Source organism: Mugil cephalus, chromosome 5 (assembly GCF_022458985.1).
Source record: "Mugil cephalus isolate CIBA_MC_2020 chromosome 5, CIBA_Mcephalus_1.1, whole genome shotgun sequence".
NCBI lineage: Eukaryota > Metazoa > Chordata > Actinopteri > Mugiliformes > Mugilidae > Mugil > Mugil cephalus.
In genome coordinates, this window is record NC_061774.1 from 2404538 (window position 1) to 2526433 (window position 121896).

The window sequence follows — 121896 nt, forward strand, 5'->3', positions numbered from 1 at the left end:
CAGTCTGACAGACGCAAAGCATCTTTAGACAATTTGGATTATTATTTAAGCTGTAAAAATAAAACTGAATTCAATTCAATTCATTTTTATTCTTTTAACTATCTTACACTGATTTTTCTATTTACCAGTGTTTACTCAAGAGTGTGTGAACAAGCAATTTCCCTTGTGGATCAATATAGTATAATATATATATTTATATATATATATAAAAGAACTGGAAGTAAACATTGTATGCGGTAGGCCTGAATTCAAACAATCACCACTTTCCGTAAGAGTAGGCAATTCAGAAAAATATCAGTCATAAATTAGACAATTTATTTTATTTATTTATTTTGTATATTTGCGAACTAACTGATGTTTGTGTAGTAGTGATTTTATTAATAAGATAAGATATCGTATTGATTACATAAAGAAGCCATGGGTAAGAACAAGAACTTTTTTTTCACATATGAACTATAAAGCAGAATCTCAAATATGCATGAATTTCCTTAAGAATTATTTTAGCATGAAATATACAGAGAGGTTCCTCTTTGTAAACAAGAAATGGCAGCTCAAAAAGTCTAACATAAGCTATAAACTAGCTATTTGAGAAATATACAAATGACAGAGAGGGTGATACTTTTATGTGTGATGAAATACTAAGAATCACATTTACCCGGTATATAATATTTTAGTTTTATACATTTTCAATTGTTTTATGAAATGAATTTCCAGAAGTCAACAAGTATGTGTGGGGATTTTTCCTTTTTTTTTTTTTAGTTATTTTAATTGTTTTTCTTAAAACATCTCCTCGTCATCTTTCTAGTCAGAGTGCTCCCTCTAGTGAACAATTACAACATTACACACTCCCTAGATAGTGTGGTCTTCCCCCTCCACCCGCACTTCAACATATCCATGAGATGCAATGATTAAAGCACACACAGACATGTTCACAGAAGCCAAGATGTGTGGTCTAAGCTGTCTGAAGACTGTCAGGTCTGCACAGGCCACTGGAGGAGAAACATCAATGCTCTCCAAGAAGATATTCTTTAAACCCTATCTAGTCAGTCGTGCCGTCAGACATGCATCACTATCTGCTCAGAGAGTCTGACTGAAGCTGGGGGGCACTTAGGAGGGTGAGGGAAATAGCATGTGCAAATGCGCATGTTAATCCAGGGTAAACACTAAAACAGAAACCACTTTGAATGACTACTGTGCAAACACGATGGTTGCGCTCTGTGTACTGGCTTTAGGGCTCAAACTACACTAGTGTAGTGACCAGTAATTGTTGCATATTGATGAGGTGATAATGGAAATAATTCACTCACCCAGACTTTCCCACAGACTGTAGAGGACATACAGAAAAAAACCCAATTAAAGGGGTGCCTCAAAACAATCTCACCCTTAGGTAATTAGAGTAGAAAAACAGCCTGCAGTCTTCAATTGTTCTAAAGGATTGAAGAACAGAATCAAAGCTAAAACCAGGCACAGTGTTCCCTACTATTTAACAAGCACACTGTTAACGCACAAACCTCTAAGGTGTCGCACTAAACGTGTTAGTGTAGACCATAGTGTACATATAGAGAAGAAAGGCAACAAACCACAAACACTGATATGCCTAAACCTGTGTAGCTTGGTCTCAGCTCTCTCTCTCACACACACACACATAGACAACAAAAGAGAGATACTCAAATGAAAGTGGAACGATGCTGCTGACATTTGGAGCTGGAGCACAGTGCCAGTTTCATTTAAACTAGTTAACAGGCACTTTCATTTTTAACAAATTAACAACTGTATTGAGCCTTCTACTACTACTGATAATAATAATTATAATAATAATCATTCAGTGCACAACAACACATGCAGTTTCAACAATGGTACTGTCGTGGTGGCATCACTCAAGCAGTGAAGCAGTGGGAGCTTCCATCAGTCAGCTAGCAAGAGGCAGACAGTGTGAAGCCGACGTAAAGACCCACAGCGACAGAGAGACAGGAATGAGAAGACAGACAGACAGAGGCGACTGGAGGAAGAGACAGACACATTGGGCAGATGGAGAGAAAAGTGTGGAGGAACAGAGAACGACACAAACACAGATGGACATCAGACAGCAGACGCAGAATGGCAGTCCTTCCACACATCAAAAACTTTAACTTTAGAAAATGGTGCTCAGACATCATGTGCATCTTAACTCGATGTCTGTCTGGTTGGATCTTGATTTACACCAGGTATAAGTTTTAATGTTATCTCAATTCTTCCAGATTCTTGTGTTTTAGTATTGACCTATGATGCAGAGCAATGTAACTTGTTACATTTGGTTATTTGTTGATTACTTATTTAATTAATGTTTTTTCCTAAAAGAAAATATTGTTCAATTTCAAATACAAACAGGTTTAATGCCTTGTTCTTGATGCCATGTAACATATGGTGCGTTGACAGGCATCCTAGAGAGTTGTCAATTAGACTCACGTGTCTCATATTTCTCCTGCTATTCAGGTGGAAGTCAAAATTCAATTAGAATACTGCTAGGAATTAATATAAACCGATTCATGCCCTTTGTTGGGTTTTTAGATATTTTTTAGTACGATGTAAAATGATTGTGTAATTTTGAGTGTGAAGAGGGAGCATGGAGGATGGAAAGAATAGGACGGGGAGAGGACGAACAATGTAAGCAAGTGTTGCTAAATTTGAAAAACAATAATCATGTAAATAAATACATTAACATAAACAGAACATATCAATTATTGCACGAATATGGTAACAAATAAGAACATATACATTCCCGTAGTATTATGTGGGTACAATAAGGAAAACGTTTTTTATCAACTTCAACATATTTAATGTGGATGTAAAGGTATAAACTGCATTATATTCTGATGGGGGACTAGGTCCTTTAATTAAACAAATCAAAATATTACCAAAAGAAAACATCCCTGATCTGCTGCTAAAATATTTTTTGGATGAGACCTTGCTTTTATTTATACCTGTTAATTAATTAAATATATTTATATAAACTGCACTATGTTGTAATTACATTAGTTTGCAGTCCAATCCCATAATGTTACGACATTTAGCTAGCTAATTCTTTTGAGAGCTATTCACTGGCCAAGAAGCTTCTGTTACTGTAGATTTGTGTTTGGCCATTTTTTCACATTTCCCTAAGGTCCAAAGTTGGTCATTGATGTTTCCATTGATATCATTGCACCATAAACTCTGTACTCTTGTGTGGATAACATGTCCAATGTAAGTTTGTTTACATTGTTTCTCCTGCTCTTCTTTTCTCTCTATCTTCTCTGTTTCTAACCGGCTGGCCTTCGGCAGATGGGTCCCTCCATATGAGCTGGGTTCTGCTCAAGGTTTCTTGCTGTTAAAAGGGAGTTTTTCCTTGCCACCGTCGCCCTCAGGCTGCTCTGGAGGTGTCAGGCCGATTTTTGTAAAGCGTCTTGAGACAATTTGTATTGTTATTGGCGCTATATAAATAAAGTTGAACTGAATTGGAATTGAATTAATTTTGTCACACTCGCTCATCTTAAAAATATTTTCATACTGCTGACATTGGTCCTTCTACAAATCTCTGCTCAGACAAGGAGAGGTTAACATATTGTTGTTTTTATCAGTAGTTACAGTTTGCACACTCAGACCTGAAAATGAAGCAAAGTGAAAATGAAGCAAATACAGTGACACCGTTACTGAGTCTGTTCTCCCTTGTGTGATCAGTGGGTCTCCTGGTTACTAAAATTACCAAAGCTAATTTATTGGAAGGTCAAACTGTAAGTGATTACATCTGTAAGGTTATTAATAATCCCTCATTGCAAAGAAGAACCGTGTGCACAGCTGCAGTATTTGGCTTAGATAAACTGTGATGGATGTTCATAGCAGACAGTTTGGGTAATTTGACATAATAATCTTAGCACATGCTGCTGCACTTTGTAGGTTCTACTGGAGCTTTCAAACATATTTCACAGTCGTCATGGTTAAATGAGTAAATTGAGCAAATTGCTGCAAATTACAGTCAATTAAAGGCTGCAGTATGAGGTGTAGTTTATGCTGTCAAATGAATCATTCCACCTAGTCTCTGCATTGTTCTCCTTTGTTTTCCCTTTAAATTAGTTTGAGCTCAAGGTTGTAAACTACATCACATTAATTAAAATTTGACCGACTGCTGACACAGTTGTCCTGCACAATTAGAGATAATACCATATTGCTCCTCATTCTTTTTTTAATGAGCATATTACCAACCCTACAAAAGTCTTTTTTTTGTGTGTGAAAAGATATGAATTAATGAGGGGAAAATAATAAAACTATATGCAAACAAATACAAAACTGCATTATAAAATATAAGTAAATCATTAAATCATCATGTGATAAATACTTTACTTTCAATTAAAAAGAAAAAAGTTTCAGTAGTCTTGATGAGTCCATACAGAACATATACTGACTTATATTTGGGAAGCTGTGGGATTGCACATAATTTAGTTATGATGATAAAGCCATCATACAATGTCTATTTTCTTTTAAATAAAAAATCTTAATGAGAATGACCATTTCTGCCAGCGTGCACTAGTCATTAGCATAAAGGCATTGCGTCAAAAAGGTCCTAGGTTCAGAACTGAGACTTTGAGACTGAGTCCTTCCCATATGGATTTTCTTTTATGGACCCTCCACCCTCCAAAATTTTAAGTGAGTAGGTGTTGCAGAGCATGTTTTTATTTTTCCTTGATGTCAGCGAATGCACCATGCGAGAGACTGAAGTAATGATAGTGCTGAGAGTTTGCCCAGCGAAAACTGGGACTATATCCGAAATTGCCCCTAATCCCTATATAGGGTCCCTACATGGGGTTACGCCATTTTGTAGTGGTGTCTGAAACCTTAGAGAGCAAATTCAAAAAATGTGGATTATCAGATCAAATTAAGGACAATTGGACTCGACAGTGATGCATATGAACTAGTATGGATTTGGAAAACTGTATTAGTCTCAGTTCCAGTCAGTTGAAGTTAATTTTAGGTAATTTCATTATGATAAATATAGCTAAATAAAAGATGCTAATGCTAAGAGCTTTACTGTAGCATCTAACCAGACGTTAAAAGGATGACAAGGAGTGATCGCAAATATTCCATTTATTGTTTTATTGTTATTTATTGCACGTGCATACCCCCTACAGACTTAAAAGGATTGGAAGTCGTTAAACCCCTTTAGGCAGGTACAGAAAATGGATGGATGGCTTGCACAACGCTTTGTTATGTAAGTTGTAAAATCCAGATCCGGGAAACATATTATTATGTGGTTGCACTTCCATAATTAAATACTTGTTCAGGTTCTGTAATATGTATCTAGCCATCCTCCGTGTGCCATTTAGTGCTATCAGAAATATAATACAACAAGGACTCCTTTACTATAAACTCAACTACCCAAGCTATCCTCTATGTTATAAAAATAGGAATATTTAATAGATAATAGCTCTCAGGCAATGCTATTTTTTTTTCTTTTCAATAATCCATACGTCTACAGTCTCCTCTGCAGAAGTGAATTAATGTAAGTGAATTATTTTTTCTTTTTTTTTAACATTAGGCAGATTTATACTTAAAGCAGAAAAATATCCTGTAATGATGTAAAGGTCTGAGTGTGTCACAGCTGGACTGGATTGAAATGTAAAAGTGATAGTAATCTTATGCTAATGTACACAGCATGGCCAAAATAAACTTCTCGAGGGTATTAAAAAGTAAGAGCTTCGATAAAAACATTGTTGTCAGGCCCTGACTAAACATAGCAGTTCATTGTTATTTTTCACAACTGTCCACATGCAACTGACTAATGACTTAATGTTGCTTTTAAGCATCAACACCAGAAATACTTAACTTGAAATCATGCTTACTATTTCCTCACATTTTGTACTGTGAACAGTGTATAAATTAATAAAGCCAGTAATGGCTAGATAAACTGTTAATGAAGTCAGTGCCCATGGTACACACATGGGGAATTCTGATCTTAAAACTAGCACAAACACCACGAGTCGGAGCTGGGAAGAGACAAAGAGATAAAAAAAAAAAAAAAAAATGAACAAGAAAGTAATTAATCTGTCCGATGCTTTGCTCAGTTGTCACCTTGATACTACAGGTCTCAGAAAAATATTGGATGATTGTGACTATAACCCTTTCAGTCACCTCTCACAGGTTCTTTTATATGTTTTTGGCTTTTTCTTTCTCCAACAGCACTTGATTATATTCCACTCACTGACGTAAAGCAAGATGTCTTTTGCCAGCACACGTTCAGCTGAATATCCGTGTCCTCTCCTTAAATGTGTGAGTCTTTTCTCTGCCTCTGTTCCAATTCTCCGCTGGCACCTTTGTAAGTGACTTCACTTGCTCTAGTTCTTCCAGAGCAAGAGGGGAGGGTGAAAATTGCCTCCTTTAATTGAGTTACCCTGCATATCCATTCCCTATTCCCACCTGATTTGATCACCCTCTCTCTCCCACTTTTGCTCCTTCGGATTTGGCTTGTCAGCTGATGAGAAGCTGTCGTCTGCTCTCATTTTCACTTGGAATCTTTCTCGTAAAACTGCCTTCCATTTCAATTAGAGTGAACCCCTAAAATCTGACCATAAACCCCAGCAGCTCACAAAGGTATGAGCACAGTTTTGACCACCACCCATGTATTGCATTACATATTTGATTACATCTATCTATCTATCTATCTATCTATCTATCTATCTATCTATCTATCTATCTATCTATCTATCTATCTATCTATCTATCTATCTATCTATCTATCTGTCTGTCACCTTATGCATGGTATGAGCAGCCTGCTGTTCTTCTTCCTGGCCTCCTGTCTTTACATCACAGTCCCTCAAATCGTAATTACACGCACATTCAACATTTATCTTAATTACTCCCACAACCCCCTCTTACCCCTTCTGATTTAATTAATGCAATCAATAATTAATTTAAATATCTCTTTTCCAATTAATTATTTTTGCATTGCAGCTAATGAGCCATGCTCATTAACAGAATGTGTCTGTATCCCCTCGTGTATGTCACAGATCAAAATCATTGTTTACAGGCAAGTCCTCATTATCTGCTCACACCAACTCAAACATCTGACTGTCCGACTGAATATCAGTTAAGAGCTTAAAGCTAAAGTTTTATAAAGCTCTACGGCTCACTCTACGCATTCTTCATTATTCTGCTTATTTTAGAATATCCATTAACCCTTCCCTTTTGTATTTTACCCTCTCTCTCTAGCAGAATATTTGTCTTTGCATTTCTTTGTCTGTCTTGACATGTTGCTGTTCTCCCCAGAGAGACTTTGTCAAGTTATACCTATAGCATTGAAAACAAGGAGGCGGTACAATACCAAGAAAAATGCAAAATGGTTGTTTGATTACAGTGTCTGCTTTGCATGGCAAACAAAGGGAATGGCTGCACATAAACACACCACAACCCACTTCTTTTCTACCAGCAAACAATCTGGCTTATTTTCAAAGATCCTGTGTAACAAGGATTTTATAATAGGACTGGCATCCTGACTGCCTTGTTTGGTCTTATACTGTTTGGAAAAGAATCCGAAAGAAAAAAAAAAGTAAAACACATAAATAAGTAAAACTCACTATGAACTTTCAGAGACAGAAAGATATAGAGTCCTGTTCAGACCTTGGTTTCAGATATGAAGAGCTGGACAGTACCAGGCCCTGACAGGGCAAACATCTGTTGGGTGAAGAAGCTAACTACACTCCATGAGCACCCGGTAACACAAAGAAACCGGATGCTGAAAGATGGAATCGACCCTGACTACCTAACTGAAGACTGTATATTTCTGAAACGGATGGATCAGCAGAAGTGAGTGGTCCCATCCAAATTGCAGTTAATAACTTATTTATGTGCAACATGCAAGCTTCTGTCAGGCATCATAGCTGATAAGATGAGTAGTCACATCGCTCAATACATGAGTGGACCACAAAAGGAAATTGGTAGAAACATCAGGGGAGCAAAGCACCAGTTAGTGGTTGAAAAAGCACTCATCTAAGACTGTAAGAGCAGGCAGACTAACCTGTCCACTGCCTGGCAGGTTACAAGGTGGCTGTGGCTCAGTAGATAGAGCAGGATGTCCCAGGACCAGAGAGTTAGCGGCTCAATCCCAGAACATGCCGAAGTGTCCCTGAGTAAGACGCTGCTTGTAGCTGGTGTGAGAATGTGTGTGTGCTACAGAATGGGTAGATGTGTCAATGTGACAGTGAAAGCACTGGTGCCAACAGGTAGAAATACAAACCAGGAATCTTATGACTACTCAGTGCCTCATACATGGATCCTGAAACCCATACAGCATCAACAACTCTGTAAAAGCCTACATCCATAACTCAGTGGGGCTGTGAAAATCTGTGGTAGAGTTACTGTAACAGTTTACTCATTCTTCATGTTTCAATAAGACTTCCATCACTCCAAAGAGGAGAGAAATGAAAACGTTTTAACAATTAGGCTTATTTCATGTATTTTCATAGATCCCAGGATAAAATATTTGACCTAATTTATTTCTGAGAGTAAGAATTTCTTTTAGTAGTTCCGAGAAAAAGGGGAATAATCCATGACTACAGCTTTCAGATTAGGACTTTCCCATTTATTAATAATTCGATTTACAAATAGTATCAAAATTATCACTTTGTTTTTGGTATGCATCTTGGTCACATGATCAATATGTTAGTCAGCTTTGCTATAACACTGTAGCTGAGTAACAGGCACAAACGTAACAAAATGTAAGAACAGAAAGATGCAGATCAATCAATTATTTAATCTTGTTTGTTCAGGGAGGCTAGATCATAAATAAAATGACAGAAATCTGAACAGACTAGATGGAGTTGCTCCACTTTAAGTCAAATCACTCAGGCAAGCAGCCTGCATGAAATTGTGACAACTATTTCAAAACCTCTAGTATAAATTATTTCAACACTTCATCAGTTTGGATGTCACAGTCTCTGTGTTTATGCATGTACTTTGGATAAAGACTCTCTGGTATGAGCGCTGAAGATTTGATCTTCATCAAGTGTCCCATGAGAGAAATAAAACCAGAATTAGGACACTTTCAGCTGCACTTTGAATGGCACTGCATCATATTAAGTGTGTCTCCACCATTATAGATAACTTCTGCGATTAACATGCAGCAGTGCGCCGCTTGCCATAATCTGTCTTGTTGTTTCGTCTTCGATAACAATTACTACATCAGTGCTTTTTTGATGCATGTATTGTTTTATTTAGATTGTATTTGTTCACCCAAAGATTATTGATGGGACAGATATAATGAAGTGACAGCGTGAGATCACAGTCAGTGTATACAGGTGCCATGACGTTATAAGTGGAAACCACTTTAACAGGCCACACAGGAATCAACGACATTCTAAATGGGATAACATTTCAAATCTGTGGGGATCGGAAGACACCATTATTATGAAGCAATGCAGTGATTTCTCCAGACAGAACAACGAATAAAAAGGTTTTCTTTCTGCGTGAATATGGAAATAGGGCAGTGCAGTGCAAGAGTCCTCCGAGACACTTTAAATATGAATAGAAAATGTGAGACAGAGATGAGAGGATTTTTTATATTTTTTTTTATGTTCTCCTCTCACTGATAGTAGATGAAAATTAATGGAAATGTATTGTTTCCAGCCTACAGACCATTTAGTATGGAAATTCGAAACATTCAGGGCAGCACACGTCTTTGATGGAGGTCAGTTTGAAGTCTTTAAGTGTGATATGGCTGGAAGAACTAGTTTATTACACTCTCCAGAGGACATATAAAACTAATTTGAGGTTTTATATTTTGATTTTGAACCATAAATGCTCACAAAGATTCAGACTCACAGAAGCAATCTTTTCCATTCAGTTAGCTTTGCTTATGTTGGTTGTGTGAACAAATAATGTTTGGAATTCCGAAGGCAAAGCGCTAGGTCTGTAAGGACGTGTATTCAGTGTATTGCACTGATTCTAACTTCCGGGATTCATAACCAACTAATAAAACATGTAAAGACACGAGCGTCGACTCTTTCATGTCATAACAGCTTAGACACCGACACATGGCAAGTGTCGTCTCCTCAGCTGGTAGAACAACAGAAATCTGTGAGCAGCGTGTTGACAGACAGAGGCGCAGGAAGACGTTCACTCTCTCCGTTTGTCCTCATGCTGCTATTTATGGCCATGTTGTACGGTGAATACATCATAGGGGATAAATTATTAAGGATATGTCATATAAAATGTCATCAAGTTATAAAGCAGCAGTGTCAAACATAAGGGCTGTGGTCAAAACCGCCTTGCTGGATGGTCTAGTCTGGGCCATGGGATGAATTTGTCAAGAATTTAACTGCAATTTTTAAGTAAAAGTAACTGCTGGTGCTACAGTTTTAGTAGCTGAGAGGACACAACATCCAGAACTAAACAGCAGACAACAATGAGCTGAAATTGCACTTATTTTGCTTTTGAAATTTCAGATTGTTCATTAAATGTAAATATTTTCATAATACACTTGTACTTCTTTGAATTAAAACAAAGGGAAACCCCTGAAGTTACTCATAGCTTATTATGCTATTGTGTTACTGGGCCGACCTGCTTGAGATCAAGTTGGGCTGTATGTGGCCCCAGAACTAAAATGATCCTGATACCACTATTTTAAAGGCTCTCCAAATTTCTTTTTCAGTTATGCCTGGAGTGTTCGAGTTTGTTAAGTTTGTTAACAGTGCATGCCGGTGAAGTTACAGCAGCCTACGCCTTTGAATTATGATTTGTTGTCTGTGTGGACTGTGTGCGCTTGATGGCACCCAGAGGGAGTGTGTCATGAGAAGTGCTTTGGAGATGTGCTTTGGTTCATAGGACCACAGTACGTCTGTGCCCGGCTTCAGGACCTTACGGGTTGACACACTCGTTGGCATTTGCATCCATCTCTCAGCAACAAGGACAAGGAAACACCATGCAACACGATCAATGCCACTGTTGCTATGCAACTGGCCAAACAACCACATCACCTTGGACACTGTTTTGCCAAGTATTTTTGTATAGTTGTTCATAATGCTAATTCTGTAAATGGATTACACTGTTTATTTTATTTTACTAGATAATATATATATATATTTTTACTTTAATCTCAATTTATTTTATCTTTCTTGTGGTTTTTATGAGTGTTTACTTTTATGTGCAACGAAGCTATGATGACAAAGAAATTTCCCTCGTGGATAATTAAAGTCTGTCAAAGTCTAAGCATAGTCAGTTGTATATACTTTGTATTGTTCTATTTTTTGTTATTTGTTACTGAAAAATGAGTTATACTGCATGTCATGCTGCTCAACTGTGCCTTAAATTAAAGATGCACTAGCCAACTAACCGTCACAGTGGCTGTGGTTCAGTAGATAGAGTGGACCGAGGTGTCCTTGTGCAAGACACTGAACCCCCCAGCTTTTGTTAGCAAATGGGTAAATGTGCCTGTGACTTTAAAGTGCTTTCAAGCACTTAGAAAGGCGCTATATGAAAACATGACCATTTACCAGCATCTCTACAGTCTCTTGCGAAATAAAACCTATATTTCAGAAATTTCCATAAAGTATAACTGCGATTTGTATGTGTTTCCATTGAAAGGTGTTTTGCTGTAACTTTGCTGTGTTTTGCTGTAACTCTCATAATCGTCCCATCCCATATTTCTCTTAAATTCTGGTCACGTGAGATTTCACTTTGAGGACGACGGACTTCAAATAAACTGGTCACATGACCCCCTGCATCGTCTCCAGTGATGCCGGAGGAACTGCAAAAAAAGTGTTTCCATTGCACTTTTGCAATACACTTTTGTATTGATTTGTCTGAAAAACCACTACATGAGAGCGTGAAAATGTTTTTTGAAATGCAGGTGTTTCCATTACTCGTTTTTTATTGCAGCAAAAATGCAGCAAGTGGTACAGCTTCAGGCCCCCATCCTCTACTGCAGAAATATTCCATGACTTCACAAATATTCATTGTAGTGTAACCAAACCCACCACATGCTGTCATGGTTTTGAATTTTTAATGTTTTCTGTGACCCTGTTTGGTTTTCCTTGTGTTTCCTATTTTTATTTTGTAAAGTTCTTCCTTGGTGTTTGTTGTCTTTTTGTCCTTGTTGAATTGGTTTCTCCTTGTGTGCCCCTTCCCTCATTGGTCTCACCTGTCTTATTTTATGCCCTCGTGTGTTACTGCATATATAAGCCTGCTTTTCCCTTTGTCCTTTCTCTCATCTGTTTAGCTACCTCTGTGATGTTACCCTGTCTCACTGGTCAGTCCTTCATGGTTCTGGTTTCTCATTTTGGTTTTTGGTCTTCACCAGTTGCTTCTCTTCTGTTTTTGTGTATGTGCAGCGCCTTAAATTATGTTTTTGTTTCTTTCAGTTTTTGAGAAAGAAATTTTCTTACCTTTGCCTGGCTCCCGTCTTGTGTCTTCCTTCCCTCTCTACTATACACACACACACCAATAAGCTCTTGCTGCTTATACCGTAGTACAAAATAGCCGAATAAAGTTTTTGTCTAATATTAAACAAACCTGTTCATCAGCTGGTAAAACAGTCACCCACATAATAAATTACTTGTAGAAACATGACTTGCATGCCAAAATAATTTACAAAAATTAAGGTTCCAGTATCCAATATGACAGACAGGTGTTTCATGGTGATATGTTTAGTATAATGCAAAAAATGTGACAATAATTGTGAGATCAGTTACACAGCTACACCTCTCTAAAACTTTCATGCTCTGATCAGTAGTGCTCAGCTGAGTGTCAAACACATTGATACCATGAGGACTATCTGGGAGCTGATATCAGTAATGGTGGATTTTACATTCATTTTTAAAATTAGTTGAAGTCGTCCGGTTTGTGGATTGATCCCTGGTACATGGACGATATGAAGGCAAGACACTAAGCAACTGCTCCCAGTGGATGGCACTGGTGTGAATGTGTGGGTGTTTGTGGGAATGAATGTCTAAAGCTCTTTGAAAACCAATGGGTAGAAAAGTTCTATACCAATACAATACCATTTAGCACCTATACAACATTGTCCTGTCCTTGTGATCCTTGCTGTGTTTGTTTATTTAGGACTGTAATTCTGCACGGACAAAGTTGTTGTTTTTTTGTTGTTGTTGTTTTTTTTAGTTTTTTGTCATGATTTAAATTAAAAGAAACTTGATCTTTCTGGCTAAGAAGTAAGAAGAAAAGTTTCCTTCTTCAGAGCAGGACTTGTATTAGTCCAGTGTGAAGCCTTTGTATATTCTCTTTGTGTTTGAATAGTAAGTCATTAATAGAGCAACCTAGATAGAGGAGAGGGGAACAGATGTGTAAACAAACATTAAAGCCTTCTGCTTTTTTAATTGGGGTTGGATATGAAACATTCACACAAAGGTGTGCATGGCGTGGTGTCAGCTGGGACACTCATCACTTCATGTCTTTGTTTCCTTTCAAAACGTACCACCAATTCCCACTTTAATAGAAAAAACAAAAAGCATTAGATGAACCAGATGGTTGCTGCTCCCAACAACCCCAACCTGCATGAAATATTAATCCAGGATCTGAAATCTTTATTTATATTGTGGATCAGGCTTGTAAAAAATGAATGGAGGTAGTGTGATGGCATGGGTATGTACAGCTTCCAGTGGCCTTGTGTCACCAGTGTTTCTTAAAGGTGGGGCAGAAGAAGCTATTCTGAGCTAGAAAGAAATGTACTGTCTGCCTCATATTCAGCCAAATGCAGCGAAGTTCACATGACAAATAATGAACCAAACCGTACTGTGAAAGTAACCCAGGAATTTATCAAGGTAAAAGAGTGGACTATTCTGCTGTACCTGAGTCAGTCCACTGATCTCAAGCCAATCAATTGTGCATTTAACAACATTGAAGGGGCAATAGACTCATGAACAAAAGATTCACAAAGCCTATTTAAATGTTGAGTAGTTATTCATTTGTTGTATCATGTTAATCACAATGTTCTGTTTTGGACATAACAAGATATGCATTAGCATAGAACTTTGTATGTCAGAAGCTGTCCAACAAGAAAACAGTGTTTACGAACTATAACCCTAATACTGTGTATGCTGTCAAACTGAAAGCATCTTTAAGACAAAGGTTAGAGTCAAGCCTTTTCCACTGCTCCATCCGTCTGAACATAAGCACACATTACAACAACTTACATAAATTATTCTTCCACACACTCTAATGATTCAGTATCACAGTCACAGTTTATATTTGGATGCATAAAACAGCCATTTTCGGTTTAGGCAGGCTAGCTGTTCCAATAGCAGCTCCCACAGGACTAGGTAGCTAACGTTAGCTAGCTCTGTGGATGGAGTAGGGGTGAGACAAGAAGGTAAGGTGGCACAATGCTAGCGTAGTGGAAGATGACAGAGTGTTTGGGTAAATTAGTAGTAATAATCACCAGATACCAGAAGGAAATATATTACATAATGGTCTTTGACTGGTAGTGAGAGTAGTTTTAGATTATATTGTATAGTGTAATGACCACACAGTCAGATGGCAGAAATTTGTTTACAGTACATGATTGCATTAGGAGGTGCCAACGTCAAACGTGAGTGTGATAGAGGACCAACATTGTAGAAAAAGATTAAGACACACTGCACATTTCCTGTGATGATACTAAATGGTTTAATATCTTTTACTGTTTCAGAGAAAGCATGTGCACCAGCTTAAAAGATACAGAGAGCTGAACATTTGGATAATGAAAAAATAAGTTTATAGCTGTACATTTTGACACATTAGGTTGGGGTCCAATATATTACAAAGTTATATTAATTCCATCATTTATATTTTCATCTTCACTATATTTCAGGACTAGACTACATCAAGTAGCACTTAAGACCCTCCCTGCAAACCACCCTGTCCTATTCCTCTGATGAAGATGACTCCCTCTCTGAAGTTCTGAAGTCAGCCCAAAAGAGCTGCACGGATTCTTGGTCTTTTCAGCAGATCACATAGAGTCACTAAGTCATTTCAGTAGTATGCAGGCTCTTTTGAGATTATGGCCTTAGTTTCAATCAGACAACTTTTGTCATCACATAAGGTTTAATCATCTTAGTGCACCCTCTCAGATTGCTCAGTCAAAATGGAAAAAAAATGTAAAGCTAATGTCTGACATAGTACAACTAAGTCTAAGCACTGTCACAAATCACTGGGCTATCACTGACTGAGTTATTTACATTTAGAATAATATATCGTCCTATTGATGAAAACATCACAATGATCACCTTATGATCCTGCAGAGCAGCTACATGACATTGATTTACCTTATTGATAGAATATGCTCAAGAATTCCTGGATGTACAGCGGAAACCCTGAGCCTCGATAGTCCCCCACTCCGTCCTCCTTTCTCCAGTAGGCACCTGTATATGATGGTCACATCCAAGTCATTTTCACTCCAGTAAAAAGAGAGAGCAACACAATAAAACCAAAAAATCAGTATGAGTAATCTTATACTGAAAAGTTAAACAAATACGGTATGTACAGAGAGATAACATAATTACATAAAATTAGAAAAAATACTTTTTAGCTTGAATGAGTCAGTATCTTGTATGCAGCCTATTTCAGGGTCACAGACAAAGGTTCAGGTGTTAGTCTGGGCCAATGTGAGATGTCCTGACATAAGGAAAGTCAAAATAGAGGTGAAATCAGACTTGGATTAACTAAAGGGACCTCTTCCAGGTCCTATTATTGTAATGACATAGGTAGTAATAGAGAGATGTCTTGATATGTCTAGTTTTCAATTCCAGTACCTGAGTGTGTTTGACACACTGCTGTCTCCCGGTCTGTCAGCCCCCAGCCTTCTTCTGCAGATGCCACCACAGCTTCTGTGTTGACAGTCACCACTCCAGCTCCAAAATCTGCAGACACTTCCCTCTGGTCTGTTGTCTGCAGAGTCTTTCTGCAGAGATGATGATGATTATGAGGATGGCATCTGCAGACCCCAGGATTGTGCAGACGCCACTCAGGGTCAGGGTCTACAAATGCCACCCGAGTTACATTGCCAGCTGACACCTTTCAAGTGCCGCTGTCAGAGATGCTCCCTGTCTCCACAAGTCTGTGGGCTCTCCCCTAGCTGCAGTGGGAGAGAAACTTGCAGGGTCTGCAAACACGACCCCAGTTCCATGGCCATCTGACACCTTTCAAGTTCTGCAGTGTCTGCAGATGCCACCACAGCTCCAATGTTTGCACACTCCTCCCCTGCTCCAGTGCCTGCAGTCGCCACTCCAAACCGACTTATTGTTTTGACATCTTTGTCACCAGCCTCCAACCAAGCCTCTAGAGTGCCATAACCTTTGGCGTCAATCTCCTGCCAGGCTTCTGGAGGGTCTGGTATTTCAGCTTTCTTAATGTCCTCCATATTGTCTTTGTCCTCAGCCAGTTTTTGTTGTTTTGGTTTCTCTGATCTGTCATGTGTCATGAGTTTTATAACCACTTTTCAGTTTGTTTTGTTGTACTTGTACCTACTCTGTCAGATAAAATGGTGTGCTCTAAAAAGCCTAGAGACCGAAATCTAAACAAAAGGAAAAGATGAGTCCAGTCAAAAGCGCAAAATTACCTTTGTGACAGTTGTGTCCATTGGTGTATCCCAGAGATCAGCTGTCCGTGTCCCCTGAGCTGCCCGGAGTGAAGCCTGAGATTCTGGCTGAAAAACTTCAGAAAAAGTGCTGGGAATGCTGGGCTGGAGTTGGAGGTGGAGGAGTGGAGAAGATTCAGAGGAATGTGAGGTCTTTGGCAGCAGAATGGATGGACTGTGAGGCTTGATGGGACGCCCCAAAAAAAGGTGAATATATATATATATATATATGTATATATGTATGTGTGTATATATATATATATATACACACACACATATACACACACATACATGCATACATTAAAACAATTAAGAGGACTTATAGTGCAGATCCAGTCAGTAGATCTTAGAGCTCCACCCTCTACTAGGTTTATACTCTGTTAACATGTCATTCATGTATTCTGGAAATAAACAATTAAGTGATTTGTAAACCAGTAACAGAACAAAATCTATTCTGTAGCTGACTAGGAGCAAATGTAAAGACTTGAGAACTGGGTGATATGATCTGATCTCTTTGTTCTAGTTAAAATTTGAGCTGCAGCGTTCTGAATGATCTACAGCTACTTGATACTTTTTTGGCGGAGTCAGAAGACCATTACAGCAGTCGAGTCTATTGGAGATGAAGGACATGAATCAGCTTCTCCTGATCTGTTTGGGACATAAAGCCTTTAAATCTGGATATGTTCTTAAGTTGATAACAGGCTGTTTTGGTGACTGATTTCATATGACTGTTGAAGGCTTAGATCTGAGTCTATCAACATGCCAAGGTTTCGGACTTGGTCTTTAGTTTCTACAGACAGTGACCCAAGGTGTTTACTGACAGTAACCCTATTCTCTTTGTTGCCAAAAACAATGACTTCCATTTTATCTTGGTTTAACTGAAGGAAATTTTGGTTCATTCAGTTTTTGACTTGCTCTAAGCAGTGACACAATGACGCTATTGGACTGCAGCCATCTGGAGACAGTGTGAGATATATCTGAGTGTCGTCTGCATAACTATGATAGTTGACATTAGAATTTTGCAGAATTTGACATCAGCCTGTAGCACTTCTCTCAATAGTTCCATCATCTCAATGGTTACCAAAGAAAAATAAGTTTGTAGCATTTTATGAAAGATTCCTTAGCAACTATTTTGTTTCCAAAACACCCAAAATGGAGGCCCTTAAACCAAAATAAACTGGTTTTTTTTTTCAATCATCTTACAATTATTTTCTCCCATTTCCTAGGAAATTTTCTAGGCAGAAAAACAATATGTCGACTTTATACCAATATGATATTATATGAAATGCACCTTTACGACATGTGTTGCCTAGATACACCAGCATGATCATAATCCATTGGTTTTTATATAGTGTTTTATCAAAGACACTCACTTTACTTTGGATAAATTACATTATTCATTCACTCACCATGGTCCATAAAAGTTATCAACAGAAACAGAAAAGGGCAGGCCTGGTGGAGTCCAGCTCCTATTGGGAACAGGTCCTCCATATAGCTGGCTACACAGACCAAACTCATGCTCCTTTTGTTCGAGGACTGAATAGCATTTAGCAACCCCATAGTCCTGGAGTACTCCCACAGGATGCCTCTGGGGACACGGTCGTAAGCCTTCTCCAAATCCACAAAACACATGTGGACCAGTTGGGTAAACCCCTCCAGCACCCTAGCGAGGGTAAAGAGCTGGTCCTCCTCGATCTGAGGTTCAAAGGTTATAAAGCCATTCCTTCCAACACCTGACAACAGCCCCAGTTAATGTCAGCAGCTCCTGAGTTGCTGCCTACCACTCCTGAGGCACTGGACGGTTTGCCAGAATCTTTTCAGAGCCAACCGATAGTCTTATGGACCAAAGCAAGTGAACTATCAGACTTTCCTGGTGTGAATATGCCCATACTGTATCTGTGAGGGTCAAAAGTGACGGAACCTCAAGAAGAAGATCTAGAACAAGTACTTTAATGTCACAAGTTACAACGAAATTTTGTTTAGCAGAAATCTACAGTAGCAGGTTGATATCAGGTGTTTAATCAGGTGTTTTAAAGTAATAAATATCTCATCTCATCTTCCATACCACTTAATCCTCACTAGGGTTGCGGGGGTTGCTAGAGCCTATCCCAGCTGGCATCAGGCAAGAGATGGGATACATCCTGGACAGGTCGCCAGCCTATCGCAGGGCTAACACAGAGACAAATAACCATTTGCACTCACAATAGGGTCAATTTAGGGTCACCAATTAGCCTAACGAGGAATGTCTTTGAAAGAAGGAAACCGGAGTACCTGGAGAAAAACCCACGTGGACACAGGGCGAACATGCAAACTCCACCCAGAAAGGCCCGAGCTGGACTTGAACCCGGACCTTCTCGCTGGGAAAAAACAAGGCTTGAGTCTGTTGGTGCAGGCCCAGTGGCAGAGCCAGAAATATTTCATTGGGGTGGCCAGGGTGGGACCATTACTCACATAGGGGTGGCAATAAGTTGATACCTGAAATGTCTTAGATGACTAGATGATTGTTTTCATCATTATAACTCTTACAGAAGTTGTTTTTTATTTATTGTTTTACTTTGACCTTATAACAGTAGGCCTGTCACCATTTCTATGAATTGAATCATTAACAGAGAATCTCCACAAATGTAAATATTAATAAACCTATATCAGCTTGTTCCCACTGTCCTAGATTGATACATTAAATTTCTTCTTTTAGTGTCTTGTTTCACCCAAAACAAAATCCATGTCAATCACGAAGTCAGAAATAAATGAATACATTTATTTATATATATAAAACATACTGTAGACTAGCAAGCAATGGTGTGGTACAGTGTGTGTATACAGTGAAGAAATATCAAGTAAATGTTGTTATTGACCCTTTGCCCGTGACGTCACGTTCCAGTTGAGTGATATATGGACACCATGACGGACGGTGGAAGTAAAGTGGACAACAAATTTAAAACCATCGCATTATATTTCAGGACATTTGGTGTTTGAGCAGACGTATCCAAGGCGTGCTTTACATGTACAGTGGCCACCCTTCTTCAAAGACGCCCACGGTTTCAGTTGGGTCACAGACAGAGCCTGACTATAATGGACCTGAAATTACAGATAGTGCAGGCACTGTTTTACTCGATAGCTGTAGCATCACCAAATGCTAGCTAGATGGCAGGACTGTGTAGTTGATTTGAGTTTGATTGCATCCTGGGGGAAACAGGTTAAAGCATATACAGCTAGCTAGCCCTTTACAGGACTGGTTATGTATTATCTAGCTGCTGCTACCATACGCGTTATGTTATGGCAGCAGTGACTCGCTAATGCATAGCTACAATGCTAACATTATAGGTACATTTTACCTTTGCCATTCTGGGGACATTTACAGCTCGGTTATCAAGATGACATGAAGACACAAGGACAATTATGATTTAATATATTTTGAAATATTTATTCATATTTAAACTGCTATATCTGTAATGTCAATAGCAAAGCAACTGGCTACTGTAACAGTTGTAGCCTGCACAGAACATTTATTTTCTCATTCATAAAACGCTAATACATTTTACAGAGGACATTTTTGGGGACAGCTTTAGCCGGGGGGACAGGTCATCTAAAATGAGGACTGTCCCAGAAATCGGGGATGTCTGGTCACTCTGTGTTATGACGTGCATAATTGTAACATTATGGTCAATATGACATTGAGATGTCTTCGAAGGCTGTACTCGGGAAAACCTTTAGTAGTGGCTGGACAGGTTCATCTGCCCTTAATCTGGAGAGGTCTAAAATGGGATAAAACACTGTTCGTTTTTAAACTACTGGGTGACCACAGCCAGTGGTGGAGCTTGACCAGTGGTCAAGCAAACAGAGCAAGTCCAAGGGGGGAAGCAATGAAATGCACCAAGGTCTCCCACCACCAAACAACAAAAGCTGAACTTTGGTGCAAAACTAGTAAGTGGGGGAGAGTTGCAGAGGTGCAGAGGAACTGTGGCAACACTGCTCATCATTAACTTCATACCACTAAGCCTAGTCAGCACTACCATACAGAATAGCACAAGACGTTCTACAATGTGATAAGTATTTTTGCCAATATCATAACATAAAATGACTATACTACTGACTATACTACACTTTGGCACTGGTTTGTTCCACTGTTAATAAGGCTACTCTAATATACATCTTGAAAGATATATAGACAAATTTTTCATATTTTATATATTTTGTATATCATTAAATATCAATTGATTTACTTTTCTGTATATACACAATGTGTATAAGTACAGTACAGTAATTAAAAAAGAAATTAGTCATCTGAGAACATCAGTCCCTGCAACAGCCTTGGCATGATTACCATCATTCATCATTTCTACCACATTGTTGCAAACTTTTCCTTGTCAAACATTTTAACAAGCATTCAGTAAAACACAGTTCAAATCAGTTGGCATCTGAATGAATCTATGTTGGATCATGCCATGGTTAAACTCTTGTTATAGAGCCTATTTGTGTGTGGATGTGTGTGTTTCAAGTGTTCGGCCTAAATAACACTACCTTATTCCTTGGGGGGATATTTTTTCAGAACCAGTGGGAACTGAAATATTTCTCTCTTACCTTAGGGAGGCTCTTTTTCCCCAAAGACTCCCTCTTCTCCCGAAGATTTTAGTGATTAACAACAACACCTAGAAAGTAGGCCACACGCTTACATGTCAGTCCTCCTTCCAGTCAACTTTTGTTGAGGAGAAATTGGAGGTAGATGAGGGAATTGTGGCATGCTGTGGTTCTCAGGGGAATCAGTTAAAGATAGAAAAAAAAACTGCAGTCTAGTGACTTCTTTGTTATTAACAGTTCTGTACCTTTCTATCCAACGACAGAATTTAGAACGATACCAAAAGTAGGAAAAGTTGATTTCAGGATATATAAATAGAACACAAAGTAATGGTCTTGTTAGAAGTTTAGTTAACGAAGGATGAGGGAACAGACTTTTTAATAAAATAATAAAAAAGTGGTGTTTGCTGCATTTTGCAGGTACTTATTCTATATCTATTTAGCTCACATTATGGTGAATGGAATTAAAGCTTCGTCTGGGATATGGATAAGATAGCAGCAAATGGAGCATAGAGTGTGACAGAAGCCCACACATAAATGTTGCATCACATTTTATTCTTGTTGATTTTTATTACATATACTGGGAGTTCGCCTCTCTGTTATAAATTAGCAACGTCTTTATTTAAAATATTTGAAATCAAAAGACAGACAGGACCTCATTGATTCATTTGAGAATTATGTATAATGCTTACACCTATAGACAAAAGTGTTCACCATACTGTTGGGGCAGATTTCCTTAAATGGCCAGAAGACGAAGTCACATATTCTACTAGAGATGTTGTGCAGTGAACACCCTGGCCCCCAATATTGTTGTGCAGTTCCTCCAAAACTAGCTCACTGGGCAGGTTGTGCTGGTTCTGTACAGGATGTAATCACATCTGTTGTGTTAGATTTCCCCTAAACTCAAAACAGGTATCAAAAGCAGGAACTGACACACAACCAGTCAATTAAACAATTAACCATTAACCAATTCAATTAACTTTGTTTTAAATGTAAACGAGGTGGAGATGGTGAATCCATAGGCAGCTAGCAGTTACACTGAAGTCTGGAGAGAGTAGGACTGAATACAGATGCTAGAACAGTTTGATTCAGACTCACTCAAGCAAACTGGAGAGAAGAACAAAACAAGGGCCAAAAACATCAAGCAGCAGGCAAGAACTACAAATTTCCAAGTAAACAAATCTGAAAGGTATTCTCAAGTAATCATCACTGAGTGAGGCAAAACAAACTGATGAAGCCTGATTGAGAGGCTGGGCCTTTTTTGGAGGCTTGATGTACAGATTGGTTACAGGTGAGTTCAATCATTCAGTCGCCCAGGGGTTAGCTGTCAGAGAATACACAAGAAAGAGGAGGGGGAGCAGAAGACACAACCCTGACATATTGTCAATTTGGCCCACTCTCAGAACAGGCATTTTGCTTTTGGCTTGAATGTCTGAAGCTCTTACACTGGTGTCCTGGAACCTGACAGTTTACTACCTAGCACATGACAGATGACTGGGTTTGTGTTGTGGTATGGTTTGTTGAGATGAAGCAACTTAAATTTAAGGTCCACTTATTGGCTTCCTCTGAACTTTCAGCACATCTCACCTTCTGTGAGGTGGTTGAAATACTTAATGAAATCAAATAGAAATATTACTGTAACAATATGTCCTCTTCTTCCTTCATGCCATATATTTGAAAAGTTTGTTTTCCTGTTACTGCAAACCCCTGAATACTAAAAAAGTTTTTCCACACTTACCACTTTGCATTTTTGCTTGTGACCTATTGGGGAAGAGCCCTGAGGAACAGTCAACCTCTGATCATAGCAGAGTTTCGAGAGCCTCATTTCCTTGACTGTGTGTGTCATTCTGAGCTTGCCAGAATGGAGAGCACAGTAGGAGGCAAAGTAGTGTTTTTTAATGGATACATTAAACAGCCAAACAGACTGCATAACCTCGGGCTATGAACAAAACAGCATGTGCCATTCTAAGCCCCAGGCAAGCAGGGAAGCACTATCTCTCTTTCTTCTCCCTGTCCTTATTGTTAGACTTATTTTCTATTCCGCAGGGATGCACTTTTGTTGTGTTGTCTGGTTAGACTGCTGAAGCACCATACACAGACTTGCCCACTTCATAGAAAAGCTGCTACTTCTCTAAGGCAAAGCCACAGCACAGGAAGGGGCTCTATAGGGCCTGTTGCATGGAAATTGTCAGTTTTTGTTTATTTGGTTTAATATCTGTCTAATCCCAGCTAACACAAGTTTCAGACTGCATCATGACTGATGCACAACTAGGGTGATAGAATGAGTGTAAAAGAGGTTGCATGTGCACAACAAACAAGGTCCAACTAAGAAGATTCGAGTAACCAGGAATCTAAATAAAATGACTTACCAAGGAATTATTCACTTGAAAGGTTGGAAGAAACAGTCTGTCCACTCCAAATCAATAAATATTCTCAACCAAATGACAACTACATGTTTTGCCCTTTTCCTGTATCCGCCTACTGGGTCACGTGTTCGGGTCGTACATCTCTTTCTATTGTATAGCTTTCATGGCTTGTAGATACTTGTAACTAACCTGAAGTTTTTCGTTGTGTAAAAAAATAAACACTAGACTGGGCTGCAGGTGCACTGTGGCAGTGATCTTTTTTGGGAGCCGGGAAAATCAGAGTCACAAAGTCATCCAAAGCAAACCAAAACTTTCTGCATGGACAGATACTATTTGTTAGGACCTGACCAGATACATTCCTGTCATTTTGCGTTTTGCTTGACCCTGTAAGTGTGAACTTTATTTGGTCTTTATACACACAATGCAATAGTAATTCACAAAAAGGGATGATGTTCAGTGTCCAGTAGTGTAGTAACTCTTTCTGTGTGCATCATTGTCCTAATGTAGAATACTTTTTCAACACCTAACAGTGATGAAAAAAAAGACAGAGGTGGACCACTGAAAAGAGAGGCTATTTGTCCATCCATCTCTCTTGTCTCAGCGAAGCCACACTCCACTGGCTTCACACATTACTCTGGCTCTCATTTCTCTTCCTCCCTTCTCTGACCTTTCCCGGATAACTCTCTCTCCTTTTCATTCCCCATTTCACTCACCTCTCCCAGATGAGTAAGCTAATTATTTCCACTTTACACTCATAAAGAGCAGTGAGGTGCAGCCATGGTTACACAAGGGCACAAAGGACATGTGGTGCAGGGATTCTGGTGTGTGTTACTTATACTGAATATGAGACTCATCGTTCTACTGACTGTCCAACCTGTTTCTGGGTGAAGAACAACATGAAACCACATTAAACACTAATAACAAAAAGAGGACACTTTGGAAAGACTGCAGTCAATCTGGGAACCTTTTTTTCATGAATATAATCACAAATAGTGCTGTTTTGTGAGGGTACACCTCGAAATGACAATATGATACAAATTCTGTGATCAAATTAGCCACAACTCACTTTGAGAATATATATCAATTTAACTCCACAACAGGGTTTAGCAAACATCAACATGATCATATGCCTAATTAACCGATGGAACAAATCCTGTTACCAGACACCACAGGAAACCTCACAAGGCCCATGTCCAGGAGAAATATGGTATCTCATGCTAATATCTGTGAATGCTTTTCCTCCTGCATTTTGGAGGAGGTGGGGGCATTTAAGTGGGGACTTAAAATCATGCATGAAGTTTCAATGGATTTGTTTCCTGTGGCTTCATATGGCTTCATACATAAGTATAGCTGGGTGTTATCTGCAAAGCAATGGACATATGCAGTGATTCCTAATAATATTGCCTAAGGGAAGTGGTGCACAGCAGAAGTCTCACCGTTGACGCAAATAAATTGGAATCTGACAGAAAAATAGGATCAGTCATATAAAGTCATTACTACAGAGATGACTCAACGGAGCTCTTTGTCAGTATGACACACAGAAATACAGTGTTCTAGAGAATCCAGTAAAGAATTAAATGAGGAACTGAGGCTGTCACCGTCAACATCAACATTAAGGTTAAAGTCATCCACTAAAATTACTTTTCGTAATGGTCTGTCACTGACTGGGGAAAAATGATTAACGTAACAGTAACAATATAACCCCGATGGAGGTGCAGACCTACCTAGCAACCGAACTTCTGCTAATGGATTGTTTTCCATGGTGCAAAGCTGCACATCCAATTCAGTGTGCAAAAGAAAAAAAGGTAGAGGGAGAAATAATAACCATTGCCTTGAGCGCACAGACCTAAAATAGCAGTTAAAGTGAGAGATACAGTATGTTTAAATTATAGAAGGAACTGCTGAGAACATGTTTTAAGTAAATTAAAGCAAGGTGTTATGGTAAATTTCAAGGACATCAATGCACATATGGCAATGTGATGTCTTCTTAAGTAATAGAAACTCTGTATTGTGTGTTTGACTGTGTTCCATTTGCTCCTGAAAACTTCATTTCTTCTTCTTCACCTCTACAAACTTTTCAACTTTCCTTTTTTTTCATCTGTGAAAATGTTGTGATGTCTAAACAAGTCAGGTCACGTGCGCCCATGTCTCCCTTTTATTCTGTTTTCAGAATCTCATTAAATAACATGGCTGTACTTGGTGCTTTGTCCCTTTTCTCTCTTTGATGATCAGTGGACATGTTTGGCCATGTCCAGGGCTGTGTGCCACCAGTGACCTTGCCAGCATCATAACCAGGCTCTGCAGGACCTGGCAGCTGCAGGTGTTGTCCGTTGGCGTGGTACATATGCTTCATGTCTCAGAGGCCACCTGGACATTAGCATCCACAGCCTGCTCTCCCTGCCCCATCGCCTCCTCCCACGCACATCGAGGGAAGCTTTCTCTGCTTCAGTGCAGAACTTACAATAACTGGATCTGTTTTGACAGGTCAGATATAAGTTCAACAGGCTCTGTGTGTCTTGGTAAATGTAGCAGATTACATGAATGTGTCATTTCCTCTCCACAAACATTTGTAGTGAGTGCACATAGACTAGCAAATTGTGTTTAACCCTTTATAGGGCGCTCATTGAAATACTTGGAGTGTTACACCAGGGCATAAGATGACTTTTACCTTTGTGAAATTATTCAAAATGTTTAATTTTCCCATATAAAATCAAGATCAGTGAAGTTATCATATATGGTTCCTTGTCCTTAAGTGGTAAGCAAATGTATTTAGACCATTAGAACATTGTGCTGATTCAGACACTTGTCAACATAAACATTATCATACTAGACAATATAAGGCCACTTCTTCGTGGTACCTAATAAAGAAGTTATGCTCAGTGTTCATGCAGAGGTGGACCTAGCAGACCACATTTGACCCTGATTTAAACTGAGAATGTTTCCTTGATCTTCTGAGATTGGCCACATGCTTCTAAATATCACAGAGTGGCACAGGGATGCAGTTACCAAATATGGTTCCTAGCCTTAAAGAGGGTTAAGGAAACTTGGTATTAGACGAGCCAGAATTTATGGATACTTTTAAAGAGCTGTTAAAAAGAGTTGCTCATATTGATGCTCATTTTATCCAAGAACTGATCACTGGGAGGAATGATAAGGTAAGAGTTAGATCATAACAGGGAATCAAACCCAAGTGATATTTCATTTCTTGTTTTATGACTTTAGTCATGTCATTAAGTCATGTTAGGTAACTACAATCAATTGTTACGTACAATATATCTCATCTCATCTTCCACTGATGCTTATCCTCACTAGGGTCGCGTGGTTGCTGGAGCCTATCACAGCTGTCACCGGCTGACAGGCAGGGTACACCCTGGACAGACCACCAGTCTATCACAGGGATAACACAGAGACAAACAATCATTTGCACTCACACTCACACCTAGGGCCAATTTAGAATCACCAGTTAAGCTAACGAACATGTCTTTGGAGGAAAACGGAGCACCCGGAGAAAACCCATGCAGAAACGTACAATACATTCACTTCAGTGTAGCGTAGTGTGGATCCAGTGCACTCATAAAGTTACTAGTGGAAAAATAAATAAATGAATGGGAGGACAGTTGCATGAAACAATACAAATAATAGTTGTGGTGATGCTGCAGCTGAGCAGTATATTGTACTGTAGTCCTCTCTCTCCCTCTCCTGGTGTTTTCTAGTTAATTTAACATGTTCTCAGGTGAAACTCTGAAATATTTTAGTTATTTATTTATTTATTTTTTATTTAATGACCACGAATGTTTTCAAGATTGTTCTGTTATACCTTAATAACAGTACCAGGGATGTACTGTATTCTTAGTGTATTGAAGGATTCTGTGTTGTTCATATTATGTAATGGATGAATGTATTCTTAGTGGAAGTAATGACAATATGTATTGCATTTTCATGCCACAATTAATAATTAATATAAAATATTAAAATATTAGGAGTAGTAGTATTTTAGTTGTGCCATATTATAATAATTATAATTATATTATAATATTATAATAATATGCCATATTTTAAAACAGAAAAGGTAAGTCAAAGAAATTAACTTTAATTATGGATATTTCCAAACTGCTCAAACCTCGACTTAAAAGAAAGGACTAAATGACAGTTGGCATTTGCATATTGTAGAATCTGGAAAGATAAGGAAAGATAAACCAAAAAAACACTGAAATGTTTTTATGAATGCACTTTCTTTAAATGCATTATCTTTCCGAGACCTCATTCTGAAAAAATGACTCACTCATCTTATTCAAATGGCAAAGCCATTAATATCAAATAGATGGAAGGAGATCTCCCTTTGCCTTGAAAAGGCGTCTGACACTTGAATTTAAAACAGGGTTTGGAGAGCACCACTTAACAACTTTAATGACTTGCAAAACTCATGGGTCCAGAACTGTATGTTTTAAGGCCACAAATTATACAAATTATACTATATGTATGTATGTATGTATGTGTGTGTGTGTGTGTGTGTGTGTGTGTGTGTACACACACACACACACACACATATATATAAATATATCTATCTATCTATCTATCTATCTATCTATCTATCTATCTTATATTATATAATATATATATAATATATATATATATATATATATATATATATATATATATATATATAAACACCAAAAACTAAATTTAAACACACACTGTCAGTGTTGCTACAACTGGGGTCAATGGGTACCATATCAACTGATCAACCGTCTGCTGGCTAGGTTGCTCATAATCCCTATTATATGTCTAGCATGACTCTTCACACCACTCATGGAGACAAGTTGCTAACAATTAATTAGGAATAAGAATAATTAATAATATAGAGGTTTCTTCAACCCATGTCTCGAGAGAGAATTCTGAATGTCTCATGGTAAATGATAGATGAAGTCAGATAATGATAAAAACAAGCAATTTCCTGACAGGTTTTGAGAACAGGAAACCATTATTCTTGAGTTAGAAAACAAGACCAAAATAAAGCGTCTTTAGAGTGAGCATAAGTCTATACCATGTCCACCATCATCTTATTTATGTACGGCACTTACACCAAGATATTGCCCTTAACCTGACACTGATAAATTGATGTGCATAGCACCTATAAATAACAACCCCCTTTTCACTGGCAGCACAAAATAGTTCGGTTAGAGCTCATCTGTTTCCCATCAAACAACTGCTTTGTTTCCGTCCTTGTTCCCTCTCTCCTTAATTAATCTATTTTTAAAAAACAGATCATGACCACTGAAGGAAAAGAGTGCAAATGTTATTCAGTATAACGGCTACGTTTTGACCGTCTCTGACATTATTTCAAGGAAATTACTAAAAATTTTAGACAGATGGTCTGTTTCTTATGTAAAACTATGCAGATGGTGCTAGTGTGCCTCATTCTCTGCATGATTTTACTTTCCAGTCAGACACTAATTACAATTCAGCATCAGTTTGCCTGTTTAATTTTGGAGGAAGGAGGGCTGTTCCAAAAACTTTGAAAACATTTATAGCAGAAACTATATTTGCAGCAATTTTGGCAAGAACTATAAAAAAAATACATTTACAGTGTGTGTGCATTCACATTTTTTCATGCATCTTGTTACTTCTCTCTCTATATATATTATCATCAGCAGGCTAACCATGGTAGCATCGAACAACTGGTTTTTGACGTTTAATCAGGCGGTGATACAACCAGTGACCACTAGATGGAGCCATTTACAGTTTAATGGAAAGTACACTGATCAGTCACATGACCACTGACCACTGACCACTGACAGGAGAAGTGAACAACACTGACCATCTTGTGTGTTCTTACCCAGGGGGCAAACCCCATTTTTTCGGAAAACTGACACTGAATGTGTAAAAGGTTATGTCACAGAAATGATATCTATCTTTGGAGTCGTGTCACCAGCAGTGTTGGGAAAGTTACTCAAAAAACATAATTATTTACTTATTACTAGTTACTTTTGTAAATTGTAACGATATTACTTTACTAGTTACTGCATTTGAAAAGTAACTTCACTACTTATTACTTTACTTTCCCATTTTTTAATTTACCGAGTAGATACATGGACAAACATCATGGCCCTATCATCACATGTCCTGTTGGACATTGGCTTGCGAGTCGCGGGTATTTTATCTTGTATTTTTTTAAACTGGGCGATTCAATAGTCGACAGGGGAAGCATGTCCTCTACCATGAGCCCAGCAACCAGCCTGTTAATGTCGTTCTGTGTTACCCAGTTGCGGCTGGTGGAGTTTTCTCCAGGGGGGCTATAACTCCAAAATAGACATATAACAAAAAACAAGCAAACATATACTAAGGTATCATACCAGTGTATTTACATGAACGGAAACAACAAAAGCAACATTATAATGTCATGTAGCCAAACAGTGCATTTTCCATGTGGATACCAGATTGTTCATGCTTCTTTTACTTTTTTGCTTTAAATCAGTCATATCTGTCTTAATCCATGCTGGGTCAGGTCCTGACATTTGAAAAAGGAGGCAAGGAAAGCAGAATAAAGCATTAGCCTCGCTACATGCAGTTAGCCTAGCCTTGTTGCTAAACCAGGTCCTGAAAAAAAGACCGAGTGTGCTGTCTCCCTCTGTCTTTGGTCTGCTGATTAACTGTGATGTTCGGTTGATCAGGTCCAAGCTCATTCACGTCGAGCTTCTCCCCTCAGAAGGTATAGTTTTAGGTGACTTCACTTTATTATTTAATTTCTCTTTCTCCATTTTGCAGACGGCTGTGATGTCGGCCCCGACGACGGCCCCATGGCGGGAGGGTGGTGGTATGCAAATCAAGCTGCATTGAGCTCTGGGCGCAGCAGAGGTGCACCCCAATATATACAGCTCAATATATGAACTGACAATATATTTTGTGCATTCATATATTGTGAAATTTACATATGAATATATCATATGATATATTGTTTAATAATATATATAATGTGAGTTATATATTGTAATATATTGCAATATATGGGAAAATACTGCAGTTATTGCCGTTTTCATAGATTGAATAAATGCATTAATATACTATATAATATATTGTTATATATATTGAAATGTTCCACATTATATACAAGATTATGTATTGAAGAGGCATTGTAAATATATAAAACTATATGAGATAATATACCTCAATATACAAGATAATATAATCAGATTCAGATCTAACCGACAGCTCCTCCTCCCTGGCAATATTGAAAAAGAAACTACTAAAATTAACTAATTAAAACTGACAGCACAACAGAACTTGGTTTGACTTCTTCATCCTGTCTTTCCCAGTGCATCATGTTTTCTTAAATAATTTTCTGTGTTTTTTCTTTTCTCGTGTTTACCTGACCTTAATTTATCTCTATACGTTTTTTTCTTTTGCTTCGCTTCTTTTTCCACCTCCTTCCATTTATTTATTTATGTAGTGCTGTCATCATAACTACTACTATTAATTTTTATTGTCATCATTTTTTTCTTTTCTCTTTAAATTTTGTTATTTTGTCTACCTTTTACAAGATATATGAATATTATTTCTTTACTGTGTTTATAATTATTTGTTAGGCCAAGGTGAAGTCATGTCATAAGCCTTTTGAGTTTCAGACCTCATCTGCACATATTTTTTTCTCTTTGTATCTTTCTCACCATTAAGAAAGATATGTAATTGCTTTGCTCATTTTGCTTTTTTTGTTTCTTACGTGCAAATAAATAAATCTAATCTAATCTAAACACAACTGGAACATCTTCTTCAAAGAGAACATATTGCATTGTCAGGAAATGGCACATGCAATTCAGAAAATTATGATGACATATGTTGTGGTAAAATGTATCATAATCTGAAGAAAGATGGACTCCCACTAGATAGTCCTCATGCATACTTCTTAACATTAAATTGTGATGGAGTTCAGTATTCAAATCATCCCAGTATGGAATTTGTCCATTACAAGGGATGGTAAATGAGCTTCCTTATCATGTCTGTAAAGAGAACGTTTTACTTTCTGGCCTATGGTTTGGTACTAAAAGGCCAAATGTTAATACATTTTTAAAACCATTCACACAAGAGTGTCAGTCATTGTCAACTGTTGGCTTCAAGTTAGACAAAACCAATATTGTGAAGCATTGTAGAGTGATGGCAGCTGTTATGATGTGTGATTCAGTTGCCAGACCCATTCTGCAAAACATGACCCAGTTTAATGGTCATTATGGGTGCAGCCTCTGTCTCCATCCTGGTGAACAAGTTCTAAAGGGAAATGGAACTGTTAGGGTTTGTCCATACAAAGATGTTCTAAAAAGGGATCATGCTTCAACCCTAACTGATGCAAGGGAGACTGTGTGGACCCACATGTCTTGTCAACATTCCACACTTTGACATCATATCTGGAATGCCTCCTGACCAAATGCATAATGTACATCTTGGAGTTGTTTGGCAAATGACAAGCATGTGGATGGATAGTGAGCACCATGAGGAGCCATACTATATATTGGTAACCGCGTTCCTGAGCTTGACCAACAACTCTTGAGAATTAAACCACCTTGCAATATCACAAGAGTGCCCCGCTCGTTTCAGCAAAGGAAGTTTTGGAAAGCTAGTGAATGGCAGAACTGGTTACTTTTTTATAGCATCTTTGTGCTAAAGGGAATACTACCTCATGCACCAGCACTGGTTAATCCTTGTCACCTTCATGTTCTTGCTATGTAAGGACACTGTCATATCAGAAGGGTTAAAAAGATGTGAAAAACTAGTTGTTGAGTTTGTCAGTTTGAAACACTGTATGGAAAGGAACATGTGTGATTTAATGTACATTTATGTCTTCATTTGCTGGGACATTTGTGGGCACATTCAGGATATAACTTTCGAGTCTTTTAATCTGGGGAGATACTGAAGATGTTTCATGGCACTCAGTGTGTTCCATTACAAATAATGAAACAATTCACATATAGACAAGTGTTACCTCTTTTGAAAAACAATGCACTGAGAAATGCTGTGCCTAGATGTACAGCTGTATAACAACTTGACTGATGAAAAAAAGCTGAAACAATTTGAAAGAGTAGCAGATCAAGCAGTGACCCTAAACACTATATACGAAAACCTACCAACGAAGAGATAATCGCTGTGAGAGAGAAACTTTCAGTCAACACGGATACAGTTGTGAAAATACTGAGTAGAGCTTTTGTCAAAGGAGAACTGTATTACTCAGTAGTTCACTAGAGTAATGAAAAGGAACAGTTTCACTGTTTTGTTGGATAATGGACACATAATCACAGTCTATGATTACATTGTGGTAGAGAGACTTGATAACAGAAAATGGTTTGCTGTTGGAAGACAGTATGATAAATCACACGGTTCAGTGATAAATTTAGAAAATGTAGTTGGCTTGAAAAGAGTGTTACAGGGCAGGAAACAGGTTTTTGATGTGACGAAATTCAACAGGAAATGTGTGTTAGTTGCTCTGCCACATCATGCCAACCTTTACGTTCCAGTGTGGAGGACTGAAATGTTGAGGATGAAACGTCATGTGGAGGAATAAAAAAGTTGACTCAAAGAAGAAAATGTTGTCATTTTTTGCTGCTGTTAATGATAATTTGATGTATAATACTCTCTGTCATCTACATTTTACAATATATGAATCAATACATGAATGAATGTCTTGCAAAATCTGATTTGGACTATTGTTGATCAAGCTCTCTGTAAACCTATGCATGAGCTTGCTTAACTCATAAAAATACATTGTTTCAATAGACATACATGCAATAATGTAGTGCAGTTTTTGTTTGCGCAGCAATGTATTTTACAATATATTAATCAATATATAGCAATAGGTTGTCCATCCATATATATATATCTATATTTACAATATATTAATCAATATATAGTAATAGGTTGTCTCTCTCTCTCTCTCTCTATATATATATATATATATATATTTTTTTATTTATTTATTTATTAATTTTTTTTTTTTCAAATGTATGAGCAAGTTTCTCATATATTGAAATATATTTTCTAATGTATTGCAATATAAATTCTAGCATATTGCACTATATTTTCGTTTCGTAAGGCGCATGTGCAACTTTTAACGAGAGTCTATGGCTGGTCTATGGGCAAAGATTTTTGCCGATGGATTTTTGCGCCCAAGGGCGGAAATACGTCACCAATCAGACAACGTAGATAAACGAAACAACTTTACTCATCATTAATTATAAAATATTTATCTTGCACGTCTAAATATATATAAACATATATTTCGAAATATTTATATTTTATAATTTCGTTTTATTTAAATTTTTTATGTCTTATTCAAAGTAATGTGGTGAGTGTTGAGTGGTGGGGCGGCGCCCTAGCGCCCTCTATTGGCCAGCTGCCACTGTTGTTACCTGCTTCGGCGCTCCACTACTTGAAAACAGCTTTGCTTGTTTATGCGGGGTCGGCTGCTCATCGACTCCTCCAAACGACCGGCGAGCAGGATCTTTCGCCACAGGTTTTGTATTGCCATGCTGATGCTCGGCTGACAAATGCTTGGACAGGTTGCTCAATCCGTTTTTCTGCCAAAACCAAAAAACGAAAAAAACAGAAACAGCTGTCTTTTTTGCTGTCAGCATGAAAAAACGAGAAAACGAAAAAACAAAAGCAAATAACGGCCGAAATTAGTTTTTTGCAAACTCACTTTTTCGTTTCTTATTTCTCAATATGGCGGACCACAGACCGGAAGCGGAAGAAAAGTGTAAATATTTCAAAATAATAGTTTAGCGTGCTGGTACTAACTTCTTATCGTATATTATAGACTACCGTTCTCTTTGTACACCATATGGGTCACATTTATTTTACTTCTGTGACGCTATAACAGCTGGTTGTTTGGAAGAACGTGATGGGCCTATAATTATCATTTTAGGTGAGCGTATGAATGCACAAAGCATCGGGCTTATCATTTGAAAATGAGAACTTGTGACTCAAGTGCAGTTGATGTTTAACCAGAGGGTGGCGCAGTTTTTACATGAATAGTAGACCTGTGCTTTACTACGGAGCATGATGGCCAACACAGCCGGGTTCTGTGTTCATGATGCCGTGGTGATGAGCTGCGCCTGTGATCATTTCGTTTCAGCCAGGAGGAGCAGGTTGATGTAATGGAGAGCTGTGAGGAATAGCCTACATAAAAGTGATCACAGCCAAAATATGACAAGAGATGAGGTAAGCTTTTAACTTCTGACAGCTGGGCATTGCAAATTGACCTTTTTACTATGCCAAATAAACAAATGCTTTTGCTCTTTGCAGTTGTGACAGTTTTGTGTAGGCTACGTGTCAGCAGCCAAGCTTCATGATTTGGAATAAGAGAAATTAATCTATATTATGGAAATTGGCAAATAACAGTCTGGCTGGAATACAAAACATACATTCAAAAGTTTGTCTCAAAGGGCTTTACGCAGCATCATAACAACATCCTCTGCCCATACACTTACACCCACTCATAAAAAACTCCCCAAAAAACCCTTTTAGCTGGGAAGAAATTGGATAAACCTCAGAGCAACAGAGGAGGGATCCATCACCCAGGACGGGCAGGGGCTAGAGAGGGTAGTTTTGACAGGATAGACACAACAGAACATTGTAATACGATATAAATCTGTGTATCTAATGTGTATATAATTCCATACCTACACAACAGTGGCCCTAGGCACAATGTATAGCCTGGTTTTTCTGAGAGCTGCTTTGAGCTCCTTTACAGAACAACATTTTAATTTCTTGATTTTGTGTTCTTTTCCTGTTCTTGCTATTTCAAAACCAACCAAATTTAAGCTGATCTGCAGGTCGTCCCGGAAAACAAAGTTATTTAATTCACGTAAAGTCCAGTTCAAGCCAGTCTTTGACATCCTGGGTCCAGCCTTGGTGAGTTCATGCATGGATTTTCCTGAAAATGAGAAAGAAAAAGAAAATTGAATATGATAGATAAGAGCCTGGTCTCACTGCCAAAGGCATCACACATCTGAGCCTCTGGGCATGATATGTGAAAGAACAGTAACATACGATATGGTGTAGCTTAGCCTTGGAAATGCACCACCCAGATTCTCACACTAAGCATAACCACAAATGACTAACTACCACAGATAGCTCAGGGCTCCAGAGTGCGACCAAATTTTTTAAGAGTGCACCTAAGGATTTTTCTTCTATTCTATTCTATTCTATTCTATTCTATTCTATTCTATTCTATTTTTTTTACGCATTTTCACGTGTGTGCTGCAGCTGTTTTAAAATCAAATGTGTGCAGTGTCTCCGCGCAGCTTGAAATGCACATAAGTCGTGTGACTTTGCTCTCCCCCAGGTGGCTTCGCTGGGCTGTTTTGATGCGCGGGCACTCTGGAGACAGGGATCACGCGGGCAGATGGCTGCAATCGACACAGGAGACCAGTTTAGTGATATGACGGTTAGTCAATTAAAAAATTTTATTCATCCGAACGTGATGTTGTAGTTTCAAATGCATTAAAAAAAGATTAATTTTAGATGGGGGCATAATCTGCCTACCTGATCCTGACATCCTCTGAGATGGTTGGGAAGACAGCACATCAAGCTATCCACATCTGTTACAAAGTGGTATAGAAACATATTTTGACAAAAGTAAGCAATCAATGATCTAATCTAATGACCTTATCTTTTTGTTTAACACTTGTTGGCTAGCTTGTTCATCTGTGCTGGCAATTTGCATGACATATACTATTAGCTGCTGATGATTCTTTGAATCCCAGTGTTGTCACTGTGGCTATCCTTGTCTAAAGACCCCCTCATGTACAGGGATGGATGGGGCTGTATTCCAATTGGTTTGCTCAGTACAAAATGATTGCTGCAGATTCTGATGCGATCACTGATCTTGGGGAGGTCTTTTCTGTTGATCAGCTTCACCCACAGATGGCACCATTTGGGAGGGCATATGTGGAATTTGAGCTCAGGAACATTATCTTTGATTATTAGGGATGCAGGATAACTTTCTTTGGAAACTGATAACCGATTACATACTTGGAGATAAGAAAGACTAATGAACAAACAGTTTTGACTCTTAAAATGAAGATATTTATTTTTTCAGATGAAAAACTATTAGCTAGCAAACATTTGCTAAAACATCAGGGTCAAACAAAGCTATATTGATATATTGATATGAACATCACAAAATAAAGGCCTATAGACCTGAAATACTTTGGATCAGGTTTAAAAGTAAATCAAGTGAAAAAATGCATTCCATAAGTTCTAAAAAATAAATAATGCACTGACACAAGTTAGAATCAAACATTTCTGTGCTAGTTCTATGCTATTTCTCCCTTCCTGTGGTATTTTCTTTGAACATTTATTGCACTCAGCCAGCAAACTGACGCTCTGATGCTGATGTATCTGCCTGTTACATTCTGACTCGACGGCCTGACAGACTGTATCATTGTACAAGTTTCAGCTCAAAAACAAGTTTTGTTCTATTCCCATAAAGACTGATCTCTGAAGGAGATCGTTAATGGAAGCGCATAAGTGAACGGTGATTGTGTTTATATACAACTTGTATAGCGATCTCCCACTCTTTTTTTTTTTTTTTTTAACAATCATGGCAGTGCTCTGCATCCGAGGAAAACAGGGGATTTGGCCTCAGATATCGGGGTCTGTGCAGGACAAGTTGATTTATTCTAATATCAGCAGCCTTTTGAAAGAGCGGGGGTTTGACGGGTCCATTCTTCAGGTCATCAATAAACTGCAGTGTTATCTGCAATGTTTGCGATGACTATGAGGAAAGAAAAAACAGGCATGCAACTCTCACAGCGAGACGTCCGACCCAGGATTTTTGCCGATGTGAAAGCACCAAAGGAGAGTTGACCTGGGTCTGAAAATGCCGGGTCAACCGATGTGAAAGCGGTAAGAGTTAACAAGTTGTTGTTGTTTTCCGACATGAGGGAGTAATGCATTTTTTCAGTCAGAAGGTTGGTTTTCCCGATTATACTGACACCACTCATGTAGGAGGGGGAGCGCCTGATTAAAATGACTCACATTGCAGTGCGGACAAAAATATATATTATATGTTATCGGACCGATAAGTGATATCGGACTTATCGGAATGATGTCATAATTTCCTGATATTGGGCCGCAGTTGCAAAAAAGGGTAACACAAAAGCTTATTTCCATTGTGCTCCTGTGAACCCAATTTATAAGCACGGAGAGACAGAACATACATTATGTACAACTACGGTACATGCATTTACTGTAATCTGACTGAAACGGCTGGTAAACTGATTCAATTATTAATATATAATATTATTAATATAATAACAATAATAAATGTAAACAGAATCTAAATAAAACTAGTGAAATGTTAATCGTTTTTTTGAACACATCCACCCAGGAGAGAAGAAGTCACTTAAAAATGAGAACATTTAACAATAATTCTACAACATATGCATTTAAACTTACTGGGATTTATATTGGCGATCATTGCTACATCCATACACAGCATATCGATGAGCATATGGTTCTAAGTCAGGGGTGGGCAATTATTTTTTAAAAGGGGCCACATAAGAAAACTGACTTGTGTTGGAGGGCTGAACCAACAATAACTTGAACTTAATTCTGCTCAATATTAATTTTCCCCATTGTAAAAAGCATTGAATTATATATTTTTGATTAGTTACTACTGGTATTCAGAAGAATAAGAATATTCTGTAAATATTTATATAAACATATGAAATTGTGGTGTAGGAAAATACTCCTGTAGAAGTAATAAACAGTAAAAAAAAAATAATTGCATCAATGTTTCATTTTATTTTTAACATGTTAATCTTCCCAAATACTGAAAATGTGTTTAACAGTATGTTAAAGATAAGCAACTGTCAACTTCATGCAAAAAGCAATAAATGCTTTTAATGTTTTACAGTTCGTTTTACTTGTTCAGTGGGAAAAATCCAACCTGCTCTGGGCTTGAACAAGTGCATTGAAATCTGGCTGAATGTCTGAGGTGAATATGCGAAGGACAGCTGAGAGGTGGTCATCAGTGATAGATGATCTGTATCTGGATTTGGTGAACTTCATCACTGAGAATGTCTGTTCACATACGTAGGTAGCTCCAAAGAGGACTAGAATCTTCTGAACATGCCTCCTCATGTGTGGAAAGTTCTCCTCTTTGAGGGAAGAGTAGAAGTCAAGCAGTGAGAATGACCTAAAGTGCTCTGCCAGAAGTGTGTCAGACTGCAGGTCAATCAGTTCCATCTGAACATCACTGGGTGCATTCTCCACACTGCAGGTGAAGGGAGAAGAAACCATGTGCATTTCACTCTCAACTGTTTTAAAGTCCTGAAATCGTCTTGAAAACTCACCATGCAGTGCTTCTAACATAGATGAGTACTTGTCGAGTTGATCAGCTGATTTTGTGGCTTCCTTCAGTGTTGGCAAGTGGGTGAGAATGTTGTCCTTCATTTGACTTGAGAGAAGCTGCAATTTCCTCATGAAAGTCTTTACTGTGCTGTACATTTCGTGTACAAAAATGCCTCTGCACTGCAGTTTGACATTTAGTTCATTCATTAGTGCCGTCACATCTACAGCAAAACCAAGGTCGGCAATCCAGTCTGCATCTGAAAGCTGTGGAATGTCATTTCCTTTCTTCACACAGAACTTGTGTATCTCTTCTCTCAGGTCCCAGAAACGTTTCAGTACTTTGCCCAGGCTGAGCCACCTGACAGCTGTGTGGTAGCCTATGTCACGATGTTCAGTCTCGCTTTCCTCCAAAAGTGAAACAAACTGTCTGTGATTCAATGCTCTTGCTCTGATGAAGTTAACTGTTTTAGTTACAACATCAACAACATGGTTCATTTTTAACACTGACTTACACAACACTTCCTGATGTATAATACAATGCAAAAATGTCAATTTCTGCTCAGGGTTCATTTCTGTCACTTTATCCTGCATTCTCTTCAAAAGTCCAACATTTTTCCCCGTCAGATTTGGACAACCATCTGTTGTCACACCTGCCAGCTTGTCCCATTTTAGTCCCAACTTGTCCAAATATGCATTTACCTCCGTGAATAAATCACTCCCGGTTGTTGTCCCTTTCATTGACTGCATGGCTGCCAGCTCCTCCGTGATTTTAAAGTCTGCAGATATCCCACGTATGAAAATGAGTAGCTGGGCAGTGTCACTTACATCGCAGCTCTCATCCAAAGCAAGGGAAAAATAGTCGAAGCTGACCGCTCTGTTCTTCAGCTGAAGTTCCAGATTCCCCATGATGTCCTCAACCCTCCTCGTTACAGTCCGTCGTGAGAGAGGCACGTTCTCAAAAGCTCCCTTTTTCTCCGGGCATATTAGGGCAGCAGAGTCCAACAAACACTCCTTAATAAACTCCCCGTCAGAAAACGGTTTACTTTTTCTAGCGATTTTGTGGGATATGACATAACTTGTCTTGACAGCTGCATCTCTGGATGTGCAAAGTTTAGTAAATAGTCCTTGTTGGTTTTGCAGCTTAGCTAACAAAGCATCCGACTCCTTTGCGCGCTCTTGATCAGACAAGTTCTTGTATTTCTCCTCATGTTTGGTCACGTAGTGGCGATTCAAATTGTAATCCTTGAACACGGCGACCTGTACACCACAAACTAAGCACACGGCTTTACCTTTGACTTCTGTAAATAAATATTTAGCAGTCCATGTCTTGTTGAATACGCGGCATTCTGTATCGATTTTTCTCTTTTGGCCGTGGGCTGACATGTTGAGGGCTAGCTTACCAGCATCACATGTAGCTGTTCACCTAGTGCAGGCATGTCAAACATACGGCCCGCGGGCCGGACCCGGCCCGTTGGGTGATTTAATCCGGCCCGGCATAAATTTCTGAGTATGTCAAAAAAAAGAAGCGAGTCTCTAGCTCATTTCTATTAAAAGTTGTGATTTTTTAAAATAAATACAAACCAAATGCTCCCTCCGGCCGCTAGAGGGCAGTAAATGTGTAAAAGCGCTCACGTCAAGCATGAGGCACTGACACGAGTTAGTCACAGGAAATAAACATTCGCAACGTGATGTGTCCAAGTAAAAATAAACCGGCAATCTTGCTTCACCATTCACCACTACTAAACAAGTTATCGGTCAACACACCCTTCCTAAAATGGCACTGTCAAAACGGAGTGCAGAGTTTTCCAGGAGAAATGGACTAAGTATTTATTCACAGAAGTGAATGCAAAACCAGTGTGCTTGGTATGTAATCAGCAAGTTGCAGTGTTCAAAGAGTTTAATATTCGGCGCCACTCATCATAAAGACAAGTATGTCATATTAAAGACAATTAATATTGTGCAGTATATTCTCAACTTCAGTAGGCCCAGCATAGTAGTTTGATCTGATGTAGTCTAATCTTATTGCCCATGCACTGCTATAACTTTTTTATTTATTTATTTATTTTATTTTATTTTGTATTTCTTTTTTAATTTATTTCAAAGCAGTATGACAATTAAGGCGAAAATATTTTTTTTATAGCTCCCACTTGAGTTTGTTTAGTGTGGTGAGTTGGTTCAGGTGTAAAACTGCATTCACTCAACTGTTAAAATAAACCAGTTGTTAACACATTCACCGCCAAACATGAAAAATAATTTTTTTCCCATTGTTTTTGAATAAATGTGCTGTGCTTAGAAAAGATCCCTTGTCATCCGTGATTATAATAAGAGTAGGCTACAAATGTAGGCTGAATGATAAAGCATAGTACTGAAAAACAAAGCTAAATATTTGGAGTTGACATTCTTTTACTGATCCGGCCCACCTGAGAACAGAAAGTCTGGATCCGGCCCCAGAGCCAAACTGAGTTTGACATGCCTGGCCTAGTGCGTCACTACGTAAATATATATATATAAAAAAAACAACAACAATGGCAGTCTTTTTAAAAAAACAGCAACACTGCCGTATTTCATGCACAGCATAAATAGGCCTATTTTTTTGATTTATGTTTTAATTTACTTGACCTTGCGTGGGCCAGACAGGGGTGGCCCGCGGGCCGTAAAATGGCCAGGTCTGTTCTAAGTATTGTCTCCCAGTAGCTGGATAATTGTAAACAAAACAAGAACATATGAAGAAGAGAGCCAACTTCGGATTTGCACCTTGGAAAGCATTGAGAGATTGTCTGATTTATCTTGTGTAGCCTTTCGGAAGTGTAATAGACTCCATGTATTAGATTATACTGGGTTAATATATGTTTACTATTATAGGAAAACCGCTGGGCCTTTTCACATAGATCAGTCCAATCAGCATCTTCAAAATTATGAAATAAGTCAGCCTCCCATTTTTCCCTGACCATAAGCCCCTTTTTCAAACAGACTGTTAATGCCAACGTACACATGCGATATAAACCCCTAAAGCTCCTTTTTGCGGTTCAATATATCATCTAAAGGTTGATTTTTAACTGATAGAAGTCTGCCCCACTGTTCCGTTCGGATACAGCTTCAGTTGCAGAAATTTGAAGAAGTGCTTTTTATCAAGGCTGTATCTGGCTGTAAGATTTTCAAATGACTCTAGGACCCCATTTTTGTATAAGTCCCCAAATGTCCTAATTCCCTTTGTGAACCATACTTGGGTGATGCCATTACTTAGGAACTTTGGTAGAAATGGGTTTGCATGGAAGGGATTAAGGTTATATAAGGGTTGACTACTCTTTTTACGTAAATCAGACCACATTTTGTAGGTGTGTTTTATGAATGGATTTGTTGTCAGCGTGCAAAGTTGTTTGAGTGAAGGAACATATGGGATCAAAGCAAGACATAAAGAATTAATATCAAGCTGTTCAAGAGGGGGGTTGCTATGATATTCCTTTCCATACCCAGACTGCCCGACACTGTGCTGCCCAGTAATAAGTCTTAAAGTCAGGGAGTTTCTCTCCACCTTCCTGAGGTGTTCCTTGAAGGATTTTTGACCTCATTCTGGGAATTTTGCCCTTCCATATAAATCTGGATATAGCTGAGTGTAGCTGTTTAAAGAAGTATTTAGGTACCGCAGTGGGTAGCATCTACAACAGAAAGAGAAATTTTGGCAGGACACTCATTTTGATACAACTGATTCTACCCATCAAAGACAGAGGACGGTTCATCCACCTGTTAAGCTCCACTTCAGTTTTTTTTAATTAAGATAGATAGTTTAGAGAGAAAGCCTTTGAACATACATTGATGATCTAAAGCCCTAATATGTTAATTTCTCAGAGCACCATTGAAAGGGTATATTACGTCTTGATATTTGAGTCCCAGCTGTGTTAAGTGGCATAACAACGCTCTTATTGAGATTTATCTTATATCCAGAGATGGCACCGAATCCGGTTAATGTTTCTAATAATGCGTGACGATTCCGGTTCCGTTAAATAAATTAGGACATCATCTGCATATAATGACATTTTGTGGGAGGCGCCCCCACCTGTTTCCCTTTAATTAATGGATGGGATCTTATTGCTGTCGCTAATGGTTCTATTGCCAGCGCGAATAGCAAGGGGAGAAATCGCAGCCTTGTCTCGAAGGCTTTCTCCACATCTAACGACACAGCAATTGTAGGAGAGTTATCTGTTTTAGAGGAGGAGGGAATATTTTCACCGGACATTTTGACTGCCGAGGTAGAAAATACCGGACTTCGGCAGATTTTACCAGTCAAAGTCCAGTAAGTACCGGACAACGGAAACCCAGAACTGGCCAAAAAATAAATTGCATGTCATCACCTCTTCATGTGTTGTGCATTCATCTAAATTGTCTGTTCGCGCAGATAGGAACACCTCCTTCTTCTTCACCTACCCACACTTGTCAACATCCCAGTTAATATCCGCAACATCCACTAGCTAGTTCTTTCGTTAGCTAGTTATTTTTTCCTCAAATGTTTCTAAATAACATCTAGTCAGGTTATGCGACGGGTAGCATAGAGCTACCATTAGTAAGCTAAGCAAGTTAAAGAACGTTAATTTAAACTTAATAAGCTTACGTTTGATTTACGTACTTAAGCATAGTCAGATACCAGCTAGGATCGGGTTCACTGATTCGGGTAATGTTGGGGTTGTGCAGCAAGCATATTCGTTTTCAAGAAGAGCTGTTGAAATGACCCTAAATCTAAGTGACATATTTAAAATAAACTTGTTGAAAAATAGGACATTGGTAGTTACCAGACACTTAATAAAAATTCAACCAGTAGGTCACTCCAAGGATTCATTTATTTTTCCATTTTGTATTTAATGAAAACACAAAATAATTCACTTCAACAATTTGAACTTTTTAAAACATAGAATTCCTCTTAAAAAAATTTTAAACGTTGTTCAAGAGAATTTTCATATTTTCTACGAATTTTAAACATTTAAAAAATATACAGTTTCTCGTCAACAATTTTTAAACATGGAAAAAAATTATTTCTCTTGAACAATTCAACATTTTAACAGGATAACATAAAACATCAAAACAGAAGACTGGAGAAGTTGGCATCCTTCCTCTTGACATTTTGTTGCTTGGGGCTTGTGGCCACTTGACAAAACTGACAGATGTAGCTGTACATTATAGACATATGAAAAACATTGGTCAGTTTAAATTTACTTTCAACCATCACTCAAAGCGCTTCTACACTACATGTCTCCATTCACACATAAAATGAAATTTATATTACCACAGTACGTTGTTAATTTGGATGTTATTGTTTTATATAGCATTGCATAGAAATAAAGATCACACTGCTTCGTTTGTCCAAATAATCCTCACGTGAGAGCGCTACACTCTGTTAGCTAACTATGTAACAACTAAGCTAGTAAAAAAAAAAAAGTGTGTATATAAATTATGTACCTGTTGAAGACTGTTACCTATCACCAAAATGTTCTTAAAAGCCAAGTTAACGGACACCATAGCAAAGCAACATGGACACCACACCATCCCTCTTAATGGTAGATCAGATTTTCTTATTTTAAATTTGTCATCTCTGTCCAACATTTATCATTTCCAAACCTGTACACACTGTGTTTTAATGTTTAACTTTGTCAGTGTTTCATGACTGTTTGTAAAAAAAAATACATCCACAAAAACAATACCTATTTAAAATAAAAAAAACAAAAACAAAAAAAAAACATCCAAATTAACAGTATATCATGGTAATACAAGTATTCGCTGCAAACTTTAGCCTACAACTACACATAGCCGTGTGGCTTATGGACGAGATAACGATTAGCTGCTAATGAGCCATGCTTGTCGCTATTAGTTATATCGGATATGGATACAACAAAGACAACACAACAGTTATATCAGTCACATGAATGAGAGTACTTTCCAGTAAATGTTGTCAAAATAAACAATAATCAACTTACTGACATAATCTCTCACAGGACCACCACGTTTTCTCCAGGAGACAGGAGAGGTCTACTGTGTACACACGTGTTTGATAGCGAAATGGCAAGTGTTCCCAGTGTCCCCTGCGAAACACGTCACGATTGGTCATTGAAACACTACCAGGAACGCACAAACGGGCGTTCTCGTGTCATGACGGAAACGCCCAGGCCGCAGCCAGACCCTTCTCCACAGTGGAGGCAGAGCAACCTGATCGGACAGTCAGAAAGTGGAAGAGAAAGGTCCGACTGTGAAAACACAGAGTTTCTCGTGACGTTTATTCTGCGGTAACACGTCTCATATGTTGGCTCATCTACGGCGAGAAGAAAATGCACTAAGGCTCCTGTGGATGCAGGCTACAGTGTGTGTGTCAGCGCTGTACACACAAACACATGGAGCAATGCGTCGGAGCGGTGAAGTAAAACAATAACCTGCAGATCACCTGAGCTGAATTGAATGGCACTCGTATTCGATTTGAAGAACCTTTGTGTTCGGCACGCAAGTCTTCCAAGGTCTGCAAGTGCTCTGCAACTTTGCCTTTAATGCGTCTGCGTTTGGTTCGAGTGCTACCAAAGTAATCCATTTTTCTGATCTGTAACAGACAAAGACACTTTTTTGACACTTACACATACCGTATATGTACCTGACTATTTGTTTACAGATATCTGACAGATATTTGAGTTTCAAATTTTGGGTATGTTTAGTTAGTTTGCAAAAAACGAAAAAAAAAAAAAAAAAAAACGACTGACACAGGGACATAAGTTACAGGGGGGCTAGTCAGAACAAATGAAGACTGAGCCATTATTGTGACTTGCAGGCTTCACTTTCTGCCAGAGAGGCATTTAGACTCTATTTGGCTCCGATTCTTCACATCCAGAGGTAGCACAGCGAAAGAAGGCAATACATACAACATTGACAATGTATAAGAGTAACAAACAAAACAAAAAAAAAAATCACCAAAACATTTGCCTTAGTGTCATCAAAATATGTCACAATGGGTTTGTCCATAGTATATACAATCAATCGTTGGATTCTGAATCTCGAAAATAAAGCCCAAAGTGGGCGGAGCCGGGCAGAGCCTGCAGTCACCATTTTGGATGAGCTTTACTCCGCCTACACTCAGATACTGAAAATATGGATATGGGGGTCGTGTTAGGGCAGAGCTAAAGCAGCCTGAATGTTGAAAGATGCCCACACAACTCTACCGGCACTACCGGTTAGCTCAGGCTGCCGAGCTAGGCTAATCGCTATCCGAGATGCTAGCAGCTGGCTAACACGGTGGCCTTGCTCCTGGTTTGATTCCATTTATCCCGACTAAAATATAATATATAATACATTAAATAGAGTTATGATTTAGAGGTTAATGTCTTTAATTAAAATGAATATATATAAATTAGAGTTCTGTTACAAGTTATGGGTCACATTTCACGTCTGGGCTACAATAAAAATCAGTGATGTAGTGATGACTTTCAAAGTGTTCTCTGTCCAGATGAGAAGTGCTGATAGTCCAGTTCTTCATCTCACACAGACAAATAGACATGTAAAATAATGTATGTGCTATACGTACAGAATGTGTAATAATATTTTACAACACATATTCACATTCTGGTTCCTCAATCTTAATTTATATTACAGTTTACAAACTTAAACTAACATATAACCTCGTTTCAACATCTAGACTGACCCTGTTTCTGGACCCATACTGTAATATAACGTTAATATTTTGTCCTGAAAACACGTCATATTAGAAAACCATGAAAACATGTCGTCATAGAAACGTGTCACATTTTACATCACATTAATATGTCATGAATACACATCCTTATGGAAACATGTCGTCACATTAGAACGTCATGAAAACGCATCTAACACGTCATTATGGAAACATGTCGTCACATTAGAACGTCATGAAAACGCATCTAACACGTCATTATGGAAACATGTCTTCATATTAGAATGTCATGAGTACACGTCATCATTGAAATACATCATCATGGAAACGCATCGCCATGTAAACACATCACATTAGAATGTCATGGAAGCACATCCTCATGGAAACGTGGCATGAAAAACAGGTTGTCATATTGCAACATCAACTATGAACCACATGGTGACTGAACTGATAGAATCCGAATCTGAATAAACTTTATATACCTTCAAGGAGGGACAATTAGGAGGGCAAAGAGCAAGAGAAGAAATATACAAAGATGGGAGGGTAAAAGCAGCAGACTGAGTGTAATGTCAGGCTTGTTGCCAATTACAGTGTGAATGGAACCTTAATTTAAACAGGGTGCTTTGTCTCCATCCAGTGGTCCAACCCTCTATGGCATGACATTTTATTTTATGAGGAAAAAAATATTTCACTCTAGTTTTGAGAGCGGGGGGGTCCTTATAATATATCAGTCAGATAATATGTTTTTGGCACTTTGCCTTAGGTGTACCTTTGCATCCTGGTACCTTGCATCTCCCTTTCTTTTCATCCATGACCATCTAGTGGGCTGTGGCATCCAGACGCACATCAGGGACCGGAATAGGTGTACTGGGTGGTCCTCTCCTCTTTTCTTCGTACTCCCCAGCAATTGTGGAACTGGGACGACCTCTCTCACGCTCCAGATTCTTGCCACTTTTGCACAAGCTTTCTGCAATATACGACTTGAACGTATAAATTCCTCTTTTCTCATCCCAGTGCTGCTGCAGTCTCTCTTGTAGAGCAGCCAGGCAGTCAGGGTGGTCATGTCGATAAAGTGGAACATCAGCCGGTGGTACCACCTCTTCGACTTGATTTTGTTGTGGTACAGTGCAATGAGAGAGTCCAGCAGATGCACTCTACCCATATTCTTATTGTACTATCTCACCACAACAGGACAGGGAACTTTGATTTATTTATTTTTTTGCTTGCCATCCCACCTATCAACGTTGGTGACCGGGTGTGCTCCGATGTAATTACTGAGAAGACTGACTGAACCGTTATCATACCACTTCAACCATGGCCGTCTTCTGTTCAAAAGATCCACGTCCAGTTCTCTTCAACTCAGCATCACAAGTTGACGCCTGGTAGTCTGTTGCTACGACCAGGAACAGGAAATTCCCTGCTCAACAAGTGTGAGTATGAGAGGGACACTCATGAACCAGTTGTCAAAGAACACCTTTTAGTTCTGCTGTTTGGGTATTGGCTGGGCCAGGCGGAGGACAACGTTACACTTGCTCCTACCTCTGGCAGCTCAGGCGGTTGCACAACTCTCCCTGTGTAAATCTTAAAATTGTGCGGGACACCATCAGAGCCAGCCAAGATGAGTATCTTGTACCTGGTTTTGCTGGCAGGTATTGCTTGAGTCTATTTCTTCCCTTGAAAGGGACCATCTGCTCGTCTTCAGCCAACTTCTCACCCAGTGGGATCGTCTGCAGCTTCGAGGTAAGATGAGTAGCCAGTGGTCAGATTTTGTGGAGTGGATCAACATTTTCTCCTTGTCTCACTTCATTGTTGTCAAAGTCCAGGAATTTTTTTGATGAACTCCCATCCGTTTAGTGCCATAGTGTCAGCTACCTGGGACACTGGGGTGGCTTTGTTCCAAAACATGCGGGTGCCTGGTAATCCAAACCATGACATGTACACTGCTGTACCCATGAATTGCTCCAGTTTTTTTAGTAGTGAGGTTAAGGGGCTTGTTGGTCACACTGAATGGCATTTAAATTTGACTGCTCTACAACTTCTTCCAGAATGTCAACATGTTTAAGTATTCATAGGGGGACTTGATTGATTGTCTGACTTTGGAAGGCTGGCCTGCCAAATGGGGTAAGCATGGAACATCTCCCTGTGATACTTCATTTTATTTTCCTCTTCATCCACATACTCATGGTCATCAGGCAGGTCATCTGTTTTCAAAAGAAACCATTAAGCATAAAATTAGAATAGGTCATATACAGGTGCTGGCCAGTAAATTAGAATATCATCAAAAAGTTGAATTATTTCAGTAATTCCATTCAAAAGGTGAAACTTGTATACTGTATACTTTCCTTCCACACATAGTGATATATTTCAAGTGTTTATTTCTTTTAATTTTGATATTTATAAGTGACAACTAATGAAAACACCAAATTCAGTATCTCAGAAAATTAGAATATTCTGAAAAGGCTCAATATAGAAGACACCTGGTGCCACACTATTCAGCTGATTAACTCAAAACACCTGCAAAGGCCTTTAAAAGGTTCCTCAGTCTTGTTCTGAAGGCTCCACAATCATGGGGAAGACTTCTGACTTAACAGTTGTCCAAAAGACGACCATTGACACCTTGTACAAGGAGGGCAAGACACAAAAGTTGATTGCTAAAGAAGCTGGCTGTTCGCAGAGCTCTGTGTCCAAGCACATTAACAGACAGGCGAAGGGACGGAAAAAATGTGGTAGAAAAAAGTGTACAAGCTCTAGGGATAACCGCACCCTGCAGAGAATTGTGACGACAAACCCATTCAAAAATGTGGGGGAGATCCACAAAGAGTGGACTGCAGCTGGAGTCAGCGCTTCAAGAACCACCACGAAGAGACGCATGAAAGACATGGGATTCAGCTGTCGCATTCCGTGTGTCAAGCCACTCTTGAACAAGAAACAGCGTAAGAAGCGTCTCGCCTGGGCCAAGGACTGGACTGCTGCTGAGTGGTCCAAAGTTATGTTTTCTGATGAAAGCAAATTTTGCATTTCCTTTGGAAATCAAGGACCCAGAGTCTGGAGGAAGAGCGGAGAAGCACAGAATCCACGTTGCATGAGGTCCAGTGTAAAGTTTCCACCGTCAGTGATGGTGTGGGGCGCCATGTCATCTGCCGGTGTTGGCCCACTCTGTTTCCTGAGGTCCAAGGTCAATGCAGCTGTCTACCAGGAAGTTTTAGAGCACTTCATGCTTCCTGCTGCTGACCAACTTTATGGAGATGCAGATTTCACTTTTCAACAGGACTTGGCACCTGCACACAGTGCCAAAACCACCAGTACCTGGTTCAAGGACCATGGTATCCCTGTCCTTGATTGGCCAGCAAACTCGCCTGACCTTAACCCCATAGAAAATCTATGGGGTATTGTGAAGCGGAAGATGCAATGTGCTAGACCCAACAATGCAGAGGAGCTGAAGACGACTATCAGAGCAACCTGGGCTCTCATAACACCTGAGCAGTGCCACAGACTGATCGAGTCCATGCCACGCCGCATTAATGCAGTGATTGAGGCAAAAGGAGCCCCGACTAAGTATTGAGTGCTATACATGCGCATGCTTTTCATGTTCATTCTTTTCAGTTGGCCAACATTTCTAAAAAAAACATTTTTTTCATTGGCCTTTTCAATATTCTAATTTTTTGAGATGCCAAATTTGGAGTTTTCATTAGTTGTCACTTATAAATATCAAAATTAAAAGAAATAAACACTTGAAATATATCACTATGTGTGGAAGGAAAGTATACAGTATACAAGTTTCACCTTTTGAATGGAATTACTGAAATAATTCAACTTTTTGATGATATTCTAATTTACTGGCCAGCACCTGTATACCGCTCTTCACCCACTGATGCACTCATATACACATACACAAAGACACACACATGTTCATTCATACAGTATGTTACTCAACTGCCTGAATCCTGATCTCCTGAAGCTCCCTCAAACCTAATTCTGGAGTCCACTCTTCCTCACTGTCACTCTCCGCAAGCTCACTGTCCTCACTGTCGGAAGGAATGAGCCCAACTGCTTGATCATGATCCTTACACCCATAAAATGGTTGTGCATCCACTTACTGTGAGTAATAGTAGATGGTACAGCAAAAAAATGATTATGTTGATAACTATGCATCCCTACACATCTCAATCCATGAGCATGTTATAGTTCACACAAAAGTGGTCTAAATATTGCCCTGAGGCAACAAATGAAACACTGCCATTTAAGTACATGAAGACAAAGTGTCTGTACTCAAATATGCCTTTTCATTTATTCATGCACAGATATTATTTATACAAAGTTATTTATATTTAAACATATTAAAAAGTGAAATTTATCTTACCTTCAGCTAGCAGTGTGTCCAAGTCGGCTGTGGTCCCAAAAAGGACTGTTTCACCCCAAGATGAAAGATCAAAACCACGCCCAGCTCAAATTTCACTGGTCACAGACTTCTCATCAGACTTTTGTGTGATGTTTTACTTTAAAAAATTTAAGGGGCGGTATGTGGGCCAAAATAGTGGTTTGCCATAGAGGACTAATTGTGGTACTACAGACAATAAACACAATACAGCCATCTTGATATGAAAGTTAGCTTAGGTCCATAGAGACCAGGATGATGGAGAGCAGGAACCATTGAGACCTGATGTTGATCCCGTTGAATGCGCTTGTCCAGTCTATCCAGGTGGAGCTCTACCTGCGGTAACGGCGGTAAATATGACAACAGCCACCTGTAAAGGTCCTGTAAAGGACTATGTATGTACTTTTCCAGATCTGGAAATGTATAAAAATCAAGTACCGTATTTTCCGCATTATAAGGCGCATAGAATAGGCCAGTCAAACTTTATTAATAGATTACAAACCTTCTCAACTTCTCATTCCCTGTGGTGCGAACATTTACCGTACGTGCTCCCGTTTTATCCACAGTGCGGTTCACAGGAATATCAAAGGTGAGTGGAACCTCGTCCATGTTGATGATGTGCTCTGGCCGGATATTTTTTTCAGTAATCTTGTTTTTGCAATATGCGCGGAAAGTGGCCAGCTTTTCTTGGTAGTCTTTTGGCAGTTGCTGTGAAACAGTAGTTCGTGTGCGGATGGAGAGATTACATCTTTTCATAAACCGAAAGCACCAAGAAGCACCGCCTTTAAATTCATTAATGTTAAGTTCGCTTGCTAGCGCTGTTGCCTTCATTCGAATAGTGATTGTACTGACACTTCTACTTGCTGCTCTCTGTTCAACAACCCACTGTTCGAGTTTGTCCTCCAACTGCAGCCATCTCGCTTTGTTCCCTCGGAAACTCTGTTTAGTCTTCTTTACTTGGCGCAGGTCATCTTGTTGCTTCCTCCACTTCCGCACCATTGATTCGTTAATGTTAAATTCTCTCGCTGCTGCTCTATTCCCGTGTTCTACTGCGTGACTGATCGCCTTGAGTTTAAACTCTGCGTCGTAAGCGTGTCTCTTAATAGGAGCCATTTTGGGGTCTATACATAAACACACAAATGGAAATGAAACGGCACGCCTCGCGCAGTCATATATCCCAGCATGCACCGCGCGCTTCTTCTTCTACGGGGAAAATGAAGTCGGCGGCTGCTTACCGTGGTTGCGAGACCTGTTGTGGCTCAATATTGGGCCATATATAAGGCGCACCGGATTATAAGGCGCACTGTCAGCTTTTGAGAAAATTGGAGGTTTTTAGGTGCGCCTTATAGTGCGGAAAATACGGTACCTTACTTTTCCATATTGTCTGCAGAATCAATAAGAACAAAGATATATATTTAGAGATTTCTCCAATCATAAATCATGCTTGAGGACAAGAAGAAGTGGCGGGCCGGGAGGGAGGGCGGCAGGGAGGCCGGAAAGACGTGATGGTCCGCTCCAGAGGACGGCCGGCTCAGGATCGGGAACGTAAGCGTGAGCTGCCGGTGCAGCGATTGGCTCAGGAACGCAGGCGTGGGTTGCCGGTGCTAACGGCTCCTGAGGAACAGGAACGTGGACGATTGGAGCAAACGGCTCCTCGGGAAGTGGGCCGTGGACGATCGGAGTAAACGGCTCCTCAGGATTGGGGACGTGGGACGCTGCGGGTGGCCGGGTCCAGGGTGCAGGCACTGGGTACGCTGCGGGTGGCTGGGTCCAGGGCGCAGGCACTGGGGTGGCAATCACCCTTGCAGCGGGGACAGGGGTAGTAGAGGGCGGGCAAGAGGACCCTGCCTGTCCAGGAGCCTCCTGACCACAGTCTCCTTCACAGGGGATGGAACTTTCCCATTAGAGCCCTAGATCCTGATTCCAGCCCTTTGACAGGATAATCAGCATGACCTATCTGCTATTCGCCCTCGCACTTTAAAGAAAGCTCACTGCCATTCAAACCCCGTGGTCGCATCGTTCTGTCAAGGTTAAGGAGGTCTTAGGAGGTGGGGACCCAAACGCAGGACAATAGATGAGACAGGAACTCCAAACAAAAAGGTATTTAATAATTAACAAAAGGCGGTGCGCGAGGCAGGTAAATCCTAAATCCAAAAATCAAAAGAAATCATCAACATAGCATGAAAACATGGAACAAGGAGGCGAGGAATGGCATGAAGGCATTAAAGACACGACCTGGAACAAAGGGAAAGGCAGGGCTATACATACACAAGAGGACTCAGGGCTGAAAAGACACAGGTGAGACATATTAGGACAATCAACACAGGTGAGACAAATTAACAATCAAGAGACAAAGAGGCACAGGAAATCCAGAACTTAACAAAATAAAACAGGAAACATAACACAGACAGACATGACAAAAGCGACAGGAAACTAGGAAACATGACAAAAAAGAATACAGGAAACTTAAAAACATGATCATAAAATAAAAGACAGACATAGAACCTTGACAACATCCATCTGTCAGGATAATGCATTTTGGTCATTTGGAACCTAGGGTAGAGGGTTGTTTACAAACACATGACTATACAAAGCAAATTCTGACAGTTACAGTACTGAGAAAGCTCCATCTGAAAGTTCTGTTTTTAACTATCCCCAACTACCCCATTTACTGTTTAGATACGTCTAGCCTCCCAAGAGAACTAAAAACGAAGGCTAGGCTAGTCTTGCTTGGTTATCATTAGGGTGATAAAACCTGGTACCATTTAATGCACCCATTTTCGTACATACTGTGACATAGCCAAGACATTTACCTTACCTGAGGAATCACCACAAGCTTGTCATTAATGTCCAAGTGGCCTATAAAATTATAGAAAGACTGAGTTGACATATAAAATGAATGAGAAGCATCTCAATCACGCTTAATCCTGTCATCAAAGATCTGATAGCAACATATTTCCAGCCTAATCAACAGTAGCAAGTATTTCCGGCCTTATCTTCTGATGACTGTGATGGGTTTTTGAATTTCCTTGTTCACAAGATCAGTGGTCTCGAGTCAGATTTCAGTCTTGGAGTTTAATGGTCCAATTAAGTTTAATACTATTTAATCCTCCATGGATGAGCTTGGAGATATAGTATTTGATACATATCCTTCAAAGAAATAATATTTCCTAGATACATTTGCAACCAAATTTCTTAAAAAGGGTCCTGTAATACCTCAGTATTCTTTCTGTTACTGATCAATGTCCCTCACATATTGACTTTCATAAAAAACAAAAAACCTATCCCAAGCCTACATACATTCGGTCTGATCAGCTAAAAGCTCATTTCCTGCAATTCCTCCATTTATAAAATTCTTGTCTGTGAAGGTTCCCAGTGATCCAGAGTATGGTATAGCCATACAGCAATCTTAAACAAGGACAGCTGGATTTCCTTGAGGAAGTTCAGTCTGCCTTAGTGTCTCTGGTGTTTTTAACCAAATGGTTTCCCTCATATTGTCTGACAGGCACATCAATGTTTTTATTAACAAATCTGGGCCTTTTTTTTTTTTTTTTTTTTTACAGGAGACCCTCGGGAGGTGAACCTTGGACCTATTTTGATTTCATTATATACCTCTGGAACATCTGCTTAACTCCTCCAGAGGTATCTCTTCCCATTGCTATTGCAATAACATGCAGATTTACTTGTCAGTTAAACCCCATAATCTCACCACTCACCCTAACACTCTGGCATGTTACAAATTGGGCAAATAACAAAGATGTATCCAACTCAATTATTGACAAAATGGATGTCTGGAGTCCACGTCTGGGATTATTTTTGACTTACATTCAAATTTTAACTTCTAGATCACTTCATATAATATCTCAGTCCTGTTTGTTTCAGTTGAGACATATCCTAAAACTCCAACAAATTCAGTGGGACAAAAACATCCAAACTTACATGTACATACTGTATCTCAAACTTTTCTTTCTTCAGCTTCTCTAACTTCTTCTTACTTGCATTACTCAATCTTCTCTGGCGCATCTTCAGTATGCCAAAAAGTCAAGTCATTGATTCCTCATCAAACAGATTCCTGCCTCTCTTCTTAATGGCTTCCAGTAAGGATCAGAATCAACATATAGGGCCCCTGCATATAATGTAGAGTTGATGCAGTCGCCCTTTCTCATGATCAAATTGAAGCCTAATAAACTTTGTCACAAAAAGATTTTAATAAAATGGGAAAACATGCAAAACATTTGCTTATTATCTGATATTTAGTTATTTATTTCCGAGACCAGGAATCATGGGCAAGTTGGTGAATTGTTTATCCAGGTAGGAGTGGACAACTGGAGGAGGCCATGAAGACTGGGGCAGATGTAGTTTATGGAGCTCCACAGGTCTGATACACAGCACTCCAGACCATGAAGACTGGGCTGGTTGATGAGGACACACCAACATCTTGAGGTTAAGGTCTGGACTTATTCTCCTGCAGCACGGGATGTGTCTTTCCACATGTCATTTAAGAAATGAGAAGCTACTCTTTGCATAGTTTGAGATTAAATAACTTGTTGCCAGTTGAAAGATAATCGCCTATGTGGAAATTATCCAATAGGAGGCTCGTACATCCAGGTGCTGAGCGGGACTTCAATGTCGATGTGCTTTCATCTTGTCATCACTAGATGGCACCACAGATACTGGGAAACTTTTGGACCTGGCATTCAAGTGGACGTTACTTAAGACATGTACCACCTAGACCAGCCCACCCACCATCCACCAAAAAAATGTAAGTTCATCCAAAAGACAAAAATTAGACAAAATTTTGATCAAGCTGTCAAGAGTCTACATCAGGAAAGTCTTGTTCAGCTGGGATGAAGCTGTCTGAAAAGTGTTTTATACGGGACTTAACCACAACCAAAACCTCTGAAGGCTTTTTAAAAAAAAAAAAAATGAATTAAGAAAAAAATAACAGATCTCTATGTAGATCACAGTATTTAAAAATTCAAAGCAGTGCGTCAAAGGATACTGTTTTCCCTGTCAACACAGGAGGACTTTTTCGCTGTATTAGAAATATTTTGAAAAACCAAGTTGTAATACAGTCGATACGCCACTAGGTGACTCTATACGTCCATATTCTAATCTGTAGAGAACCATTGTAGAGTAACTGTTTTCGAATAGAATATAATGTATTTTTGTGGGCCTTATTATTTTTATTATTATGAATAATAATAATACTAATAATAATCTCCGTAGACAGACATTCTTCCCAGACAGTCATGGAGCTCTCCCCTGGCCTCCTGGTGCACACTGCACGCCATTTTGTGTCCAATTTCTCTACCTAATAAATAATTACTAATGACTGGAGTTCACGTTCCACTCCTGGCCACCCTAACCCGCTCCAAATTTGTCCTGCACCTTGATGCGCTCTGATTGGTCCGCTCCCTGATTGGCCTGCCCTCTGATTGGCTCAAAGTTACGTTGTAGGACCCTTCCGTCGCCGCAGTTTGTTTTCTCGCCTGCGGCTGTCTCAGGCGGCTGAACCGCTGCTGGAGGCTATGTGGATGTAGTGTTCGCGGTTGTTTTATTTGATAGAGTCTCGCCTGAATAGTAAAGCGGTGAGATGTAGAAGAACACTTTACGCGTCTGTTTCTTTCTTTCTTTCCTTCTCGTTCCCGGTTGGTGCTCTTCTTCGAGCGGTTTCCATGCGGACTGTCATTCAGAAATACTACACAACATTTGGAGCGCTCACGTGTTTGACGCGGCTTGTGTGATTTGTATATTTTTTAAAACACATTTTGATTCTTAGTTATAGCGTAGTTGTGTATGCTTTATCCGCGTCGGTTTCATTCACCAAAAACTTACTGTGACAGACGCGTGTTTTTTAAATTACTCTCCGCTTGTTTCCTAAAGTCACTGGAAAGAAGGTGAATAGCTTTTTTTTTCTTTCTTTCGTTCTTTTTTTGCGGAATAACGGAACGGTAACATACTGGGGATTTCTCGTCATTGCTGGCAATTTAACAGTAAGTCTATTAATAAGCCAAAGTGATAACGTAACCACAGGGTCTTGATGTTTCCCACTTTGTCGCACTTTGTAGTTTAAAACTACCTTGAAATCCATTCTACTGTCATTTCCCTTCAGGCTACAGAGTTCTGTCGGTTTTATAAGTTTAATTTGAACTCCAGCCTCTGTTGTTGTTCTATTTGATCTTCAAGCTACGGATTTTTCCATGCATGTGAATAACTACCTGCTGCAGCAGTTAAAATTCACAATTATAAAGATCACATTCACACAGTGAAGTGCGGTTTAATAAATGGAAGTGGACATACGTTACTGTATGGATGCATACACCCAAGTCTTTAGTAAACTGACAGGCTTAAATAAGTGAGGACTCGTCCTATACGAGCAGTCACAGCTTACAGGCTTACCTCCCTTTTCAAGAATTTTTTTTAATTTATAATTTACGACTACTGCCAACAAAAATGCATGTTAACTATTTCGGAATACATGTTTATGTTATCATCACATTAAAGTATTTTGTGCAAAGACAAACAGTCAAACAGTCTGAAAATACACGCTCGATTGTCACACGCTGCAAAATCACTGCACTTTAACGTGCAGTGAACGCGTTGAGTTGAGGTTGACAGACACTGATCAAAGATACAGCATGTGAACATACAGCACTGAAATAAGATCTCATAAGGTTTGGGGAAGAATTTACGAGGCAGAAAGATTAAAACCACTGTAAGGAGAGACATATGTACAGACAGGTGGACAGAATAAATCTCTAAGGAAAATTCATATGACTTCCAGAAAATCTTGAGGCGGATTTATATTTATCATGCCTGTTCAGCGATATCCACCTGGCTTTGTTCTGACTGCCCTGGACTAGATGAGACAATGGCAGTACAATGAAATGAAGGGATTGCGATGGAACATTTTGGAAGACGCTTGGATCGTTGTTGTACATGCCTTCTAAGTTTTGAAACGTGCTTCTTTTTTGAAGCAATGAGTCATAAAATTGCTCAAAGATGAAAGAAAAGTATTTAAATTGAGTGGATCCTGCTTTTACTGATCTAAAATTCAATACAGGTTATTAGGTTTTGCTTCAATTGCACTAGGAGCTGTAGCATCAACAATACATTCATTAAAGTTATGATTCATTTGCAAAGATGCACTCAAAACTTGATAATTGCATAGCATCTCTTTACAAGATATACTTTAATAACGTTGCTTTTCTCATTTACTTTCCTGACAGATCGAAGCGGCTGAGTGTTTCTCTTCCTCATTAGAAGAAAAGATGGAGCTCCTCTGGGTCTGTGTGTTGCTGGAGATGGTCCTGATGTCCTCAGCTGTCAGGGGTGAGTAATAAAAGCACTGATTTTCACAGATTGGACGTGGGTTATTCAAAAAATATCAGCGATCTGTTGTGAGTCATTCCACATTTACTTCTTATCCCTTTTTTTAAAAATATCTTTACTTTCTTTTTTGTTTTTTTCTGTAATTGCTCAGTTTTAAAAAGTTTCGTAAGCTTTGGACTATGCATAAACTGTCATTGAGTGAACGTTGCTTGATGGATGCTTTATGCTTTAGGGTTTAATGGTTATTGAGTTCAGGTCAGGTGTACTTGGTCTCCCCTGGACATTCACAGTTTGTACTTGTTTTATTCAGTAATTTGATTTTATATCTTCTGGTTGTTCAGTAATACCACCATGCTGGCAGCAGAGTAAAATTTAGCTAGTTTGGTCGTCAGACAGAGCAGCGGCATCTTGATTTTTTTTGTTTTTTTTTTCTAATAATACTTAACAGAATAAAGAGAAACAACAACAGCTCCACAAGCTGCACACAGACTAGAATGATCCTCTGCCTGCATGCTTTATGAGCAGACAGTTGTGGAGTTGGCGCCCGTCCCTGAGATCACACCGATGATGAGTTTTCAGTGGGAACAAAGCTGCATTCAGCGAGGCAAAGCAGAGCCAGCACGCAGACACGGGGCCGAAAGTAAACACAGGGCCATAGACCGCAAAGAGATGAGATTAGATTAGCCTATTAGGGATGTTTGCTGTACAATGCCACAGCATTTCCTCCCCCTCACTGCCTGCAGTCTGTCAATGAAACCAAGGCAGGCAGCAGAGAGGGACAGAAGGCAAGGGTAAGGGTGAACGGAGGGGAGAGATTTAAGGACAGAAAGAAGAGGAAAGAGGGATGGAGGTGGTGAGGGAATTGAGGTGCACAGGACTGGGAAAGACAGGAATGGATGATAGAGAGAGAAAGAAAGGAATAGAGGCATGAGTGAGGAGGAAAATGGACAAGGGAAGGAAGAGGGAGTGTGAGAAAGAGGCCATGAGAGCACGAAGAGGACAGAAGGTACAAAATGATATTAGAAACCATGTACCAAGTATGGCTCATCTTGTGATAGGGTAAACTTGAACTGCAACGCATATCTTTGCAGATGGTTAAAGTCCAGAATCAGCATAAGACAAATCTCAGGCTGCTGTGAAATGAAATGAGTTAAGTTTTACTTTGGTTACTGGATGCATAACATTTACTGAAGACATAAAGGCATCTGAAAGACATTTTTTGTGTGTGATTAGAGGGAGCTGGGTTATGGTCGTACTGTGGGCCGAAGTTCATAGTTCTGTAATTGTAAATTTGTGGTTTTGAGCTCGAGTTATGCAGTATGTTATCTATTCTTTCTCCCCATCCCGTCTTTAAGATTTCCTGTTGACACTGCACAGCACACAGTATTGGACAACAGAGGAATGTTAAGAGAAGATGACTGATTACACTGCAGGAAAATACAGATTTTCAACATTACTTTTCTTGGTCGTCCACATGTTTGCACACATTCAAGGCAAATTCAGCAAATCACTGTAAAATTTGCCTGCAGTTTTGTCCAACCCTCAGACGGGGCATGCACTCAGTGAGTGTATTGACCACAACAACCAACATCCAAACAAGGGTTTTGTCTTTTATAAATGATAAAACTGAAAAATGTGCAATAAGCGCAGTACTTTAAAAAGGTTCTGCTGGTTCAACGGCAGCAAATACAATATAACCTTTAACTTGACTGCAAGTTTGCATGAACCTGAAACATTTTATCTTTCTTGTGTTTTTTCCAAGAGTGTTTACTTTAATGTCAAACTAAGCTACTGTGACTGTAATTTCCCTCGTGCATCATTGAAGTCAGTCTAAGTTGAAGTCTAATATGTGAAGCTTAAAACAATCATTGGCGCTTAAACAACAGTTCTCAAGCAACAAACATCAAGTCTAAACAAATCAAATACCCCCGTAATTCTCATGAATGTCAGAAGAAGAAGAAATATCTCCAGTGCCCTCAGCCTCTGGAACAAGCCGGGCAGCTGTTAGCTACGGAAATTTCAGCTACTTTATCAAAATAAAACATAAAGAGATAATTTGTATTTTGTGGGGCTTAATGGCTTCCTACGACCATATTCTGTTAACTGTTTTCATATATTTAATTTAATTTAAAAAAATAATTATTTGGTATGTTACTGTAAGTAGGTAAACAAACTCATGATTACAATTTCCCATGTGAGTGCAAAATTCTATTACAGGGTGGACAGATTTAATAAGAAATGATGCCGAGAAATGATACAGAGAAACATTTATATTTGCGACTTGGAGGCTACTGAGATATCCCAGAAAAATATGCATACCGGAGGAGGGTTACTCAGGGCAACTGTATAAACAACGGACAATAAAAAGTCAAATATCATAGCACACAACAGGACATTTAGAGCTGAAAACATGGGCTCCTTTGTGCACATCTCTATCAGGGCAGTCCCCTTTGCACACAAGGTTCAGCGACAGTAAATGTAAGCCATTGTATTAATCCAGGAAGTTATGTCTTACTGCATTCATACCTGCTATACAATTAGCATGTGGCAAAGAGAGAAGTCATGTAAGTCATTAATTTGACCATGGATTAATAAACACTACAAAGGCTAAACTGTTGTAATGAATGTTACCAGAAGTTACTTTTTCTTGGTTGTCCTTGGAGTTTGGGGTTGAGCATCAGATGGCACTGTGAGTTTTGTTTGGCAAAAGGAAGCTTGAGGAAAGCTAAGGGCTTTGCTGAACTGCTCCAAACGGAACAGATGAAGAGAAAAATGAGGAGGTGAGATTTGGACAGAAAGTGGGGGCAAAATAAAGATATCTCTGCCCTTATTACAGCAGATCTGGCATCATACACTCCAGAGGCTTACACAACTGCACTGTGAATCAGTGTCTGGGCACTCTTTGTGTTTGCCTGTGTGTAGTTGAGCATGAGACTGACCAGCTGAGAGATTAGCATTCTCTGCTGTTAGGAGAACAACACTGAGCTTGATTTCAAGGGTCAGAAATTAGTATTAGGCCAGTGCATTCGAACCCACGTGCAGCTGTGGTCAGAGCTTGGTTCAAGAAGATAACTTCGCTCTGTTGTAAAATAAAAGGAAAAGTGACACATTTCTGGAAAGATGCTCTTTAGCTCTTTTTTTAACATTTCGATGAGAAGGTTGGAACAGCTGCATCTATATGCTTCAATGCGATGCTATGGCCTGGAGATGAGGAGCCAAGCTCAGCATAAAAACCGGAAAGAAAACGTGGCTTGACTGTTACGGGCAGCTGCATCCAGACGAGGTGACTTTCTAGAGTTTTTCTTGTTTGCCTGGCAACAACACCATGATCTAGCCCTATTTTCTGGCACTCAGTCCTACGTGTAACCACCCGTTTTTGTTTTTGGGGTTCTTTATAGATTAAAAAACAAGTTGTCTGGTGTTAACTGACGAACCTAAGTAGACAACGCTTTATTGAATCTGGCCAGCTGTTTCCTTCTGTTTTTGGACTTTATGCTATAAGTCCTTCCTTGCTGTAGCTTCATCTTTAGAGTAAACATGTGAGCATGGTGTCAATCTTCCCATCTAAGACTAGGTAAGAAGGCAAATTATAACATTTCGCAACATGTTGAACAGTTCCTTTTTAATTCAGTGCTGTGTGGGGATGTGTTTGTTCTCGTAGCCAAACGCAGATGAATTACTAGCCTATATCAAGATATTTCCACTGTAGCTCCAGGAGTCTTTCAAGCATTAAAGACTAATGGCCTCCTTCTAGTCCAATTTCCCTCAGCATTTAACAATTATTAAAAAACCTTATGAGGAGCAGATGTTGCATTTTGAAAATGGCTGGACTTTGTCTTGAATGGAACAACTTGCATAAATGGTTAGCTGTTAGCTCTCACGGGAGTGATCAAGACATAGGTGAAGATGAGATTCACAAAGATAAGAACAGATTGTATTTCACAGTCCATAAATTTTAGTCCAACACAAGGTTACCTCATTTTAAATTTGATGAAACCAAAATCCCATCACTATGTTGCATTAGGGTTAGGGTTATGATACCTAAGCAAATCATAGATTATAGTATATGTTTAAGAGTATTACAATCATCGGAATATTAAAAGAGAAACCATTTTCCCCTGACCTCAGTGATGACTCTATAAAAACCCTTAGATAATATTGTGTGTTCAGTGTCTGATTGGATTACATACTGCTCTTAGAAGCTTTGCCACCCTGGCTTTACGCAACTGGTGTGTTTGTAAATGCATCGCCGGTGGGGGCTTGATTCCCTGATGTTCCTGGCAGTGGATCTGTGTGTGTGTGTGTGTGTGTGTGTGTGTGTGTGTGTGTGTCTCGGAGTGCTTCAGAAACCGATCCGTCTGTGGAGCATTGACTGGACACCTGTCAGTGCCACCTCTCCAATTATTTCCTGAATTCTTAGGTCTGCTTGCAAAATCGGCACCTCCTCCTGTCCTGCTCTTGTTATCACAGGCAGGGCTCCCTCGACTTACAGAAACATTTGCTGTTCTGTCATTCCCATGTAATAATGCACAAGTTCATTTAACAGTATGTCAATTTAACTACCGTTGAAGTTCTTCTTCTGGCAGCCTTGTGGATTCTCTCTAATCCTAGGGCATGAACTAAAGTATTGGCCCATGAGACAACAAATGACCCATAGTGTTTAGTTTTTAGGGATCCATTTGATTCTCTTTAACAGAAATTGAACTGAAATTATATCAGACATTTAAGAGAATTATGCTGAATGAGGGCTATCGTTTCATTTAACAGATCTGATGCTTATAGATTTGCTCATATGTAAATACATCATTATTATTTTTTTTAATTGCATCTGCATACACACCATTATTTATGTGTCATGTGTGGATATCAAATGGTAATCAGCATGTGAAATATATATACGTTTACTGCTAAATGCTTCATGGTCAAACATCTTGACAGCAGACAGGATAATAACAATGTGATTACTGAATAATTCTCTCTGCTTTACCTGTGATGTTATGTGAAAGGATGGACCAATAAATTTCACGATGAGTGCAAATTTCTCTACATGGCTCCCTGATGTACCGGGCTGTCTAAACAGTTTCCTGTTTTCCAGGTGATTGAGCTGTACAGACCACCCGTTTGTTGGCCCACGGGCGAGAAACAGACACCAAGATGAGAGGGCTCATTTGTAGTTATAATAAGTGCAAAGAGCCACAAACACATTAAAAATGCATCTTCATTCCATGAAAGCTGCCAGAAAAGCAACACTGCAAACACGTTCTGAGGAGCAGAGAAAGAAAACGACTCATCGGTCCTGCAGACAATGACAGACAGAAAGTCAGGAGTGTAAACAGTCGCATACACAGATGCTGGAAACGTATACAAATAGAAGATGCTTCCCATAAATATTACTCAACACATGCAAGCACACATATACACATAACCCACAATCACTTAACAAATGTCTGTCCCACACACTCATTAGTAAGGAATGTAATTGGCACGCTAACTCTAACAATGATATGTAAGAGAGAATTGTGGTTGGGTAAAGAGAACTGGAGAAGACATGGATTTGTCAGAGGGGTGTTAAACTGAGAAGGACAAAAGTAAAGCTATGACTCACAGTTACTTTGGCTAACGAGCCATTTTGTGGTAAATTGGTGTTATAGATTCCCAAAGACTAAGGGTATGCTCTGGGTCCATCCTCTGCAGCTTTTTGTTCTGTTTGTGTTGACGCTAATAGTTACCCATGATTAACAACAACACTGCGCCGATCAGGTATAACATTATGACCTTTCCTAATATTGTGTAGGTCTACCTTGTGCCTTCAGAACAGTTCATCACTGAATGGACATGGGTCTTCTGAGGGTGTCCTCTGGTGTCTGGAAACAGAATGTTATTAGTGGGGGTCTTTGGGTCCTATGGGTTCAGGGGAGGGTCCTCAATGGATCATCACACAGATACTTGATTCATTTGGGATCCAGTGAATTTGGAGGCCAGGTCAACACCTTGTGATGTTCTTCATGTTTTTTTTTTGTTTGTTTGTTTTTTTGAGTTGTTCCTGAAATGTGTGTGTGTGTGTGTGTGTGTGTGTGTGTGTGTGTGTGTGTGTGTGTGTGTGTGTGTGTGCAGTCAGGCTGCATCCTGCTGGGGATGTCTGCTGCCACTAAGGAGTGTCATTACTATGGAGTGGGGGTGTCTGGTCTGGACTAGGTGGGTGGTAGATGTCTAAGTAACATCCACATGACTGAATGCCAGGTCCAAACGTTTCCAAAGGCAGAACATTGAGTTGTACCAGGCTGTCAGTGGTTTTAATATTGTGCCTGATAGGTGTAGACTTGACGCATTGTGGACTTTTCTGTTGGCCTATTTCATTTCATTCATGTTTTTCCATTTTGGAAGACTAACAGTAAGAGCTTTTGTCTGCACAGTTAATGTTTGTTCAGTGTACGTTTTTGTTAGGAGTGATTGTGTATACTTGCATCACTACTGGCTCTAAGTAGTTTGTAGAAGCTAAAATAGATCCTCTAAACAGAGATTTAAGTCAAACAATGGGTCTGAGGCAAGGACTGAGGGAGCTTACTCCAACAATTATAGGAACTATGGAAATGTTACTGCTGTTTGAACAAACCTGTTCTTTTACTTTTATGGAACTGGTTGGTTAACCAACTATTAATCAGAAAAGATATGAACATGCCCATCACTGAGAGTTGAGTTGATAAAATTTGTCTTTAAGTATGGAGGAAGTTGGTCTTGCAACTAAGCAACGAAATGACTACAACATTTTGTAAAAACAGACATACTGTTTCCCTGTGTCTTTGTGTGAAGACTGCTGGAAGGAGTGGGAATAGGAGGGCATCTTGATTCCTAACAGAGTAAACAGATGCATACCACAGACAGACGCTTCAAACAGACAACTTTACTTCATTGTTAACAGACGTGCTCATGGACTCACATCAGTAAATCTCCTTCTGCTGTTTAAGCATGCAGCGCGTTCTAAGTCACAGCTAACGATCGTAAATACCATTTGACGTCCTTATAACCATTATACGGCCTGGTGGGCACCTACCAGCAAGCTTCAGTGTTTGCAGTGGAAGCTCAGAATCCAGACCTCCATAAATATTTGGTGCAATGTTCTAGAGAATCCACAGGAGAGGCTTTTAGAGTGCATTTTCTCTAGTACTGGATCAGCATTGTATATTCATAGATATAGTCAATGTTAAGCATTTTGATTGAATTAAGCTGGAAGGGTAAAAACATGAAGAAGCAGTTTAGGTGACTTCTATTATACACCCTAATTTATGATTACACACTGCTTTTGTCCACTCGCCAAGGGAGAAAGAAAGAGTCCTTAGTATGTGTGTGTGTGAATTATGCAGTGATTAACAGACAACAGGGAGGCTTTAAAGGGGCCAAATGACTCTTTTAGTTCCTCTTGTTAAATCCTAATGTCAGGGCCAAATGCTGTCTTTTTGGCTGTTTGGATAAGCAGGTCAGTGGCTGCCAAAGACATCCAAATGCAGAGTTATGCAATTTGTCTCTTAAAAAAAGAACCTGAATCTGTCTGCATGACTCTCTTGCAGCACAGTCTAGAGTGTGATGTCTAAAACGTAATACTTCATGGGATATTTGACACATATTAAGTCTAAAATTTACATTTACGTTATAGTTTAACATTACATACACATCAACCAGCGCTGATGCAGTTCCATTTGCAAGGAACCGAGTGAGGCCCCCAAAGAGCAGCCTGCATCCCCTCTTTTTCAACCACTGTTCTGAGTTTTACAGGGTCTGTTAATGTTACAGGTCTATTAGCCCACATTTAGATAAAGTCAATGTTTGCTTTGACTTTGCTAATGGTGGGCATTGATGGGGCTGTCTGGCTATTCTCTGTGGGGGTTGACAGTGTGTCACAGTGATGTGAAAATGTGACGTGTGTTTGTGGAGGGGGTGCAGGAGAAAGGAAAGCGTCAGGACAAGATAAGATAGCATAAGCACGCCTTTGTGGAAAGAAATGGTGAGACACGTTTAAACCCTGAAATATCCTGACTTAGCTCAGGACTTTTCTTTTCAGCATCATTCCATCAAGTGGAAATATGGCACGTGTTGATCTTGGTTCAGTCTGATATATTTTGTATTTTTACTAGCTTTAGTTATAATGAAGAAGGAAGGTCAGTGAAAGGATGGTTAGGAGATACAATTGTAGGATCTGTAATGCACATATAGAATAAAAGCCTACTACAGTAAATGGGAAAAAACAAGTTTATGAACTCATAATTGCAGCGTTCCACTTAATTTTTTGCTAGCAAGATGGTAGAAATATAATGGAAACAGAGGGCAAATGGGATTGCCCATCAAAAGAATGTAAATATTTCCCACTCATCAATTTCTCATCTCATCTTCGTTCCTCGTCTTGTTTTTCCATTTTCAAGCATCCGTTTATCTCTGCTCTTTTGCATTCTCATATTTGTTTATATGTAATATTGCAGGCAGATGTGTTCTTTATTTTTTATTTTCATTCCTCATTTGAATGTGACCTTACATATTTTTAAGTTCACCTCTTTCTGCCCGTTCCTTTTTCTTACTCCCCCAGCGTCTCCGTCTGTCTCCTACATAGTGCAGTATTGTGTGGGTCGTGGCGCCACAGTGCTGTATTGTGGTCTCAGTGGGGTTTTGGGTATGTTTGGTCAACGCTACAGCACAGCAGGTCAGAGGTCAGCCAGTAGATCAGGGACAGGTCAGGGAGACTGTGTGTGTCAGTTTATGCACACACACTGTGCGTGTGTGCGTATGTGAGGTAAGGTCAGAGAAAGCACATGCCGGCACCAGAGGAGACCGTAATAACACAACAGGAACCCCACAGGACAACGCACGCTGCTTTCACTCACTTTTTCACCTCTCTGTATCTGTTTTATGTCAGGAGAATTGCCCGCATTCATTAGTACATTAAATGCAATTAAAGCATACTAATATGAAGATTTTGACATTTTTCTCTATTGTATTTTATATTCAAAATGTTGTTTATCTCCCTTTAAAAATTTATCTCCCTGCAGTAAAAGTCAAAGAAATCAAAACAAAGACTCATACATGAGTTTCCTTTAGCTGTTTATGAAAAATCAGTTTTTACATGATGCATTAAAGTTTTTACTTTGTCCGCCCAGAAACATGTGATACTATACAGTAACATCCCAGTTTGTCACACAGTATTCATTTGGTTTAATTTTACTCAGGACAGTGTGAGCTTCACTACAGCTAAAGTTCAATTGTGACTACACACTGTGTTTTTACACACCAAATAAGTAAATGTAAATTATTGTGAAGTAGATGTGGAGGGCTTAAACAGATGAACAAACAGATTCAACAAAACAATACAAAGCCGTTAGTAATAATAATAATAAGAAAACACATTATCCCTTTTTTAACATTTTACTATTTAACCATGAACACAGATTGTTTTGTTTTACCAGCTGTCAAAAATTGAATTGTGAACTATTTTCCTGGTGGAATGAAACAGCAGAGACAGTCACTGTGTGAGTGTCACAGAGTGTCATTCACTTTCTTGTCTGTCTGTCCTTTACAGCTTTACAGTCTCTGTGATCTGTCTCGCTCATTTTCTTTGTCTCTGCTGATTTCTCACTCCCTTGCCTACCCTTCAACCAGACCCTCTCTAACCCCCACCACACACACACACACACACACACACACACACACACACACACACACACACAGTCTCCAGCTGTTATTCCTGATGGCATTACAAATGAGACATTGAAAAGTGATTGCTGGGGAAAGAGAACAGACTCTTGTTTTCTCGAGGCTTCAGTCTGTCAGATTGGGTTGGGTCGGGGGGCAGTACAGTGCTAGAGGCAGTTGTGTGTTTGTGTCTATGTGTGTTACCGACTGTGACAGACACAACTACATGACCTCGAAACCAGCCTGACCAAAAATATCACTGTTATGACCTTAGTGTCAAATGTGATTGACATTCTTTGGGCAGTTGGCTACACTGTCTCACCTTGATTGTTTGTCAGACATACAGATAATCTTTGACCCCAGGAAGCGGTGACTGATCAGGGGCAGGATGTTAAGGCTGATGGCTTTAGGAAATACTTTTTGCAAGCTCTTTCTGTGGTTTCAAGCTATGACACATTGGGTTGTTGAGCTCTTGTTCACATTAAATATACTTTCATCTATGTTGTAGATAAACTGTTTATTCATATTATTCTATCCACTGCATAGTAGTTTTGGATATAGCATTTTAAAACTCTAAGAACATGTTTCACAGAGATCGTCACTGAAAAATGACACTGAAACATGACAGAAAGTTGAAAAGCACCGCACACAAACGCAGCCATCTTTTCCCTCTGTGCCAGCTGTCGATGTGGAATCCATACTGCTGGGGGAATGTGAGAAGAGTCAGAGATGTGGGGGTGGATTCACCAAGAGAGGCACTCTGGACTGACTGAATAATATGTTTCTGTCAGTTGGTATTTACTAATATTTAATTTCCTAATCAAAACATGAACTAAAAGAATATTCAACACTCTTATGCATACAAAGTAAACAGGTAAAAATTAGTATTATATAATAAGTATTTTCCAGTTTCCAGCTGCATCCACTCTGCTCGTGGGGGAGGGGCAATGTATGGGCTGCACGGGTCCACAGCGTCTCCAGCAGCACAGTGCTGCCTGTGGATGCGTTTGCCTGTAAATCTTGCCAGGGAAAAAATATATCCTGCACATATGATATGTATCCACAAACACACTGGGAATCGGCCAATGCCGATACCACTCAAAACCGCAAATATCGGCCAGATATCTATGAGAGAAGAACTTGCTCATTCGACAAGTTGGTGATGATGATGACTGTGGCAGGTGTGTGTGATAATAGTTTAAATATAAACATACTGACCAATCTCATGTCAGTGTTTCTCAAGTTATCTGAACATGCCACGAACAGTTCAGATTAAATGTACTGGGACCTTTAGTTTGTCCTTGTAATTTAGGGATTTATTTGTTCATTATACTGACTTTTGATCTGCATCTCTTTTAATCTGTCTGCAAATGCAGTAATTACTGGATTGAAAAAGTGTAGGTTTTGATTATAAACTACTGTATCCAAATACTGTGCTCTTAAGATCTAGGAAATACACACAGAAAGTTTGACTGTTTTATAAATTAACTGACCTAGTTTTAAGGATTGTGATTTTGTCTGTTTTGATATTTTTGTATATACAGCTGTGTGGTGCATGTCTGTTCATCCTAGATGAGAAGTCCTTGCTTTTTATCCACCTTGCGCTCTTTCTAGGGGTTTGTGCCTAGCTCATACCCACACTATAGAGTATGGTACAACAACTGTTGTAAAACTTAACTTGAGGCCAAAGTAGACAGTTCCCCCTGTGTTGATTATTGTTAATAATTTGACGAGCATCAGAGAATGGCATGGCTGAGATTTCATGCATTTTTCCCAAGTAACAGGCAAAACATTGACTGGATCTGTAAAAAAATTACACAAACAGATATTGGTTACAGCTACAGTGAAATAACATTAATCCACTGCCAGTAACCACACAGTGCTGATGTCTTGCTGAAAGGCCTGCAGACCAGTTAGTTGTGTTAATTATTTCCCACTACACGGCCCTTCACCACACTGGGCAGCTCAGTGTACTTATTCAGAGGTAATCCCTCTGTTGTGCTGGCACCATTATGACACAGGGACACTACAGGCCTATTCTTCCACATGTAATTAACAAAGGTACTTATGAGCTGCTTTCTGGGGTTTAACTGTTGTGTTGTCGGAGCTTTATTCAAGGCAGTGGGATGTAGTGGAAAATGGAGGTGGGGGGAAGGCAAGCTCTAAAATCAGAGTGGAGTAGCGGGTTAGGAGTTTAGGTGTGCAGCTGTAACCACATGGGATCACAAGCTTTAGTTTTGAGAAAAGGGTAGTTTACCCCGTCTACTGTACGCACTTTACTTCGTCTCCCATTATTATAACACACAGATGGACGTACAGTAAACATATATAGACTGATGAGAGGATAACGAGAACAAGAAATGCAGCAAACTTGATGGAGACGGAGAGACGTGGAGCCACAGGAATTAGTCCATACTGACAGCTACAAGTGGTCTGATGACTGACTAATTTCAGGCATTAATCTGGACCTTACTGCGTTTGTGTGATCATGTGTTTTAGAGAGTGTCCACTATCAGTCAACACGTCTGAGGATCCAGTCCTGGCTCGCTCCACTCTATAAGCATACGCTTAGTTTCTGAAATGAATGATTCAACCTATTCAATAGTTAATAGCTTTAGTTTTTCATATATTAATGGTGAGACAACTAGGGACGTACAGAAAACCTGTTACAGACCATGGCCAGGTTTTTCAAAAGCATTTTAAGGTTTGAGGTTTAAGGTTTAAGGGCTTGAGTTTTCAGATGCTGCAGAATGAGCTAAAATCCCACATTAGCTGGGAAAGTGTAATAGGGCATGAGGTACGCGCTGAGGCCTTGGTCTTGGTGCAAGTTTGTTACATCTTCATTCAGGTATTCCCCTGCTTCTTTTTTGCAGTTTTCCTTCCAAGGCTTTAGGGGACATTTAGTTGTCAATCAACATAAAGAGATTAGAAAACAGAGATATAGGTTAAGCACCTGCAGTCACACTCACACACACTTTATCCCCTGTCTCTTCTAAACAGGCAGTAGGCTGCTAAGACAGTGACCGGAGCTCAACAAATGGACTTAGTCACGGCTGAGGATTGGTGTGGAATGTGGGAGGGGGACATGAATTAGTGTGTATATGCATGCACGCATGAGTGTGGGTATATGTGTGTGTGTTATGTGCATGGTTGGAATGTTTGACTCCCCACCCACTGAACCAGAAAACACACAGGTGGAGGAGATGGATGGGGAAAATGTGAGGGAGAGAACAGCAGAGGGATACAGAATTGCCATATGAAGTTATAACGTATAAAGGCGTATGTTTCCATTCTGTCTAATGTTTTAAGTCCCATTGTATTGTAGTATGTAATATTTCTCTCTTAATTTATCTACAGGTCTGGGACAGGCCTAATTGTATGCGTGTGCATAATTTCTCCAGATCATGGAAATTTGATTCTGATGTACAAGAATTCAAAGCAAGAATAAGATTACATCCCTTTCAGTATTGATTTGGTGAACTACTGAGCACATTTATATTACCATAAAGTTTCACTGTAATGCAGTTAACTTGGTGTATCTTGGTGTAATTTTTGTTATGTCACCCGTAAAATATTTGTCTCAGCCCGCTCAGTCTCTTAAAGCTCCGACAAACTGCGGTGGCAACGTCCGAGGCTTTAGAAAGATGGCCCACAAACCAATAGGTTTTATCCCAGTTAACAGTCTATGGTTAACTGCCAGGTTACTAATAAACATACAAAACCTTATTCAGATGTTGGAGTCTTGAAGACAAGAGATAAAAATCATGTTTGTTTTGATAATGTCCCCATAAATAGTGATTTAGTGAAGTGAAGGTAAAAAGATGTCTTTAAACAAGGCAGACATTACAGGATCATGTGAGGCAGGTACCATCTTCACCATGAAATATATTCAAAATTCAGTTCTGTTAGTTTGATCAGTAACATCCGAGCACTTACACCATAAATTAATCGTAATACAAAGCCACTAATGGCAGCTTGGATAAACTACAAGTAAAGCAAGCCATTAATAAAATTCCTAAAACTTAGTTTAGATTAGATAGAAGTAAATCTAAACTAAACCAAATGTCTGTCAGTTTTAGCCTTCCAGGGTCACCTACTTGAATACAACCCTTTCAGATCTTATCACCCATTATTTAATTGCTCACTGACTCGCAATCTTACTCCTTGCCTCCTTCTTCATTTTCATATGTTATGTCAATCTAAAATATTCACCTCCTTATCACTGAAGTGGACCATGACAGGTGGCCGTGCTCAGCCTGTGCGAGTTTGCGTCCCTTATCACTTCTGTTAATGAGTAACAACGTCTGCCTCCCGAATGCTGATAAACGCCAGGTCGAGGACACTGCTCACACACTTGCGCATGAACATGAGCCCACTCCCACACCCACACTCGAGTGTTAACTATTTCCTTTCTTCAGCCAGCTACGTCTTACTTCATCTAGAAGACAACAACAACACACACACACATACATGACACATAGTGTACTTAGCATACAAATGGCTGCATTTACATCATTATCATCTTGAGATAAGATAGTTGTTTACCACGTAGGTTGTGTGTGTAAGTTGTGTTATCTCCCCGTCAGTGTATGTTCCAGTTGGTCCAGGCTTAGTTATGTCCACAGCCGGTGGCTGTAACCTGACAGACCAAATTAGTAAAATGACCCCAGCCTTGGATTCCTCAAATACATTGCCAGCACCTGCCACTGCTGCAGTTTTTGTAGAGACTTTGGAGCCTAACAACTCTGTCTTAGAGTTCACAGATGAAGGCTACAGCAACAGGGTGAAACTGTTTCTATATCTGCTTGTACACATATATTGTATGTGCAGGTTCTGTCAGACATACAGTAGGTCATCTAAATTGTAAACTAGAAATTGTTTGAACTGTAAAAACCTAAATGCAACACATCAATCTAATTCGCTAGATTTAAGCTTTTTTTTTTTTTGTTCATTGCAACATTGGGTTTTCTGTAGCACAAAGGCAGTGAAGATGCCTTTGATGCCAAACAGTTTGATTTTCGAGCTCCTGCTCTGTGTTGGTGACAGGTCTTACTTTACGCTAATGTGTAACCCAGTCTGCAGCTTCCATGCACTGACTAGCCAGGCATGATTCATACACACATAACACACTGAAGTGGAATAGTACATGTAGCCTTTTACCAACTTTCCACATTAACTGGTTTTCTTACTCTGTTTCTCCAGTCGCTTCCCTGCTCACGTTTTTCTCTTTCTCTTTTCACTTTCGTTCCTTTCTTTTTGATGATGGAGCTTTAAGCAGATGATTTAAGGGTCAAGGTAACCCCATCACCTAGCATCTGTGTTCCTTATTGATGTGGTGTGTGCTGAACCACACTACTCAGTCTCTTGTCGTCTGCTTTTCATCTAGTTGACAATGTTGAATTGGCAGCAGATCCAATCAGTTAGAGACCCAACCTAACAAATCACTGCGCGAGAAGAGAAAGTGGCAAAAGCATGCAACTGACAAGAGCCCACGTAGAGGAATGTTTGCCATTTTCATCTCATCTGAACATTCAAACATTTCAGTATCTTCCCATCAACATGACCAATCTGAAATGAAGGAACTGAAGACAAACTCCTCAGCATGATTCAGCGACATATAAACAGTCCTCTCACTCTTGAATGATGACGAATTCAGATTACTACCACCTGCTTATATGGAGAAATATTTCTTGTCAGGCAGCCGTAGAAAGTATGTACTATTTAAACCGCAGCTTGGCTGATGTTTGTTGGTGTACCTGAGCCTAAACATTGTCTTGATGCATGTAAAACCTATTTTTAATTTTGTCTCTTTCCATTAGAAACAGAAGAAACGGAGAAAGTAGTTTTTTTTCCTGATTGACTTTCCAACCCATCTCAACAGTTCAAGACTAAATTGTTTCTGATGTCTCCAGTCTCACTAAATGTGGCTACAAAATAAAGCAAAGCAAATTCTGCTATACTTTTCTGTCCAATGTAGTTTAGGGTAGTTTAGCTGTTAATCCTCAAGTGTAGCAGGTAGTTGATTCATTCCTCTCTCTCTTTGTCCCTTTCTGACTTTCCCTCTTTACTGTACTTTCTTCACTTCCCTGAATCTGCATTTAATACAGTGGGCCTGCGGTGTTACTACACACGCACACACCCACACAAGTGCATACGGTGCATGATGTGGTTTTCATAAAGCCCTTTATAAGCTTTAAAAGAATGCACTTGGTTTAAACTGCCCTCAGGTTCTTGGAAGTTTGCAGAACTTTATGTCTCAGTTTCCTGAAAAGCCCCATTCGCGTTTTTTTTCCCATGTTCAAGTGTGTTCCATCTTTATGAGATGAAGCTGCTCCAGTGTTTATATTTGAACAGACTGCAGTTTGTGCAGGTTGTCTTGACATTTGTTATAAATTTGACTATTGAATGAAAAAATTGTATGTGTAACCGTTTTCGTCATCCTCCATTTTGACACAAACAAATGGAATGAATGAGTCTCTTTTTAATGAACACACTGAATACTACCATAAAAGATGCATACGGAGCATGCATTTTCCTGTAACGTAGTTGCTTAGTCAGTATGCTCCCCATAAACCTACGATCTTAACACTGCACATGATGAATTACATTTTAGTACAGTCACATGATGATACCACAAGTCACGTCGGTACATTCAGCATTTAGTTTGATGCTAAAATGATTTGTCCTAAATAACTCAAAATTCAATCTGTCATTTCATGGAGATGCATTAGCAGTTTGTATTCACATAAATTGTAACTCTGATCCACACAGTAACAGCCTTTAGAACAGCAAATCTTCAGTTTCCCACAGCTGCTTAAATAGATTTCAGATCAAAAGCATGCCCCATTGAAACTTCTCCTCCTACCTGATTTGCATAAATTAATCATCTTCTTCTCTTCATGTCATGTCATGCCACTGAACATCATTAATGTATTTCCTAGACCAGAGCCTCAGTAAATGTCTTGCTGGGTATAAATCTGACGTGAGAGGATCTTGGGCAGATTTCTCATCTTTTCTGTCTGGTCTCAGGCTTTTACAAGAAATGTAACAGATGTTTGTGTTCAGAATGAACCTTTATGTTTTTTTTTTATTGTAAATTGTTATTGGCGCTATATAAATAAAATTGAATTGAATTATTATATGCAATTTTTTAGTTGACAACTTTTGGTGCTGTATTTAAGGTGCTTCTTATGTGTGAAAAGTTATTTCTACATGAGAGGTTAGTGAGAGTAAATCTTTGAGCAGGAGTTTTCCCCTAGTTTTTTTTATTATTATTATTTAAACTCAGCAACTTGCTTTCTTTTTTTTAAATAGTGGCTATGATTGTAGAGGCTTTCTTTCCTTCAGGGAAAAGCAGACAGGTGCAGCCGGCAGAAGAGAAGAAAGTTGGAACAATATAACCAGCTATTAAAAAGCACAAAGGGATATACGCAGAGGTGAACCTGGAGAGAGTAAAAAGAGAGTCAGAGGAAAAAAAAATAATCACTTCTCGGAAAGGTTATAATCAAGCCTTAAGATATTTGATCAAAACAAAATAAAAAGGGATTGCACAAGGTTTGCACCTTTTGTGTGTGTGTGTGTGTGTGTGTGTTTTGTGAAAGCTGGCGGTGTGAGTTGTTGAAGGGATCAGGTTGCCGAACCAACCACTCAGCAGATTCCACAAAGTTTTGTTGGCTGCTGTGTGTTTTTCTTTTGCGTGTGTGTGTGTGTGTGTGTGTGTGTGTGAAAGAATGAGGGAGTACGAGAGGGACAAGTGTAGGCCTCAGGTTTTATGTGAAGTGTATGTGCAGCCCTTCATTGTTGTAGCAGCCTCAGGCCCAATGTTAACTGTCAGGATGGACTAACAAGCAGCAGTTGACCTACTGATAGGGTGGAAGTGACTGGGTCAGGACGAGAAAGTGTGGTTGTGTGTGTGTGTGCATGCACCTGAAAAAGACAACTTAATGTTCACTCATCACTTTACCACCAAGGCCTTAGGAAACTGAAAAACCAAGTTTGTGTTTGAGTGCGTGTCAGGGGAAGAGAAGGAAGTAGAGGGAAGATGATCCGTGAGTTCTCAGTCAGCGCTTTACCTGAACAGCTTGGTTCTGCTTAACTGGCGCTCTGCAGCAACAATCCTATCAGTCATAATCAATTGTATATATAGAGAGGTCTGATACAAAACCAAAACAGCAGAGGATTATAAGCATTGCATAAATAGTGGACTTGTGGGTAATTTGAACTGAATACATACACAAATATCTTGTGCTGGTTTCATAAACTCTGAGCTAGATGTACAATGTAGGAATAAAGATTTAGATGTTGTCTTATAACTGATACGCTAACAGTAAACTGGTGATGAAGTGAATTCTTGTCTTTCAGTATTCCAAACGTTTGAGAAATGCATGTTGCATTCCAACATACACACGCACACCTCTCTACCTTGCACAGTACATCAGAACCGTGTCCCGCTGTTAAAAGCTCTCCATCAAAAGCATTCCTCGGCTCTCCCCTCTCGCACCAGTCTCACTTTCCTGCCAACAACAACGTTGTGTTGGACTCTGTAGATCCATCTGACTCAAAGACCAGTGGAACGTTAAGAGCATTAGAAGACCAGTCTCTCGATCCAGAACATAAAGGGCACTCCCAGCTGTCAAACACTGCCAAAATATGCAACACAAAAAATGACTCATTTAGCACATTTTTCTTCTCACTTAGGAAAAATGACGTGTTTGGATGCTAAAACAACTTTTGAGTTGTATCTTAATAGAGTTGGCATTTATAGTTCTGCTCTTGAATGATTAAATATGTTACCATTCCTACTTCAGGTGTAGTGATAATTTTTTCCTCTCATGGATATGTCTGGGAAAAGAATTAGTGTTTCTGATTTGAACAAACGACGGTGTGCTGGCAATTCATCTTTAATCACGTAGAAAAATGCAGCATAGAGAACCAGAGAAAACACATTAAAACTGTGAGTTAGTGTGTATAAATGCAGCAAACAGAGCAAGACATTTTTTCTTTCTGTACTTGAATGTTATAAGTGAAGTAGCTTGCATTAATTTAGTTAAAGAGTACAGGCTTTTTATTGATAGCAGAGTAATGTTTGGAAGATCAAACCAGGTGAATCTGCAATGTTCTCTGTACTCGTAGCAAACATGACTGATTAGACCAGATTATTTTAGATGGTACTGGCACACACCCGACTGAACTAAGCGAGACATTAATACATTTTTCTGAATTGCATGAACTTTTACAGATTGGATTGGATTTAATACTGCACTAAACCAAACGACAACAGCAGTCCCTTAAATGGCCAAAATGCCTTCATTGCATTAAGGGATATTTCCCTTTGCATAATTAATTAATCCTTAGTTATTAATAAAATAATTATTAAAAATTTGCATAATTAAGAGGAAGGCCCCTCTGAGTTGGGTGCCTTAGAGGTCACTAGCTATCTGTCTAGGTGTTGCCCACTTGCCTCAATGACATATACACTCCACTTTGTTGCCCATTTCTGGATTGGCCAGGAGTTGGGAGCAGTCAGACTCGGCTGTCCAACTGACAGACATGATAAATGATAAATTCCAAATGAAGACCGCAAACTTTTCTCAGATCTCAGAGAGACCGATATCAAAGAGATGGATCAACGTGAATTCAGCATTTTTTACAATTCCATTCCTACCAATTTCAGGATGAAGTCAATCACATCTGAGGAAATTTTGACATTTTATATGAAAGTGTTAAAATGGCCACAAAGCTAGCAAAGTGACCTTGAGTCAGTTAGTACGTTTACATGCACGTGAAAAAAACTAATTATTGCCTTAATTTGACTTTAACTGGACTTAAATGCACTGGAGTTAAGACTTTAATTTAAGTGCATGTAAACACGTTACTCCAACTTAAATTGGAGTTCTCCTTATCCGATTAAGACACCCAGATAATATGCTGGCGTATGGTGTATAACGCTTTCATTTTGTTATTGGCCTGAAGAATGGACCGGTCAACCCCCCGTTCTTTCAAAAGGCTGCTGATATTCATAAATCACTGTGTCCTGCACGGAGCCTGATATCTGTTGCCAAATCTCTTGACACTACGCTGCCATGATCAATAAACAAGTGTGCCGTATACAAGCTGTATATAAATACAGTGACATTTGCATTCCTCAATCAGTGCAATTTCCCGAACATGAGGTAGCGCCAATTCACCTATTCACTTCCATTAATGATCGTGTAACATAGGGCTGCACAATAAATTGTTAAAAAATCGCGATCTCGATTCACACATACATGTGATCTCATTTTGAAACACAACGATTCTTAAGCATTTTATTTCACAAGCGGCATCACAAACAAATGCTCCGAATTTCTTCAAGGATTTTTCTCAAACGTCCCCTAAAGGCAGCACTGCCACTGACTCCTCCCTTGACCTATTGTAAAGCGTCTTTACAACACGTGGTTCCATCAGTGGAGGAAAGCGAGAGTGGCGTATTAACCTGCCGACAAGACATATGGCCGCCTAATGGAGAGGAGGAGGACATGTTCCTGTCATTCGATTTTCTCTGTTGAATGTAAATTGGGACAAGGACAAGTCAATTTTCGAGCATAGCTCGATTAAGCTCTGCATGTAAATGAGTGTTGATCTACTACAACATTATCTTAAAACTGTATCTCCAAGGTCTAGAATAGTAATTTATACTACATGTTTCAGGCAGATTTAGCTGGTTTGCTTTTGTTATACATTTCCACATACCAAGAGTACATGTTTTCAACATCATAGTTTTTCTTCTTATTCTCTTGTAAATAAGGTCATCTTGTGGTGAGGATGGTAGGATTTCCTAAAGAACAGATGATTATACTGCCATAGTCTTTCCAAACAGCGCTCCCCAGGAACTCTGTTGATATTGGACACTTATGCATGATATAAAATAAATCCAGGGTTAATTTACTGATATTATCCTCAGAAATAAAAGCTGAAAATTGTAAGGCTAGTGTACATGAAAGTCTGTATTTGCTCCAAACCAAACAAGCTAATTCGTCATACAGTACGGAATTTAAGCAATGCTTTTGCAGTTGTTTTGGGAGTAACTGCTAAAAGAACAGAATGTATGAACTGATTTCCTCTTTATTTGGCCTTCATACTTTCTCCTTCAGTTCATGTAGAAGTTTTGCAGCTCTGAATGGGAAGACTCTGTCTCAGCAAGTGTGTGTGTGTGTGTGTGTTTGACGTGGGCTGGATTTTCCTGTCGTTCGGCTGCAGAATACCAGACAGGCACGTTCAACACTCCCTGCTGAATCAGGGGAAAGAGAGGGAAGTTGGGGAGGGCGGGCATTGTAACTTATCTTAACTGGTTGCCCATCTAAGCTTCGTTGCTAAATCATCTCTCTTCATAGACTGAAGACTGAACTTTTTCAGCTTCATGCAAAACAAGCATGGTTCCCTCGTCTTAAGTCTTGAGATTTTTTAATTCACTTTAAGGTTCACTTTGATGTCATTGCCCTAGAGGTTCATACACCACTTTTGTACTGATGTGTGCGTTCTTAGATTATATAAAATAGATCCTGTTAATCTTGGTAATTTAGATGAAAACCTATTCAAATTTTAAATGTAAATGCAGATTTCAACAGATTGACAAATGATTTCTTCTCGCTCCAATGTAAGTGTAGCATTTTTCGTCCATAAACTGACACATATGGAGAAATGTGCGTGCACACATACTCACATTGACCCAGAGTCTCATGAAGGAGAAGAATAGATTTTTTACTGGCATCAATTTCACCCCCAAGAGACAGATTTAAAAAGACTTTACTTCGGTCATGGACCTGGGAGGAAAAGGGAGGAGAAGTAAAAGAGACCTCTGCTCATGTGTTTCCTTCAATGGGGGGGGGGAGTGAGAGGGAACGGAGGGAAAACGGAGCGACAGAGGAGGAAGATGTAGGAGAGGTTAACTGTCGAAAGCTGAGAGGTTCAGTCAAAGGTCCTGCTCCTGTAATCCCCTTGGAGAGACACTGGGGAAGGTGTGTGTGTGTGTGTGTGTGTGTGTGTGTGTGTGTGTGTGTGTGTGTGTGTGTGTGTGTGTGTGTGTGTGTGCGTGTGTGAGAGAATCTGAAAAATAAAAGCGATCAGTAAATCACTCCAGAGAGGGAAAAGGGGAAATGAGGGAGGGAGGGAGAGACTAGTCTGCGGATGATGAGAATGGTGTGAATGAGTGAATAAATGGAGAGAGGGATAGGGAAAAGAGAGGAGTGATGACAGGGAATAAGTGACGGGAAGCAGTAGTGAGAGGAAGAGGGGGGCTAAGGTAGAAAAAGGAGATAGCAGGGGAGTAGTAAGAGTTCATGGAATCTGCTGGAGGAAGAAACGGATGAAGAAATAAATAGAAAGAAAGAAATATGAACGTTGGGGGGCAAAACATTGAGATACAATATGTGAAAGTGGCACACAGCCAACAACAGTTAAAGGTTCACAAAAGAAAGAAAGAGAAGGAATTGGAGATAAGTTGAACTAAGAATTGATTTTATACGTGTTCAGGGAGATGTACGTATTAGAAGGAAATGGCAAACCAGGAGAAGCAGAAAAGAAAAAATAGATGGGTAAGAAGGTAAAAGGAGCAAGCTGGCCCTCTGATGAGAAAACCATACAGTTGAACGAACACATTCCCCTGTGCAGGATTGAGAAGAATGGAGGGAAGAGAGAGGAGGAGAAGACCTCTGTGACTAATGCCTTTTTCACACATTTCACTTCTGTCCATTCATCATTTTGTCCACCTCCTGCTCCCTCTGTTTAAACAACAGCCCGTTTTGACAGAAACCACTGTAACTGTTCTCCCGTTTTTATAATCTGTTCTCGCCTCTTCATCTTTATTTATACGACTATGCTTCATCTTGCTTCTGCGTGCATCTACAGCTGAAGGGAGAGGGAATAAATCAAGGCAGCCATTTTATTTTAGTGGCAGTTGGCGTCTGGCTTCTGCTGCGCAGTAATGTCTTTTTTGCTTTCACTTTTCTGAAATGTGAGCCTTGTATAGTATAGTGGTCCCCACACTTTTATGTTAAAATACATGCAAGGGCAAATACTTGGTAGCATATTTTTCCGCATATTACTTTCTGTTTCCGAGTCAACCAGGGGATGCTTAGCCCAACCGCTAGCGTCTGTCACATAAAGTGCACTTATTTGGCGAAAGACAATTTAAATGATGAATTAGAATAAAATAGAAGTTTGATAATTTTATGAAATAAGTGGACGTATAATATTTGTTTATAGATCTGTGGTAAAACGTGTTTTATTCTACAGTAATAACATATCACTATTAACACAGTCTATTAATGTGACTCTGTGTGCCACCTACTTCAGCTTCTGCCTGACTCTTATCCCAACCGTTTGTGACAAGGGTATATAAAAGTTTTGCTGAATAAATATCACTGCTTTGTTACAACTAAGTATCACGCAAATGGGGGTAAACACCCAAAGTGTTTGTGTTGCATTTAAGAGTTTGTTTACCTTTGTTTCTACCATGTATCAGGCCCTATGTATTCTGCTTGATAAGATTCTATCAGGGGCATTGTTACCACAAACCACTATTTGTCCTTAAACTATTTAAACTACAGGACATGACCTGAAGTGTGTTGTTTTATGGTGGATTTCCTTACAGTTGCCTTTTGTTATTTGTCAGGACATTGCTTGCTGCATGGTGACCTATTAAGCATTTTTACTGCTATATTTGGAGAGTATTGTTTTAACCTGAAAGCAGTAATGAAAGGTCAAACGGAGATGCACAGTCCCAGCTCTGGACCTCCCTCTTCCATCTCTTGCTTACTTCCTGTTTGTGTTTCTTTGTATGCTTCTCCTCCTGTTGGACCATATTTCATTCCCCTTCTCTTCTCAGACTTGCTCCCATAAATTCCATCCTCCCTTATTCTCTTAATTTCCTCCGTGGTTCTCCTCTTACCTTCCCTCATTCCTTCCTCCCTTTCTCCTCCCACTTTTGGTTCTCTCCATCATTTCCTCCCACCTTTCCAATTCAATCAGGCTACTTTTCCACCCCCTTTGTTTTTTTAGTGTGCCGTTTCACAGTAGACCGGCTACTGAGCGGTCAAGGTCACGCCTGATTTTATGTCTCGACACGGCATCTCAGTTGATATTAAACCTGCTGCTTGCTTTGTGTTGGCTCCCAGAGAATGTGTTAAAATGTCAGTATTTTAGTTAAGACTTTGCCAAAGATTAATGGAACATTTCTGTGTATTTTCTGAGCATATGAGAGTTTCATCCTTGCATACTTGGATACAGGGATATACCAGGACATATTTTTCTTGATGCTAAACCTATTGACATAGTTTAGTAATAGTCCTAAAATCATGTATTGCTCAACACCTACCTCCTATGCTTAGGAAAAACCGTGTAACATATGTGGTATTTGGTTTACTAATTTCTGAATACAGTTACAAAATCAGATTTTTGTTGGATATAGTTTGTATTGTAATAGGGTAACTGTTAATGACAAACATAAAACACAAATCGAAAAATAGACTAGCACAACCAATTTAGGGAACATTGTTTTATTTCCTATCAACCAGTTGTCAATCAGACATGGTGAGGACTGTGCAGACTATCCACGTCATCCCATTTAACCCCAGTTTGGATTGGATTCTGCTGCTGTTAATTCTGTTGTAATATTTCTACCCTAAAGGTCCACCCAAGGTGTCAGAGCGGGTGAACCATCGGCAGAGCGTCCACCTGGGTCGTACTGTGAAGCTGCCGTGCCCTGTGGAGGGCGACCCACCTCCCCTTATCATGTGGACCAAAGACAACCGCAACATCCACAGTGGCTGGACACGGTTCAAGGTGTCACAGCAGGGTCTACGTATTAAAGAAGTGGAGACAGATGATGCAGGGACTTACATCTGCAAGGCCACAAATGGGTTTGGCAGTGTAAACATCAACTTCACGCTTATTGTTATAGGTAAGTACTTTATGAAAAATATGTTACGTTTAATGAAATATCAATGCAAACCTGGAGTAAAGAACATCAGCAGTTGAGCAACAATCACATGCAGGCGTGATATTTCATAGGAGCTTGTTTTTTCATTTGATCAAACCAAATTTGTAGATTTTATTCCAGTTTTTAACTTGATTGCTGTTGCTGCTGCAGTCAGTCACAAGTGTACTTATTTTACATGTCACATTTTTACTGCGTAGGTTCACATTTGCTCTGTGGTTCTGAGAACGTCTTGTCCTCATTACACGTTTTCCGTCTTTGTTATTTTCAGGTCAACAGCTTGTGCTGTTCCTCATGTTTTTTGAGTTTTTCCTAAAGTGTTTTTTGTGTGTGTGTGCATCCTGGTGTGGATGGCTGCTGCCAGAAAGGAGTTATGGGGTGTGGTTTCCTGGTCTGGTCTAGGTGGGTGCTACATGTCTAAGTAACATCCACATGAATGAATGTCAATGTTATTTACTTCTCCTGTCAGTGGTTTTAATAATGTGGCTAATAATGGGGTTCTTAAATTGTAATCAAACTTGTGTATTTCTTCAGGCAGTGAAGCGCTTTGTGTGTGTCAGTGACCACATTTATTGCTCTGGTGTGTTCTTGTATAATTATAAATGAAGCTTTTATTAAAGGAGATGCTTGTGATTTTCTCTGTGATGTGTGTAAGACATTTAATCAGGGTGGAATATCACATCTGTGTACAAGTATTTAACTCCGTGTGTATGATATTGATTATTGCGATAATTTCGCAATCTGTGTCTGTGACCCCGCAGACTCTGACAACCTTGCTGCTCGTATAGCCACTTCCCTCAACTCGCATTCATGTAAACAAAATACCCGTAAGAAGGACAGTGTGTCAGTGCGAACTTACACATACAAGCCTTGTTCGTCTGAGTCTGTGTGCCGGAGTATCTCTGTACCCCACTGTGTGTGCGTGCATTATTCCATGTGTTTGTGCACATGCTGCTTGATTTGTGTGTATGAATGCGTGCTTATGTGTGTGTCAGATTTCAGTCAGTCGAGTGGATGCCAACAGGGAGATTAAGGCTGCACAGCGTTCCAGAGAATGTGACTAAAGCATTGCTCCCTGCCCAGCATCGGCACTTCAAAGATGGGCTTCAGTAAAATGCTCTGATACAGATATAACCAGCCAAAAATGACTGTGGTAAATGATGTTTGTCGTTTAATTTAAAATTAAATGACAGTGCCTAAGTTTAATAAGACTTCTAGTAGAGTTATATTTTTGTTGTTTTTTTGTGTCACAGATGCATCAGCATCTATAAAATGTGCTTGTTGCCTTGTTGCTCAAATTATATGAATTTAGATAAAATAACAAATTTTATCTTTGTCCCTCAGATGACATTTTCTTTCAAGTTTGCAAAGCAGTTACACAACAATGCTCTTTTAATCCCAGACAGTACAGTACATAACCTTTTATTCTCCAGAAATCATTATCGGTATGCGTTCAAAGCTGCATCGGTCTTGACCTGAACTTCAAAGACGAGCTGGCATACAGGGGGCAGGAGGGTGGGGGAGGTAACAGCTGCCACTGAGGTCATCCAGGCAAGCAGCTGCTGCACCCCTCCACACACAAGCACACACACACACACACACTGCACTATACTACACTCATTCACTGTCTCTTTCATTCACTTCACATATGCCCACACACATGTTTAAGAGACAATTGATTGGGTAATCCCACATGAACGGATCATGAGCTTGTCAGTTAGCCTCGTTGAGCAGTGAGAACATTTGGAATAAAACATAATGAATGTACAAAAGTACCATATAGTATCATATTAAACAATAATAAGTGAAGTTAACTCTCTCTCTCTCTTCGTGTGTATTTGATATAATTGTAGTTTTATACATCTGCTGAGTGCCACTAGTTAGATTTAGTTAAAGAGTATTTTCACAAAACTCCAAAGCGCTGTATGAGTGATGGGATTCTGAGCACCACAACACCATCTACAGAGACATTGGCATTAGACTGTCTTTTAAAATAATTAGTCCAAAAAATGAAAAATAGAAGTATTTAAAAGCTTCAGCTGGAGATTTTAAATTGCAAGCATGCAAGTTGACATGAATTGAATTAAGATTTTCCTCCAGAAACTCTCAAATCGAATCTGTTAAAAATATAGACGTAGAAGCAGATCAAATGCTGTGCAGGCTGGAATCCATAAAACTGTCATAATTGTAATAATTTGAAGATTACACAAATGGCACCCAGGGATTCTTTGCACTGCACCTGGTTAACCTTTAAATATGAGCCCTCCCTGTAATTCAAGCCAGGAATCGTGCCACAGCATCTCCTCAGAGAGGCGGTTAGCATGGGAAGCAGTGTTTTCATAGCTGGAACAATCTGCACTGGCAGTGTTCAAAGCAGTGAGGGGTGGGTGGATGGATGGATGGATGGATGGATGGATGGATGGGTGCTGTTGTCTCCGTCTAAGGTGGTTTGAGAACAGTTCCTTTTGGGCTGTACTTCTTCTGTCGGGGGTTCTTCCTTGCTTCCTCGCTTCCTTCTTGTCCTCTCTGCTTTCATCTCTTCTCCTGTGTGGTCCCTGCGGTAATTATTCTATGACTGCTCCGTTTCACAGTAATGAGCCCACACCTGCGTCTTATTGTCTTTCCCTCTCAGTTTCTTACATAAAGTATCTTTAACACCTTTTTCTTATTACCTTTCAACCTCGCTCCTAATTCCTCCTTCCCCGTTCGGCTGGCTCATGTCTCTCTGGCCATGTCTTAATTTATATCAATATTTTCGAAGGTCCCCATTTTTGTCCCAGTGTAATAGCATTTGATTGCCTTGAAGCGTCCACTGTGCTCGTGCCTGGTGCTCGGAAGTGATGGAGAGGCGTTTTGTCAAGGAGGGCTTTTGTTGGCGGGGGAAATTAGAAGATCCCTTGAAGTGTTTGTTCTTTTATTGTGTGTGGGTTGGCAAATGTTTGCCTTAGTAAATCCTGTGTGTGTGTACGTATATGTGCTTGTTTATCTGAGGGCTTGTGTATGTGTGCGTTGGTGTGAGAAGATTTATGGGACCACCGGTAAAGTCCTACAAACCTCAATGTCCTTTAAAAGCTGAAAATACCCAAAGAGCTCTCATTTCTTTATTCCCTTCCTTTTCTTGAGCTTTCTGTATTTTTCTCTTCTTACTCGCCCTCTGTGTGTCTCTGATGTTCATGGCGATTGCATGAAGGTTTTTCTCCTCCCAGAAGAGTGAATGATAGAAAATTTATTGTTCAAACCAGATGTGATGACAATGGGAGCATGTCTGGAGCGGAGCTGGGAAGTTGTGCGTAAGAGGGAAGGAAGTGGTTTGAATCTGTGTGTGTATGGGTGTTCGAACCCCAACCTGTGTGTGTGTGTGTGTGTGTGTATGTGTGCGTTGGTGTGTGTGTGTGCGTGTCTGCGGGTGCGTGTCTGTGTGTGTGTGTGCATGCTTGCAGCTGCTTTGAGTGCATGTGAACGTAAAAATGTGTGTGTGTGCATGCAGGTTCATTCATAAGTGACTGATGTGATGATTTGTGGTAATTTAAGAGCTCAACCACAGCAGCTGACATCTGGTCATAATTGGAGAACAAAGAGGAAAGAGAGGCAGAGAAAGATATCAAACCTAGACCAACTGTATGTTTGAATAAATGAGCTTGAATGTGATTAATGTTCATCACGCGGCACATGCGTAATGAATACTGAAGTAAGAAAAATGGAATCACAAGAGGAAACATGACAAATGGAAAAACTTGAAAGTTGATTGTTTTAGGAAAATGATTCAGTTTGTAGTTTTTCTTAATTTTCTGTGGTTTTATGCCAAGATCAGTCAACTAACAGCGCTGTACTCAACTAAAATCAATCATCATTTAATACACGCTGACATACTGACGTCACACAGTCCTGTTTGTAATGACAATTCAATTTGACGTTGCATGCAGACTAAATTGCTGCTTCTGGCTACTTTTCTTAGCCATACAGTTCTTTGAAAGCAAACCGCACTCCTCCATCCACGGTTTGTTCTGCATTGCATATGTGAGACTGCAGCTGTCTCCTGGTCAGAAGCTAACACATCAGCTCAGGTTGCAGACCACAACATCATCTCTCTCTGTCAGTCAGTTCCTCCGTGCCTCCATTTTCGTGTTCTCCGATTTCTGAGTTTTTAATTGAGATATCTGGTGCCTCATCTTGAGAGGATGTAGAGGTGGCCAAGGTTTGCAGTCTAATTGCCATGAGTCACACGCACAGAGACAGAAAGAGAAATGCATGAGTGTGCGTGATTACCCTGAATCTCAAATGACTCACTGTCTTTCACACACAGCCTTCACCCACCTACTTTCAAACGTACCATTTCTGCTCAGGTTACACGCAGCACTTTCTCTGTAATGGTAGAAAAATGCATGGACTGAACCTGGAGCTGCAGCTCCTCGGTTTAGAGGAACCTCTCAGTTGGGGTTGATTTTCGAGTTTGAGGCCTCTCAGGGGATATTTCTGGGGGCCGGTGGGTCTTGGTCATGACTTGCTAAACATGAAAAAGATGTTATTTCAAAATGGAGACCAGGAATCATGGAGTGATTTAAGCCTCCTCATCTTGACCTGCACAACTGCCTTTACAAGCCTCGAATCAGATTCCACTTGTTTTCTTTGACTTTCATCTAATGTCTCCCTTTGTTTCTCTTAAGCAAGTTTAATAATAATAATGAAAAAACGCACCAGTCAAAAAAGAAGGAAGTGAGTTTCTTGAAAGCCTTTAGAGAGGCAGCATCTGTCCTAGTGTTGATTTTCCTGATGAGGAAATCGTGACTCTTCACAATTTGGCAAAACAGTCAACAGTTGCAGGAAGGGTTTAGAGAGTGAGTATATATGCGGTCTGTTTTCACCATCAGAGTCCTTTAATCTCCTTCAGATTTGTTCCGTTCTCCTCGGTCCTGCCGTTGTAACAACATGCCGCCCTTACACCGAGGTAGACAAAGCTGCTTCTCCGGAAATCAGGGTGGCACTCCTGAGAACAGGGATGTAAACATACTGGGGTGTGTGTGTGTGTGTGTGTGTGTGTGTGTGTGTGTGTGTGTGTGTGGTGCGCATGTGAAAGAACACGGAGAGGATTGTGAAGTTACACATGGGGTTGAAAGAATGGAGTCAAGTTTCAAAAGCTGTTTTCCACCTTGTTGTTGCACGCTGGAGATAATCAAAATGATGCACGAGAAGATATTTACTGTATCTGTTTGCAGATACATGTCAACAAGATGGAACTGGAAAATATCCGTTCACTCACATGCACACCTCACTGACAGATGTGAGCAAAATACAGATGCACTTACGTCGGCACAATCGCACACTCATCAGGGGCCCTGGCCTCCATTTCATGGCTGTCTGTCCCACATCCTCTCGTTCCGCTTCGTTTCACTTCCAGCAAAGAGACGGAAAGAAGATGGACAGGACGGAGAGACAGCACAAAAAAGAAAAGAACAAGGCTCCTGTTTTTTTCTGGCTTCAGCTTAGAGATATCAACAAGTCTGGAGGAGGAAACAAAAGACGAACAATGGAAGTCTATTTTAAATCCGTGTCCTAACAGGTAGAGATGTCATCGAAAGCACCGTCGGGATGAAGAGACTTATATCTGCTGTAGCTATGGAAACTTAATTAAAATAACAAAAACGCTATCTTTTACCAGACACTGGGGTGGTCTGTGGCAAATGTAATACAATAGTACCACAACTATAATAAGGACATCAATGAGTTTGTCTAGAAGGTAAATGCATTCATTGTCTCAATGAAACTACTTCTCACTTATTACATACTGTCACTTTCTCAGCTTTGTCCCTCTTTGTTCTTTTCAGCTGAACTCACCTTTTTCTCTTCATCTCCTTCAACCCTTTCATTGTTGTGTTCCTTCTGCATTGCCAGTCCGAAGGACACGTCTTTTCTCTCAAGCACCATTCACCTTCTCGTTTTTCCCCCCTCCTGTTTGCCTTCATGCTCCATTTACATCTGTGTATGTGCATGTGTATGTGTGTGAGTGCGTATGGCTTATTTTCTACTGATTGCATGCCAAGTCAAACTCTCATAGACCCCTAATGGGTCTTAAATACCCTCTGCTAGCTTTGACTTCAATTCTCCGTACTGGGTGCCATCTGTCAGTCAACGAGACTTTTTCCCGAGGCCCAAGTAGTGACTCATTTTGAAGAGGAAATCCACCCCAAAACAGAAGTGAGGCATGCGTTTTGTACGATTACTGAGAGTTTAATTGGTATTGACTTTCACTGAAGCTTGAAATCTCTTGCATCACATTCCTTCTATGAAAACCCCCCACTCCTTTCACTGTCGCGTCACAGTGAAAATCGAAGAGGGAAAATTGACATCTGCTTTTAATTTGGCCCACTAATATAATATTTAATATTAACAATATTTTAAAAGATCATCAGTAAGCTAAAAAAAATACAAATAAAATCCCGTTTAGCGAAATGTCAGCTAAAAGCACTTAGGTGTAATTTGCAAAATGTAGAAAATGTTCCCAACTGCAGTTGTTCAGTGAATTCAGTAATTCCCATAGAATTAAAGTATTATTCCTATATTCTTATATATTAATTTCATCACATACCACTACACAGACTATCGTTATGTCTTTCTTTTCCATCCTTTCTGAATTCTTTTTCAGGGTGGACTATGTGTTTTAACTTGCTTTTTTAACATTTTCCTGCTGTTAACAAAAATCCTACAGAAAACGTGTTTTCAAAGGTTTCCAAAGCAACTTTCCCACAGCTAGAATGAGGTGTAACTTTACTTCTCTGTGTGTTTTGGCATAGCTGCATCCTTTGAGTGTACAATAAGTTAAAAAAAAAAAAAAAAAATGTACAGGTGCCTTATTACTCATATCACAAAGTGCACCGTGTCCTTCATTATGTGTGTGAGCAAAACTATGTGAAACCGAATATTAGAGGATGTGGCACTGCTTTAAAGTATCAGAGTTTGTTTAACGCAATTAAGGCCAACCTTCTCAGTGTTTGTCCAAGAGTAACAAAAGAAGGGAGAAAGGGGGAGACAGAAGCTGGAGGAGAAAATAAGCGAGAGTTCTTGGTGATAATGGATGAACGTGTGCAAACAAGAACTCAGAAAACAACTGCAGAGTTAGTAAGAGAACTACGACAATTGACAATTCCTGTCAGTTACAGCAATTACTGTGTGACAAAACGTAGGGAAGATCTTAACAACTGTCTTTGTTCAAAGGTTGTCCCTGACTGATGGGATATCAGGAAATGCACAGAAATGACTCAAAAAATCTACATATCTTTGACTGATTGGTAATGTTGTTTACTTATCACTTGATCGTACCAGCAGATTTGCACCAGTACGCCAGCAAAATTCCCATCCTAGTCATCAGAGGCCACAGTCACGTTTAGCAACATGAAAAACAAAAGAAAGAAATAGCAAATCGAAATACAAACAGCTAAATAATAAGGAGTAACAGAGTGTCTGAGTTGGTAATCAAGGTAATCAAGCAGGGAGCGCTGAGAAACATGTGAAAGACTTTGACGAATCCTCTTGAGGGGACACTCACTGTTACTCGAGTGGACACTTATGGGTGATGTGTACTGCGCCCCCTCCTCACTTAACAACCACCCAGCAGCACTCCAAAACCCACAACTGAAAAGAAACAAGGTGCTTCAGCATCATTCTCTGCATAGTTCCCGCTCCTTTCACATGCAACAACAACGACTCCACATTTTCAAGGCAGTGGGGTTAAGTTCTCCAAAACTTAATCAATGCAAATATTCACTTCCTCACACACACTGCAAAAATGACTGGAAGGAGGAAGAGGTGGAGAGGGGAGGGAACGGGCAGGCAGGAAGAAAAGGCACGGAGCATGACAGATGGAAAACAGAATTAAATCCATCATCGTGATTAACCTGATTCCAATTTTTACTGCAATGACTGTTCTCAGTTGCAGCAACATTATAAACACAAAGTGGTCAGCTCTCCTCTCAGACAATGTCAACAAATTAGAACAGGGCAACATTAATGTGGGGAAATGATGGTTTAAAAAGAAAGTTGTTAAATAGTTTGGAGTTGTTTTATTGTGAAGGTGTTTAATCAACATGTTAAGTGCTTATATTTCCTTCCTTCTGTTTGCTCATGCAAAATGACACGCCATTAATAGAGATTAAAAGTGAATGATATTTAATCATGATTAATCGAAATTAATCCACAGCCACCCTGTGACTAATCTGACAGCATTAACTAATAAATAAAATATATATGAATACTAAAAGAACAAGAAATATTGGATGAAAGGAGAACAGAACGTGAAAGGGTGAGTGCGGGTATTCCTGCCTGATCAGAGGTGTTAGCAGGGGTGCTGTGTACTTCTGAATAGACAGCTTAGTGGCCATTATACGGTCTGGAGGATTAGGCCTGTTCACTATTGTTGCCCTCAGGAGGTAGCAGCACACACACACGCACACCTGTAGATACACACACATTTTCTTACACTTTTTCTTATTTTATTTTTTAGCTTACTTTATTGTGCCATTTGGAGACGGACTCCGATGGATCCACTGATAACTTAAACACCAAAAACACACTTTAAAATGCAATACCTCAGCCCCCCCACCCCCCATCTTGTAACGCCATAATAAGCAGTCTATTGACAGACCGACTGAGTCGTTTCTCATTAGGGCTGGGGATTTTGTCGCTGGCCCTGCAGGCTCCATTGTCCAAATCAGAGCGAGTTATTAGGCCTTCCCTCCATAACAACCCCCCTGCTGAATAGACCTGAGAAAAGTGGAGAGCCCACGAAGGGCAGAACAGGGTCTGGCAATTAGCAAAGACATGTTTGAAGAGAAGAGGGAGGGGAAAGAATGAAACTATCAGGGAGAAAGAGAGAGCAGACCTGCGCTACAAAAAGCTTCCTTTTGAAGTTTTAGAAACTTTTGTCTGCTGTCTGCTGCCTCACTCTTGTGCCGTCATCAAAGCCAAAGACTGGTTCTTCAGCTCACAGCCCCCCTCCTTCTCCTCGTACTCCTCCTCCCTCACCCTCCTTTCTTTTCTCCTCTGTACTTCTCTCGTTCGTTACTCTTCTCCCCGAGAATGCATTTGTGTCAGCGCTGAAAAGGCCTGTATCTTCTGCAGCTGCTTTGATGTCTTAATGACAATGTGAAGAGCGAATTATGCTCAGAGATTCCCTCCTTCATTCTCCCGTTGTCGCTCCTCAGATTCCTGCAGTTACATCTGCCGTTTTAAATCTCACCTCGCTGACAGCAAGCACGCAGGATGCAATGGCAAAAAAAAAACAAAACTCTTTTAACGGGATGATAAAAACAGGAAAAAGCAGACATGGAAAAACTTGTTCTGCTTATCAAAGGTTTATCACCCGTTCAGCTATGTATCCAAAAGCCAGTGTTTTATCTGGATTTGATAAAACTCTATTCAGAGTTTTCTTGTTATGCGATTTTAGAAGGTAGGTAGACTAAACAGCTTTTAAAGCTGCCACCGTGCTCAATCTCAGCTCCAGGAAGTTTGATAAACTGCTTTTATCGCTTGTATTTTTTTTAACATATCTGAGGTTAAATAAGCAAGCAAAAAATGATTAGAGAAAATGGCTGCAGGCAGAAATGTATTAAATTATATGAAATTTGAAACGGACAATGTCCCTGTTAAACAAGAAATGAGCTCCAGCACACTGGTTTTGTTGTGAGCCATCAGGTGCGTGTGTCTGCATGTACTCACTTGCATAATGTTGTGGCATTCCACCGCGTTATGTTTCACATAAATGCATGCACAATATGTTTTCACTGTGTTCTCTGGATAAGGTGTGTGTGCGTGTGCAGTTCTTCCCCTGTGGTTCTTAGGCAAACACAGCGATGGTTCTGCGGCGCCTCCGCTATCAGCCTGTAGTTTGATCAGTGTGACAGCAGACTGCAAACTGATACGCTCCCAAAAAAATGCACCGTGTGGCGACAGCCATAATCTCTCCTCTGCAGTCCTCTGACACTATTTTGCATTTTCAAGCGTGTGAGATATTTAGAGATTCGGTGTCTAAATGTCAAGCTCATGCCTTTGTGGTTCATTACATATCTAGAACACTGAATTTGATGCCGTTTTTAATTCCTTCATCTATGCTTTCAGCCATTGCTAACATCCAAATTTCTTACAATGCAAGCATTGCTTTGATGGATATTTGGAGTTTTTCATGCCAACATTCATCTGATTTAAGCTGCTGTGACATTTATTGGCCTAAAACAGCGTTGACTAAAAACAAGGGGAAACAGAAGTAAGAAATGAAGAGAGGAGGAGGTGTTCCTACTGTCAAATGTAGTTTTAGATGACAAGAATAAGCCACAATCTTAAGCCCATCACACCATTTTTACTCTGCTGGTTTACTGCAGCTCTGAGACTCTGGAGATGCGCTCTACTGGATAAAACGCCTACAATTATCTTCTGTTGTGTTCCCTGGGACAACGGTGAATTACATAGGTGAGCAAGCTGCAAGAGATCATACCACTGAGTGCATATAAAAAAAGTTGCATTATTATTAATCCGCAAACAGCTCAGAGTTACACGAACGAGCGTTGAACAAAGAAGTCGTTTGGTGTGAGTCATGTTGAAACTCAGCCCAGCGGCGCATCATGATGAGCGGGTTAGTTTTACATTGTTGTAAATAGTTGTTCATCAAAGGCGGCCTGTCAGCATGTAGCCTCGCAGCAGAGCGTGCCAGTATCTTTGAAGTTCGACAAGACAACTGCATTTTCTCAGCGCACACACACATTTAGACAGGTACGCAAAGGCACACACTGGCCGCGCTTAACGAGCGCACATGCAGATCTATGCAGACACAGTCATACATGCAAGTATGCGCGATGCAAACCATCCCGTTCACATGCTCATGACGCACTCACTCGGTCAGTATTTGCCTTGGAGTGCGACAGATTTTAAGGCCTCTCAGTGGAGTTTAGCACTCATCACTGAGCATAGCAGCAGTAGGTGCATGTTAGGAACAAATAATTCCTAGTGTTAATGATATGACAAGATAGTGTTAGTAGGTGTCAAGTCAGCTGTCAAATATAGAATAACTAATGTTATGTTTGTATGTTAATATTTGCAAAATCATGAGGAGGTGAGATTTAAGAGAAAGCTAGAGCAGTCTCCACAACAGCTGTGATATTGTCCGTGGGCTGTTGAGTAAATGAATCGGGCAACGTAAGATGAGAAAGAGGTTAAATAGGTACATAACTAGCACTAATGAGTAGATATTTAACTGGAGTATAATTCGATACAGGGTAGAGCAGGGTGGGCGAGCGAGAGAATGATTGAGAGTTCAAAGTGCTGAACCGAGGCCGATGGTGTGTGTTTCAAAGGCGGCACGTGGCCATGGATGTGAGAGATTTGTTAATTCAGCATTCAAAGCGCTGCCTTGATGTTTACTAGAGTTACACAGGCAGCAGCTGGACGGACAAATGCACACAAGACGCGAAAGATAGCACACGTCACATTCAGGCAGACGAACACATAAATGTAGGCAGACGCTGTAATTGACTAACACGTACATGTTGTGTACACATCATGCATGCTCTTAAAGCCGCAGATCCACTGACACGTATTTTATGCACACAGACATGTCTGACGGAAAGAAGAGGCTAAAAATATGTGAGATGTATTCTCTCACAGCTTTAACAATAAGACATAAGGGTCTTACATTAGTACTTTTTTCAGCATCCATCGTCCTGCATGAATTTACTGTCATGTTTCTCCCCCCTGCTGAACAGCAGGCTGTCACAGGCCAGAGAAGCAGTACTTTATCAGTGGGTACAGCATCTATTTTTGGGAGATGACAGTGTTTTTTATGAGCCAGGGTGATTTGAGGTTGGAGCAAATTACTAAATATATCCTGACATCTTCTGAATCCTATCAGATCATATCTCTCAGTGCCCATTCAATATACTGGTCTACAGTGTGCACTGGTTCCTAAGCATTTTGGTTTGTAATCTCTGAAAACAAAGCAACAACTACCTTTAACCTTTTGTAACGAGCATACAGTAAATCAGTAAATTATTATTTTAGTATTGATTAGTTTAGTTTTAATGAGGACTGAAATCAGTGGCCACAATAATCAAGAAGCCCCAGATGGCAGGTGTGTGTGAGGCACATCTGGTAGACGGGAAGGCAACCTAATGAAGGTTTTTAGACACTGTTCCTGATGATAAAGGTAGACCGTTTAGTACTGCTACTTTCCTTAGCTCTGTTTCAAGGTGAAATCCTCTTTTAAAGTAATTTCTTTTTGAGTCGTTAAGAGATTTGCACTTTCTTTTGGTCCCACAAGACAAAGTGAGGCTCATCTTAGACGTGTGTCGCTAAACGTCGAATGTGACCCCATGACCTGTCGTACGTATGAAGTGCGCTGTGCTCTGTTTCCACTTCTGTGATCTCAGAGCCCTCCCTGCGAGCAGCGGACATGAAGTAATTCAGTAATTCCACTGAATCATTTCTGACCTTGCCTGGATCGCCTCCCTCACTGCAGAGGCTTTAGGCTGCAGCTGTACGTTTGCCAGATTCCTGCGCAGCCTCCATATCGTCTCCATTTTAGGCTAATCTGAGCCTGTGTTCAGTGCTTGACCCTGCTGCTCCATCAGTGAAGTGTGAACAGTGATGTAAAACAGCCACGTGAATTAGCACACACACTGCATGCAAAGATTTATACAGTGTCTGACTCACACACACGTGTGGATGTAAAAGACAAAGACTACTTTTATACAGAGGTTTCAACTTAATGAACTTAACCAGATGCTTTTGTTTCACAAACACACGCGGAAAAGTGAAAACCTGATACCTAACTGTATGTTTTCAGAACGTATGAACCTCATTGCTGTGTGATGTTTATGAGTGAGTGTGTGGAACCACTTGTGCCTCGTGCCTGTATGTTATTTCATCGCACTGTTGATATTTTACTCTCTGACACAGTCCATGTTCAGCGTTGGAGGAGCCTAAGTTGCTTCGTGTGTTTCCCCACTCTTGGTTTTCTGTGCATTTCTTTTTTTTTTTTATTTTTTTTTATTTTACGTCATAACCAAACGCAGGCCTCTGTGTTAACCTAAACCTAACTGCCAAGGCTAAATGGCCCATGCCCGGCCTCAGCGTCTGAAAATATACCAGAGCTGAATCTTCGAGTGATTCTGCTGGGAAATGGATCTGGACTTATTAACGCCTCATAAAAACGTGGCATGTTAATCACATATTGTGTATTTGGATAATATCAGATGGAGATTGACTGAGGCAGGATTGGTGCTTTGTCAGCTGGAAGCGACATACTTGAACTTGCAAAAAAGACTGACTGGAAAACTTACAGTAATGTGACTCTTTATTAATTCTCAATGGAAAAATCTCATTTATTTTCCCTCCATCCAGCAGATGGGGTAAAGCTAGGACAGCAGATGTTTAGTTTGTTAGCCACCTTCTATCTCATAATTAAAAGCTGTAATGAATTAGAGGACAAAATGTAAAAACAAATACATGTATATATTGCCATCTGAATCATTTCCACAATGTACAATGTACGGTACTAACCATGGCACAGACCTTCCACCTCACGCTCTAGAGTTTGAGTGTAAAGTAGCCTGAGAACATTTCTACTCTACCTTGGCAACAGAAAACAATTTGGAGAAACAACACTGTGGTTAAATCAACAAGATTACAGGTAGTTTTGAGTTGGTGCATACCAGTAAAACATTTTCCCTTAGGTAAACTGACAGACACCAAGTTGACGACATCCTTCACAGCCGGCTGGAACTGAATTAGGTAACATAATATCAGACTCAATAATGAGATGGAAGTTTAGTCTGATTATCACATGAGGCTGTGATCTCCATATCCTTGTATTTTTTTACGCACTGTGGTAAGAGAACTTTAAGGTAACGTTCCTGTTTTATTTCTTCTGGCACACTGAGGATTGGAGCGCCAGCTGAAAGGTTAGAAACTTAATAAGAATTCATTTAGAAAACAACATTGTTGGAGTGAGCACAGAGAGAACAATACATAAATGCAGCCATTTAGGAGATCTATAAAAGTTTTAGTCTGATGGGTGGCAGATTTTTACTTTCTCGAACAGAATTTTATTGGTGATTGGTTTTGGTTTGAGCCAAGCCCCTGCTCTCTGGCTTAAATTAGTTACCTGGAAGCATCAGTTTATTGAGACATTTTTCAGATCAACTGGGAACCTTGAAGCTTTTCTGTTCTTTTTCTATTATTAAACACTCATGCTACTGCGTAACTTTCATCCCAAACCAGTGGTACTCTGAAGAGAAAACTTTACAGTTACACTGCTGATGCGTGCAGCACAAGAACACCAGATGTTTTGCACTGTGATCATATGAAAATGAGCTACTTTGGGATAAAACCTTGTGCAGATGAACTGAGAAGGACATCATGTGCATGTAATTTGTGGTTTCCTAATCGAACGCAGAAGCGCTTGCCTGCTCTCCTTATGATAAAACACAGAGACATCCTTGGCTACACAAACAGAACATGGACAAATTACAATGTTCAAGATATGAATAAGACAGAGACATTTTACCTGCTTGAGTTGATTAGATGCATGATCTGGTGGACTTTAAAGTGACAGTAGGAAGCTTCGAGTGCTCTGTGGGCGCAAACTAATGGAAAGACATTGAAGTATTTTTAAGAAGAAAGCAAAATTTTAATGTAAATGTGAGATCAGCGATGTAATTTGTTGCAGTGGAAAAATCTGCAGTTTCTTATTTGCACACATGAACATATAGTTTCATTTCTGGTGACCATTGTATATATTCCAGGGACTCCTGATTAAGACGTCCAATCTTTCTCTCTCTGCCAAATAAATCAGAGGATTTTTGCATGTTTAGACTTAAAGCATCTTGTGGTGTGTTCCTGGTTTTATTAAGTGACTGACAGGTGGACATACAGACTCGGACACGCTGCTGCCTGGTTGTGAGACTCTGCAAAGCCTGAGACTGAAACCAACCTGACATAGACCAGACACACACACAGTGGAAAACAGACCCTCTGCCTCTTTAAAGTATGACGCTCCAGAATATTTTTTCTATGAATGTGTGTGCGTAGAAACAACAGGTTGCCTTTATTCATGACCATACAGTCACCCTCCTCCCTTATGCATTGGCTAATACATCACACACACACGCACAAAGGTATACACTCACGCAGGTGGCTGTAATTAGTGTGTAGAGCCCATTCATGGCACAAGATCAAACTGTGGGCCGCTCGGCTCCAGGAAATACACAGCTCTGCTTAGATTTAGACCCACACACACACGTGCACTCATTCAAACACGCATGCGCCTTTACTCTTTATTTCTCTTTCTCTGTTTCCGGCCTGATGCTGCTGTAGAAAAGGTTTCTCTATAAGCTGTTTTTGTTTAGTCTGCAAGTGAAACGGAGCTCTGTTTGACTTGTTGCTGAAACTTATGCATTTGCACACTCAGTGTTTACTTCTGCAGGGAGAGAATGCAGACAGAGAAGGTGGAGAGATTATGCGTTGAGATACAGCTGAAATGTTCAACATCTCCAGTCAGCCTTAAGTATACACACAGTTGGTTTTTGCTGCAGCAGTAAGCAGAACTTCCACAATCGGACCAGCTGGGCACAAGGTTAGAAAAGCAGGAATAAAGGTGCTTTGTGTGGTCAGCTTTTCTTATTGATGACCAGACGGGTTTCTCAGTATGTCCTTCCTAACCTTTCCAACTTCGTTACAGATTCAGACAAGACTGGGGCCGTGACTGAAAAATGAAGTAGCCCTCACATTGTTTAATTTGACGGTTTTTATTTTAGCCTCCAGAAGACCTTGGTCGCCCATCACTCGGTAGAATCTCTTTCGTCGTACTTTGTTGCTGCACCCTTTATTAGATTTTTTTTTTTAAAACTTTGACTATTTATGTTTTAATTTTTGATCGATATTGCCATGAAGCGATATATCCTATAATGCTTTGTAGCTGACAGCTGGTTGCTAGTGGATGATCCCATCCCAAATGTTTCCAAGTAAAACAAGCAGAACCTAAAAATTTTACACAGCTGACACACATTTTGTTCAAAATAATAAACTCGCTGTAAAAGCCTCATATCATTTCAACAATCAATATTATCCAGGTCATAACGGTCCGTTTGTATCGCTAAGGGTCCAAACTGTACATTTCAGTTGGATTTCCAATCTAAAAACTACTTTTAGTTCCATAAAAATCCATGAAGAGCTGTTTCAACGTCTTGGACAAAGAAGGAGATATCAAAAATTACACTTCTTTTTTACCGTTGTTTAATTTTTAAATCACCGCTGAAGTCTGCCCTTTTGACCGATAAGTCTTTGAACGAATTAGGAGCAAGTATGAGACATCACCAGCCTTCAGAAGCCAATGAGAGTCATCACTAGAAAGAAGCCCCTTCCCCTTTCTTTCATCCACAGGATGAGCCAATTGCAGCCAACTTAGCGGATGATTGGCGTTTCATGTAGCCAATGAGCTGCTCTAAATAATGTTATGCCACTTCCCCAGTATAGTGTAGTTCACTGGCAGTCCGGCCCCTGCGTAAAGGACTGGGTCGTCTGTACAGAATTTCAAATGAGAAGCAATGCAAAAAATGTGATTGTATTTCACTAACTCTCTATCAGTTACTATAATAATCATAAGATATAATTCCTCTGAGTGTCACCTTTTGGTGAAGCCCAAGATTATGATTTTATGTTGAAGCATTTAAAAGTTATGGCCTTTTTATTCAAACCGTTTGGAAGCGCCTTGTTATGTGCTTAGAAAAAAGGGTACAATAAACTCAGTTTCAGTCATTTTTATATGCAATTTGAACTGGAAGTAGGTAAGACTTTATTCTCTGATAATCTTGTGTTATCCAGATGACCTCTGTCCTCAGTTTCCTCTGAAGTCATCAGATAGCAAAAAAAAAAAAAAAATCAGGCAAACCCAAAAAAAAATATTTTTAACTGTGTGTCAACTTTGATTTCTCAAGAACAATACCACTTCGAGTGATTCTGACTTTTGTGATGGAAACTTCAGCTTCAACTTTCAAAATAGACCAAGACCCTACATGAGCTCCAAACTGTTCATGAACAGCATTCGGTTTACTTTGGGTATGTCCTAAATAGGCGTTTTTCTGAAAAAAGAGCATTCAATTAAGGACTCTGCAGCTCCCACTTGATTCATGTGTTGCTCAGTCCAGTCAGCATGTTGAAGTTGGTGGATGGACAGACAAATCAGTACCTTGTTATCGGTACTAACACACTTTGCATCAACTGGAAGAATTTCATAACATTGTGCGTATATCCCTTTATCCAGTTGTATCACACATAGTAATAGCTGTCTAGGATCTTCCATTCATTCAGACAAGTTTTGATGCAAAGCTGCAGGGGATTGGACTTGAAGGTTCAGTTCAGTTGCAAGTTGTGTGTTGCATATTCCATTCCTCTAAATAGTTAAATACATCATATGAAGGGATGAGGAAAGTCATTTTGAAAAAAAAAAAGTAGATGCTCTTAGATTACATCCACCTTTAACAAGCATATACTGTACTCCACAACAACAACAAAATATCCACAAAAAAATGGACTATCTGATCCTCTTTAAACTTGCCTTCACTCCAGCACTCTTGTCAGCAAGGAACACTGGGTAATCAACCACATATCCAGATCACTATATGAAATTGCTGCATTTGTGTGTGATCTGCTCACACACCTAGGTTTGCACCAAATAAGCCAGAAAGCTGGAAGCAATTCGCAGCCTAACGTTGACGTGTGTTCCTCATATTTCAGAGAGCCCGAGCCCAGAATGGCACATCGTGTAATCACATTTGTAAATAGCATCGTAAAGTTGCACTCGTAAAAAACTTGTTGTTGGCTTGGCATGGTCCAGAAGGGGGCCAAGGGAAAACAGGCGAGAGCGGGTACTTGGGAGAGAGAATGCTGTCAGGTGTCGGTGTGTGTATGTGTGCGTCTGCATGAGTATGATGATGAGGTGTAATAAGATCAAATGTTCCAGAAACATTTCAGATGTTTATCTGGATTTTAACCAAGAAATTGGTTCTTTGTGTGTGTGTGTGTGTGTGTGTGTGTGTGTGTGTGTGTGTGTGTGTGTGTGTGTGTGTGTGTGTGTGTGTGTGATTTAGTTATTTAATGAATGTTGGAAAACATCATCACCTCAGGCACACGTTTCCAGTGTGATCACTGGCCACTAAATACTGTGAGTTTACACACATACAGGCAGTTAATCTGTCAGGTTAGCTTGTGTTGTCGTTCATGGAGACCAGCCGTTAACTGCAGCATAAGATCGTCTGTTCTGCGGTTACAGTTAATAAATCTCTCTCTCTCTCTGCGCTGTTGCCTTTTTCTCCCCAACTGTCTTTTTCATCTCACTCCTGCTGCCTCTTGACCTCTTCTAAAAGTCAGTCAGATCCTGTCTTGTTCACTCTCTTTCTTCGTCGCAGCCCCGTTCAGTGTCTCTCTCTCATGCTGTTAATGGAGGACTATGTAGCAGCACAACATATAATGATTTCCATAAGGCTACACGGGCTCTCCACAGGCAAAAGTCTAAATCACAGTGACGCAGGTATGTGTGTGTGTAGGACCCGTGTGCACCAACACACTACCTACTGTTTTCTCTTTATTTTGCGTAAGACGTATGATGGAACAAAAAATATGATATGTAGTTTGAAATTATTAAATGATGTTTTGATAAATCATCAATAGGGAAGAAGTGACAAATCAGATCAAATCTCTTTCTTTAGCAATAGCACATCAAGTTAGAACTTAGCAGAGGGTTTTGTCACTTTACTTTGCCAAAATCGAATTAAACAGCTCAACAAAAAACATTATCATCAAGCTCAATATCTGACCATGAATATAAGATTTAAGATTTAAAGATTTAAAAAACAAAACAAAAAAACAACCAAAATTATAGCCACCAAGCCAGATGTATGGTTGGCCATCAGATCTGTGCTCTAGCCTTCACTGCACAACCTTCATCTTTCCGGAAATCTCACTTCATCTTGTGGCAACACTGCATCAGCTGTGATTGCTCCAGTTCACATTGTGGTATACAATTTCCTCATCCATGTCTCTCAGCGGCAGAACAAAATTGTCCCACTTATAGCATCTTACACACCACATACTCGGACATCTTCAGTCTTTTGTGCTTAGCAGTTGTTTTCCTAATACTAACTGTTGTTCATCATTTACTCCAACATGATGCGCTCAGTTCCAGTTCTCTTTGTTTGAAAAATTCACAGAGAAACTCAATACAGCTGACTACCATTGTAGCTTCTTAATTATAAAACAATGCTGACAATGCTGAAAAATGCTTACACTTACACAGCATGGGCTCTGCATATATCCGTTGCAGCTTTACTGGCAGTTTCCAGTTGTAGCACATCACTTCACCCAGTTTTCTAGAAGGTCAATCACATCAATAACAGAGCATCAAATCTACCAGCCTAACTCTACTATGTATACTGAAGAAGACTGTTTGATAGGAACCGATGTTCCATTGCAGAAAGAATAGATTTGTGTAATCTAAATATTAGCCTCATTATTATTTTTAATAAGTTTTGTAATAATAGTGTGTCACTATTTTGTTGAAATTGGGATAAAAACATTGATATCCACATCTGTGGTCAGTGGTTTGGCTGTCCCTGAGTTGTCCTTGGAGGATGACATGCTGTTAACTGCATATGAAACACAACCGCAGACAGAAAGTTTCCACACACCATCTACAGTATTAAGGTTTGAGCTGCAGTGTGTAAAGCTAACCATTCATTACAATGACACAGTGTGTAATGTTGCAACAAGCTGCAACAGAATCTGAATAAATATTCCTAAAATTAGTGTTGCTGGAGAGACAACAATTTTTGGATTGCGGGGTCAAAATCCAGGTCAACTGTGGTGTAAAACTAAACAAAAATAATGAAACAGAGGGAAAGTTCGGATGTCTCTCAATTTACCAGTTTCAAAAATATGCAATCTCTGGTGTTATTCCATTCCACAATAATAGGCTTATGACACAAGAATGAACCACACAACATGGTGCTTTATTGTTTTCATGGTATCACTGAGGTGATGGAGTTATAATGACAGTGTGTGTTATTATAGGGGGTCAGTGCACTGACAGGCCAGCCAGCCACTGAAAGACATATGATGTTTATTCTGGTGGTTGTTGCAGTACATGGGTTTTAGGAGGACAGATCACTGCACAGCTGTATGGAAGAAAAAGTTCATGTGTCGGACACCCAAATGCATTCATTTATAGTTGTACAATCTTACTGAGCTTCTGTTAACCTACTATAGCAATCCAGGAGTCATTTATTAAACAGATTCAGAGAATATTCAAGTAATAATAATAATAATAATAATAATAATAATGATGATGATGCATTGGTTTTATATTGCGCTTTTCCATTTTTAGATGCTCAAAGCATTTACAATTGTATGCATTATGTGTAACGATTCATCCACTACATGGACGAATCGATTTATTTTCCTATGATCCGACTACATCCATCCGTGCTCGGCAAGTTGGCCTTACGGATGACATACATCGGTCTGATATCAATTTATCGATTCGCTTAGAGTATTTACTTGAGATACACTGTAAAACTGGACAAACAAATTTTACAAAGTAGTTTTAAATACCAAAAACATCGTTATACAAATATGCTTTAGCTTGCGGCTAATGTCAATGGCAAAATTAATGTATATGCTAATGCTAACATTCGTCTTCACATGTCCTTGCCTCCCCGCCTCGCCCCACAAGAAAACAACTCGATGAAACGTCAGATAATTTAACGTGCAGCGTCAGTCACCACCATCATGTGATATTGTCAACAGACCAGCGTGTAGTGAGAACGTCAGCGCTCAAAAAAGGAGATAATAAACAGAAACGGACATGTGGTGTTAAACTTCTGGGCCATAACAACCTCGTTCTTCATTGATAAACCGAGCGCCGTCCAGCGGATCGAGACACTTGAGGAAGTTTAAAAAGTGACTGTAAGAGGTAGATTAAGAACCCCAAAGAGTAGATACTGAGCCAGACAGTTATCTGTTGGCGGCCCGCCACTCCTACATGAATGTAGAGGAAACACTGAGTAGGTATTTTTTTCAGTCACACTGGTTTCATTTTTGGCTAAAAAGTTACTGAATCGATTTCAAGTAAGTGAATCGTTTCGGATCGTATCGTTCTAAATTAACCAAAATCGTCTTTGAATCGTATCGGCAACCACGAATCGTGAATCGAATCGAATCGCTGTTAAAACGAATCGTTACATCCCTAGTATGCATTATTCATTCACTCAGACAGTAACACCTTGTTGGTGGTAAACTACCTCAGTTGTCACAGCTGCCCTGAGGCAGACTGATGGAAACATGTCAAGTCAAGATAATAAATGAAATAATGACTGTTAGATAACGACTGGTATTTCCCGTCTCATCTTCTAGTACTGGGGTACACACTGGAGAACATGCCACAGATATTTCTTTTTCTGAAAATATTAAAAGCTATTCCTTAAAACCTATTTAGATAAATCTAATTCTTTGACTGTGATGAATGACCATTTATGTCATAGTAGCTGGTTTTATTTCACTCATGAAAACTGATTGATTTTACAGCATGTTAAGTAACATATAGCAACGATTTGTGATTTCTGCTCATTTACAAAGTACGACGTGTGGTTTAACTTCAGCATTGGTCAAAAGTGCAACCCACCGTGACGTTCAATGAATGTTTTTGCAAAAATAAACCCTCCTAAGATGCAGGTTTTACCGAACAATGCCTCATCTTTCAGGGTTATTTAAAACTTGTTCACTTGTGGTAGGCCCTGTTTGAATTATGAAGTAAATCATCAAGTACGTGAGGCAAGTTGTGGCTGTGTAAAGCCTGAGACTGTGACCGTGGTCAATTTTAGAGGACTACCAGTGGTTTGCAGGGTTTGTCAGATACACAAACTCACATCAGGACTGCTGGTTTTGGCCCTGGTGCTGCAGCAGGCGGTGGTCAGTAGAAGCTGACACAGTAACATCTCTTTCTCTCCCCTCACACGCTCGACTCTAACACATACTGAGGTTCTGTCCACATATCCAGTGTCTCTATATTAAAACCTGGGAGGACATGACCCTTTAGGAAAACATCGCTCCCCTGCGGACACACTCACAGATACAAACACACACACTGGATTGTGAAGACTCATATTTCTGAACCTGCTCATGTCCAATTGCTGCCTTTTCTATTCAGACTTAAAAGCAAATACAAGAAGAGGTTATACAAGTATACACACTCTCACACGGGGGTACCCAGCCAGTGGATGTGTGAAATGTAGTTTACTGGGGAACCATGGTCCCCCCTGCAGATAAAGAGAGTGATGAATGAAAGGAAACAAGCAAGAAAAAACAAGACAAAAAGCACAACAATCAAATTATAAATGTTACACAAATATATTTCTAACTCACTGTGGTTTTGTACTCAGTCAGAAGCTACTTCACATCAGGCAGCATACTTGCAAATTTAAAGGTGCCCATGTCTGCTACAAGCAATGTATCTCTTCAATGAATTTGAAGATATACAGTGATAGACAGATGGACAGATGTTTAGATGGTTCATTACCAGAATATGTGTTGGGGAGAAACAAGGCTGCATGAAATATACAGCATGTAAAACACATTACAATTAGTTTGGCTATTTATTTGAATAAGTCAAAACTGTCACATTGCAAATGTATAACTTGTATATGTCAGAGAAGTGGACTGTTGGATTAGGTTTAGCTCGTTCCTCCTCCTGCTCTCTTTCTCTTTTCCTGCCTCTACTCGGCTGCTCTTGGGCAGATGGTCTCTCCACATCGTTCATTCTTGCCACTGTGCTTGCTCTGGGGATTCCAGGCTGGATTTTATGAAGCATTTGGACACAATTTGTGTTGCTATTGATCCTACATAAATAAAATGTAATTTCATTTACTTGAAATCATGGCAGTAGTGCCCCAGAGCAAGCCACATAGCCCATAAACCACTCCCCATGTATACAAATAGCTGGGTTAAAAGCAGAAAACAAATTCCTTGCATTTGTATATTTGCATGTACAAATAAAGCAACGTTTACAGCTGAACATGTCTCATGATACGTCCTCTTGACCTGAGTAAGGTTCTGGTCTCATGGAAGGTGGATTATGCAACTGATTAGTCGTGTGTTTTGGGCAACAGAACCAAGTGACGGTGAAGAAAAATATTTACAAGTTCAGGAGCCTCTAGCCTGCCACGTCCATGCCAGCAAACACTTTCCACTTTAATTCAAACTAGAGGCGATGCCTGGCTGGCCTGGGACGGACGCTTAAATGCTCTATGAGACCTGTGTTGATTTGAGATTGATATGAATGAATCAAACTCGGGTCATGCGTCACTACTAGACTCACATCATGTACACACTTGTTGTTTTAAAGCAGTGTTACCGGCAGTGTTTGTACACGCTTGCTTGCCTTCATGGCCACATGTGTGCTTATCTGACTTTGTCTGAGTGTAAATTTCCTGGTGTGTGTACGTGATCATGTGAGTGTGCGTTAGTTGTTGCAGGCACCAGGCGAAGTATCTGGCTGAACATTAGAAGGTGGAACAAGATCAGAAGAAAATATTTTGTTTATTAAAAACAGCTGGGGCAGGGAGGCTATAGGATTTCTACTATGTGTGTGTTCAACTTGAAACAAATAGCGAATCTTTAGCTCGGTTCCCAAAACCTGCACTGGAGCTGAAGAATCATGTAAAATGGATCCTGCTGGCAGAAAGAGTTTGTAAAGCCTGGATGCCAAACATGCTGACAGATGGCAGGTTTCACCCTCAAAGACACATCTCCATGGAGAAAGTTTAAAATATCCAACACCTAAAAATATGTATGTAAAGCAATGAGTCGTCAAGTTGTTTATGATTAGTAGAACCACACATATTAAGTTTGCCCTCTACTCATAATTATAGTCATGAGTGAGGTGATAATGGAGGAGTCAGCTGGTCAGCTCTTCGACAACATGTGTTTGTGGTCAAACATTAAGTCTTTATTGGCATCAGTGTCCTGTTGGCCTCAGTACAGCTGTATGATTTCACTTTAGAAGTCACACATTTATTTTTGGATCAAACTGGGTTCTGGTTTTGGTTATTTTAGGTTTCCTCCTTCGACGGCTTTATATTTTTATGCCACTGAGGTTGGCATTCAGTTGGCATCCAGCCGCCTCGTATTTTTCAATACGGGGTGACTCAGGAATGTCTTGAGGGAATTTCTTCAAATTTGGCCCAAACTTTCAGTTAGGCTGGAGGAGGATGTGGTTAGACCGGAGGTCGCTGTCCTTAGAAAACTTGTTGAAGACATGTTTTGGGTCATAAATCAACAAATCATTCTTCTTACGATGATGTCATGCACACAAACAGATAAAATTATCAAGTGGATAAATAGATACATTTTTATGTAGAAATATTGCATTGCTACATGCATTATCTGAGTCTGGATGTAAGTTGCAACTCGACTAGTATGTGGAGGTTGTATGCATCAAGCAGGTAAATGAGTTTATACATTCATTTGACCTATTCTGGTTCATCATTTATGCAAACATAAATACAGCGTGTTGTGGGTTTCAACAGGTTTTGGATGCACAGCATAGGTTAGTAGATTCTCTGTCCTGCATGGAGCGTGGAAGCCGTTGAGTTCCCGGCTGTGAGTGGGTTAGCAGGAGGTCTGCCAAGACAGGTTTACAGCCTCACACAAGGCAGGGGGAAGGGTTGGCTTTCTGGTAAGAGTGCTAAACCACGCTCCCCCTTCAGATCAGACCCCCATGCCGCTTGGCTTCAAACGCGCTGCCCCTTTCTCAGAACTTGCTGTGTGTGTTGCAAAGGGGGAGGGCTAAAGGGGGAGTCCGAAAGAGGAGCGAGGTTTGACTGAAATAACGGGCACCTCAAGTTACCATTTAGTCAAATAATGCCCGAACACATGCACTCACACACCCATGTAGGAATTCATATCGCACACACACACACACACACACACACACACACACTGGGCCTGCATCACGTGTACTGTCATGCTATTAATACCAGCCCTAAGGATGCAGGTCATGCTGCGTGTTTGCATTTCTAATGCATCTTTTATGCCATCATCCAAATAGTGATGCTTTAAAGACATTTGGCGCTGCATTAAACGCTCCAAGCTCTCAGGTGGTCTTCTTAAAAAAATCATTGTATGTACCAACATGCACGATAAACATATCCATTTACAGTTCTCTCGCATACTTTCTGCAGGTGGTCCAAGGCTGTTAGGTTCCTTTTTCTTTCCTTCTTTTACTACATCAGGTTTTGGTTGAAGTTTCAGGTTCAAGCCAAGTTAACCGCATGCATTTTTGACAGACCTGATATTGGACTATATCGCCCTCCCACCTCCCCTCCATCCCTCGTAAAGGGCCCCTTGGATACACTGATTCCATCTTGAAGTGGTTCCTAGTGTGAAGGTCCAAGCAGATGTTTGTATCTTTTTAATAATCAGTGTTGGAAGGCGAGATGAGCAAGGCAACCTAATACATGAGTGTGAAAGCAATACGACAGTGTGATTAAATAGACTATAAAGGTATGTGAGAGAGAAGCAATTTTTCCTTGAAAGGTAATATGAGGAACATGATTTTCCTCCGTCCTTTTGTGAAGTCTAGGAGCCAAATTTATGATCATACTTTCTGAGAGCCATGAGTCTGGAATTAAAGCTTTCATTGCCTGTGATTTGCAACAGCAGAAAGTCTCTGGCACATAAATACAAATGGACAAGCATGCGCTACCGTATCGTTTTATTTATCTTTTGTTTTTCTGACTTAACAAAGAATGTGATGCTGGTCCTTGGCTGAATAGGCCGGGATGGAAATGAGGTTTTTTGAAATCCGAAAGTAGAAGTGTATGGTCCAGCAATTATCTTGTATTAGGGTACATCACGATTTCTTCACACAGAAATTGTTTACACATTATGGGTGCTGAACAGTTACATATTAACCTCTGGTTGAATTTATCTGCCATCAGTCTGACTTGAAGCCATGTGTTTCATCACCTTTTCTGCTGCACAGGTTTTAGCCAAAAAAAACAAAACATTCACAATCATCTCCTCCCAGGTTTCCACATTCCAATAAATCACTGATTTCTTGATTTTGTCCTGAAAATGTGATCATGCATTACAGCCCCTCATTTGAGCCATTTAATTAAAACTTGAAACGTTTATCTTTGTACCCACATCTTTGTGGATATTTATGCCAATTTAGCTCTAAGTAAATATTTATATGTCTTAGTTTCCAGTTCACTGATCTCTTGTCTTTCTCTTTCTCACCAGATGACTCCAGCTCAAGAAATGGAGCGGGGGCAGCCCACGGTCACTCGGAACATACCCCAGAGCTCGCAGGAAAAATGGGTAAGCACTTCTGACCCCCCACATATCGTCTTATCACAGATATTAACATTTGAAAATGTGAAAAAAAAGTCTGAGAGAAAAAAAGGTGACACATGACACGGTGTAACATTTTAAGAAGTACAGTAGCCGATTGTACAATAAACACCTTGCCAGAGGGGAGAAGGTGACGGTATATGCCCACACACAGACACACAAATAGACTCAGGCACACATCAGGGTGGCTGTTTGTGTAAGTAATTGGCTCTGACAGAGTTGAGAGCGGTCTATTTGTGTGAGGTGTGATTTGGTGGGACACATTCCTTCCTTTCCCCCTCTCCCCAAGTCTCCCTGGGCCCTCTCGTCATGTAACTTAACCCTTCTTTCTTTGCTTGTTATCCTTTCATCAGACTCTTTCTCCTTCCCCTTCTCTGCTTTTTTCTGTATAAATATCATTTCACATGCACTTGTGCTGAACTCTGCCTTTAGTTTTTTTATTTATTCATTTTCCTCTCTGTACTCACTCAAACCAGCCCAACATACCCATGAGCTGCTTTTGGGTACATACAAACACCATCAGAAGATCCACATATAAGCTTTATCCTCAGGAGAATCTGCCTTTGAATGCTCTAAAGTGAAATGTACTGAATAATCATTCTAAACACTCACAGTCTTTACTGTAATTAAATAGTAAGGTTGACATCACTCCCACCTCCGTTAATAAACTATGGTGCTACAGCAGTTAACTGTGCTGTGCTCTGCTTAAACAGTGAGTAAGTATGCCTTTATGACATCACAAAAGTTTCCATTACAAAATAAATAAAATTAAAAAAAAGCAATACTTATGAAATTTCTTATGAAAGTTTAATTGGCCTTTGAATGTATTTTAATTGAAAAGTGTCTCGTGAATGAGCTTTAACTCTCATGAAGTCTCGTCTCATGATATTACATAATGCTTTTAAATTTCACTTTGAGGTACATGGACTTCAAATGAACTGGTCACATGACCCACTGCATCATCTCTGGTGACGAGGAAATGCGAAAACAGTGTTTCCATTGCACTTTTGCAATACACTTTTATATTGAGACGTCTGGAAACCACCTCACGAGAGCATAAAAGTGTTTTAGCAATATTTGAGAGTTTTTTTGAAATGTAGTTGTTTCCACAATTTAGGTTTTGGGTACTTGTGGGGCTAATAGAAAGGTAACGATTGTCTCTTCAGGTGTATTTATTTATTTATTTTTTTCATTTTTTTGTTCCCTTTCTTTATGATGAGTTAGATTTACTAGCTCCACTCTAACCAAAGCCCAAATCCTGACCCGAATCTTCATCTAAATCTTTATCTAAATCCTTCACTTGAAGTTTTCAACTCAGAATGAGCCAACATGACCTCCGATAGTTAAAATCCCCACTATCGTAGTATCAAAAATCCCTAATGGATTGCACAAGCCTCTCTCTCTCACACACTCTCTCTCACATTCTCCCTCTCTTCATTTCTTTCTGTCTCTGGCACACCGTCTGATCAAAGGCAGTCCGTCGGAGGGTCACCAGTATTTTTACACTGTGAAGTGTGGCGTTGAAGTGGCCCCTGAGACCCAGTACAAGCCTGCCCTTTTGCACACTCTGGCTCTCACCTTCTACCCTCTCCTCTTCTCTCTCATATCGCTTTTTCACTTCGTCCTTGCTTTTCCCCTCTCTCTTTCTCTCCCTTTTTCTTTCATGTGCCCTCTCTTTTTATTGTTTTAACTCTCTTTTACAGTCTTTTGTAAACAGTCACCTAAATATGAACTTCACGCGTTCTTTTTCCATCTGCTTTCTTCCATCTTTGTTTGATTTGTTTCATCTTAGATGGTATAAATTCAGTTCATTTCAGGTACACCTTGCAGTATTTCGTTCATCCTCCCCTCTCTCGTCTTTATCCAGTGCAGCTGCACTTTGCTTTGGCTCTTCTCCACTTGTTACTGTTAATTTCAGCGGGCACACCAGCTGAATTTATGTAATCATCAAAGCCAGATATTAAACTATGAACCGTTGTCTCGTCCATTCTGCTTTCCTCACTCTGTGCTGGATCTGTTGACTCTGTCTGGTCACAGTTCAGCTGTAGTCCAGTAGCTTTTCTCAGACTCAGGGGGCACAGAGGCGAGACTTAAAAGCCTTTCCGGTATGTTTGTTTTGTCATCCTGCCCAGGTTCAGGCCTGTCGACAGAGAGCTATATTCCACTGAGTAATGCAGCTTTAGTGAAATCTCCCAATTTGACCGCTCAAACCCCGTCACATAACTCTCCCCCTGTTTGTTTACCCAGAGTTAGAATAATAGCTGTGTCCAATGAAAGAGATGCAACTGCAGTAGTCTGAGGCTGGTTTATCGCCCTGGTTGATGGCTATCTGCTCCGGTTAGAACACGAGGGCTATAAAATCAAGCGCTCCTGTGAATGATTTTCTCTTTCCTCACAACTGTTTTTTTTTCTTTGTTCTTTGCTCTGTTTTCATTGATCGTCGTTTTTCAAAGATGATGTGAGTGTAGGACTTTAGATTAGCACCCTGCCACTATTTTATCTGTAAGGAAGTATATTAAACTTTCATGCTGAGTAGGAGATTCTGGATCGTGTGTGTGTGTGTGTGTGTGTGTGTGTGTGTGTGTGTGTGTGTGGTCATGTCAATAAGCCATTCCTATCAGGGAGAAGAGGAAGTGCTTAGATATTTTTTTCTCAAACAAAACAATTAGGGTTTATTACAGCAAATTAGACTGTATATACCAAGAGGCGCGTTGCCATATGTTGTTACGACGCAACATGGAATTCCTGGCTGAGGTCATCGCCGCCAATCACAGCAAGTCACTGTGTCTTGCATTTTGTCCTTAAATTGTCTCAAATATCTGTACAGGATGAGATCATTCAATTTGGTCCTAATTCGATTTTTCTTATTTATAAACGTCATGGAAACACATGTCCCAAGTCTTTTGATATAACGCATGAATGCCCCTCTGTGCAGATTGTAATTATTATTAACTTTAAAGAAATTGATTTCATGGTACATAATGGAGGGTTATGCACCAGTGCTGACTACAGTGGTGGAAAACAGCTTTCAGATACCCCATGTATTTGTAAAATATTGCGTTACTCTTCAAGTAGAATTTCTTTTAGTACAGTTACAGATAAAATACTGAACAAATCCCTGACAGTCATTCAAAACTAAAAATTGATTGGTTCCATAAAAATACAGAAGACACATCTGAAGATACAGATTCTCATCCAGGAAGGACACAGCTGCCTCCAGATCTCCAGGAAGTGCAGATGCAGTCCTTCAGCAGTTGGATCCACTCTGAAGAAACACAGAAGAACCAATAGCTTGGAAGATAAACCAAGATCTGGGCGTCAAAGGGTTTCTTCAGCAAGAAATGACTGCATCCTGATCCGCATGTACAGGGAAAACCACCAAATGACATCACAGGAGCTCCAACAGCGGTGGTCAAACCAAACTGGTGTCCAGTGCTCCACCCGCACCGTGTGTGGTTGACTTTTAGATCATGGCTTAAGGTCCTACCCGGCTTTCAAGAAGCCACTGATCAAAGAGAGACCGAGGTTAGCCCAATATTGTTGGGCCCAAGCACACAAGAACTGGTCAGTCAGGAAATAGAAGATGATTCTGTGATCGGATGAGTCCAGTTTCCAGCTTTATCTTCCTGCTAATCTGAGGCTACACAGAAGGTCAGGCAAAGCATTATCTCCAGCATGTTCAGTACCTACTGTCAAAATGGTGCTCCCTTCTTCACTGTTCTGTCGAGGTTTCAGCAAGATAATGCCCCTTTCCACACATCCAGGGCCAGTAGAACTTGGCTGCAGGAGCACAGTACCCAGGTCTTAGAGTGACCAGCTCAATCCCTGGACATGAGCCCCATTGAAAATCTGTGGTGGATTATCAAAAGATCATTTTCAAAGCACAAACCAAAGAATTTAGAAGAATTAAAAGTAGTAATTCAAGAAGAAGGGGACAAGATTACCCCTCAACAGTGTGAAAGGCTCATGGGGAGCATGGCAGCCAGGATTAGAGCTGTACTCTGTGTTAATGCCTTGAGTACCAAATGTTAATTTGATGATGTGATGGTTTATTTATTTTTTGTTCAGTTTTGAACACATTCTGTTATTCATTGTTGATACTGGCAATGTTGAGAACTGACATTTTTGAACTGTCAAAAATTAAGTTTTGTTAGTTTGTCTTGTAAACAATAAACAAAATACATATAATTTGTGTTTGTTTGTGTCTGTCTAATGCAGCCACACATTGTGAAACACACACAAAAAAGATTTTTCCACAAATATGTCAGGATAAAACCTTTTTCCACCACTTGCACACATCTTTCTGATAGAACCGGATAGCAAAAAGAGCTACTTTCCTTGATGTAAAGAGCAACTAAAACCTGTAACTCAGGAGGTCAGAAACATGACTATACCCTCTGTCTGTGTCACAGACTGTGTCAGATAACATGGCTTTGATTGCTCTTTATGTCTAATAAAAGTGTCTCATAGGAATCTTCAATAAATTCCACCATTTTTCCCCAATCTGGTCTCCTTCCACTGCCCCAGAGAACAGATGAGTGCTTGTAAATATAAACCTGCTCCATAAACCGTTTACCTCTGCTAATAACTGTCATTGCTCTTTTCTGTCCTGTGGCCTGCTCCAGAGTGGGAGAGACAGTTGTTTATCCTTAAATGATATTTGGTCATACTATGTTTAATTGAACTCATTATCCAAAGTGCATGTACATTTTGTTTTTGTGTTCTGTGGGCTACCAACATAACACAACAACCTCTCTCTAATCACTGCGTTAATTCACCTTGCAGTTCGCCCACGTTTCACTCAGCCAGCGAAGATGAGGAAACGCGTCATCGCACGGCCAGTCGGCAGCTCCGTGCGACTGAAATGCATGGCGAGCGGAAACCCCCGGCCCGACATTGTTTGGTTGAAGGACAACAGGCCTCTGGTGGATGACGAAAGTGGCGCATCGGGGGAAGGGAAGAAGAAGAGGTGGACTCTGAGTCTGAGGAACCTCACACCGGAGCACAGCGGGAAGTACACCTGCCACGTCTCCAACAGAGCTGGAGAGATTAACGCCACCTACAAAGTGGAAGTCATACGTGAGTCACCAGTGTATCTTAGAAAGATGGATGGTCAGAGCTAAAGATAAGGGTTAGTTTATCAGGGTAAAATAAGGTGTCATATTTTCCAGCTTTTAGTTGCATTAGTTGAAGGCTGATTAAAAACACACTTACCATGTGGATCTGACTGGACCTGTCATCCTGGTTAGTGTTTCAGCAAAAACACGTTATACGTAATATGTTACCAGTTACAACCTGAGCTCAGCTTTGTCTGATATGTTTACTTTGGACACTGTTTTAAAATTGATGTATAGAATCATAGCATCTCAAAATCTGCTTGTGAAATGTTTAATATATTTAAAGTATGTCTGCTTGTGGTCGTTTCATGCCGTGACACATCAGAAAGCACATTTGTGGCATTGTGGTGTTTGAGAATTCCTGCTGGTTATAATATAACAGCAGGAATTCTGCTCACCCAAACAATAATATACATGACTCTGGACACTGTATGCATATTATTGTTTTACTGAGGGGCCTGTGTGACTAAATAGCAGGGTTTGAAATGGGTTTTGTGTCCATTTTGGCACACAATACAGTGATTATGTAGAATGTATAAGATCAGATGATCAAGAGAGCCATAATTAACTTTTCAATTCACTTTCCAGTGATATCTTTGGAAAGCAGTATAGAATACAGTATCATCTGCTGGTCCTCTTACACAGTCTGCACTATTCTGTGTTGGCTTATGAGCTGCACCAAGTTTGAAGTAACTTTTAGAACTTTCTTTCAGTGGCATTTATAGTAAAGGTTGTTCAAGCGAGCAAAGATTTTTAATTCTTTCAGTTCGGAAGTCGAGCCAGCTGCAGTTTTTGTCTAAAAAAGGTGTAGCTTTATTCCTGAGAGCAGTGTGTGTTTTATGACGAATCATGGCTGTTTAGTGATGTATTTGTTCGTGTTGGAAGGCTGCAGAAGCTGTTTTGACGCTGGATGATTTAGCGCTGAGCTGGTCGGTGAGAGTTGGTGTTGAATTAATGTGTGTGCGCACAATGAACTGAGTGTAACCAAAAGTTATAGCTCTGTTGAGAGCCCCAAACTAGCACTCTCCACTCTCACTTTACTTGCCACATCTGTTCGACATTAAACTACAGCTGTAGCCTTTCCTAAAAGACGGTTTCACGCACACACATGAATAAAAAGCAAGTAAATCAGACCACTGCTTACTTGTGTCAAATGTGACATTTTTTTTATCAGTTGAGATTCAATCAGCTGTCAGTCACGAGGAGGAACAGGGAGTCCAGCTCAGAAAACTGAAAAAAGTGGAGATTCTTATATTCTTATGTACATAGGAACATAAATTATCAGATGATACACATGGATTTGCACCTGCTAAGAGAGCAGTTGGGAGTACTTTGTAAAGCTAGGATTAAAATAGTTTTCTGATGAAATATATTAAATGCAGATTTCACACTTTTTGTAACTTTAGTCTTTGTATTTTTTTTTCTTGTGCAGCAGGACGTCTGTAATGTTCACATAAGATTGCGTTTCATTATAAACTGAGAAAATTTGATAAAAGAGCTGAAAGTAAGGGCTCTATTTGTCTGTATTCAGCACAGAGTGTGAATTGTGTTGCTGAAAATCTTTCTTATTGACTTTAATCGGTACAGGTGTATTCAATAAATAGAGTTTATAGTCTCCTGACTTTAATTTAGTTGGATTTGACAATCACATAATCAAATCATGTAGCCTTGTTGACTGCAGTAGAGCATGATATTAAATATTTTTTCCTCTCTCTCTCTCTCTCTCTCTCTCTCTCTCTCTGTGGGTGTTGACTTGTTCTTCTTCAGAGCGCACCAACTCTAAACCCATCTTGACCGGTACTCATCCTGTCAACACCACTGTGGACTACGGAGGAACCACGTCCTTCCAGTGTAAAGTCCGCAGTGATGTCAAGCCGGTTATCCAGTGGCTAAAAAGAGTTGAACCTGGTGACGAGAACAAATTCAACTCCACCATTGAGGTACAAACGCACATGGGCGAAACACAAATTATGGCTCCTTAGCGTGATTTGACTGAATGATTTAATAAGTTTTTGGGTTTTATTCAAAGGTCGGAGACCATCGCTTTGTGGTCCTGCCGACAGGAGAGGTGTGGTCGCGTCCTGATGGATCCTACCTCAACAAGCTGCTGATAACCAGAGCCAAGGAGGAAGATGCTGGCATGTACATCTGCCTGGGAGCCAATACAATGGGCTACAGCTTCAGAAGTGCTTACCTCACTGTGCTACCAGGTCAGAGGAAGGAGGAGATGGAAATCAATGTCCATTTCTAAAAACTATTTTCTATCCTTTTTTAAATCATTTAAGCTGCTTGGATAACCACCATTGTTATGTTAACTACTGTGGCGAGAGTGTTCCTCATCATCATCATCATCATCATCATCTAGACAGGTGTTTTATTTTGAGCTGTCATTTATTTCTTCATCTCTCATTGCATTGCAGATCGAAAGCCTCAACTCAACTCTGTCCCCATAGCAACGTCCCCGAGCCTCCCCTGGCCCGTTATTATTGGAATACCATCGGGTGTTGCCTTCATCTTAGGCACTGCCCTCCTCTGGTTCTGCCAGTCAAAACGCACCTGCTCTTCTTCTTCGTCCTCCTCCGCTCTCCCCGCTGCCCAGCGCCTTCCCTCCTCCTCAAATCGAGACCGAGCCTGCCCAGCGCTCCCTCCTCAGCCAGCCAGCGGGGACAAAGATTGTCTCTCTTATGAGGACTACGTCGCCCATCAGCAGCTGCTCCTCTCTCAAGGAGGCGCAGGGTTGGCTCCCAAGGTCTACCCGAAGGTCTACACGGACATTCACACACACACGCACTCACATGTGGATGGAAAAGTGCACCAGCATCAGCACATTCACTACCAGTGTTAGCACGGTGGTGAGCAGCAGGCTTCGGTCGTTTCAGTTCAAATCTTACACGGACATGTTTCAGCGCATGCAGACAAATTCATAACAGTCCACACTAGCTGCTGGAATACCAAGGAAAGCACATGCAAGAGACCATGCGGATTCATACACAGAAACTCTGGATCACGCAGCTCTGCTGCAGCCTCATGTTGTGTGTACATGGACTTAGTCAAGACATGAACAATGAAGAATGTAAAGAAAGAAGGCCCTAATTTTCAGTCTGGCAGCCAATCCAGTGAAATCAATGAGAAAAGCCGACATTGTAATGAAACTTCTCAGTGTTTTCTCAACTGCCTTATTTGAAGCCACAGAGAACTGTGCACTATCGAGGTAATTTAAAAAACAATATATCAGTCTCTACTTGTTTAGTACTTTTTAGTACTTTTTACACAACCTCCTCAGTAACAGTAGAAATACACTTTATTTGGATTACAACTCCTCAAATATATAGTAGTTACTTATGTATATAAACGAGTATATGGCATTTATCGTGCTGTTCCTCCTGGGTAATCTATAAAGAGCAGAATAGCATATACAGTATGTAATGCAATAGCTTAATTTCAGAGTATATCTCAGGCATCGGCCTAACTGAGCCATGAAATAACACTAATCTACAGAAACTCCACAACCTCTGCAAGTAAATGAGCTGATGTTTGCCTCTGACGGCCGCTCCGCTCAATGTCCAGCTGCTATCCGGGGTCCTGCGGGGGGGTGGGGGAGGACGTCAAACTGTAATACAGCTTGGATTTCTTTTAGTCAAAGCTTTGGTGTGATGTTTCAGAAAAGGTTGCAGAAGTCCAGGTAAATAAACCTCCTCACAGGTTCTGTCATTAGAAGTCCCTTTTTTTATGGTGAATGGAGGCATATCCTTTTTTAATATCATCTCCTTTTGTGTGATGCTTGGTTGACCTTTTTAGTAGAGATCTGGATGAAGGTTTTTTATTCTTAAGCCACCAGCACAAAGGGATCACCAACAATGCCTTGACGTCAGGGGCTTTCTAGCAGTTTTTTCTACATTTCATGGATCGGCGTTGGCTCTTTATATACGTCACAGATTCTTGAGAGGGATTTATAGTGCTTAAAATGTCTTCTTAAACACCTCACGCTGTGTGATGTGAGGTATGATGGAAGAGGTTCTGTTCTACACCTGTTGCGCCTTGTTTTTTCATCTAAAGATGAAACGTTTTAGGACAATACAATAGAGTCATCCACCGTTTGATTAAGAAAATGGATGATGTTAATGCTAGTAATATAATATATAATGGTGGGATCCAGTTTAAACACATACATACATACATACATAAACTGATATCAGTGCTCACCATAATTAGGCATAATTAACTGATTTGGAAATCAACCAAAGCTCACGTCAGAAATACAATATTTGCTAGGTTTAACACGCATAAAATCTAAAGATTATTAATTAACCTACTAAAGCATTTCTAAAATCTCCAGTAAGGTTTTACCATTTTTACTTTTTTGTTCATGTATTTGTGTATCAGCACATTTAAGCTCTCAATGTTCCTGGTGGATGTTTGATAAAACCATCCAGCCTATAAAAAAAAACAGCTGCAGCAAACCTCAGTTCACATCTACTTTCAACAGTTTCTCTTTTTTTTCTTTCTCAGGTGTCCATCTTGTTGTTTCTGTGTGTGCTCATGAATCTGACCACTACATAAAAACTGTGTAAAATGATATGCTAAGATAAGATTTACGTTACAGCTGTTTTGCATTACGGCGCTCGCTGAAAGTATGGTTGAAACAGTGGGAGGGTGACTCTGTCCAGAGACGTTTAAGCATAAAAATAATAAATAAATAATGTGTAGAAATGTATTTATGTGAAATATGAACGTTTGCCATAGACATGACTGTTTGTATTAAGTCAGCATTTCTCTCTGCAGCCCTTCCTCAGAATACAGCAGTGAGAACTTTACAAGGTTGTGTTTAAATAACCATGTGACAGGAACTGATATATTGAAATCATCTGGTGACTTCAGTGCTTGCCCTCCACCATTTATTTTTGCACATAAATCTTTAAATTTAAGAAGGACAATTTACAAGTGTATTTTTATAGAGAATTCTCACATTTCTGTTGGTATTTACGTACTAGTCCCTGATGTGTTATCTGCACAGAAAACTGAGAGATGAGAGATTCACACCTTTAAGTGATATTTAAGTCAAAGAGAATTCATGTTTATTCACTGATTCTACTTTACAACCATATAACAACTCACAGATATTCTGATACATTATTTGATCATACGTTCTCCTCTTACCTTCTGTGTAAACCTAAATTAAACAGGCTATTGCAGAGAAAATGTGTTACTCTGCTGCCTAAATGACTGTGATACAGTTCCAAAGAGAGTTCATTGAAATGCCTCAGCTTTGACTCAGACTAGCATTTGAAATATTTCATTTCTCTCTCGTGGAGATGTTTTCCTCGTCCTCCCCGTCTCATCTCTTTTGAAACATCTGCTGACAAAGTCGCCCGGAACAATAGCTGAGCTGTGTACATATTACTACATTAAAAATGTCCTTCCTGTATTGGAAGCAGCGTGAAAACAAACATTTTCTGTAGCCTCTGTTACTTAATGTTCTTATCGTTTCAAAGCTAATAAACTGCCAACAGACAGACTGTGTATATGTGCACTTACCACTAGTATGTACATGGAATGCCATTAGTGTTGAAACTATAGAAAATGCTAGATGATTTAGTGAGAGTGCTTCGGACCATACAGTTGCAACACATTGGCCCACACAACATCATAAATGCGAAATTGTCTTGAGATTTTTTTTAAAAAAAAAGTGTGTTTCTAATTTATTTTCTTTTTGACATGTTTATATTTTTTCTTTTCATATAATTGGGCATTATACTGCATGAATGGACTTTGTGTTATAGTCATAATGTAAGCTATGTAGCAGATACCATGGTTCATGTCAATGTAAGATAGTGTATTTATACGTTCTGACAAAATATACAAAATTATATCGATAACCTTCGTATCGACAATCCTGTACAGTCTGTTGTCATTTAGGTTCAAATTTGTTTCCTCTTCATTATAATCATGTTATTGGTGCTATTAAAAAAGTAAAATCAAAGTGTCTTTGGTCTTCAGAGATTCAATTAAGGGTCCTTTGAAGGTATTTGCCAAGAAGAACTTTGATCTTTTCATTTCCATGTCCCTGAGCTGCATCCATTCCTGGTCACACAGACAGAGATTCCACTTCAGTCCGGTACAATACGTCACAGTGCCATGGGACTGTCTTTAAGTGAATGTCCTTCTCTAAATAGTCAAAGCCCTTTAGTTGTGAGAGCTACAGCCGGCGTTTCATCTGTCATCGTGTCTGTCTGGAGAGATGACAGATGGACAAGCGTTGCGTGCAGATGGAGGGTGTGAAGGCACAACGTCTCTCTCCTCTCTGACTCATTTAGGAAAGGAAGATGGTGAAAAAAAACACTGTTGAAAGGATGGGGCAATGGAAAAGAAGTGGGGGTGGCGACGGGGCTGGACATGAGAACAGAAGACTGATGAATAACTTAAGATTGTGTGTGTGTGTGTATATGTGTGTCAGGCTGCATCCTGCTGGGGATGGCTGCTGCCGTCAAGTTGTGTCATCACTATGGGGTGGGGGTGTCTGGTCTGGTCTAGGTGGGCGCTACCTGTCTAATTAACATCCACATGGGTGAAAGCCAGGTCCAAAAGCTTCCCATCAGAACATTGAATTATTACAAATGATCAATATCATTTACTTCTCCTGTCATAATGTTATGCCTGGTCAGTGTATAAAGGAAGTTTTTATTGGTTTGGGCTATTTGTGGGTAGAATCAAGCAATTAACTTTCAAACGGCTGGCTGTTTACACACCCTGCAGACATGGTGCAGCATTACACTTCATTCGTAGTGGTTTTTGTGTAAATTAAAGTCAAGTATTGCATTTTTGCCTTTTTGATCTGTACCAGTGAGCTATCCAGGGTTTACCTGGGAGCTAATTTCATCTGGAGTCTGTATAACTCAGAGAGTGTAGAGGGTGGTGTCAAATAACAACAATTTTCACATGATTTATATACTTATACGGGCTCCTTGACCCCATGAAGTATTTTACTAAATCCCACAACTTAATACATGGAGAGTAAAATGCCTCCATGTGGAAGTGAATTTTGTGAGAAAATACTTTCTAAATACTAGATGTTTATCACTAGAAAGATTTAAGGACGTCACTCGATTCAGTTCCAGTGCAGCTGGAACTGAATAGAAGTGCATAATTGGGATTTCCTCTAACAATAATACTGTAGCATGACCTTGACTTTTAAAGTAGCTTAACTGTAACATAAGTAGTTGTTACAGTCAGTATGATAACATATCAAATAAAAAAGAGTTTGATTTCAATATATCGTCTAAAAAGAATGATAAGATCTCACTTTGAGATGACAAAAACGGGATCGGTAATCCGCATTGTTTTGTAACTTTTTGGGCTGGTTCTAGACTGAGTGCGGGCTTCAGGGGATACTGGATTTGGAGGCGAATGGAAAAGAAGTTTGGAAAAAGAACAATGAAAATATACAGAGAAGAAAAAGATTTTGCGGTTTTAAAAT

The 121896-nt window shown here is 39.8% G+C and overlaps 1 protein-coding gene and 1 long non-coding RNA gene across 2 annotated transcripts; one reads left to right on the forward strand and one right to left on the reverse strand.

Moving 5' to 3' along the window:
- Positions 1–45550: 45550 nt before the first annotated feature.
- LOC125008284 lies at positions 45551–50613 on the reverse strand. Its single transcript, XR_007112867.1, has 2 exons — positions 50439–50613; positions 45551–48705 (listed from the first exon to the last, which is right to left on the reverse strand). It is a non-coding gene; the product is annotated as an uncharacterized LOC125008284 (long non-coding RNA).
- Positions 50614–56367: 5754 nt separating this feature from the next.
- Positions 56368–120298, forward strand: LOC125008432 (fibroblast growth factor receptor-like 1). Its single transcript, XM_047585662.1, has 8 exons — positions 56368–56875; positions 58112–58214; positions 82555–82827; positions 109195–109272; positions 114091–114384; positions 116190–116362; positions 116452–116632; positions 116843–120298. The coding sequence occupies exons 2-8, from the start codon at positions 58154–58156 to the stop codon at positions 117265–117267; spliced, it is 1485 nt and encodes a 494-aa protein (XP_047441618.1). The 5' UTR covers positions 56368–56875; positions 58112–58153; the 3' UTR covers positions 117268–120298.
- Positions 120299–121896: the final 1598 nt, after the last annotated feature.

Excerpts from the sequence above, each read along its gene's own strand:
- LOC125008432 (XM_047585662.1), top strand. The coding sequence starts at position 58,154 with ATGGAGCTCCTCTGGGTCTGTGTGTTGCTGGAGATGGTCCTGATGTCC. Across the intron at positions 82,828-109,194 it reads CTTCACGCTTATTGTTATAG|ATGACTCCAGCTCAAGAAAT; the intron begins GTAAGTACTTTA and ends CTTTCTCACCAG. Across the intron at positions 116,363-116,451 it reads AATTCAACTCCACCATTGAG|GTCGGAGACCATCGCTTTGT; the intron begins GTACAAACGCAC and ends TTTTATTCAAAG.